The 144179-nt window shown below is 41.6% G+C and overlaps 2 protein-coding genes across 7 annotated transcripts; one reads left to right on the top strand and one right to left on the bottom strand.

The window, feature by feature from the left end:
* Positions 1-13238: 13238 nt before the first annotated feature.
* On the bottom strand, positions 13239-72641 carry KLHDC10 (kelch domain containing 10). Of its 4 annotated transcripts, none has more exons than XM_032642840.1 (10): positions 72227-72641; positions 43885-43971; positions 28703-28924; positions 26940-27094; positions 25597-25745; positions 23934-24018; positions 23005-23071; positions 21914-21961; positions 19971-20110; positions 13239-19339 (listed from the first exon to the last, which is right to left on the bottom strand). In XM_032642840.1, exons 1-10 carry the CDS (start codon positions 72399-72401, stop codon positions 19130-19132), a joined length of 1338 nt encoding a protein of 445 aa, XP_032498731.1. In that variant the 5' UTR covers positions 72402-72641; the 3' UTR covers positions 13239-19129. The 4 variants fall into 4 exon arrangements, with proteins under 4 accessions (XP_032498731.1, XP_032498733.1, XP_032498734.1 ...); XM_032642842.1 differs by having other exon boundaries at positions 72323-72486; XM_032642843.1 differs by lacking the exon at positions 43885-43971 and having other exon boundaries at positions 72323-72486.
* Positions 72642-84987: 12346 nt separating this feature from the next.
* ZC3HC1 (zinc finger C3HC-type containing 1) lies at positions 84988-103603 on the top strand. Of its 3 annotated transcripts, none has more exons than XM_032644005.1 (10): positions 84988-85385; positions 86869-86980; positions 89084-89234; positions 90018-90101; positions 96607-96734; positions 97738-97895; positions 98657-98900; positions 99732-99944; positions 100408-100614; positions 103163-103603. In XM_032644005.1, the coding sequence occupies exons 1-10, from the start codon at positions 85240-85242 to the stop codon at positions 103229-103231; spliced, it is 1512 nt and encodes a 503-aa protein (XP_032499896.1). In that variant the 5' UTR covers positions 84988-85239; the 3' UTR covers positions 103232-103603. The 3 variants fall into 3 exon arrangements, with proteins under 3 accessions (XP_032499896.1, XP_032499897.1, XP_032499895.1); XM_032644006.1 differs by having other exon boundaries at positions 85227-85408; XM_032644004.1 differs by having other exon boundaries at positions 85237-85385; positions 99702-99944.
* Positions 103604-144179: the final 40576 nt, after the last annotated feature.

The following is a 144179-nucleotide window of genomic DNA, read 5'->3' on the forward strand; positions in this document are numbered from 1 at the left end:
AGGCTTGCCGGCCTCTGTCCCCCGCCCGACCCCGCACAAGGCCGTCAGTGTCCTCTCCCTCCTCCCATACCTCCGCGGAGGTATGGACACTTCAGAGGCTCAGGGCCTCGCTGCTTTCGCCTTCCGATCACTTTCCTTACCCGCCTCCATCTTCTCCGTCTGCAAAATGAGACCAATACCTCTCGGCGCTGAGGGAAGAGGCTCTCTCACGGCAGAGCTGGGGAGGGAACAATAGCCAGGACCTTCGCCCCACCTCGAAGCCCGGTGAGGCGGTGACGCATTTTCTCTCTAAGTGCAAAAGCGAGCTGAACGAGCGTCGTCCTGACGCTACCCTGCGTCACCGCCGCCCTGCGTCACCGCGTGGGCGGCCAACTCACCCTACCTCGCGTCACAGATTAGAGGCGCGGGACAGGGGTGAATGGCCCCTGGTATATTTTCCGGGTGTGCCTGCGCGTGTGTGTGGTATTTTGTGTGGTGGGTGTGGGTGTGTGTGGTGTATGTGGGCGTGTGTGTGGTGTGTGGTGGGTGTGGGCTTGTGTATTTTGTGTGGTGGGTGTGGTGTATGTGGGTATATGTGGGTGTGTGTGGTGTATGTGGGTGTGTGGTGGGTGTGGGTGTGTGTGGTGTATTTTGTGTGGTGTGTGTGGTGTATGTGGGTGTGTGTGGTATGTGGGGGGGGTGTGGTGTGTGGTGGGTGTGGGTGTGTGTGGTTTGTGGTGTATGTGGGGGGGGTGTGGTGTGTTGTGTATGTGGAGGTGTATGGTGTGTGGTGTATGTGGGGGTGTGTGGTGGGTGTGGGTGTGTGTGGTGTGTATTTTGTGTGGTGTGTGTGGTGTGGTGTGTGACTTGTCTGTCATGTGGCGTGTGTGGCTTGTGTGCGGTGGCGAGGTCAGCACTGGGGGTGAAGGCGCTGCGTGCAGAGGAGGTTTGAACAGAGGACAGGCCCTTAATGTTTCCTTCCAGAGGCTGTTACAGGGAAGGGCCTCGGTTTGAGCTCCTAAAAGAATGATTCTCAAAGTGTGGTTCACAGTGGATCCTACAGCTGACCCCCAATTTACTGAAGCAGAACCTCTAGGGTTGAGGCCTCATAATCTGCACTTTTCCACCAAGCCTCAAATAGTCTTTTCAGGCCCCTCAAGCCTAAAAGCCGCTGATCCGGCCAGGAGAGGGCGCAGAACCCCAGCCTGCAGGCGGCGCTGGTGTGCAGGTTTCGTCCACGCCTGCGGGGCGCTGGCAGGTGTGGCCCATTCTTAGCATGGTAGCAAACAGCTCCCTGGGTCTCCGTCATTCCCTGCGCACAAATGTTCTTCAACTTTTTAAAAAGTCCTTCCGACTAGCCCCCTCGGCCCCATCTTTTGAAACCTCCTGGTTTCGTAAGTATGTACTGCCCCTGGTTTGGTTTTGTTCTCAGGCCCTTTGGTGGGTAGATTTGTGTTTCTTGACCTAAATTAGAATATCCTTGAAAACAGATGCGTTTCTGTCTCTTTTGTTTCTTTTTTGCTCCCTGGGGTCTAATGTGGGGTTCTGTACACAGCTGGTGCTAAAAACCGTTTGTAAAATAAAATGGTGACAATGTAGAGAGGGTTGGAGAGACTAAGAGGCCGGTGGGAGTTACTGCGGCTTGGCAGGCACCTCTCTGCAAAGCCCTCTTCCCTGCAGCTGCCTCCTCAGCACCCTGGCCTGGCCGGCCCTCCCTCACCCCCTTCATTAGATGAACGTTGGTATGAAGCAACTCTTGGCAGACGTAGAGCAGATGTGGGTGCAGCTGGGACAGCGTAGCAGGTGGCCGTCTTTATCCAGCATCCTCTCGGTGGAGAGCTGGGTTGGGTGGGCTCAGGCCCTTCCAGCCCAGCAGGACTGCGAGTGCCCCGCCACTGGTGGGCTGCTTGAAGCTCTTCTGCGGGGAGCAGGACCTGAAGCTGCACCCCACCGTTAGTCCCCAGGCAGCAGGATCTAGGGGAGGGCGCAGCACATCCTCAATGCCCCCTCCAAGATCATATGCCAAGCAGCCCGGGGGTGGAACAGGAGGAATTCCGGGCTTTCAGGGTCAAGTGTCTTGACAGGTCTCTTAGCCTCCCACTCCCCAAGCTGAGTCAAATTTTAATTGAAGCCTGTGAAGGGCAAAGTCCTACAGAAACTATTATGAGAGTTTTCTGGAAAATAGAGACTGACAACACTCCCTGTAGGGAAGAAGATGAAAGTAATTCACGGCTCACCAAGCCCTCTGGGCCACGAGCCCCAGGGCACCCAGCAGAAGTCTTCTCCATCTCTGTCCTATCCCAGTCCTCTCCCAATCCTGATCTCATTAAAAGGAAACCGAAAGGGCAATATTACTTGGCTTCCATCTGGCCTCTTGAGATTTAAGGACTTTAATCAGTAGAACGTTAAAGAATAAAATAACTCTACAATAACAAGAAAGCTGCCAGCTGGCCCTTCCAGTGACCTTGCCAGAGTGCATGGGAAATGGATCGCACCATCTGGGCTTGACTTCCCTCCGGGGGGAAAAGTGAGTGATTGCAACACTTTAGGATCCAAGTTTACCCAAATTAAGAAAAGCTGTGCCCGGAAACAGCTTCATCTGCTTCCTGCATCCCACTGCCTTCACCCCAACCCAGCCCTCCTCTGTGCCCTATTCCAGGTCCACAGTTCCAACATGGCATTTTCGGGAAGGGTTAACAGCACCACAGAAAGCTCCCAGGGAAGAAATGTGGAAAAGACTTTAAAAGCAGGAAATAAATGACACTGGTTGAAGAGACAAGAAAAGGTGTGGAATTCTTCCCTCAAGTCCAAGTCTAGGATTTCCCAGTCCTCCTCCGGAGGCCATCCTGCTCTCACCGGGGGAACTTACACCTAAATCTGTGAAGGAAAGCCAGAGCAAGCAAACTGCCCAGTGGTGACTGTCGAGGAGGGAGGAGGGAGGAGTACTGGCGGTTCATGCTGACCTTCCCTTCTTCGAGGAGACATTGAGAGGAAGCCTGAGTTTCTAGACTGGGAGGCAGCCCCTAAATTCCCACACACACCCCTCTGGCAATGGCTGACTAGCCCCACCCGATGAGTCCCTGGGAAAAAGAGGCTAAGAGAGCAGGAAGACACCTCAGGAGGCAGGACTGAAAACTGGGGCTGAGGCTCGGGCTCAGCTCTCTGAAGCGCCACTGTGAGGAAGGGGCTGGGCTCTTCTTCCCCAAAAGGGCTGTAGCAGATGAGGCCGTTCGGGGTAAATCTCCCCACTGAAGGACACACTGCAGCCTTGAGCCACTTGGCCAGCTCCCCCTCTCACCTCGCTGCCCCTCAGACTCCTTTCCACAACCTGTGGAAGCTTTGTCCCCCTTTGGCGGGTAGGACACCACAAGCAGGCCCCAGAGGTCGTCGGCGTCTTGGCCACGGGTGCCCTTTCTGAAGGAAGTGGCCATCCGCCATCCTCCCAGGGAGCACCCTGGGCTACAAAGGTTAGGGTGGCCAGACCATGGTGGGAAGAAGTGGTGGTGAAGAAGAAGTCGCTTCCTGAAGCACAAGAAGCAGACCCTGGAGAGAGATCCTCATGAGGTCAGCAAGGGCTTGAGGTGGGAATAGGGGCTGGTGGGTGGCACCGGGGTGGCTGGTGTGGATCCCAAGGCTGGGACCAGAGCTTCTCCCAGGCTGTAAAGTGTGACATCAATCACCCAGTAAGTATCGAATCAGACACCTACTGACATTCTGGCGCTTTACAGGTCACTCTGTTTTTCTTCTCGTGCTTGATCCTCACAACCTTCCGAGGGCAGTTTTTCTCATTTTAGAGAGGAGGGAAGGAAGGTCCAGCAGATCACATTCTAAATAGAATCACTGAGACTCAAAGCTATGTATTGTTTAAAGCTCATGTAACTAAACCTCCTGGCCTGGCCAGCTGAGTCCAGGTGCTCACAGGGCATCAGAGCCCACTCGCTCGCTGCCTTGTCCTGGGGCAGGCTCTCCCCAGACAGAAGTCACACGGCCCCAGGCTCAGAGCCACCAACCCCAGTAAAGAGAAGCTGAGTCTTTTTTTTTTTAATCCTTTAAGTGAAAGTATAGAGAATATTCATACCTACTACTCAGATTTGTCTTATATCTACTACCCAGCCCTGAGCTGGTGTTTAAAAAAAAGGGTTTTTTTTTTAAGAAAAAAATTAGAAATAGATAAACTGTAGTATATCCAGACAGTGGAATATTATTCAGCACTTAAATGAACTGTCAAACCATGAAAAGACGTGGAGGAAACTAAGTGAAAGAAGCCAATCTGAAAAGGCCACATACTGCATGATCCCAACTATGACATTCCGGAAAAGGCACAACCACGTAGACAGTAAAAAGATAAGTGGTTGCCAGGAGTTGAGGGGAGGAGAGATGAAAAGGCAAAGCACAGAGGATTTTTAGGACAGTGAAATTCTTCTGTATGATACCATAATGGTAGATACAGGTCATTAAACATTTGTCCAAAGTGTGAACCCTAATGAAAAGTAGACTCTGCCTACTTACGATGTGTCATCCATTGCAACAGATGTACCCCTCTGGTGGGGGATGCTGACAGTAGGAAGCTGTGCCTGTGTGGGAGCCGGGGGTACATGGAAACGCTGTCTGCCTCCCTCTCAATTTTGCTATGAACCTTAAACTGCTCTAAAAGAGACAATCTTGTAAAAAACAAAAAGTACAGGAACATTAAGAACAGTAACACCCAAGTCTCCATGATGCCCCACGGAAATAGTTTCACAGGTCAGTCATAACAATGTACCTCAAACCACGTGGCTTAAACAACAGAAATATATTGTCACACAGCTCTGGAGGCTAAACATTCGAGATCAGGGTGTTGAGTGGGTTCCATGCCTCTCTCCTAGCTCTGGTGGTTGGCTGGCAATCTTTGGTGTTCCTTAGCTTGCAGATGTATCGCCCTGATTTCTGCGTTCAGGTTCACATGCCGTTCTCTGTGTGTCCGTGTGTGTGTTCAAATTTTCCCTTTTTATAAGCACGCCAGTCACATTGGGTTAAGTAGGACCCATCCTAATGACCTCATATTAATTTACCTCTGTAAAGGCCCTATCTCTGAATAAGGTCACCTTCTGAGGTACTAGAGGTTAGGACTGCAAAATATCTTTTTTTTCAGGAACACAGTGCAACCGGTAATGTCTGCTGGGGACATAGCCTTGCCCCAGCATGTGGCAGCTGATTGAGTGCTATGTTGCTACGGAACCATTCAGACTGTTTATAACCAGCCACGGCCGAGTTGATTTTATTCCATTTCGGAACCTCACAGGTAATTTCACAAATGGACTACAACTCACCCCTGGCTCTCCCATCAGAGCAGCCTGTCAACCCGCAGCGTGGCAAGACACATTTTCCAGGTGTCACAGGACAGTTCAACACGTGGCAGGTCAGCAGGCACTCAGCAGGTGTAGACGAGTCTCCACCAGTCACATCCAAAGGGTCTCAGGGAGACCTGGGCACTCCCAGAGCTTTTCTCTTTCTTATTTGTCTCTGTGCCACAGAACCCATGCCAGACATTCCACCAGCGAGAATTTTCTCACGATCTGGTGCCCAAAACATACTTACTGTCTGACACAGTCATTTTTGTACCTTTTAGAGTTCCTTTTCACACTGCTGACTCCAAGAAAGCTAATTATTTTATACACCACTAATAAATTGACAAAGTGATTAATCTGATAATCCTTTTTATGAAATTACCTCTGAAATGCTAACTTCTCATCTTCTGAAACTCACTGTGTAAAGTACTCTGAAGATTACATTGTACCAGATTTTGGCTCTGTAAATCTTAATGGCAGGGTTTTTTTTTTTTTTTGCCAAAAGCAATAAAAGCTGTCCTGAATTTATCAGGTCAATCAGGAAAGAGGCAGGCAGCAGAAAATTGAAGGTGACTCCCACTGCAAGTGGGGTTTGACTGACATCGTTCGAACCTGCTGTTGCCAGTTAGCTACAGGGGACTTTGCATCAGTGAGCGGTACAGTGGTAGCCTCATGAAGCAGAGGGGCATGTGGAGCCTGCCGTTGCAGGTGTCAGGGCTCCCTGCCTGAGAGAAGAACTAGTGTGGTTCTGAGTGGTCCCTCCCCCTACCCCTTCCACCGCCTTTCCTGCATCTTCTCTCAGTGCACCCACTGAGTCTCTTGGTGGTAGAGACCTCCCAGCGTGTCCCATTTGGACTCAAAGCCCACAGAGAGCCGCTTCATGGCTGCCCACCCTGAGCAATCCCCAGAAGTCCTTGGCATGGGGTAGGGGCAGGGAGCGCACCTTGGCTATTGCCCTCCACTACACTTTACTCCACCCAGTGGGCAGGCTCCTGGACTCCAGTCTCAGGCTCTACCCATGCTGTCATCGCTGTCCCACAGAAGGAATCTTAAAGCCTGCAGAGGCTACCAGGTCTGGTAGAAATAGCAGAGTCCATCTTCATTCTTTTTTCTAACAGCTAGTTTTCTTCCTTTTTCTTTTTAATAGTAAGTCCTGTGCATCCCAAGTGTGCCTTACCAAGAGAGTGTCAGGTCACTTTGCCAGCATCTTCTAAAGCCGCATGCAGAACACCTTTTACTTGTTTTGAGAACAGGTGAAAGACAAAACCTATTGAACCCGTGGCCTCCTTTATCCATCCACCAGCCCAACCATCCATCTATCTCTCCATGCCTCCACCCATCCATCCATCCATCCATCCATCCATCCATCCATTCAGCAGTGTATATTGAGCAACCTACTGTGTGTCAGGCTCTGTTCTAGGCTCTGGGGTAAAACAGAACAAGAACACGGCAGGGATGATTCCTGCCCTCATGACACTTCCATTCTAATAGAGAAGTTGGACAATAAATAGGATAAATACTAAATGAGATGGTGTTCCATGCTTTGGGAAGAGGATAGGGACTTCTAGTCGGGGTGACAGGCTACAATTGTAAATAGAGGGGTCAGGGAAGGCTGGGTTGCCTCACTCACCTCACTCTATCCCTGGCTCTGCCTCATGGAGAAGATGACATTTGAATAAAGAACAGAAGGAGGTGAGAGATTGAGCCCTGTGGATGCTGGAGGAAGAGACTTCCAGGCAGAAGGAACAGCCAGTGCCAAGGCCCTGACACAGGAGCATGACTGACTGGTCAAGGAACAGCGAGGCAGTGCTGTGGCCGGAAGAGGGTGGCAGGAGTTGAGGTCAAAGAATTTTGGAATCCACGGGCCATGGAAAGAGCTGAGTAAACTTGACACTTCTGGGTGCTCTGCAAGGGAAGAGGGCATCTCTGTGCCTTGTTCCTGTGCTCCCCTGGCATTCCCTTGTACCCCAGTTCTGACCTGAAGGTGTCTATCCCCCAGGCAGACCACAGCCTGAGGGCCCAGGCTAAGAGAAGGGTGTGGGCTGGAGAGCATGTGGGTGAGCATTTCTTGGGCTCTGAAGCCCCACTGCCAGGATTCTCTACATGGCCTGGGGAAACTGAGGTTAGAGGGCACCTCCCTCCAGCTTCCCCTGTACTGTCACTGCAGCCGCTTCTCCTCTGAGCAGGTTCCTTCTAATTCGCTGGGGCAGGAAGTTTACCACCTACAAGTTCCCTCTGTTCCAGATTTTCTCCCATCCCTGCGCACACAGGTGAGATAAACGAGAGAAGGGCCCTTCCCAGGAGCTGCTGGGCCGATTCCTCTGGTGGAAAGTTTCTGATGAATCTAACATGAAGCCTTGAAGCCAGAAGCGGTTAATGATGCCCTCATGTTGCTCCTGAGGGAAGACCGCAGTGCGAAAGAGGGCTCCAGTCAGCGGCTGGAGAGTGGCACGGTGAAAAAGAGACAGTCATTGTCCTCTGGAGGGCTGAGGGGGACACTCCTCTGTGACCCTACACCCAAAATCCTGTGTGGAAGTTAGTCTATTTCATCACACTCCCCCCTTCAGCAAAAGGATGACTTTTCCATAGTCATGATGCCACATTGAGGTGTCAGCCTTCCAGGGGTCTAAAGGAGGTACAGGAAGAGCCCAGGAGGCCTCTGAGGGGAGCACAGAAGGGACAGCAGTGTCCCCTAGCTCACCCGCAGTTGTTTGTTTCAGACAAACCCTGTCTTTGGGCCTGGGGCTCTGAATGTAATCTGTGACTGCCCCTCCGCTGAGCTGCCCCACGAAAAAATTTTCTGGAAAGGGACAGCCAGGTGTGAGTTTGGGGAGGCTCTGAGAGCTCTGGCATCTCTGTTTTTTGCTTCCTGGGTGTGAGGATGAGTGACAGATCGATAGATGTCACAATAGCACTTTGGTGTGTCCCCAGCCCTCTGTCTCATCTGCCACTCCACCGCGAGTGCCTGACGCCTGCCTCCTCTCCTCCCCTCCTCCAGGCCCACATCATGTTCCAGAAGAACCCCCCACCGTGTGCGTGGGGAGCGGCCTTACTCCCTGTTGCTTTTCTAATGAGCCTTTTCTTCCTCCTGAAGCCACACTCACACACCCGAGAGCGCCATATCGACTGCCCTCTGGGTTGCCATGGAAACAGAGCATTCTTCCCTCCTCCCTCTTCTCTGTTTACCTTGGTCAGGGACTGCGGCAAAAACCAGCCTGTCGCGGAAGGAGAGGGAGGACGAAAAGCCAGCCGCTCTAAACCAGATCATTCCGGTTCAGAGTGGTGCCCCCGCCCCTTTCCAATCCTGAGAGCCTTTCCGGTAGGCGTGGTGGGCTGCACTGGGAGGCTCTGGGCCCTGGGGCGGGCAGGGTCCGGGGCTCCTCTCTCCGGCCTACCCCTCTTCTTTCCTGCGGGGCTGGGTGATAGCAAAGTCTTTGCGGTGCTGGCCCAGGTTGCTGGGCCTAAGCCCAGAGCTGGGCAGTTGTTCACTGCACAAGAGCGCCCTGCTGGGGGTGAGGAGGAATGAGAGCTGAAATCCAGCCGTGCCCGCTGCCCCGGCCCAAAGCATCCTCACCCTGCCTGGACCACTGCCATGTCCTCCTAACAGAGTCCTGCTTCCTTTTGCACCTTCCTTGCGGCAGCCAGAAGCATCCTTTTGTGTTCTCCCTGCCTTAACGTTTTCCACTGCTCTTAAAATAAAAGCTAAACTATCTGCCCAGCTCGTTATGATCTGCCTGGCCTGCCTCTCCTTTCTCGCCTCCAGTACCTCTTCTTCCGGGTTCCCCTTTCTCCTTCCTTCTAGAAGACTCCAGGAGGTGGGTTTGGTCTGTTACCATAACATTCTTCCTCATGGCGCTTTCTAGCTCTTCCTGCACATTCACTGGGTTCTTAAAAAGGCTTTATCTAACTTTTCTATGTAAAACGTAAAATAGTTCGTATTCACATTAGTTCCCCACCCCGACCCGCACCCAGATGCAAGCTCCCTGAAGGCAGGGCCATATTCCCTGCTGCATCCCCAGCACCCGGCACTGCGCTCGGCACGTAGTAGGTGCTCAGTTAGGAACTGACCCAGAGGTAGTGAGCGCCGGACCCCCTCCACCACCACTTCTTTCCAGGTCCGGCCGGGTGGCGGTTGCCCGCTCCGGGAGGAGCTCCGCCGGCTCCATCCCCGCTAGGGGGAGGCAGGGAAGCCACCGGGACGGCTCTTCGCAACGCTTGACTGCAGCACCAGGCAATCTTGCTGCGGACGGAGAAACTCGACTCTTGACTGCCCCGCCGTGTGTCCAAGGCCCAACCGGGCAAAAGCCGGGGCGGCAGGGCGGCGGGGGTCTCACTGCAGGAGTGGAGGTGGCGCGTCGGGGATCCGGCGTCCCTGAAGCTGTAACCCCAGCGCACCCCGAAGTCCCGACAGCACGGCCCTTCCCTGCCCCAGCCCAGGGCTTCACAGCCCGGAACAGCCCACCCCCGGGAGGCTGGGGTGGGGCGGATGTGGTTCTCCAGACGCCCTTCGATAAGGGTTCTTTCGGTAACGACTTGCTGCCTGCAGCCAGGCCCCGCCCAGCGGGTGGCAGTTATTACACAAAACCTCTCGGAATTGCAGGCAGGGCGCCCCTTTTCTGGGCTTTGCGGTTCAGGCAAATCCCCTGGAGGGCTGAGGGGGCCACTCCTCCAAATCTCGTGGCAAATCCCCTGACTTGGCTTGTCTTGGCTTCGCAATCTGTGAAATGGGGTAAGACCTCCCCATCCTTTGATTCACCCAATCATTTACAGCCAGACTTGGTCAGAAGGGACCCAGATTTACGGTATCCTGAAGAAGAACTAAATTGAAAGAGCTGTGAAATTCTGCTTTATAAAGGGGAAAAAAGGAAAAAAACAAAAACCAAGAACACACTTGAAAAATCAGCAGCCCCTGCTGCAGCTCTTCTTACCTTCCAACCTGTCTTTCAACTGTTAGCTCTTTTGTCTTTCTCTGGATACCTTTACATCTCTAATTAATGTGTTTCCTGGTTATTTGAGACATTCTGTATTTTTCCTTCCTGGTATGGAAGATGAGGATTTATCTCACTTCCATCACTCCACCTCTCCTGTCTCATCCTCTCATATTTAGTTTCTTTATTGGTTATTTTTATAATTTTAGTAAGTAAAAGTACTTCACCTTTATTTCTTGTTCCATCAACTCCAGAGAGCAACCTAATAGTGCTTACTATGTGCCAAACATCGTTCTGAGCACTTTACATGTATCTACTCATTTAAGGCACACAATAATGTCAAGAGACAGGTTATTGTTATTAGCCCCATTGTAGGGAAAAGAAAACTAAGGCCATTTTACTATCATTACTAGTGGTTTTCCAAGGGGGAGAGGAGGGGAATGTGGGTGGCCAGTCTGCCATCTTCACACTGAGTTCTAACAGAGCAAGTTTTGGGAAGCACTTATTCTGACCTTTGCTCTAGTTCCCTGTTGGGCAATGAAGTGTGACAGTGACAAGTAAGGTAGGGAGGTCTCCTGGTCATCTCAGCCAGTACCAGACAGTTAGCTCAGCTGTGGGACAAGGATTCCCAAATGTTGTAAACCAGCTAAATTGTAATCAACTGAGGAGTATGTTAAAATAACCCACCTACAAGAACAGAATCTTTGGGATTTGGGCCTGGGAATCTGTTTTTAACAAGCAGGCCTCCTGCTTGGAAACCAGTGGGTCATAGGTGAGTCTGGCAGCTGGCCTTGTTCTAGTCCATACTCCATTTTCAGCACTCTTCCTCAGAGCCTGCAATGAGCAAGTGGGTACCCTTTACTGTGTCACTTGCTAAGGAACTACCTGGCTTTTGCAGTACCTCCTATCAAAGTAGGATCAACGATTTTAATATGAAGATCAAGGTGAAGAGCTAATTCAAGTCCAGTCCTTGTGTGGATTCTCACGTATGATGTTCACCATTATGCTCCAGGCCTTTGGTCATAATCACAGAATGTTAGATCTGAAAGGGACCTTGGAGATTATCTAGCCAAACTCCTCACTTGAGTAAACCAAGGCCCAAAGGAAAGCAAATTGCATACAGAACTATTATGGACTGAGCCAAGAGCCAAGCCCTGGTCTCCCAATTCTCCAGGATGTCTCTTTCTAGAACTGTACTGTCTAGGTAGCCACTAGCCACGTGTGACTATTTACATTTAAATAAATTTAAATCAAAAATTCTAAAAAAAAGGTTTTTTTAGATTTTTTTATTTTTGGCTGCATTGGGTCTTTGTTGCTGCGCGCGGGCTTTCTCTAGTTGTGGCGAGCAGGGGCTACTCTTTGTTGCGGAGCGTGGGCTTCTTATTGCAGTGGCTTCTCTTGTTGCGGGGCACGGGCTCTAGGCACGCAGGCTTCAGTAGTTGCAGCACGTGGGCTCAGTAGTTGTGGCTCGCGGGCTCTAGAGTGCAGGCTCAGTAGTTGTGGTGCACGGGCTTAGTTGCTCCGCGGCATGTGGGATCTTCCCGGACCAGGGCTCAAACCCGTGTCCCCTGCATTGGCAGGCAGATTCTCAACCACTGCGCCACCAGGGATGCCCTAAATCAAATTTAAAATTTAGTTTCTCAGTCACAAAAACCACATTTGAAGTGCTCAAGAGCCAGCAGCTAGTGGCTACTACATATTGGACAGTGCAAACAGAGAACATTTCCATCATCATGGAAAATGCTACAGTCTAGGGCTGGTCTGGAACCTGGGCCTTTCATCTGAAGGTAGTATGGGAACTGGATAGTTTTATCAATGTCTTCTCCCCTCAAACAATTACTGCAGAAGAGTAACTCAAGAAAATGTGGTTGTACTATTCAGTTAACAGTAGTTTAGTGACAGCATTTTGACAAACTAGAATTTTATGCATGAAACTGGCAGAACAAACCCACCCAAACCAACTAAGCCCCTGAAAACTCCTCCTAAGCTACGCTGGGTCTCATCTAAGAACCAAATCAGATACTAACATGAGTTCATTTTGAAGCTCTGGCTGGTTTAAAAGGTGTAAGGTCCATTTCTTATACCTGGTAGGTCTGAGGGGAGTATACTTTCGAAGAGACAGGAAAAATAAACCAAAGGAAATAAAATTGCTCTGCATAATAACTGTAAAGTGCTAACTGTAAGGTGGGCTGGGAAGGTTTATGAAAATTAAGGGGCAGAAATTGTACCTTTTCCTCCTTGTGGATTTATAATATCTAAGATTATTCATCCCGGGAAGGTGTATTTGATCCAAAGGTTTGTCAGTGGAAACACTGGAAAACAAAAGGTGCACGTGCAATTCTGGATGGGAGACCTTAAAAGTGACCAGACTTGCGAGTGTCCACCCTACTTCACACTTAAGAGACATGAGGAAAAGTACTACTGGGAGAGGGGATCTCATTAGAAGTGAAACTACACAAAGCAGAGGTCTTGGAGAAGGAAGCATCTGGAAGACCAGTTCCAGAACTAGGAACTGTGGTTTCATTCCCAAAGGACCCTGGCGAAGGGCTCAGATCCTCCTGGGGCTTCTCCCTTGAATCATACAGATAGTCGTGACTCTGTATGTAAAGGTTCACATTCTTCCTCTGAATTCCCTGTAGCTCCTCCAACCCTTCAGAAGTCTTGATACATCCATATAAACTTGTGTGGAGGTGGTCTGGGGAATATATGGGAGGGGGCAGTAAAAGGGAGTATGCCTTGCCCCACAGTTACTCCCATGCTGATGTCCTGGAGGGAGCCACGTTGCGTTGAGTGGATTACGTGTGTCCAGGAGTTGCAGAGGGGTAGCAGAGAGGAGGCGCCCACAGTGGGTGGGTGTGAAAGGTAGACGACACAGAGAAAACTGGACCCTGTGGGGTGGTAAAGGGAGTGGCGGAGGTAGGTTGGACTGACGCTTGGGTCATAGAGGTAAGCTCACATACACAAGTTACTGTCAGACAATCAAGGTGGCCTTGAACCAAATAGATCTGGATAAGATTTATTGATCAGATTGTTTTAGAAAACCAACAGCAAAACACTGACAAGATACATAAATACAGACTGGACATTTTAGGGTAAATTCACTATATTTCCTACCTGCTTGTAGGAAACCAGGTAAGGTGGGAAAAGCTGTCCTGATCATATGGCATGCACACCAGACTGCAAAAGGACTTCCACACTATTTAACAGGACTGTGGCAAACAGCTTTAAAGTAAGGCAAGCATCGTGTGTGGCCTAAGCATACCCTGTACCAAGAGCCAAGCCCAGGCTCGCCTCAGAGACTGCATGTGAGTGAGGTTTCCCTTTCTTGCCTAGTTCTTCCAGAAAAATCCTCATTGGCAGGTGCCTTTACAGGGAGATGCCTGGCGCTGTCCCTGCTCAGACTCTGTGTACAAGGAAGTGGCTTTAGAGAAAGTCAGTGTGTTTCTGATGCCTCCTTTGTATTCTAAATGTGCAACTAGTAAAACAGCAATTACTACAGCTTGGTGAAACTGCCTCTGACTCACCCTGTACAGTGACTAAGCAGGGCCTTTTAAAAACTTCTAAAAAGTGAAAAAAATAAAAGATAGAAACATGAAAGTTATGTTAAAAAGATGGTACCACTTTTGAAGCACAACTCAAAACTTCTTTCCGTAACACCAGATGAGGGAAGAGGTCGCTTTCCACCAAATCTAACGACCTCAGAAGGGAAACGCCACTGCTGGGCATGATCTGGTGGCGATGCACACAGAGGTTACAGAACTCTACCAAGCCTACCTCAGGCCCTGCCAACGCTCCTAGAGCCCCGAGGCATTTGGGGAACCTAAGCAATTTAAGCGAATGGTGACCAGTTTTGGAAGCTTATGATCATAGGACCATAAACCCTCATCCATCCTGGAGCTCAATGCTAGAACAATGAAGAAGGAGGAAACTGACTTTTTGTGCTATATCAGAGTGCTGGCAGGTGGACAAATCAGTAACCTATGACACCTTCTAAACATCTTTAAGACCACATAAAAACAAACTGGTTTTACAGAATTAAGACCAACGTAGTCTTAGAGGATAATTCAACCTTTCCTACAAGCCAAGCTATGGGTTGTAGGAAAGGCTGAGGCTCCTTCAAGAATAGTGGAAAAGCAAGTATTTGCAAAGATCCAAAGAAATGTATTCAAATGATGGGATTTCCTCTGCATGATACACAGCTTTTTTCTTCCAATATGTGCTAAGAGTTCTTTGGTGGTTATAGGAGAGACAGTCTAGAACTCAGGGCAGGAGACTATGCCAAAGCAGAAGAGTGAAGAGTGACATCTAAACTCACCATTAACCACTGTCATCTGGTTGACCACCTACAGCTAACTGGGCTGCTTATATGTTTGCTGGTTTCTAGCCCCTCCGCAATTCCTGCTTTTCAATTTCTAACTACACATTAGCCCCACTCCACTGAAAAGGAGGTGCTTGTGGGAAAGGGTAGGGAGAAGGAAGAACTATAAATCAATCGTTTGATAGAAAAGTTGAAACACTGATTATCTATGGATTTCAATTATCTGTGCTTTACTCTGGGTAATGAAAGGTCACTGTTAATATACCTTTTGCTTAGAAATGTTAATGTTTATTATTATATTTTTAAATCTAGCTATGTAATGGACACGAATAGCTTAGAGCAAATTTTTACATCATGTCACCAGGGCCCTGAAAAAAGAAGATTTGCCAGTAGAAAGGGTTTCAGTTTGGCCCCTGAACAGTTAAAATTTCAATCTATTCTATATTGGTTTATAGATTTTCCAGAATATGGAAAATACCTTATTAAATGAAGAAAGCATCATTTTCTTCATTTAATAAAGTATTACTTTCACAGATAAATTAGTATATACATGGGAGAACTCATAGTATTAAATATTAGGTTTTAATTCTCCATTTAGAAAACTCCTTACAGGTAGACTTCCTTGTTCCTAGGCAAAGAAATGTAAGAAGATATGCAAACATGAGATAGTACAAATATGACTGGGGAAAAGTCTCAATTCTAACAAACCCAAGAAACAACAAGTCTCTAAGAGTTGGAGTAAGGAGGCACTGGACTTGAAAGTCCAGCTTTACCAAGAGTTGGCCTAAGCCAGCCAATCACATCTCAAATTTTTGGTATAATTTGACTCTAAAGTAATGAGCTGGCTTCCCCAAGACAGATACAAAATAGTAGTCTACCTGCTTTATAGTCACACCTTATATATAATCTGTATATATCCATATGTGTTTCTATATATTGCACTTAAACTTACAGGACTGCAGTAAGATAGCTGGGAGTACCTCAAAGAGGCAGAGAAGCAGCAGGCATAAACTTTCCTAAGTCAAGTAACAGTGTCAGGAATTCAGAGTGCTGGTTTTGGATATACTAAAATGCCTGGTGACTCCCTATATAAAATTCTAGTCATCTACATTTAAGTCATCATACACACAGTCTCATTTGGCATTCAGAACACGTGCACATGTGTGGTTCTATAGCACTCAGAGCTGATCATACTACATCATTTTCACTAGTGTTATATTAAAAGAAGACACTTTAGACCAAAGATATGTACTTTTATGAAAACGTCACACACAAGGTCTTGGATGTCAGGCCTCCAAAGTCTACCTCAAAGAATACCGCCTTCAAAAGGTTTTAAAAAGGATGCTAGGGGCTTCCCTGGTGGCGCAGTGGTTGAGAGTCCACCTGCCGATGCAGGGGACACGGGTTCATGCCCCGGTCCGGGAAGATCCCACATGCCACGGAGTGGTTGGGCCCTGAGCTATGGCCACTGAGCCTGCGCGTCCGGAGCCTGTGCTCTGCAGCGGGAGGGGCCACAGCGGTGAGAGGCCCCGCACTGCAGAAAAAAAAAAAAAAAAAAAGGATGCTAGCAAGTGTGGATTGAACCAGTCTCTCTTTCAGCTCTCTGGTGTCACAGAATTAGAGACCTGCTTATATCCCAAGAACTATGGAAGGATAAGCACAGAGGCTGAACATTCAGTCTTTGGTCCCTATAAATCCAGGACATTGTAAATAGAGCTGCAATGAGCATTTTGGTACATGACTCTTTTTGCATTATGGTTTTCTCAGGGTATATGCCCAGTGGTGGGATTGCTGGGACATGGAAGCAACCTAAGTGTCCATCAACAGACGAATGGATAAAGAAGATGTGGCACATATATACAATGGAATATTACTCAGCCATAAAAAGAAACGAAATTGAGTTATTTGTAGTGAGGTGGATGGACCTAGAGTCTGTCATACAGGGTGAAGTCAAAAAGAGAAAAACAAATACCATATGCTAACACATATATATGGAATCTAAGAAAAAAAAAAGTCATGGAGAACCTAGGGGTAAGACGGGAATAAAGACACAGACCTACTAGACAATGAACTTGAGGATATGGGGAGGGGGAAGGGTGAGCTGTGACAAAGTGAGCGAGTGGCATGGACATATATACACTACCAAACGTAAAACAGATAGCTAGTGGGAAGCAGCCGCAGAGCACAGGGAGATCAGCTCGGTGCTTTGTGACCACCTAGAGGCGTGGGATAGGGAGGGTGGGAGGGAGGGAGACGCAAGAGGGGAAAGATATGGGAACATATGTGTATGTATAACTGATTCACTTTGTTATACAGCAGAAACTAACACACCATTGTAAAGCAATTATACTCCAATAAAGATGTTAAAAAAAAAAATCCAGGACAAAGATCCTTTTGCCACCCTGGGTAGTGTGACTTGCTTAGTTATGGATCGTTTCCGCCCAAACATCCCGAGACTAGACTGGAGTCATGCAGCAGAGCTTTGTTTTGAACTAATGGAGCTGCTCAGACTGACCTGCTCTGGAGAGAGCTCCTCATTGGAACAAGCCTAGCAGTGGGTGGCAAGAAGTTAAAGGCCAGGCTGGTCCTGGCAAGAGGGGGATGGGGCCTCTGGAGGAGTTGCTCCTTTCCCTGCTTCCCCCCTACCCCCTCATTCCCCAAAAGGACCCAAACTCACAGATGAAAGGTTGTTACAAGACCTTGCAGAACACAGGCTCTATGAACTCGGCCCCACGTGGGTGGGCGGTTATAATAAGGCCTGGAGGTTAGGAGTCCAAGTCTAGAGGCCACATTCTTCTCTTCCCCAGAACTGAACACTAGATGGTAACTTTTTAGCCGTAACTCAAAGGTGATTTTCAATCCACACATGAGCCTAAGAGATTCCCTTCTGGGACGAAGGGAGAAGAATAATTTTAAAAGCTAAGCGAAAAAGAGGCACTTAAAGCAAAAACATGTCCCTAGTCTCCCATCTGAGTCTCCTGTTATGACGTAACCGACGGAATGATCAGCACTGTGCCCTCTTGCACACCTTTAGCACCTTTCATACACCGAAGGACTTCCAACTGCTCATGTCTCAGTGACCACTCTAGCAGCCTGATGGCAAAGCAAGTAAAAACTTAGGTCATTTCTTTTTTAGAATTAAAATACAACACAAAACAAACCAGAACTAAAATTTCACACCAAAAAGTGAATGATCCTCAGTTTCATTCCTTCCTCATGCTAGTTTTAAAAATGATACTTAGTTCTTCAGGAAGAATGACCTGTGGCTTTCCCCCAAGACCTTTCATCCAGTTACTAGGCAATTACTCACAGCACCATGCACATTACAGCAGACAGAAAATGAGGCAAAAAGCTAAGAGAAAAATCAAGGGCCAACTGGCTTTCTAGAGATAAAACCCATTGCCTGAGAATACAGCAGGTGCACGGCCCAGAGTGAGAAAAGAAACAGTTCTGGAAGAGATATGGGAACATATGTATATGTATAACTGATTCACTTTGTTATAAAGCAGAAACTAACACACCATTGTAAAGCAATTATACTCCAATAAAGAAAGAAAAAAAAGAAACAGTTCTGAAAGGAAATGGCCGATATGACAGTCAAAGTTCACAGCCCAGAGCAGAAGCCCTCCCTGCCCTGCTCTATTCAGGCCTCTCACGAACTTACATTTATGTCCCACAGCATTTATGCCACATACTTAGGGTCTGCAATTCCCCACAGTGAAGTCAAAAAGATACTTGAAACCATTAATAAGCATAGGAGAATTTCAAAACTGCCCAGAACGAAGAACTGTGACCACCATAAATTTCTTGATTTGAAATGTTCTTGGTGCCATAATTTCTAAGAGCAACAACAAACAGCACAACTACAACACACAATAAAGTCTTTAGACAAGTCAACTCTAACCACTGCTGGCACCATAAGGATGAGAAAAGAAATCACTAATCAAGAGCTGCTGAGCTGCTTAACTTTTCTCCAAAGTCAAAGGATCGGTTTGGGTACCTAGGCAGCAAGACATCAACCACCGCTGCCATTAGATCCAGCTACTCAGTTAGATGTACCTTTGAAAACAGGAAGTTAAACATCTAGCTTTCCCTATAATCTGCAAGAGTCTCAAGGTTAGCCTTCTTGTTCTATCCCCAAAACTTCTTGTTGTTGTTGCTGGATTTAATTTTTTTAATTTTATTTTTGTTTTTATTGATGATGTTGCTTTAATTTATAGAGCACTGCCTGACAGGGTCATATCCTTAGAGTTCCTTTAAAATTTTCTTTATCTTATCTTAATTCATAACATTATTAAGGTACTTTCAGACTTTCCCTCAACTCCATCAAGGAAGAGGGAATATGTGAGTATGTGTGTGTGTACTGGGGCAGAAGGGAGAGAAGCAAAGAAAAAAGCACGAGGGAAAGTGAGATTCCATAAACTTAAAACAATTTACAGAAAGGCATCTGATGTATTTTCTGAATAAGGCCTTGATCAGGGTAACCAATCCTCTCTGTAGCACATTCTACACTGCCTATAAATAAAGGAGTCTCTTTAAATTAACATTTCCAGTATCAATGAACAGTCCAGAAATCCTCATTTCAAGCGCTCGATGAGTCCCTGTGTGAGTCCAAGGTGCAGAAGCTGTGTCCGGGAGAGGTTTGCTAGGTTGGGGAAGGCCGCAAGCAGCTTCTCCCACGCCAGTTCCAGCAGGCTAGGAACCACCAGCCAGATCTTAAACAACGACCCAGTCCGTTTATTTTCGTGGATGTTCACCACTCCTCCATGAATGTACATGCAACCAGCCTATGAACAAATGGCAGTCAAAAGAGGATAAATTCACATGGGAGAGAAACAGGTACTTACGCTGAAGATTCAGCCAAAAAGTTCATAGTAGGCTGAATTAGACAACAGGAAACAGAAAAGTTTCTCACTGATCCCAACACGGTGCAGAGATCAAGAAAGGCTTAGATACTGAACGAGTTACTAAGGGAAAAGCAAGAGGCTGGTTTTACTTCAACAAGAACTCCAACAACGGTAAACTAAGACTATATTAGGCATCCCCTGTGTCCAGTACTAGGGTACAAGGTGAAAATAAAGGTCTTTGCATTCAAGAAACTAGTAGAATCTTCAATAACATGGCATCTTGGGGGTAAAACTGTTCTGCCCTCCCAGGAAACACCTTTGATGTCACTGTCAGGGCCTGAATGCCACATATAGCATTGCTTTTATATTTATGTTGCTCTTTTAAGCTTGTATTATGATGGTTTTTCTCCCCTTTTCTCAGAGGAAGAGCTAGCTTTGGAAGAAAGGTTTTAAAAACACATTCTTAATCCAAGCTTTGCTAATATCAGAATCTTCTTTTCTTGCTATATGTCTAAAAATATCTCCTTATCATCTGCAACTACATAAAAAAGATACAAAAATGAAAGCTTACTGGTGTAACAGCTGCACAGTGAAAATAAACTGGCTCTGGCATGGTAGCTGGGAGCTTTACCCATTGAAAAGTCTGCAGATTCAGCTTCCAGATATCTCCCAGGATCACTTCTCCATTATAGCCCCCGCAAATAAACACATCTATCAGGAAAAGAGAAAGCCAAAATCACACAAAGGAAAAGGGCCACGGTGACAGCATGTCCTGTAGTAGCTCTCACGGCTAGATGACACGGGACCAGTTCAGTCCCCATACCATACAGGACTCCAGCTGGTGGGCCGCTCATGCTGCTGTCCTGTCCCTCACTAAAGTTCGGACACTATGTTGGGATCTTTGCTAGGGCTAAGAATGCAAGCCTCTGAGGAAGCTTCATGTCTAGGTTCTCAACTACAGGTGCCAGGCATAGGAAGTGAATGAACAAGAAGGTTCAGGGAAAATAAACAAATAGGTCCAGGGAACAAACAGGAGTGCACATGCTCTAACGAGGAAGATGGCGATGCAGCTCCAGCTCATCGATGCCATGCAGGACTTAGGGTCAGCAACTGCCAGATCTTCCAATTTTTTAAAAGACGCTGGAAATCCAGATTTTTTGAAAAGTGAAACATTTTGATTTTTAAGTATTGGCTACTAATTCAAAAACTGTAATACACACATGAGCCAAAAAGAACACATCTGCAGGCCATCAGGCTGCAAACTCTTCTTTTAAATAACATCCTGAAAAGGACAGACATTTTTCTGCCCATAGAGACAAACATTCTCTACTTAGACAATTAACCTGCAGTGTTCAGTTTGGGGGCACAAAAGAGGTTTTTCCAAGCTTTCTTCAGCCCAAAGAGGACAGTTTGAAGTCCCATTTGACCTGTACCAGTTATTTATGTCAGGAACAAAACCTTCCCAAAATCAAAGGGTTTTTTTTTATTATTGTTCTTGTTGTTCTTTTTGTTTTTATAAAGTCAGTTAGTTATAACTAAGTAGACAACAAGTAACAAAGGCTATGTGAACCTTCAAGCTAAATGCCCACAACTATAGCTGAATTCCATTTGTATGGTGCCTGGACTCAAAGAACCAAATGAATACATGTGTTAACTCAAATCTAGATCAAGTTTAAGTCAATACAATTAAACTATAAAATACACTGGAAACTTTTCTGGCTAGGATTTTAAAAAAGTATGGATCCGTTCTTAGAGAGGCAAAGCTGAACAACGCCACTATCTATAAATCTTGTCCAAAGAGGAGAAGCATAATAAAAAGCGCCTCTGTACTAGAGATGGCAGCATAATCCTAGTAAAATCTGAACTAAGCTGCTGAAAGGATACAGGCTATCAAACTCATTTACACACACCTTCCTCCCCTCCAAAAATTTAAGGTGGTATATCCAACTATAAAATAAGCTGTAAATTAAAAGACAGGATGGTTGTCCAAAGAGGAGTCATTTATCACACTCAGATAAAGTAGCTGCAGCTGCTTTCTGAAGCCATACAATGCTTGTGTTGTAATATGGCCAAAGAATGAGCTAAGAGTTCTATCTGGTATCAGATAGAGAAGAGAATAAACTTTATGAAATAACACTCTGAAGGAGCGATTACAATTTTAATACAATGTCTACCAAGGTTTCTACTGTATGTCAGGATTATTAGTGTTACCCACCAAAACCAGAGACATCTGTTGAGGCGGGGTGCTGAACGATTAGGTGGTAGAGTAAAAGCTTATTTATCACTTATTTTTGAGTTCTGTGATAACTGAGGGAACCCAAACAATACATTCGTTTACTTTATGAAAATTGCTGAGAGATGCAGAACTTTATGGATTTCCCTTTAAGTCTAAACTAAAAGAAATAGACTCTCCCCAAAGTTATGCCTCTTTTAAAGAGTTATCATTAAGAAATAAAATAATCTCAGTATGTACAATTACAAAAATGGAACCAGCCTGTTATTTAAAATCCTTACCATTTTTTATCTGAACACAACTGTGACACCTTCGGGCTGCAGGAAAACCTGCCAAACACATAAATACAGAAATTCCATTATTCACAGAAAGACTGGGAGTAATGGTGATCCGACACAGCAAAAGACATACTATGAATAACTTGCTTAAAACGATCCCTTTGTTTTGCATTAAAGCAAACATTGACTAGTCCTTCCAATCCTGCCTTATTTCACACTAGAATAAAGCCATCATAAGTTTCATCATAATGATATAATGTTAAGGTGTCAGGAAAACAAAGTGAGGTCAGTGGGCAGGGGTTACTAGTGGCTTTCCCAAGCCCTTTTACCCACAAAGAGACAGGTAGATCTTGATTTAAGGGCCTACTTTTATCCTTCCCAGATTTCCCCTCTTCCACAGAATTCACCAATCCCCATTGAAAGTCTGTGCTCATGGGCTTCACTGGTGGTACAGTGGTTAAGAATCCGCCTGCCAATGCAGGGGACACGGGTTCAAGCCCTGGTCCGGGAAGATCCCACATGCCGAGAAGCAACTAAGCCTGTGCGCCACAACTACTGAGCCTGCGCTCTAGAACCCGTGAGCCACAACTACTGAGCCCACGTGCCTAGAGCCTGTGCTCCGCAACAAGAGAAGCCACTGCAATGAGAAGCCCGCACACCGCAACAAAGAGTAGCCCCCGCTCGCTGCAACTAGAGAAAGCCTGTGCCCAGCAATGAAGACCCAATGCAGCCAAAAATAAATAAATTTTTAAAAAATGAAATAAAAAAAATAAAAGTCTCTGCTCAGTTGCTGAGGAAGAATAATAACTGGGCTAAGGAATACAAGTAATTTCTTTTCTTTTTTTCTTGGCCACGCCGCACAGCATGCGGGGTCCTAGTTCCCAGATCAGGGATCAAACCTGTGTGCCCTGCAGTGGAAGCTTGGAGTCTTAACCACTGGATCGCCAGAGAAGTCCCACAAGTAATTTCTAATACCAATTTAACAGATATTTTTCTTCTCATATAATGCAATAAAATTACTTTTTCTCTTTCAGAACAAGTAAAACTATAAAATACATTTATTAAAGATAAATGAATCAATATTTTAAATTTACCTATTTTTTCATGGGGTTTTGTTGCAATTTCCTCCCATGCATTCGTTTCAAGGTTATATGCATGAATCTTGGAGAGAAAAGAAAAAAAGAGGATACACAAAAAATTTTAGCTAGCCTGAAAACGGGATTTTTCGTAACAGCCTGTACAAACATACTCTTGGTTGAAAAGCCTTCTTTTCCTTTGCTATTCTCTGATCTTTCCTAATTCTAATATAAGGCAAAACATTAAATGAAGCAATTGAAAATTAAGCACATACATAATTTTATTATTTTTAAATCATAGAAAAGAATGAAGAAAAAAGTTGGAATTCTGCAACTTGCACATTTTCTACAATGAACATGTATCATTTTTATAACAGAAGAAAGCAAGTGTTGGTAAGAAAACACGGAACTGCAGTTTTGACAAAACTTGAAAAAGACCATTAAGGTTCCCAATCAGGAGCTCTGAGGCCTACAGATTTCCCCTGGGACATATGGATTTAGAAATGCCACAGAGACAGATGAATAAAAGCCCTTCAGAACGCAGCTTTCTAAAGGTAGTGATGTGCAGTCCTAAACATGCCTGTTCTTTTTAGATACACAGCACTGACAATGAGAGGGATGTGACATTCTGAGAATCCTGGTTCCAAATCTAATTAGTTGCTCCATTTAACCAACTATTATCTTTCTTTTAATGTCTTTTCTCATCTAGCATAAAGAGATAATTCTAATAAAGTATTTTCAGTGTGTGATTATGCAACTGTCAACTGGAAAGCATATCAGGGGCACAGAGTTCAACCTTATAAAGAGCATCTAACACAAAATAGGTGTTGATGAAGAAACTGCTTAAAAATTACAATATCTACAGTAACAGAATTGTTACTTATTATGCTTAGTATAACACATGCCTCTCTCTAGCCTTCTTCCTCTCTCTCTCTTTTTTAATATACCTTGTTTAAGGAATAAGCTGTCCAAGAAGTACCACCTCCCAAGATGTAAATCCTCTGCCCATCATGTGCAATTTCATGTCTGTATCTGAAAATATACAATAAAATACATTTATAATTATGGGAAAAATGATCTACCTAAGATTTGGCTGCAAGACTTTTTATTGCATCATTATTTATAATAATAAATTATTGGAAATAACCCAAATGTTTAATAATAGTGAATTGGTTAAATAAATTATACAATATATAAAAAATGGATTAGCATGCAACCAATAAGAATGTAGGAACAGAGGATGGTTAATATACTGAGAACTTCTTTTCATGTCATTAACTGAAAAAAAAAATCAGTTATATAAGAGCAGATAGGCTATAATCCTACTAAGAATTTACAGATATACAAATATGCACAGAAAATGACTATAAGGATACATGCAAAATGTTAACCCTGGTTATCCCTGAGTTTAGATTTTGTTTTTTATTTTCTTCATTTTGCTTATTGGTATTTTCTAGATTTTCTATCATCTTTTTGTGATAACTTTGTATAAGGGGGGAAATTATTACAGTTTTAAAAAGTGATCTGCCTACATTTAATTAGAAAGCTTAGACTATGGGCTTTCAAATTAAGACACTTATTTAACAGATACAAAAATATCAGAAAAATTATGCTACATAAAACTGTGAATATAATATGAAACACCTACCAGAACTTTTATCCAAGCAGTCTAGCTAAAAGCTGAAACAAGTTATAATATGTCCATAAGATGATTCAAAGAAGGCAACCATGTGAAAATGCTTTGAAAACAATCTATTTCCTCCTTTCCCTGGAGGCCCTGGTGCTGATAAAATAAATTACATCAAAATTGCTCCCCATACAAAGCCAGCTCCCAAGTCCTCTCATGGTAGTTCTGCAATAATCAGCCCACTAAGATACTACAATAGAAATAAGTCTTCCTTGGCACCCATGTGTCATTTTTTTAAAGGCAACAAAGACATAATAGTCTAAACAGTGAATAAAAAATTATTTACTGTCTTTGCTTTTAAACTAGAGGGCAAAAAAACCTCTTTAAGTTTTCCAGTGAGTTTAATTCTAAGAAGAGGCAACTGCTACTAGGAAAAAAAAAAAGTGAAAGATCTACGACTGCTACTAGAAGGCAACTAAAGAGAATCATGTGATGTTTGAGTGTTTAACAGAGCACTTAAAATAAATGACCTTCCCTTCCTTTCTTCCATCCATCCAACCAACACTCACTGAGTACCACTACGGGCAAGGCACTGTGTTCTTACTGGGGATACGGTTGTAAGCAAATGAGCCAAAGAATCCTAATATGCAAGTTAAGAAGGGAAATCAAAAAGTAACTAGAATGTAATTATTTTGCCTGTAATATGAAATTTAGTTACAATTGTTACCACTGGTTTCACTATTTTCCTAATGCAGGAAAACTGAAGTACAAGAGGAAATAACAGGAAAAAAATTCTTTAATTCAGAGGGAGATATCATTCCCTCACCAGAAGATCCTTCTTTAATGCTGAACTGGGATCTAACAGCCAGTTAGCTATTTTAACCAGGCCAAAGGGTCTTCTTCAAACCATACTACCAATATTCTGAAAAAAGAGTAAAATCTTAGCAAGAAAGAATAAATATGCTTTAATCCTAGAATCTCACCTCTCTTCTGGTAGATCACAGGATAGGTTGTTTGGTTTCAGTTGTGTCCACTCTCTGGTATTGAGATCTAATTTGTGCAGGTCTGTGCTGTAAATATAGCCAGTTGTCCCTCCAAAGACATAAAGGGAGCCATTGATGATAGCCATGGCCTGGATAATGAGGAAAGGTGAACGAGACTTCCTCGTTAACACTTGATTGAAGAATGTAACCTTATTAGATATCCCCAAATCAGGTTTTATGAAATTTTCTTGTATTTTTTAACTTTCTAAAAATCAGACCCTTAAAAAGGACTAAAGATTTTAGAGAAACAGAGATTATTTTTAGAAAAGTTACCTTTGCTCAACTGGAAAGAAAGTTCTATCTAGATAGGCAAAGGGCGTCAGATGATCCTTAGGGGTCCTAGCCAACCAAAGAATTTATAGATCATGGACATGAGCATTTCCACTGAAAGCTGCTTCACTTTCTAAGCAGTCTGAAGAAAAATGCCCTTAAGGAGAAGGAGCAAATATGAAAATAAGGCACCAGAATCCCTTAAGTAAGAAGTCTAGAGGTGGCAGTCCCCCAAACTTGACATTTTCCACCAGACTCTTCTCAGTGTAAGTTTTGCTATTGTTATGGTAATTTATTAGAGTTTAAATGCCTCCTGTGGTGGGATATGGTCATCCAGTATGTGCCTCACACATAGTTCAGAAGCTATGTATCAGTACCAGTGCCAGCCAGTGCTAGTTGAGAAAGAAGCCACAGCTTTGGTTGTTTTAAGCTTAGCCCATTACTCTCAAAGGGTCCCTGAAGTATGGTGAGTTGTTTTCCTACCTTTTTAGATACAAATGTTCAAACCTAAGGTTTGAAGCACTAGAACCTAACTGGAAACTAATTTCTATATAATCTGTGTTTTAGCTCAGATCTGTATAAAAGTCTCTTAACATCACTGCCTTAGCAAAGACCCAGTGGGACTCAGTAGATAGGGATCATCTACCCTATTACTTAGGTTAGAAAGCTCTTCAAAGCATCATAACACTCTAAAGACGATAGGACCTGGGCCATAAATAGCCAAATCTCTCATTGGGGGTGGGTGAGGTCCTGACATTTATAGAAACCTCCATACAGGTCTAGATCATTGATCTTAATCAGAAACAGAGTAAGGGGGAAAAAAGGAAAGAAGAATGCAAGCAACCAGATTTACAAACTACAATTTCACATCAGAACTGAAATATCAAATAGTAACCACAATGAATTTATTCTCCATTAACAAAAATTGGTGGCAATATAAATATGCTGACATTGTTCCTGGAACTAGAAAATCTGAACAAATACATCCACAATGACTGGCTATAGATTGGTACCTGTCCATATATACGACTGGGTTTCTTCCCCCGACAGCTGAGTAAAGCCCATCTCTTATACTTCACGTTACAGACATGGACGTCATTGCCGTTGCTCTCACCAAATGGGATGCCTGTTCCTCCAAACACCAACAGGTTGTTTCCATGCAGCACAACTGGGAAAGGAGAAGCACAAATTTCATTTTTGTATTGGCTACCTGCAATGTGTTCCCACATTAACCCAGAAAATCTGAGAAACTCAAAAATGTCTGCTTTAATACTTTCAGAAGATAGCTCAAACCACTGACATATAACTACTACAAAGTTTTACAGAAAAAGATCTAATTCACACTATTTCACATAGCTCACTGTTTGATATGTGACATGTATTGTGAAATGCATGAAACACTGTATATAACAATACAGAATGATATGAACTACAATCCACCACTGCTGCTTAACACAGTTCAAGTACACAGTAAAGCAAAAGAAAATGAAGGATCATCACTGCCTTAGCAAAGACCCAGTGGGACTCAGGATGAAGGGATAAAAGGATCATTCGGTTTTTGCCAGGGGAATGATCTCTACATTTTAAATTATAGTTTCTGTCATCTTAATCCTCCACCAGATAAAAAGAACACGAATATCCTGCTAGTAACTTTCTGCTCCTGTCATCACACACACTTGTATATACTTTTTCTCTCTCTGATGGCAAATATTCTGAAAATACTGCTACTGTATTATTTCAGTGACTTTTTTTTTTTAAACCAATTATTCAATTGATGTAGTGTAAGAGTCAACAGCATGAGCTCTGGTGCCCGTGAGAGCTGGGTTTAAAGTCTCGTGTGACCTCAGGAAAGTTATTTAATCTCTCTAAATTAATCTTCCCAACAACCCTATGAGGTAGGAACTATTATTATCTTTTCCATTTTTATAGATGATAAAATAGAAGTGGTGAGAGGTTTAAATAATTTGTTGAAGGTTTCCTAAAAAGAACCTTGCCAAGCTAGGGTTCAATCCCAGGCAGTCTGGCTCCAGAGCCTGCACTCACAGCCACTGCCCTTCGGGCCTCTCTAAAGCCTCAGTTTCCTCATCTGTACAATGGCGATAATTCCAGTGTTGGCATCATAGAGATGTTGTGAGGATTAAACAGATACCACATGTGAAGTACTTTGCTCAAGAGCTGCAAACCCCATTTGTTGATCTTCTACTACATTTTGCCTAGCATATATACGATAGTTTATGTTGAACCCTCTGAGATATTATTAATTCCATTTTATAGGTAAGTAACTAGAAGCTAAAAATCATCTGTCAAGTAAATGACATACAGCTGGGCTTCCCTGGTGGCACAGTGGTTGAGAGTCCGCCTGCCGTTGCAGGGGACACGGGTTCGTGCCCCGGTCCGGGAAGATCCCGCGTGCTGCAGAGCGACTGGGCCTGTGAGCCATGGCCGCTGAGCCTGTGCATCCAGAGCCTGTGCTCTGCAACGGGAGAGGCCACAACGATGAGAGGCCCGTGTACCACAAAAAAAAAAAAAGAAAAAAAAAATGACATACAGCTAAGTTCGAACTCAGGACTATCCAGCTCACAATTGATTCTGAATCACCATGCTATAGCATTGACACAGTATTATCACAGTAAGAGTCTATCCATTAACAGGGTTTAATTATATTACTATTATGATTTAGTATTATTAAACATTATTAACAAGGAAAACATGTGACACTGAGCCAGACCTCTCAGACATTTCATAAAGTCTAAAGTTCAGAACTGCTGGCACTCACGTGACATAGATGCCAACTCTCGGGGCATGTAGCCATCTGTGCCCATCTGGTGCCATACTCCTGTAGCAAAATGATACCTCCAAAGCTCCCTGAAGAGAGGATAGTCTTCATTATCTGGCCCTCCTGATTCATCATAATCTGGGTTATAACCTCCAAACACATACAGATTGGTATTATCTGCCACACAACGATGTCCGCTTCGTGCTGGTGGAGGTCTGTGGCCTAGGAGAGAAGAGGACAGCTTTCCACAGATGACCCAGCACATTAAAAGCACAAACAAAATTTGGCAACAAACATTTTAACTTTAAAAGGAAATCAGGGAAAATTTATAATGTGGATGTACTTTTTATTTACTTAGGTTATTTTATACATTCACACATACTACTTAGGATTTTAAGGAGCTAGTCTCCATTTATATTTCATAGGACTATTTTCAGATTTTGATAACTGTAAAAAGATTTTTCCCAAGGGAGGCAAAATAGCATCATAAACTTGAGAAAATGGCTGGTAACTTGGAGTTTTCAAGAAAAGAAGGCGGAGGGGTTTAATAATCCAAAAGCTAAAAGGACAGATTTTCTATTTTCTTAGAGGAGAAGAAAACACAGGCCAACGAAATTAAACTGAAAATATTAGAGAACTACATAAATATAATCACAAATGTGAATGAGTCATGTATAAATAAAAATACACATACATAAAACCTGTGATTTTTCCACAATATATAATTATACACTTAAAAAGAAAACTGGCTTTCAAAGAGTTATAGCAATGTCTGGAATTTAAATACCACTCCAGACATTATGGTAGTTAACAAAGAATATCCCTGTATTTATCTCAAAGAGCATCTTTCATCCTATTAAGAACTTTACTGAGAAAAGCTATTTCAGGGAATTTCCTGGTGGTCCAGTGGTTAGGACTCGGTGCTTCCAATGCTGGGGCCCCGGGTTCAATCCCTGGTCAGGGAACTAAAGATCCCACAAGCTGCACAGCCAAAAGAAAAGAAAAAAAAAAGCTATTTCTACAATTTGTATTTGTAAGCTTTCTGAAGTTTAAATTATGTCAGCTAGTTTACTAAAAGTTACTTCAAGATTATTTTAGAGTAAAAAACCCTGGAATTTATATTACTTCTATTATCCTTACAATTTTTACACCAGTCTACACAAACCCTTATATAGCTACAGAACCAAAGATGCTTAAATACACACTGGATGGAATAAGCTACTATGGTCATCTGTTATCCTACAGATTTATCTACTTTCATATATTAGGAAGAGATACTAGTATAATATTTATGACAATGCTGGACACCTAATAAACATTTGTTATATAAACATTATTACCAGCCTAATATAGGCCTCACATATTTATATTTTAAATCAAAATCCCACTTCCTACAGTATGCTTTTAAACAAGAACTGAAAAGAAATTGCACAGAGCTAGAAAAACTAAAAACCAAACGAACAAACCACGAATCACCCAATCACTTAATTCCAACCTGTTGGTCCTGAGAATCTTTGATGGTTCCTTACTGCTCAAGTTTGAAGTCTTCAAACAGCAATTCAGAGCCTTTCCTGATCCTGATCCCTCACACTCCTGCCTGTTTACGTCTGTCTCTCTGCCTAGAAAGCCGAGTCCTTCCCTTAGCTCTTGGCCTGGTCTACCTAGCCTTCAATGCCTGGAAGTTCCCTGGTGGCCTAGTGGTTAGGACTCTGGGCTTTAACTGCCATGGCCTGGGTTCAATCCCTGGTCGGGAAACTGAGATCCTGTAAGCCACGCAGTGCGGCCAAAAAAAGAAAAAACCTACAGCCCTTACAATTCAGTACCATACCACTCAAATAATAAGACAGACATGGACAATTAATAAGACGATTACACTATAACTATGTAAATACATAATAAATATAATTTTAGGCAAACTATAATCACTTAGGAAATTTACTCACAAGCTGTGATTTACCTCAAGTGAACTCAGTTTCTCTTTCTAAAAATCTTGAAACACAGAAAACGTGGTGTGGAAGAAAGAGCAATAACTTCTACAAATATCTAGATTTGAATCCAGGTTCTTTCTAACTGCTTCCTTGAGCAAGTCACTGACCCTCACTGAGTCTCAGCTTCTTCATTTGTATGAATGGATTATTATTCCTGTACTTTACAGATTTATTATACTTGCTATTATGTTAAAATGTTTATTGGTTAATAATATATGTATCTTCCCAGGAGGCTATAAGCTATTTGAGGGAAGGGGAATTATTTGCATTCACCTTTCTATTACCAAACCTAAGGCACACAGAAAACACTGAACAAATTTACAAATTTAATTTTTCTCTACTCATTTAGTTAATATTTATTTTTCTTCTCCAAATAATTCTAAGTTTCTAAAGGGCAAAAATCATGTATACCAATTAGCCTGTATCACCCACAACACCTAAAACAGATATATAACAGACACTAGAAGTTTCACTGATACTAACTTCAGGTCAAAGTTAACAGTAACAGGGATGATCAAAACAGTGTAGAGCTCTCAGTGGACTTTGATATTGTGCTTAAGAGAGATACAATTTTGGGGACAGGGGTTGGATTATGCAATGGTCTTCTCAAAACACAAATGTTTCTAAGAATTAGCAAGACAAATTTTAAGAAAAAAAACAGAGTTGCTATGGTCAACAGACAGGAACTCTAAGAATCTCTATAATGTCATTTGCTTTATTACCTGGAGCCAAAAGATACTTTTTGAAACTGCTTTTGGGCAAATATGAAAAGACATACATTATATTCCAGGATTTTCTCTAAACGACTGTACAACGGAGAAGACATTCCATTCTAAGTTTACTGCCAACTATTTTTGACAAATGTAACTCACATGGATTAAAGGTTGAGGAGTCAATGAAAGATGATTTTACATTTACCCACTCATTCATTCATTCATTAAGCCAAAAATATTACTGGACGCCTCTACATACCAGGTACTGTACTAGTTGCTGAGGATACAACGGTAAGACCATTACTCTTTCTGTCCTCTGCAGCTTACAGTCTAGTTCTGCGCTGTCCAACACAGTGGCCACTAGCCACATATGACTCCTGAGCATCTGAACTAAGGCTGGTTCAAACTGAGCTATGCTTTAAATGTAAAATACCCCCTGGATTTCAAACACTTAGTATCCAAAAATAAATGTAAAGTTACTGATTTTTATAACTGAATATAGGTTGAAATGACATTTTTGATCTCTTGAGTCAAATAAAAATTAATGTCACCTATTTTTTACTTTTTTCATGTGGCTACTAGAAAATTTAAAGTTTTGTGGCTCACATAATATGTCTATCAAAAGCGCCTGTCTAGCTCAATTGCTGGCTTCTGTAAATAATGCCATTATCTATGCAAATTAAACTGCTGGGTAAAGAGCATCTGATCAACGTATGATAAATATTAAACATCCTGTCAAGAAGTCTTATAGCTAGGAGTAAAGAGGTATCTATTCTTTCTCTTTAGTCAGTAACTAAAGATTTCTTTGTACATATTTATAGTCCAAGAGTGACTAACATATTAGAAAGCCATATTTTATTTTGAATAAATCATGGGGATTTATCAGGGTTAATGTCACGGAGACTACACATTAATTTTCATTATAAAGAATATAGCATAGGCTCCTCAACCTTGACCAAAACTTAACTGGGTTTTAGATTCTTAAAGTAGTTCTCTGAATCTTGTCCCAAATTCTCCATGTGCAAACCCCACTTTCCTAAAAAGTACTTGCTACTAATAAAATCAGCCACAGAATTAGGTTACCTGATTGAGGAACTCCAATTAGAAAATGCAGAAGTCAAAAGTTAAAACTGAACCTGTGGGCTTCCCTGGTGGCGCAGTGGTTGAGAGTCCACCTGCCGATGCAGGGGACACGGGTTCGTGCCCCAGTCTGGGAAGATCCCACATGCCGCGGAGCGGCTAAGCCCATGAGCCACGGCCGCTGAGCCTGCGCGTCCGGAGCCTGTGCTCCACAATGGGAGAGGCCACAACAGTGAGAGGCCCGTGTACCGCAAACAAAACAAAAACTGAACCTGTATGCAGAGGTGAACTCAATACCCAGAAGGGAACATGCAGCTGAGGGAGTATGTACCTGTGGTAACTGAGCCATCTTTTTGCTTCAGTGTGCTCATCATGTGACAATGATGAGCACACTTGCTCTTTACCCCAGGGAGTAAGCCAGAGTTTACTGTAACCAGGGACATGGGCTTTAGTTTGCAGCCCAAAGGAAGAAAGAAGCTGTCAGAGATAAGGCAATGATGAGGTTGCGCCAATGTTATTACCGTTACAAATAATTTTCTAACAAAGCTTTCTTTATGTAGATTTATATGCAAATGTCTAAAAATTTCTGGAAACAGAATTTCTGGGGTCAAAGGAATATACACTTAAAATTGACACAGATAGGGCACTTCCCCGGTGGCGCAGTGGTTAAGAATCTGCCTGCCAATGCAGGGGACACGGGTTCGATCCCTGGTCCAGGAAGATCCCACATGCCGCGGAGCAACTAAGCCCGTGTGCCACAACGACTAAGCCTGCGCTCTAGGGCCCATGTGCTGCAACTACTGAGCCCGCGCACCTAGAGCTCGTGCTCCACAACAAGAGAAGCCACCGCAATGAGAAACCTGTGCACCACAAGGAAGAGTAGCCCCCGCTCACCGCAACTAGAGAAAGCTCACGCACAGCAATGAAGACCCAACGCAGCCCCCCCCCCAAAAATTGTTACAGATATAATATTGTTATAGAGCCATATTGCTTTCCAAAAAGACTGCAACAATTTATACCCCCAGCAATAGTGTATGGTAGTGCCTATTCCTTTATGCCCTCTTTAACCTTTTTAGTTTGTGCCAATCTGATGGGTGTCAGGTTACTTTGTATTTCCCTGATTTTTACTAGTTCACATGTTTATTGGCCCATTTGTATTTCTTCTTTGAGGAATTGCCTGATCATATCCCCTGTCCACTTTCCTATCTATTGTGTTCTCTTCTCACAGATTTGTAGAAATTATTTATTTATTCTATTTCTTTCTTCCAGCCTGCTATTGGGCTTTTAATTTTGTTTATGGTACCTTTTACTATATGGAAGTTTTTGTGTAATTGAATCTCTCAATCTTTTCTTTTAAGGCTCCTTTGCAACAACAACAAAAGGCTCATTTGCTTTACATCTCATTTAGCTCTGCATCATTATAAAATTACTATTCTTATTTATTTCTAACAATTTTTTAGTTTTGATTTTTAATATTCAGAACCTGAATACATTCAGAACATATTTTTGTGTATTTTATGAGGTAGGGCTCTAATATTTCCTGCAAAATGGATAGGCAATTGTCCCTAAACCCCTTATGGAAAGTCATCCCTTCTACACTGAACTGAAATGCCATCTTTATCGTGTACTAAATTGACATGTTCTAGAGTAGAATTAATAAAATCCCAATATCCAGGTCTAATCACCTTGGACACAAAATCTATTGCTCTTTAAGAATGCACACAATCAAGACACATCACACAATCTTAAATGCGAAAGCTTGCAAATAAAGTAGCATATAACATTTTTGCTTAATAAGCCTATCACAAGATGTAGCCACCTCTAGATGTGCTATCAAACATTTGTGATAAGGCCATTGTAAAAAAAAATTAAAACCTTTATTGCTAAAAGTACTAACTAGTTATATATATCATACAGCCTAAATGATAAATTCAGTTTAACTTAACTGGTCCCTTCTTTCCAAATATAAAGCCCAGCATTACCTCTACCTGAGAAGACAGGTCTTCTATTGTACACCTGGAAGCCTGGACAGGAAAGCCGGGGAAGACTGGGCCAGCTGGTTCCTATCCCTGACTGGTACGTAGACCGTTTTACTACTCCCAGAGTCCAAGCTGCTCAGGCAAAGGCCATCCATCCACAGCAGCACACAATATTCTTGGTTATGTAAGCATCTCCTACCACAGAGACTCCATACACTGTATGAGATTCATATATAAAGATCCGGCTTCTTAAGGCAGAGTAATCTTAAATCTAAGTTGGCAGCAGTAAAAGAAACTTGCTTTGACAGACTTTAGTGTTACCATGAGTTAGTTTCAAGCGCTGAGCAAAGCATACTGGAGACAGCTGTCACTACATATCAGCCTGGGCTTCTGGGCTCTGTTCAGTCCCACTGTTTATTTATTGATTCCTGTACCATTACCACACCGTTTTAATTACGAAAGCTCTGAAGTATCTATCAACATCTAGTAGGACAAATTCCCCTTTGTTACTCTTTTACAAAAACTTCTTAGCTATTTTCCCCCATTTACTCTTGCATTAGGTTTTAGAATCAGTTTGTTAAAATCTGTAAGAGGCCCCTTGGACAGACACCATCTTATCCAGGTGATCAAAGTTAACATCACCAGTAAAGGGACGAATCAACATCATGTGCAGTGAAATGAACACAGCATTACTTCCTTAGTATTCCAGCCAAAAATGTATAAGCTGAACATAATCATGAAAAAACACAAGACAAACCCAAACTAAAAGAAATTCTACAATATGACTAAGTCCCTACTGTTCAAAAATATTAAGGCTAAAGATACCTAAGAACTGAATGCAACACATGATTCTGGGACTTTATTTTACTATAAAGGACATTATTGGAATAATTGGCAAAATCTGAAATGAGGTCTGTAAATCTGATGATAATGTTAATTTAATCCATTATTTACAGTGTTAATTTCCCAATTTTGGTACTTGCTCTGCAGTTACATAAGAGAATATCTGTTTTCCAGGAACAAACACCAAAATATTTAGGGGTAAAGGAGCATAGTGTCTGCAGCTTAATCTCAAGTGGTTCAAACAGAAAAACAATATGTATATGCATATGTATTACAGATAGCAAGGGAAGAAAGGGAAGAGGAGAGGAGAGAGAGAGGGAGCAGGATAAAGCAAATGTGATCAAATGTTAACATCTGGGGGACCTGGGTGAATACAGGACAATTTTTTTACCATTCTTGTAACTTCTCTGTAAGTCTGAAATTATGTCAGACTAAAATTTAAAACTAAATTTTAAGCAAGTCTCTTGAGGATTTTACTTGAGATGACCCATGAAGAAATATAGTCTCTAGCCATTTATCCTCATCTTTTTGATATCATCAGTATAGTTGCATTGTTTTCTTCTTGTTTTTATTCCTAAGTACCTCATAATTTTCTATATAATTGTGAATAGATATCTTTTATTTTTTAATTTCTTGTTGTTAATATACAGGAAAGTAATTTATCTTTGCAAGTTTAAATTTTATCCAGCCAATTTTCTAAACTCTAATATTAGTTACCATTAGTTAATTATCTTGAATTTTACATCAGACAATCATATCATCCTGTTATTAAAGACAACTTTCAGCTCTTTCTTTCCAATATATGTACCTTTTAATTTTTTCTTCATTGTATTGGCTGAAACCTCCAGAACAAGGTTGAATAGTGGAGATGATAATGGGCATTTTTGTCTTGTTTTTTACATTTTTAATGATGATACTGGTAATGTTTCACTATTATATATATTTGCTATTGGTTTCTTGTAGATAGTCTATCAGTAAAATAAAATTTCTTTCATTCCTGGATGCAAATTTTTTTCTTAACAAGGAATGGTTTAAACTAAAGTCTTTATTAAAATGTATGTATAGAAAAGTACATATATCATAAGAGTATAGCTTGATGCATTTTAATAAAATGAACACACTGATAATCAAATTTTATTAAATGCTTTTGATAACGGAAAAATCAAACTGTTTCTTTTAACCTTTTAAAGTACTAAATACATTCCACAGATAAACCCAATTTGATCTTAATTTCTATTTTTATTTAGATTTATCCCTGCCATCATATATATATATATATTTTAACCATTCTTTCTTATGATTTCATTTTCCCACTTTTCTAATTTTACTGAAATAATCAAGCTTTCTTTTTTCCTTTCCTTTTTCCCTAGGGAGATCTACAAAGTATTACCCCTAATATTTTTTAAAAACCCATAAATTGGTATTTCTCTAACAACAGAGTAAACCACGTCTGGAAAGAACTTTGGCTATTAACAGTGGTTACTTCTGGAAAGGGGAATAAGGTGAGGAGTAAAGATGCGAAATGGGACCTTGTTTTTTTAATTTAACCTCTTTCATTGTGAACTACAACTCATGTATAGGAACATAATTATAAATGTATAGTTTAACAAATTATCAGTAAAGTAACATGTCGTCATCATCCAGGTCAAAAAATAGAATACTGCCAGCACACAGATGCCGTCTTACCTGCCCCTTTTGATCACAACCCTCTCCATCCCACCTCCTTCACTTCCAGAGGAAACCTATTTCCTCATTTTTATGGCAATCATAAAACCTGCTTTCTTTTAATAGCTTTATTATACCTAAGTATGCATCCCTAAACAATATTGTTTATTTGGGCCTAGTTTTGAAGTGTATTTGTATAGAATGATATATAGTATGTTTCCTTTATGGGATCTTTCATTCAAAATCATGTTTCTGAGATTCATCCACATTGCTGGGGTTAGAGGTAGTCTGTTCATTTCCATTGCCAAATAGTATTTCTTTGTATGAATATATACCACAATTTATCCAGTCTATGTTGCGTGAATGGACATTTGGGTTGTTCAAATCGGTGGCTCTTAATGCTGCTATAAACATTTTTGTACATGTTTTCAGGTGTACAGGGGCCCATATTTGTTGGCTATAAATGTAGAAATGGAATTTCTGAGTCATAATGTATGGAAATCTTTACCTTTGCCAGATAAAGGCCAAACTGGTTACAAAATATTTAGTATTAGTATCATCATTCTTTTTAATTTAGCAACTCCTGTGAGTTTGTAGACCTAGCTCACTGTGGTTTTAACATGCATCTATCCCATTACTAGTGAGGTTGAGCACATTCTCATGTTTGTTGGCCAACTGGATTGATCCTTTTGGGAAGTGGCTGCTCAAGCCTTTTATACATTCTTGTACTGAGATGCCTTTTTCTTATTGATTTATACAAATTTGTTATATATGCTTGAGATAAGGACATTCATTTTTCACCCTATATATTTCCATATTATTTGAATTTTAATAAGCATATATTATACCTAGAAATTCTAAAATGAAAAATTATAAGATCTTTAGCAGAGTTTTACTTTCTTCCTATCCCCAGTTTGTTTAAATCATCTGAAATGTTAGTTACAGAATGTTATATATATACATACACATATACTAGATTTACATTATTCTTCTATATATTTAGAAAACTTTTCTTATCAATTATACCAGGCTTCACAGTCCCTGTATTTAGACACAACTCTTAAGTTTTTCTGCTTTTTTTATACACTACTGCTTCTTATGCCCAAACCTTCCTCTTTCTTGGATTTGTTTTTCATTTTACTGGGAACACCTCTTCAAGTAATTTTCTCAAAAAGGGTGTGTTCATAAACTTTCAGAGTTCTTATTTACTTTGACCTCCATTTAAACATTTAAATATTAGTGAGGCTGGGTACAGTTCTGTGTTCAAAATAATTTTCCCTCAGAACACTGAAGGCACTTATCTTCTAGCAAACTATGTTGCAGGTGAGAAATCTGTCTTGAGTCTTTCTATGTAGCCTGTTTTCTAACTCTGGAATCATAAGTAGTTCAGTAATGTACAGATAGATGCTTTTTGCTTTTACATTTTTCTAGCTTGTTCCTTGGTGGGCCCTTTATACTTGAAAATTCGAGAGTCTTTCTTCAGCATAGGGAAATATTCTTTATTTCTTTATTTTCTCTCTTCCACTGTTTTTCCTTATGTAACACTATAAAATGGATACTGGATCACTTAGATCTACCCTCAAAGTATAATTTTCCTCATGTACTTTCTCTTTTTGTCCTCTTGCTTTACGGTCTGTAAATTTCCTCTACTTTATTTTTGTAAAAATTGGTCTTAAGCCTGTGTATTATTTAATCCTCCAACTGCATCTTTATTTCAGCAAGTTTCAATATGGAACTAATTCCTTAACCATTCCTTTTTTTTTGCATGGCAGTTGTCTTTTTATTTGTGGACCCAATTCTCTCTTGACTCTGAGGAAACCTGCTGTGATCAGAACAAGTTTAGTTTCCCTAAAATGTCTGGTAAGCCTTGATCACTGATTCATATTAATAAGTGAAGTACTACCTTGATTAGTATTCTAAGAGATAATGAATTTCCTCCACGGTTGTATTACTCTGTCTCCAAACCTCCAAATGGGAGATGTGTTTGATTATGGGTGTCTTCAGGTAAGTGGTACACTCACAGACAGGTTTCTCTTTAGAAGTGGAGAAAAAGCAGTTTTTCTAAAATAAGGAAGGCTGCATTTTGCTAGCATGGTCATTTAATGTATATCAGTCCTTGGTGGAGTTTGCTTTCTTCTCCTCCCCCTATTCCACCCTCCTCATCCAATCTATCGTGGAGGTCCATTACCTAAAGCTCTGCTTTGTGCGCACACCCTTTCCAATCCCAGTCCATGAAAGCACTGCCTGTTCAACCCTCCCCTAAACAAATCCCCTACTTTGCTTGAAGAACTGTTCTTAGAGCTTTATCTTAGAACTAATGCCATTGCCAGGGAGGGAGGGAGAGAAGTAGGAGAAATAACAGTTCTGAAGGCAGTCCCTTAATTACCTGCCCTGATGTGCCATCTTACCCCTACCTGCTCCCTCCTCCTACACTTGCTGATTCTAGGCTTGAGTTTCAGGAAAGGAGCTCTTTAGGAAATTATCTGATTTCCAGCGTGCAGCAGGAGTACCTATTTGGGGTTGCATTTTATTCTGTTCTGGTTCTCAATCACTAGAATTCCAACTGCTTTCTGTTACCCTGAAATTCCTCAAATTTGCTGGCATTTTATAACAATAGCAAGAATGACAGCAGCTAACATTAAGTCAACGTTGGCTACACAGACTGTCAGTATAAATATTTGTTATCCTGGTCTTTAGCTAGTTGACAAGCTAGAGTTAAGGCAATTAATTTGGCTTGTTAGGCTGACTTTGTTTCTGATAAATAAAAGTTTTCAATTATGGAAAAAAAAAACATTGGCTAAACGTAAAAACTCTTCTAAGTGCTTTGCACATATTACCTCTCTTGATACTCACAACAAACTTAGGAGGTTGATACTATTATCATCATCCTAATTTTACAGATGAGGAAACTGAGGCAAAAAAAAAAAAAAGAATAAGCAACTTGTCTAAAGTCACACAGTTGGTAAATGGCAGAGCCTGGATTCAGACATAGGTAATCTGGCTTCAAAGCCTCCCTTTTCTGTTTTTCAATATAGTTATGATTCATTCTTTTTTGTAGGTCTGCTTTGTCATTTTCAGTTATAAGTGAGAAGTATGGGAGGGTAAATGGGTGTAATCAGTCTATCATTTTGTAATGAAAACACACTGTTTTCACTACACTGATACTGTTTTCACACCACTTATAATGGGTAGCAACATCTTTTAGAGAATATGCAGGATCTAGTGAAGGAATCTAGCAACAGAAAATGAGCCCTATGAAACTGTTTAATCAGAATCAAAAGAGATAATGTGTAGTAGGAGTCCCAAAACGAGAGGCTTGAAAAAGTGGCAATTTCAAAAGTATAGGTAAGTTGTTTTAAAAATCTAAGGAAACACTAAGTAGCATTTTCGTATTCTCAGCAACTTATTAGTTTACTGTCACCACCACCAGAGAGAAGTTGAGAATGTACTAAAATTTTAGTCCCATCCTATTCCCTGACAGCAGCCTTACAAATAATTCAGTTCAACTCAAATACATATGATATACCTACTACATGCACTGAGCTACAAACTGGAGATAAAGAAATGAAAGGCACTGTCCCACTGTCCCTGCCCTTACAGAGCGTACAGTCTATGGCAGGCAGGAACAAGTAAACAAATGACTATAATTCAGTGTGGTAAGTGTTATGATACAGGCAGATACACAGAGGGTGCAATCAAAACAAAGAGACAAGCCTTCCAAGGAGATTTCTCTATTAATAACTCATAGACTGAGTGTTCAAGGATATGCTATTATTGGCTTGGGGAGATTAAACTGAATTTATCATCTTTTCCCTCAATCTGCTCTTCCATCCATCTATATAATACCTGGTAAAGAGAAAATGGTACACACAGAAAGCTGGAAGCTTTCTTGACTTTTCCCTCCTCCTCTTGAATTGGTCATCAAGTCTCATCTAATTCCACTTCCTTATATTTCAAATCAATTACCTACTCTCTATTCCTACTAAATATAACTACCTTAGTTGCAGCCTCTTATCATTTCTCACCTTGATAACTCTAATAACCCTAACTGGTCTTCCAATTAAATCTCTTCATTAATTAAATAAACTGATCCTGAAAACTCCCCTTGGGTTGTGTTCCACTTGATATGGGCCCTCTCCAGCTTCTTCTCTCCACACTCTTTCCCACTCTGCCAAACTTCCTACAGTTCTCTGAAAGACCGTGCTCTGTTTTGCCTAACTGCCTTTATTTAAGCTGTTTGGTCCTTGTTTTGGTCCTTGTTTGAGATGTTCCAACCTTCCCCTGTTAACACATACTCAGACTACTCAATACATCTCTTCTGAAAAGTCATCCTGATAGCTACTTATCTTCCCCTGTCCTTCCCACATGCTGAGTCAGGTACCTCTTCTGTGTGCTCCCATACCACACTAACTCATCAGGACACTTATCACAAAGAATTACACTCAAATTATTCTGTAATTGTTTCTTTACTTGATTCTCTATAATCTAGATGATTGAACTAGCACAAAGCCTGTTACACAGGAGGCAATCAAAAAATACTGAAAGAATGACAGCATGAACAAACGAACGAACGAGGTTAGTTAAGTCTGTGAAATCTGATGAGATAACCAAAGGAGATAATGGAGAGGACAGAACGTTGGAGCAATACCCATCTCTAGTGAGTAGGAAGAAAGAAGCCAGTAAAGGAAACAGAATAAACAATCAAAGAGGCAGGAAGAAGACATCTCAGATTGTACAGCAAAGTATAACCCAAAAGAAGAGAAAACATTAAGAAGGTACAGGTGGTCAACAGATCAAACACTACAAACAGGTCAAAGAAGGTGAGGACTAAGACAAGGCCACTGATTTAGAAGCGGTCACTGGTGAGCTTGCTGTTTCTAATGCTGAGTTTACTCCTGCCTCACTCTTCTCAGCACTGTCAGAGACCATCTTCCTCAGAAATTTTTTGAGGCAATTTAGGGCTTACGAAAATAACCAAAGATATGAAACTTACCTGTGCTAATCTCTTTTTTCCATGATTAAAATATTGAAAAACAGAGAATATAAAGAAAATAAAATCCCACCATCCAGATATAATGTTATTTCACTATTTCCTTTGTTTTTTATGTTTATATTTGTACAAAACTGATATTATATTGAATTTTACATCCTAATTAAACAATTTCTTAATTATACTTAAATTTAGTCAGCCCCCAAGTTAGCCTTCTCATTGTAAATCAAAAAATTAGTATTCTAATTTTTAAATAGAAAAAAGAAAAATTTTATCAAATTAGATGTACTGCTTGGCTACGTGTGCACAATGGTTTTTTTTGTCACATAACACTAAAATTACCTATTAGTTTCTATCAATAAAATTATTTATGCTAAAAGGTAGCATAGCAGGAATTCCCTGGCGGTCCAGTGGTTAGTACTTGGTCTCTTCACTTTCATGGCCCGGGTTCAATCCCTGGTCAGGGAACTAAGATCCCATAAGCCACACGGCACGGCCAAATGATAAAATAAAATAAAATAAAAGGTAGCATAGCACCCTAAGTATGTTATCTTGACCCATTTAGGCTAGATTTATTTTTGTTTCATGATCTGGACCTTGGCCACTAAAAATAGGTTAGGCACTAGATATAGGAACATCTTTAGCTGCTGCAGGTCTTTTTTCTAGTCTTTTTATTTTTTTTTAAATAATCTCTTCAGTCAAAATTAGATACACTGGGGGCCTTCCCTGGTGGCGCAGTGGTTGAGAGTCCGCCTGCCGATGCAGGGGACATGGGTTCGTTCCCTGGTCCGGGAGGATCCCACATGCCATGGAGTGGCTGGGCCCGTGAGCCATGGCCCCTGAGCCTGCACATCCGGAGCCTGTGCTCCGCAACGGGAGAGGCCACAACAGTGAGAGGCCCGCGTACCCCAAAAAAAAAAAAAAAAAAAAAAAAAAAATTAGATACACTGGCTTATAAATAATAAGGTCTAAACTATAACATTAAAAACGCTTGTCTGACAATTTATTATATCTAGAAAAACAGTATGAACCAGAGTTTTCAACGCTCTTCTGAGATTTTCTTTTTTCAGTAGGGAGTATGTTTTACTAGAAGAAGTAAAAAATAGAAAGAATGAAACATTTCTAAAAGTAAGAATTACTAGGTCAAAGGATGTGAACATTTTCAAGGCTTTTGATACATATTGCCAAATTAAATCCAGAAAGGCTGTGTCAAATTTACACTTCCTTCAATATATGAGCTTCATTTCCCCATACCCTTGCAACACTGAGTATTCTTATTTTTAGTCTTTGCCAATCTAATAGGTAAAAAGATAACCTTATTATTTTAATTATGTTTATAACAATAGTGAAAATAAACATTTGCTCATATTTATTGAGCTTTCTTTTTTACAAATTGATTATTCATGTTCTTTTACCTATTTTTCTAGTGGGTATTTGCTTTTAAACTGTTGATTTATAAGAGCTCTTTATATATTCATGATATTAACCATTTGTTACAAATACTTCCCCCTTTTATCTTTTTATTTATGGTTTCTGACATAAGAGGTTTTTAGTTCTATAGTCACATAAATTTTATTTCTTTCTTAAAATCATATTTAGAAAATTATTTCCCATACCCCATATTTTATAAATTATTCAAAGTTCTTTTTAATATGTTTACAGTGGAATAATACTGACATCAATGAGATGATTTATTTCTACGACCTAATACACATTAAGTGATTCTTACTTCCTAAAACTTATAATTTCAATTCCAACAGTGGTCACTATGAAACACAGGTTTAAAATTAAATTCTAGATTTTCTTTCATCCAATTTTAGCTGTTTAGACAATTTTTTAAAACCAGAGTTTTGAGTTTAGAAAATTCATTCAAAGTTCCCTTTAACCCATACGAAGCACAGATCTCTTGCTAGTTATCACCCACCTCTCAAAAACCTGTTAGGGATCCTTATGATGGGACAGGACTGAATGAAGCGCCTCCTAACTGGGTCCCATCGTATTTTCTTCTTACCTGTTACCACAATTATCAGCAATAAGTCAGACACATACAACACATGGCAAATAATACATAGTAACTGTAGTTATAAAGACAGAAAAACAGGAAACAAAACAATACTTGAATACAGAAAGAAGTGATGTAAAGTAGCATTTAACCCTGTTTCGGAAGTCAAAACAAAATTTAATTAATACATAAGCAGTGATGAAGGTTTTCAACTCATCCCCAAAAGAATAAGAACAATTATGTGCACCATTTTTCAGAATTCTGGTTCAACAGACATGCATTCAATAATCACCAATGCCATCTTGTGGCAAAAATTCACCAGGAGCTTTATAAACAGATTAGAAACGATGACATTTTTACAAGTCAGTGAATGTTAAAAAGGGAGCTCTGACTAAAATTAATTTGGCATAACGTAGGCTCCTGTTCTCTTCCAGGTTTGGTATTCTTTTATCAGTTATATGGTTAAGAGGATAAAGCAATGGGCACCATTCTTTAAATATGAAATAAGCTGATCTTGCTATAATTAAAATTGTGTGGTAGCAACCAAATAAAACAAACATTTAATACCGTGACACTTCCACTGTGGGGGGAGAAAAAAAAGGGAATTCCTCTGCCTTCACAGGAAGCAAATTAACTGCACATTAACCCCAATTAAAACTTGTTTTCTTATAACATGGAAGAAAAATGCAAAGCATAGTAGAAGTGTTAAATGGGATAATTTTGTCTCTTCCCAAAGGTTTGATAGCTCCCAAAGACAGCTCTTACAAGCAATAAAAACAATTAACACTGGTATAGAATTTAAAGTTTAAAACAGCTTCTACCAGTGTTATCTCATTTGATCCTCACAACAACCCTGTATGGATTCAACAGTCATTTCACTAAGTACCTGCTATGCCTTGAGCCCTAGGCTAGCCTCCACGTAGCCAAAGGAGGATATGACTCCTAGCCTCAAGAACTCATGTGAGGAAGGCAGATGCCTAAACTAATAATTACATTACAGTGAAGTAATTGCTATAACAGGGGCTATAAAAACACTTTGAGGAAGATATTATCATCTTAATTTTACAAGTAAGGAAGCTAAAAAAAAATTAAGTGACTCAATGCCAAAGCCAGGAGTCAAGCCTGGGCAGTTTGACTCTAACACCTGCCTTCTTTCTACTATACCACACTTAACCTGTCTCAAATTCCTTGGAAAGCATATAGTTTTTGGTTTTGGCAATTGGAAATATCTGAGATGTTCATCAGCAAGGTCTGGTCTGTTTACTAGAGCACTTGTACATAGAGATACATAAATTCAGTGTAATGAAATAGCATTACCTGCACGTGTATACTTAATATTTTGGTGGAGACAGACTCGTGAGCAAGGAAAAGAATTATTTTGCAAAAGAGTTGCAAATGGGTTTATCTATTAATTCTCCAAGTCTTTTAAATCAGTAGTTCTCAAATGCTGGTCTACAGACCACTGGTGGGCTAAGGTGAAGATTCACCAGTCCAACACAAAATGAGAAAAATATGGACAAGGCAATGAGTTTTTTAAAATGTTCCATTTAAAAGCCTGCCCTTTTTTCAGAAATTAGAAACTTTTTATTAAATATTCTTTTATTTTAAGAGATGAAGATGATAGAAAATGGTACTTGATTTTGTTTTTTAATATTCTTTCTCGGAAAAAGAAAAAACTTGCAAGCCTATATGTATCCCCAAAATATACATATATTTAAATTTATAGGTTTATGACTTCCAAAGACTGGAGAAGCACAGCTTTAAATCAATACAATATTTGTTGATCACTCATAAGTCCAACATTGTCAACCACACTATCAAAGGATACATAAGATGTATAAGAAAATTCCCTTGCCCTCAAGAAGTTTACATTCTAATTAGGGAGACAAGACAAACACATAAAACAATTAGATAGCAATACAAGACAGAATATAACAAGTGATTAGCTTAAAATTTGACATTTTTATGTATCAAAAGCATTAAAATGTACATACCCTTTGACCCAGCTATTCCACTTCTAGGAATTTATTCCTAAAGAAATAATCATAGATGCATGGAAAGATGTATGGACAAAGATACACACTACGATATTATTTATAATGGTAAAAAATTAGAAACACTTTCAGTGTCCAAAGATAGGGAGATGGTTAAGTATGCTAAATAAACATATTTAAATATATTCATATTCTACGCACCACTAAAAAAAGTACATACAAGAATATTTACTAACATGAGAAAACATTCACAATATATTGCAAATGAAAGGTGCAAGGTACAAAATAGTAGCAGTGCATGATACCATATCAACAAAGAAAAAAGTATATATTCATGAAAAATACAGGCAGGATATACATCAAATTTTAATTGTGGTTATCTTTGGGCAGTTATTATGAGTGATTTTGGGTTTTTCTCCTTAGTGCTGTTGTTTATTTTCCAAGCTTTCTCATTGAGTAGGCATTACTTTTGGACTGGAAAAAAAAACAATACCATATTACTTTAATTTTTTTTGAAGCTATGATAAGAAAATACTATAAAGAAACACACCAAAGTATTAACAGTGGTTATGATTCAGGTTGAGGATTATCACCCCTTTTATATTATCCAAAAATTCTAAGACATATTGTTTTATAATGGAAAAATATAAAACAAATTTAGGTAACAGTGAGGGAGTAATACTGAAAATTATTGAACCAAAGTTGTAATCAAAAATCCTTTTTGATGTTTTCTCAGAGCTCTGTCAGACATCTTTGGCCTGCTTTTCTCTCAGCAACCAACATAAGTCTGTCACAGGCATAGGCTAATGTTGACTCTACAGAGGTTATTCACCCAAAGTAGGCACTAAGTTCAGAATCCATATTTTCTTCCTTTAGCCGAAGAGCACAAAACAAGAGAAACCAGCAACATAGCATAATATGCCTCTCCAATTTCATGTAAATATATTCCTGAAAAATCTATTTGTTCTTGAAGCTTTAATTTTTATATATTTGAATGCCAATGTTCATTTGTGATTGCTTATACTCTTCAAAACAAAAACCATAATTTTTTCAATCATTTCATCAATATTTTATTTTTTGCTAGCTTTTCAATTTTTCCTTTTTATTTATTTCACTATAAATATGACATAGTCATTGACAGTCAAGATGGTAGGCTGAGCACACTGCAAGCAAGCTCCCCTCTCCCCAAAGCCCCACAAGTAACACAAAAGCCGTTTAAAAAAAAAACACCTAAGGCTTCCCTGGTGGCGCAGTGGTTGAGAGTCCGCCTGCCGATGCAGGGGACGCGGGTTCGTGCCCCGGATCAGGAAGATCCTACATGCCGCGGAGCGGCTGGTCCCGTGAGCCATGGCCGCTGAGCCTGCACGTCCAGAGCCTGTGCTCCGCAACGGGACAGGCCACAATAGTGAGAGGCCCGCGTACCGCAAAAAAAAAAACACCCCAAAAAAACTATAATCAAAAGAAAGCAAGATATGGTCTTAGTCAATCACTGAAAGATGTAAGGCTGACAGAATCAGCTTAAAGAAGGAAACCACAGTGCTATACACCCAGAGTAGAGGGCTACTGCAAGTGATCTGAACAGCCCTCAGAGTAAACTAAGCCCAGAGGTGGAAGACAGCAGAAAGAACAGAAATAATTTATGGAATTTACAGCATAACTGGTTAGGGGGTAGCATGGAAGTTACAAAGCAGGTCAACCTCTCCCACCATTTACCATTTTGGTTCAAGCATTATAGAACAGAGGTACATAATTTGCTCCTAGATGGGAACAGTGGCATCAAACAAGAAAGGTGTCACTCCCCAGGTAGGAACAATGAGTATAAACCCTTGGATCAGAAAGACAGGACACAGCCCTGGGTGGATATTAAATCCCAGGAAAAAGAGGGGACAGACACTAAAGAAGTCTGGCAATTGGTACGCTCTATCTCATTGCACATTCCATCTCTACCCACAGTCAGTGGAGACCTGCTGCAATAAACATATGTAACACTCACAGGAAGGCTAACAAGGGCTCTCAAATAAAGGTGAATGAGCACAAAACCAAGACTCAAACATGAAAAAGTTATTAATGTGACAAGCAGAACTCGTACCCAAAGAAAGACAGTTGACAAATTAAATAGAATAAAACCTTAGATTAGGTACAATTACTGTCCTGAGATATGCAAGATGATAACACATTTATTTTAAAAGAAATAAATTGGAACTCTTAGAAGTTAAATTTTGATCATTTAAATAAAAAAACTAGTTAAGGTCTGAAAAAAATAAAGAACAAATTAAATTAGTAATCTAAAAAATGGAGCCAAGAAATGCATCAGAATATGGTATAGAAGGAAAAAGAGGTGGGAAGCATTTTAAGAAGTTAAGATATAAAAGGGGATTGAGCAACAACTATCAAAATGCCACCTGCCTTTTTTGTAGAAACGGACAAGCTAATCTGAAACTTCATACAGAAACACAAGGAAACCAGAAAACCAAAACAATCTTGAAAAAGAACTAAATTGGAAGACTCACATTTCCTGGTGTTAAAACTTACTAAAAAGATATAGTATTCAAAACTGTAGTCCTGGCATAAGGATAGACATGTATATTAATGGGACAGAAATTGAAGGGTCTACAAGTAAACCCATGTATCTATGGTCAATTGATTTTTTTTAACATCTTTATTGGAGTATAATTGCTTTACAATGGTGTGTTAGCTTCTGCTTTATAACAAAGTGAATCAGCTATACATATACATATACCCCATAGAATAGACTTATGGTCAATTGATTTTTTTTTTTTTTTTTTTTGGTCAATTGATTTTTGACAAGGGTGACAAGACTACTCAACGGGGAAAGCATAGTCTTTTCAACAGATGGCCCTGGGACAACTAGATATACTTTAAAACCTAGAATTCTGTATCTACTCAAACTCTCAGTCAATTGTGGGAGTGAAATTAAGACTTTTTTTTTTTGGCTCTGCTACATGGCTTGCAGGATCTTAGTTCCCCGACCAGGGATCAAATCTGTGCCCCCGGCAGTGGAAGTGCAGAGTCCTAATCAGTGGATGGCCAGGGAATTCCCAAGACATTTTTGAATGTTCAAGGACACAAAATTTTTGCTTCCCTCAGAGTTCTAGTGAACGAATTACTCAAAGATATACACCTGGAATTTAAAAAAATAATCCAAGAATAATAATCAAGGTATAAGAAAAGAGTAAGCAGAGAAATCAGTAAAGTAAGTTTAAATAAGTGCTGACTGGAAAACAAAACAAAACACAAAAGCTTACTAACATTCAAAACCGTAATCTCAGTGATACCGAAAGGAGTAATTATGAGGGTAAGAACAAGGGCTGGAGAAGGGAAACCAGGTGAATGGTAAAGTCCTTGTCTTGTTCAGAAGAAAGATATAGAAAGTGATTAATACAGATACTGATAGAAAATATAAATTTAAGTATTATGTAAAAAATTTAAGATGGCTTCACTCCAAACATTTAAAGAAGACACAAATTCTTTCAGAGAATAGAGAAACTCATTTATGAAACTAGTAGAACCCTGATATCAAAGTCTGATAAAGACATTAAAGATCATTACAGGTCAACATCCTTTATAAACATAGGCACAGAAATTCTAAACAAAATATTATCAAAGTTACATAAAAAGAATAATACATCATGGCCAAGTGAAATTTGTTCCAAAATTGTGAGGCTGTTATAACGTTCAAAAATCAGTATAATTCACCACAAAAACAGAATAAAGAGAAAAACTATGCAATCATCTCAATAAATGCAGAAAAAGCATTTGATAAAATTCAACACCAAGCCAACTGGGGGAAAAAGAAATTTATGCTTACACAAAACCTTGTACGTAAATGTTCATAGAGGGACTTCCCTGGTGGCGCAGTGGTTAAGAATCACCTGCCGATGCAGGGGACACAGGTTCGAGCCCTGGTCCAGGAAGATCCCACATGCTGCAGAGCACCTAAGCCCGTGCACCACACTACTGAGCCCGCGCTCTAGAGCCCGTGCTCCACAACAAGAGAAGCCACAGCAATGAGAAGCCTACGCACCGCAACAAAGAGTAGCCCCCGCTCACCGCAACTAGAGAAAGACCACGCGCAGCAACGAAGACACAACACACCCAAAAATAAATTTTTTTTTAAAAGATAAATAAATAAATAAATGTTCATAGAAAGTTCATTCATAATAGCCAAAACCTGGCAACAACCTTCCAATGAATCAGAATGGGTAAATGAACAGTAGTTCATCCACACCATGGCAGACTACTCAGTTATCAATGAACTAACAATTGATGGGGGCAATAACTTGAATGGCTCTCAAGGGAATTATGCTGAATAAAGAAAGCCAATGTCAAAAGGTTACATGATTCCACTTATATAACATTATTGAAATCACAAAATTATAGAGACGGAGAACAGATTAGTGGTTCCCAGGGGCTTGCCAGGGGGAGGTGGCTATGCCTAAACAAGGGCACATGAGGGGCCCTTGTAAATGGGTCTGTTCCATATCTTGTCTAGGGGGCCATGCAAAACTATACATGTGATAAAATTACACAGAACTCAATACAAACACATGCACAGACACACACACAAATTAATGCATGTAAAACTAATGAAATCTGAGTAAAGTAAGTTGATGGTATCAATGTCAATTTCCTGGTTGTGTCACTGTGCAGTAGTAACAAGATAGCATCTGGGAAACCGGATGAAGGGTGTATGAATCTCTCTGTATTATTTCTTACAATTGCATTATAAATCTACAATACCTCAAAGTAAAAAGTATGAAAAATTAAATAAATAAAAACCAAAATGCAGAGGAAAAAAACCTATGTTGATATGGGGCAGATTGCATTCAAAATGATGTATCTGAAACAATTATGAATATTTTAACAATTAGAACTATTGATAGAGAACATGATCTAAGAATTCTGGTTTAGGTGATATGGTCCTACTGCATTATACAATTCAGTATCTATAAAGAATTTCAAAAGAGAAGCAAATTAACACTGTATTCAGAATCACTGCACAGTTGTGCAGACTGCTTACTGCACGAGAGCTCCATGCCAAGTGGCTAAACTGGGACTAAAATCCAGCCTGCACTTTGCTGCCCACTGTACTCACAGAACTATGTCTACATGCACCATGGCACACTTTGGGCTGGCAGTGACCAACTTGTTAAGTGAATGACTTTCTTTTAAACATAAGAGAAATAACATTTATTGAGTATCTATTCCTAGCACTTATATACACTCATTTTAAATTTCTGCCTTTGCCTTTCAAAATAAGATCTGAACCCATATCTTAGTTCTTCTGTGCTGCTCGTGTATAGAGTATTCCTCAGGAGGCTTCGGTTCTGTCTCAAATCCTTTTTGAAACAAAGTGGTGTATAAATTAATACAAACCAAAATATGAATTACAGTACAATATTGTACTGTGTTATGGCTTAATTAGTCATGGCATTATATATATGTATGTTTATGTGTGTGAAAACAGCTGCATTCCTTAATAAAAATACTGTTCCAAGAACTCAATTAAATCCTCACCACAACTCTTAGATAAAATTATGATCCCCAATTTACAGATGAGAAAACTAAGACATAGAGAGATTAAGTAATTTGACCAAGGTCACTTTGCTAAGTAAGCAAGTAAAAACTCTGGGATTCAAACCCATGCAGTTTGGATCCAAATCACTCTTAACCACTCACAATAATGCTCATAGTCACAATTCAATTTGGCACCTGAAAAAGTATGTCTGACCGAGGCACTTGATAAATACTTATTAAATGAATGAATGAATGAATGCTATGGCAGTAATTCTCAACCAAAGGTACATTCTCCCAACTCCCTAAAGAAGTTGCTCTCCTCTCCCAGGATTCTGGTATTATTCTCCATTATACAGTCATCCCTTGGTATCCACTGGGGATTGGTTCCAGGACCCCCAAGGACACCAAAATCCTAGGATGCTCAAGTCCCTTCTTCTATAACATAGCTAAGTGTTTCCACACAACCTACTCGCACATTCTCCAGTATACTTTAAATCCTCTCTAGATTACTTATAATACCTAATACAATGTAAATGCTATGTAAGTAGTTGTAAATACAATGTAAATGATCTGTAAATAGCTGCTGGAGTGCAGCAAATTCAATTTTTGCTATTTGGAACTTTTATTTTCCCCAAATATTTTTGATCCGAGGTTGGCTGAATCCATGAATACGGAACCCGCGAATACAAAGAGCCAACAGTATCATTATACTGCCACTTAATTAAGAATAAAAACCAGGGACTTCCCTGGTGGCACAGTGGATAGGACTCCACGCTCCCAATGCAGGGGCCCTGGGTTCGATCCCTGGTCAGGGAACTAGATCCCACATGCATGCCACAACTAAGAGTTTGCATGCTACAACTAAGGAGCCTGTGTGCTACGACTAAGGAGCTGGCGAGCTGCAGCTAAGGAGCTGACAAGCCTCAACTAAGGAGCCCATGTGCCACAACTAAGGAGCCCGTAAGCCACAACTAAGACCTGGTGCAACCAAATAAATAAATAAATATTTTTTAAAAAAAGGAATAAAAACCATAGTAAGTCATAGCCTATCACAGACTTCTTTCCTCCTATAAAAATGAAGTAAAAAAAAAAAAATGAAGTAATCACAGCACACTGAGAGACATCTTCAAATCTTAAGATATTCTTTGTCATTTTGGTTTATATCATTAGTTATTAAAGTATGACTTTACTGAAAAAACAGCCTTGTAGGGTGAGTAGTTTTGTCTTTGGGGGAGGGAGAGAGCACAGGAGGAGTTGTATCAGGCTCAAACTGTTCCAAAAGGCAGATGTGATACTGAAACCACTGTTCATAAATGACTGAATTCTAAGTTATACTATCCTTCCTTAGAAATAGTAAAAACAAAAGAGGCTAAAAATTTTACAGATTAAAAATTAATCAAAAAGTATTATAATTCATAAACCTATGTTGGATTAAAATATTAAATCGGGACTAACAAACAAAAATTCTAGGAATACTCCTGACTTAAAATAGCGCCATCACATTCCTAATGTTTATGAATGGCTGCCAAGACTTTGAAATAAAGTTTTAAATAAAAACCCCACCCTTTGGGACCAGTTTCATCTTTTGATAAGAAGAATTAACTATAAACACACCACAAACTATATGTATACTAGATGGTCTCTAAAGCTCTAAAAATTCTACAATTTTCAGTGGAATCAAAAATGCTCTAAGAATCTTAGAACTTACCCAGTGCAATGGTTCCTGAGATGCTGACTAGATGGCTCGTTGCAAGCTTATTAAAAAATATAAAAATAAAAACAAAAACAAAAAAAGCAGATTACCAGGTCCATCCCAGTAGGTCTGGTATATTAACTTTGGTAGGGAATTGGGTTCTATTGAGACTAATAAGAATTATTGGCTCTCTTCCCAGAAAAATGCACATATATGCTCACAATTTTACATATGATATAATCCTCTGAAGACTATTCACAGACTTGTGAATTGAGGGACTCCAAGTTAAAAAATTAAAAGAATTTAACCCACAATGTTATAATTGTTTTCAAAGGGTAGTTAAATGGAAGAAGGAATAACCTTTTCCATATTCTACCAGAAGACACAACTGGGAGAAACTCATAAAGTTGCAGCTGAATTTAAGGCAACAATTAGAGCCAACAAATAATCTGACAGCTCTCTCCACAAATAGGCAGCCCATTAATTTAAGAGGTCAAAATAAGTAGACCTCTTTAAAATAGAGGTTAAAAAAAAAAGATTAGAGGTATTGTGGAAAGGATTCCCACACTGGGTAGAAGATAAGGCAAGATGACTTCCAATGTCTTTTTCAATTTTATGATTCTAAGGAATTTTAGAAGAGGGGAAAAGGGAAAAATAAAAAGTCAATCTTAAAACTTTTTTTTTTACTCCTTAGAGGTTGTTTTCCACATTTAAGATTAAAAGAAAAAGTCTGCATTTGCGCTCTATGTTACCTGTGTCGATGTGCCTGTCTTCTTTATTTTTTAATTGAAGTATAGTTGATTCACAATGTTGTGTTAACGTGTGCCTGTCTTGAAATGTAAACCACAGCCAAAGGATCTGTTTTTCTTAATTCAATATTGCCTCCTTCCTTTTTATCTCAAGCAGAACTTCATTAAAAAGCAAACAAAAAAAGCGTATAGAATATATCCTACAACCCTAGAAAATAACCCAATCAGTTTCTTTACTAACAACTATGTATTTGAATCTTAATTATACTGAAATAAAAATTTATAGTAATAATTCACTCAAAGAGCCAGACTACATTATTTGATCTTTTCTTGTTCCTGGATTTCTTGTACTCTATAACTTGAGTTTCCAGAGAATAACCTCTCTCCCCAAAAACATCCCTGAGAGACAGAGAAAAAAAAAAGACTATATACTGGGTGAGTATAGATGTAGGAGATTAAATATGAAAAATAGATTTTAAAATCAATACATTTTGGCAAAGCCTACTGATCTAAAATTTTGCAACCTCCCTCCTTCAAGGAGCACCAAAGATGGGTAGCTCTTTAGAGGTACAGAGTCCACGCTCTTTCTGCAAGTGAAACTGAGAAACTAAAGAGAAGGAAATCCATAAATTCTAATAGTTAAATGAATGTATCCAGAAATGTCATTTATTACTTTTACTATGCATTCTGTTCCTTGATTAAGACTAGAAAAGTGATCAGTTTTGAAAGTGAAGACACAGCTGTTCTATATGAACTCACTTTCCCTTCTCTCAGGTAGCCATTTTCTGTTGGCAACTGCAGTGTCTTCCTAAAAAAATACCTAGACTTGACCAAAGGCAATGAGAACTTGTGTTGGACTAAATCTGGCAAAAAGCAACAAAACATTCACTAAATAACAAAATTTTAATACCAGATATTTTTAAGAACTGTTTTTAAAAGTCTAATATTTAGAAACAAGCTATCCTGAGAAACTGAAAATAATCCTGTTATGTAAAAAGCAGAGGAGCCAATAAGAACATCTTAAATGCAAAACTAAAAGATGCCAGATATGAATACAGCCAAAGTACACATGATTTCTAGTAAGACATTTGCATGAAGCATTATATTCAGAAATAACAGCTATTCTTTTTTTTTTTTTTTTTGTGGTACACGGGCCTCTCACTGTTGTGGCCTCTCCCGTTGCGGAGCACAGGCTCCGGACGCACAGGCTCAGCGGCCATGGCTCAAGGGCGTAGCTGCTCCGCAGCATGTGGGATCTTCCCAGACCGGGGCACAAACCCATGTCCCCTGTATTGGCAGGCGGACTCTCAACCACTGCACCACCAGGGAAGCCCCTGGAAATAACAACTATTTTTACTCAGAAACAAAAATTTCACAAGAACATTTACATTGAAGCATTTTTTCTATAAGTGCACAGATCAGTTTTGGACTTAAAATCATAATTGAAAAGATTTTGATGTAGCTTTAAGAAGTTATTTCTCTCCCTGAATGGTTTTCTCAGTGTTTTCTTTTGTATATGCACGTTATTAAAGCTAAATACATTACCTCTTTCTAAGGTACACAGTTCACATTATAAAATTCATATTCCTGCATCAAGTTTGTGTGTTTGTGTGTGTTTTAAGGAATTTATTTTATGTGACACCCAGATATTTGCGGTTGGCTTTGGTTTGATCAATTACACATCTGATTCAAATTAACTGAGTTGACAGTTTGCTGATGAAACCATATAGCAAGAACTACTGTGGGTAAAAAGGGAAACAACTTTTTCAAAAAGTACCTTTCAACTCCAATGACTATCTACCTCATTTTTTTTTTTTTGGCTTAATTACTTCTAATTTCACTATCTAGTCTTACAGACAAACTCAATGATCAAGCTTGGAGCAAATTCACTGACAGTATAGCATATATAAAAAGGAAGAGTATTAGATTGAGCTGAATTCTAAATGCAACAGGAAGCCACTAAGGATTCTGATCTTGGAAGCAATAATAGTTATGCTTTGGGGAGATTAATCTTGTTTCCGTATATAGAATGAAATAGGAAGACTGAGAATGACAAAAACATTACAGGTTTCCCCTGTTATCCTAAAGTAGAGTGTTCCTAATGAAACATTTCCTAAGTCGAAATGGTGTAATGCACAGAAGCAATTACCTTAATTACCTTTGTGCTAACCGATGCACAAAATAAACCCTGAAAAAGCACAGATGCTCGCAGACACAGTGCAAAGCTATACGCTCGATGCTGAGATGATGAGTACAGTTCCCAGGGAAGGAGCTTGGCGAGGCCACTCATGCTGCTTGGGGTGCACCCTGCCTCTATAACAGCTAGCTGCAAAACAAACGCTGAACCAAGTTTTGCTTTTCACCTTTTTTATATAAAAGTGAAAATCCTCTTCAGATTTCTTTCAGTTAGTGAAAACAGATACTCTCTTAAAAATGAAGTGGCGTGGGCTTCCCTGGTGGTGCAGTGGTTGAGAGTCCACCTGCCAATGCAGGGGACGTGGGTTCGTGCCCCGGTCCGGGAAGATCCCACATGCGGTGGAGTGGCTGGGCCTGTGAGCCATGGCCACTGAGCCTGCGCGTCCAGATGTGTCCGCAACGGGAGAGGCCACAACAGTGAGAAGCCCGCATACCAACAAAAAAAAAAAAAAAAAGAAAGAAAGAAATGAAGTGGCATAAAGCAAACTTTGTAAAAGCAGGGGATACCTGTATTAATATAGTCCTATTTGAGGCAGTGAAGGCCTGAACTACAATAGAACTGGGAAAGACAGGCAACAGAGACGAGGATGGCACAGTGGTTAAAAGCATGGACTTTGGAACCATCCTGCTGTATCCAAATCCTGTATCCAAATCCTGGCTCTGTCCCTTGCTAGCTATATGGCCTTGGACAACATCTTATCCTCTGGGTCTCAGCTTCTTTCTCTATGAAAAGGGGACGATAACATTACCTACTCCTCATTAGGTTATGAATAAATGTTTATAAAAGTGCTTAGCTAAGAATATTATTTGGGGATAAAGCACAAGGACTTAAAGACTAGCTGGATGGGAAAGCTGAGTAACATAAAGAGATAAACTATAAGTGTGAGTTTTTTAATTCTGTAACTTAAAGAAAATTTTAAAAACACAGATACTATGGGCTTCCGCAGTGGCGCAATGGTTGAGAGTCCGCCTGCCAATGCAGGGGACACAGGTTCATGCCCCGGTCCGGAAAGATCCCACATGCTGCAGAGCGGCTAGGCCCGTGAGCCATGGCCACTGAGCCTGCGCGTCTGGAGCCTGTGCTCCGCAACGGGAGAGGCCACAACAGTGAGAGGCCCGTGTACTGCAAAAAAAAAAAAAACATAGATACTAAAGGGTAAGTCGGCAATATTTATCACTATGCATTGCACAATGCTTTTAAAGAGTAAAAGACCACAGACAATTTAAATATCTATCAATTGTGTGGCTGGCACCTTGCTGTACACCTGAAACTAACACATCATTGTGAATCAACTATACACCAATAAATTTTTTTTTAATTTGTGTGGCTGTTAAATTAGTGTACATCCATACAATGCAATACTTTCAGCCATTAAGAAGCAGCAGAGGGCTTCCCCGGTGGCGCAGTGGTTGAGAGTCTGCCTGCCGATGCAGGGGACACGGGTTCGTGCCCCGGTCCGGGAAGATCCCACGTGCCGTGGAGCGGCTGGGCCCGTGAGCCATGGCCGCTGAGCCTGCGCGTCCGGGGCCTGTGCTCCGCAACGGGAGAGGCCACAACAGTGAGAGGCCCGCGTACCACAAAAAAAAAAAAAAAAAAAGAAGCAGCAGATCAATCTAAATGTGCTAATATAGAACAGTCCCCAGAATATATTTTCAGTAAAAAGAAAAAAAAGAGGAAAAAAGGGCAGGTGCAGAAAGAATACTTTATGTTCTACTCTAATTCGTTTAAAAATAAAGTCAACATACACCTATATGCATGTATATGCAAATTCTAATTCTGGCAAGATACACCAGAAACTAACAGATGATACCTCTGGGGAGAGACTAGAGAATCAAGGATCTAGGGAGAAAAGAGATTTTTGTCTCCCTTGTATACAATTTGATTTTATCATGTGTATGCAGTGTTTTTTAGTTAAAAAAATATTAATGAAAAAACAATGACAGGCAGGGAAGGTTGAGTTCAATAGTAAGAAATCATATTTACATATTTAAGTGAACATAATTTTATGTGTTCTACAAGTTTGCCCAGTATAGATTCTGGTAACAGTCTAATGATCTGGGGGTTCAAAGACACTAAAGGCTTTTTTTAAAAAAGATGGTCTTAAAAATAGCTCAGGGAGAATAAACAAAATGAACCTTAAAAAGTATACAGGCTAGGGGCTTCCCTGGTGGCGCAGTGGTTGAGAGTCCGCCTGCTGATGCAGGGGACATGGGTTCGTGCCCCGGTCTGGGAAGATCCCACATGCCGCGGAGCGGCTGGGCCCGTGGGCCATGACCGCTGAGCCTGCGCGTCCAGAGCCTGTGCTCCGCGACAGGAGAGGCCGCAGCAGTGAGAGGCCCGCGTACCGCAAAAAAAAAAAAAAAAAAAAAAAAAAAAGTATACAGGCTATTAAAAACTAGGCTGCATTTCAAAATTCTAAATTTTTATGTCAGTTTGTGATCTGAAATTCTGAATATGGTTTCCCATGTTACATATAGTTAGTAAGTCTCTAGGCCACCCCACAAAAGCCTACTATACCGACAATGATAACTACAGTACTGCAGTAATGGCAGTACAGAGTCCACCATTTTAAAACCTTATTTTACTCAAGTTCTCAGGCACATCTGACAAGGTGAGCTCTCCCTCCTTGGAACAATTTCTTCTCTTGGCCTTTGTGAAACCAAGCATCCCTGCTTTTCCTCCTATTTTACTGACCTTCCTCACTTGCTTCTCCTTTCCTTCTCACCTTCAAGAGTTATAGTCTTCTGCCGCTATTTCTATTTAATCTTTCTTGGTGATCTCACCTAATTCAGTGACTTTAAATACCATCTGTATGCTAAGAATTCCAAACTTTATATCCTGAGCCTCCACCTCTCCCTTGAGTTTGATTTATATATGAAGACTGCCTCCCTATATCCTCTACTTGGAGGTCAAACAGGCATCTCAAGCTTAACACAGCCAAAACAGAACTCTCAATTGACCCCTCACAATCCTGCTTCTCTCAGTCTGCTCCATCACATTTAATGACACCATCATCCATCAAGTTGCTCAAGACAAAAACTTTGGAGTCATCCTGATTCCTCTCTTTCCTTCATATTTCACAGTAAATCCTGTTAATGCTACTTTCAAAATATATCTCATACTCAATGACTTCTCACCACCTATACCACTGTACCCTACTCCAAACCACCATCATCTTTTTAGGAGACTACTGCAATATTTTTCTAAATGGCCTTGATGCTTCACTTTTACCAATTCCCACAATCCATTCTCCACCCGGCAATCAGAGAGAGCTTTAAAAAATGTAAATCACATCACATACTCCCCTGCTTAAAACTGTCCAATAGCTCCCCTTCTTAGAATAAAGAAAGGTCACAAATTCAGTTTTAGACATGATAAACTTGAGGGGTAAAAGCCATATAAGTGCAGACATGGAGAAAGCAAGTATTTGGCCCTCAAGAGAGATCCGGGCAGAAGTTACAAAGTGACCCTACTTATTAGCATATGAATGAAAAATGAAAACCATGGATTTGGAAGAGAATACCTAAAATAAGTTGAAAAAAGAAGGGCAGAGGCAAGGGACCAAGACTTGAGAACTCCAACAACTTAAAGGTCTGGTAAAAGAAAAAGGATCAACAAAGAAGACTAAGTATGAGAGGCCAGACACGTAAAAAGAAAACCAGACCTGATGCCAAGGAAGCCAAGGAAAAAGGACGTTTCAAAATGAAGAGAGATCAGGTAAGATGGAGACTGAAAATCAACCACTTTATTTGACAACATATAAGTCATTTGTGACTTTAGCAAGAGCTACTTCAAAGACAATGGGGAGATATGGCAATGAAGACAGCAACTCTCAGTCAATGCTTTCACGAACTTGGTTATGAAAGAAAAGGGAGAGACCAGAGATATAAAGCTTGAGAAAGCTCAAATGCTATAGGGATGATTTGATGGAGAGAATGAAGTTGAAGACACAGATAAGTGACAAAAATGTAAATTTTCTGAAAAGGCAGGAAGGGATGGAATCAAGGCACAGATGGAAGGATGCAACAACTATTCTGATAATACTAAACATAAAATTGTACTTGGAAAGAAAGTATTTGGAAAAACTACACAAAAATTGTATGTGCTAAATTTCTAGATTAAAAAAGTGTATTAGACTTATGTAATGTAATGTAAAATAATCAAAACTCAATTCTTTTGCATGAATAACTATAGACATTGACAATTACTAACTCATTCAATAAACATTTAGTAAAAGTCTGCTATAAGTGAGGCAGTGTTCTAGTCTCTGCGGAAGGTGACAGAGAATAAGACATTATTTTTGTCTTTAAGAAGCCCATTGTTAGTAAGCAGATAAGTGTGAAAACAAATACTTGCAATTCAGTATAATTACTGTAATCTTTTGTATATAGAAAGGAAGGTGGTGACACAAAGAAGAGGCACAATAGCATGGACTGTGAAGTCCAACAGACTGGGTCTGAATCCTAACTCTGACATTTATTAGCTGTATAAACTTTGTGCAAGTTGTGTAGCTTCTCTCTAAGCCTCAGTTCCTCATCACAGAAGGGGATGAGAAAGTTAATTACCTCATAAAGTTATGAGAATTAAATAAATTAATACCTGCAAAACACCTTGAACAGAGGCAGACACACAGTAACTACTCAGTACAAGTAACTTATTTGTATTAAAAGAGAGAATAGAAAAAAAGCTGTATAAAGTATACTTGGGTAGGTCTTAGAAGACAGTAGGAGAATGGCAATCTAGGAAGAAAAACCGTTATGTGCAGAATCATGACACAGTGTGGTACTGCAGGAAACTGCAACTCAAAATAAAATCTCTCCCAACCTAACTTCTTCCAAGAATTTATGGCAACTAACGGCAAATAGATCTATAGCTGAAATATAAAATGAAAGACATAAATGGCGAGGCTGGAGAGGTAGAAGAGGACAGACAGAAAAGTTAGAGTAAAGAGGAAAAATTGACACGACTTTATGACCAATTGGATAAGGAGTGAACAAAAGAAAGGAATCTAATGTGATTCTCAGATTTCTGGCTTGATTCACTAAATTGATGAGGTAGCCATTAAATTAGAATAAGGAGCATAAAGGGAAGAACAGGTTTGGCAGGAAAGATAATGAAATTGTTTTCAGACATGCTGAATTTAAGGCACTCATCAGTCACTTGGGTGGCAATAGCAAACAGGCCAGGAAAAGAGGTCTGGATTGGAGACAGATTTGGATGTTGTCAGGATAGTAATGATGTCACCCAGGGGAAAACGTAAGAATAAGGAGGGAAACAAACAAACTAACATATACTCTTGGATGTCAATACTAAGGGACAGATAAAGAAAAACTAATGAGAAATTCAAGCAATAAAAAGGATAACTAAGAGCTCTTTAGTAACTAAGAGCTCTTTAGAAATACAGACGTGTCTAGTTATGTATTCCCAGGCTTTAGTACAGGAGGTAGTCAAAATCAAAATCTAGAGAAACTGGGTAGGATGAAGACTAAGAGATACTAATGGATTTGTCAGTTAGGAAGTTATTACCTTACCAAGAGCACTTGAGTAGAATGATGCAGGTAGAAGTGAGACTGCAATAGACTGAAGAGGAAAAAAAGAAATTAAACAAGAGAGTCTGTTCTTTCTGAAAGCTTGGCTGTGAAGAAAAGAAGTAAAATAGCACATCAACTAGAAAAAAGCCTAAAAGGTTATTAATATGATAAATTGAGAAGAAACAGATTCTACTTGATAAAATAACAGAAAACATAAATAAGTGTTTATGAGTAAAACATTTAAATACAGAACAGCTTTAGGAAAATCCCAAGTTGCTACTAGTAATATGTACTTATTTATATTGTATTAAATAAAACACAATTCACTGATAAAGAACTAAAAGGAAAGCAAAATATCAAAATGTTGACACAGTTGTCTTTATGTGGAATTACTATAGATAATTTTCCCCTTGTTTCAAGTTTTCAATATTTTCCAAATTTTAATAATGAGCTTGTATTCCTTTTTTTAATCAAAGTATAGTTGATATACAATATTATATATTTTACAGATGTACAATATAGTGACTCACAATTTTTAAAGATTATAATCCATTTATAATTATTATAAAACATTTGCTATATTCCCCATGTTGTACTATATATCCTTGTAGCTTATTTTCTACCTAATAGTTTCTTAATCTCCTACCCCTATATTGCCCTTCCCCACTTACTTCTCCCCACTGGTACCCACTAGTTTGTTCTCTGTATCTGTGTCTGCTTCTTTTGCTTTATTCACTAGTTTGAGGTGTTTTTTTAGATTCCACATATAAGTGATATCATACAGTATTTGCCTTTCTCTGTCTGACTTATTTCACCTAGCACAGTGCCCTCCAGGTCCATCGCATGTTGCTGCAAATGGCCAAATTTCATTCTTTTTTATGGCTGAGTAGTAATCCATTGTATATATAAGCCACAACTTCTTTATCCATTCATCTGTTGATGGACACTTGGGTTGTTTCCTTATCTTGGGTATTGTAAATAGTGCTGCTATGAGAGCTTGTATTCCTTTTAGAGTGGTGGTGGTAGGAGGTGGAAGACAATAAGCTTTACCAAAATTAATGATACTTCAGGAGAAGAAAAGACTTAAGTGATTCTAACTTGAGGAAGATAGATAATAGAGAAAGATGAAATATTAGCAGGCAGAGAGCAGAAAAGAAATGGAAGGAAAAAAATAAAACCAATGCAGAAATGAAATCTTCATTGTAAGTAGCACAAAAGAGTACAAATACTGTTGAAAACACAGTAAAGGACCTGGACAACAGGACTGAGAAAGGCAAGCAAGATATAACCTAAATGGGAAGGAAATCCAAAAAAGAGGGGATATATGTATAAGTATAGCCAATTCTCTTTGCTGTACAGTAGAAACTAACACAACATTGTAAAACAACTATACTCCAATAAAAATTTTTCTTTAAATACTGTTTTCACCCCCCCAAAAAAAGATATAAACAAACTCTGAAAACCATAAAACATTGTTGAAAGAATTAAAGAAGATCCAAATAAATGGGAAAACATCCCATGTTCAGGGATTAGAGGACTTAACATTATTAAGATGGTGGTATCTCCAAACTGATGTACAGATTCAACACAATCCCTATGAGAACGCCAGCTGAGTTCTTCATACAAATTGACAAGGTGGTTCTCAAATTTATATGGAATTGCAAGGGACCCAAAATAGCCAAAACAAACCTGAAAAAGAATAAAGTAGGAGAGTGACTTCCCTGGTGGCGCAATGGATAAGACTCTGTGCTCCCAATGCAGGGGGCTGGGGCTCAATCCCTGGTCAGGGAACTAGATCCCACATGCATGCTGCAACTAAGAATTCACATGCCACAACTAAGGAGCCCTGGAGCCACAACTAAGGAGCCAGCGAGCCGCAACTAAGACCCGGTGCAACCAAATAAAAAATAAATATTAAAAAAACAAAAAGAATAAAGTAGGAGAACTCACATTTTCTGTTTCAAAACTTGTTCCAAAGCAACAGTAACAGAAGCAGTGTGGTACTGGCACATGGACAGATATTATAGATTAATGGAATCAAGAATCCAGAAATAAACTTACACATGTTTAAAGTCAACTGATTTTCAACAAGAATGCCAAGACCATTCAATGGGGGAAAGAACAGTCTTTTCAACAATGGTGCTGGCACAACAGGACAGTCAGTTAAGATAACCTTTACCACAAATCAAACATAAAAACTAACTCAAAATGAATCAAAACATAAGTGTTAGAGCAAAACTATAAAACTCTTAGAAAAAAACAAAGGGGTGAGTTCTTCATGACCTTGGATTTGGCAAAGGATTCTTAGATATGACACCAAAAGCAAGAGCAACAAAAGAAAAAAAAATAAGATAAATTGGACTTCATCAAAATTTAAAACTTTCATGCTTCAAAGAACACAATTAAGAAAGTGAAAAGACAACCACAGAACAGGAAAAATATTTGCAAATCATATACCTGATAAGGGACTCGTACCTAAAATATACAAAGAGCTCTTACAATTCAATAATAAAGACAAATAATCCAATTAAAAATTGAGCAAAGGATCTAATAGACATTTCTCCAAAGACATACAATTAGTCAACAAGCACATGAAAAAATACTCAATGTCAACCATACCTCAAAAAAAAAAACAGAAAGAAAGGAAGAAAGCAGGAAAGGAAAGGAAAGAAAAAGAAAAAGTGCTTGACATCATTAGACATCAGGGAAATGCAAATCAAAAACTACAATGGGATGCCACTTCATTCCCACTAGGATGACTGAAATCAAAAAGTCAGATAACAACAAGTGTTGACAAAGATGTGAAGAAACTGGAACCCTCTTATACCACTGGTAGGGATGTAAAATTCCAGCCACTTTGGAAAACAGTTTGACAGTCCCTGAAATGATTAAACATAGAGCACAGAGTTACTAAATGACCCAACAATTCTATACCTCGGTATATACCTAAGAGAAACAAAAACGTACCTCCACACACAGATCTGTACACAAATGTTTACAGCAGCATTATTCATAATAGACAAAAAGCAAAAACAATCTATATTTCCATCAATGGATAAACAAAATGTGGTATATATCCATACAATGGAATATTATTTAACCAGAAAAAGGAATGAAGTACTGATACCTGCATCAAATGAATAAACTTTGAAAATAGTATGGAAAGTGAAAGAAGGCAGTCACAAAAGACTCTATGATTCCATTTATATGAAAAAGTCCCTAATAAGGAAATCTATAGAGACAGTAGACTATGGTTGCTTAGATCTGGGATAGTGGGTAGGAGAGGATGGGACAGGAGGATAAGGGAGTGACAGCTTAAAGGACATGGGGCTTCTTCTTGAAGTGATGAAAATGTTCTAAAATTGACTGTGGTAATAATTCCACAAATCTGAATATACTGAAACCCACTGAATTGAACACTTTAAACGGTGAATTGTATAGTATGTGAAGTGTATCTCAATAAAGCTACTAAAACCACAGGAATGAAAATGTTAAAGTTTAAAAGGATTAACCACTATTGTGCCAAAGAAAATAAATAAATAATTGAACTGCAAAATATTTAGAAAATAACTACAAGAAGCCTACAACCTACAAGACACAACTCAAGTAGTATTCAGGAAAAAACTCATAATTTAAACACTTAGAAAGAATGAAAAGAACATTAAGCAACTAACATAAGAATACAGAAAAACCACCACAAAATAAACTGAAGGAAACCTAAAGGAAGGATTTAAAACATGAAAGAAAAAATAAATAAATAAGAAAAGAGAAAAATAATGGAACTAATTTTTTTAAAAATCCAAGAGTGGGCTTCCCTGGTGGCTCAGTGGTTAAGAATCCACCTGTTAATGCAGGAGACACGGGTTTGAGCCCCGGTCTGGGAAGATCCCACATGCCATGGAGCAACTAAGCCCATGCACCACTACTACTGAACCTGTGCTCTAGAGCCCACAAGCCACAACTACTGAGCCCGCAAGCCACAGCTACTGAAGCCTGCGTGCCTAAAGCCGGTGCTCCGCAACAAGAGAAGCTCCTGTAATGAGAAGCCCGTGCACCACAACCAACAGTAGCCCCCACTCACTGCAACTAGAGAAAGCCCGTGCACAGCAACGAAGACCCAACACAGCCAAAAGTAAATAAATAAATAAATTTATTTAAAAAAAAAAATCCAAGAGCTGGTTCTAAACAAAAACAAACCAAAAAAAGGGCAAGGCCTCACATGTACAAAATAAGAAGTGATAATGAGTAAAGTGATAATGTAGTCACAGACACAGGAAATTTTTTTTTTAATCGTTAAAGAGTATCTTGCCCACTTCACACAAATAATTTTGAAAACTTAGATGAAACGGATTATTTTCTAGGATAATATAAGTTAGCAAATCTTCCTCTCAAAGATATAAACTATAAGCAGTCGAATTATCATAGAAGTAAGGAGATAATTGTCAAAGAGCAATTCTCCCCCCAAAATACTCAAGGTCCAAGTAATTTCACAGGCAATTCAACCAAATCTTTAACTTCAATGCCATTTAACTGGACAGGGAAAGAAAAAAGCATAGAAAAAGAAAGAAAAGTTTGAAATTACTTTTATGAAAGTGGCATAATCTAACAAAGATAAAATACATAAAAGAAAACTACAATGCAATTTAGCTTAAGAAGAATGATGCAAAATTTCTAGATAAAGTTTAGCAAATAGAACCCAGCAGCACATTTTAAAATAATAATACACAATAACAAAGTGAATTGATTCAGGAAAGCAAGGATGGTCCAGTAATAGTAAATCTACTAGTACAATTCACCACAATAGTAACCAAAGGAAAAAAATTACATAATTCCCACAGAGTCTAAATTTTCCTTCCATATTTTAAAAAATCTTAATAAAATGGTAAGAGCTGACTACTTTAACATAATATTTGTACTTCAACCTAAAGTCAGGTCTAATCTTAACAGGAAAGCACTAAAAAAAAAAACTCGAATTGGGGCTTCCCTGGTGGTGCAGTGGTTGAGAGTCCGCCTGCCGATGCAGGGGACACGGGTTCGTGCCCCAGTCCGGGAAGATCCCACATGCCGCGGAGCGGCTGGGCCCGTGAGCCATGGCCACTAGGCCTGTGCGTCCGGAGCCTGTGCTCCGCAACGGGAGAGGCCACATCAGTGAGAGGCCCGCGTACCGCAAAAAAAAAAAAAAAACTCGAATTGATGTCAGGAATAAGGCAAAGATCCACTACTATCTTATTGTTTAATATTTTTGGAAAGTACTAGCCAAATCAATTTGACAAAAGAAAGAAATAAGTATAAAAGCTGGAAAGGAGGAGATAAAATTATCTTTACTTGGTAATGATATGATTATTTAGCTGCGAAACCCTAGAAAAACAACTAGGAAACCATTACAGATAGTATGAGAATTCCAAAGGTGGCCAGGTACAAAATTAATACTCAGAAATTAATAGCATGACCATATTCAAACAACAAGATAAAAGACATAATAGCAATAGAAACCCCATTTACAATAGCAACAAAAAAGATAAAACACCAGGAATAAACATAAAAGAAATGTGAAAGGTCTACATGAAAAAAACTTTAAAATGTTATAAGGGCTACAAAAGAACTCTTGAACAACAAGAAATGAATGTACACCCTGTTCCTGAACAGGAGACTGAACCTCAAAAAGATGTCAATGATCTCTAAATCAGTCTACAAATATAATGCAGTATCAATAAAAATACCAAAAGATGGGGGAGGGGAGCTCGATAAACTAATTCTAAGTTTTACAGAACAAGCAAAGAATATTCAGGAAAACTCCAAAAAGTAGAATGAGAGAGGACTATAATCAAAGAATGGGGTCACTAGGTATAAATAGGTAAACTGATCAATGAAACACAATAAAAAGTCCAGTAAGAGTGCCAAATTATATGTAGGAACTAAGTACATCTATAGATAATATTTCAATACTGTAATAACTGGGTAGCAACCTAGAAGAATAGTAAATTCCTACCTGAATACTTTACATAACTTAAATTTTGTATGAATAACTTAACTTAAAAATAAATTATAAAATTACCAGGAAAAACACAAGAATTTTAATTTTAATTAGAAATAATATTGAAATAGGAAAGGCCTTTCTTATGACAAAAAAACCTAAAATCCAAAAAAAGATTAATAATTACAACTACAAAAAAACTTTAATTTCTGCTGAAAAAATATACCATAAACAAGGTTAAAAGCTAAATGAAACTGTGACAAATATCTGCAACACATAACCAAGGCAACTAATTTCCGTAAAACAGAGCTCCTATAAACAATATTAAACATCCCAGTAGAAAAATGAACAAAAAATATAACCAGATGAATAAGAATGATAAGCAGATGTTATAAATAAAGGAAACAAATATGGCTGTATGGTTCTTATACCTATTGAAAAGATGAAGAAAAATATACCTTTTAAATTGGCAATGTAAAAAAGGTTTAATAACCCACACCGTTACCAAAGGTATGGAAAGCCAGAACTCCAGCACCAATAGCGGAACACAAACTGGTACAACGTCTCTGAAGGGCAATTTGACAATATCTATCAAAATTTAAATAGCACATATCCTTTGACCCAGCAATTGTACATCTAGCAATTTACTCTAAAGGGATATTAACTGTATCATCCTTTGGATTAGCAAGACTGTAAACGTTTTAAATGTCCATCCAAACAAAGAAATGTTACCATTTTTCTCCCCTCCTACACTCATTCACACACACACACACACAAGCCAATTAGCTTGGGTCAAAGGAAGAAGGAAAATCTGCCTTTTACCATTTGTACCATTTGTATCTTATATCATGAACATATATCACATTGAAAATTTTTAAGTTAAGATTTTCAGTATTATTTTTACCCAGCTTTACCAATTGTTATATTTTTCCTCCTCTTTGTCAGTTTTCCAGTTCCTACATTAGCAACAATGTTTAACTGTTTCTCCAAGAAACACACGGCATTTACTCAAATTCACACAGTTAAATCACAATAGTAATGTGGGTTCATTGTCCCCATGATCTCCTTGCCCCTGAGCTCTATACCTGCATACTTATTCTACAGAGAGCACTGTCCCTGTTCTTTACTGTGTATACGGAGATTATGAGTTAGGAGAAATCCAGGACTAAGAAGCTATGAATTTCTTGGCCTATAGGGCAAACACATAATCACTATTGTATTTTAGGAGACAGAAAAAAAGTAAGAAGCTGCTCAAACAAGGTTTCATGAAACATTATTTGTGCTGTCACCGTGGATGCAGAGTCTAGTCCACTATTTTTATGTTTAAGAAATTGATTGTATCCATTTGTCCAGAGTCAATGGGGCTACAGGGAATTGAACCACACTAACCAATCACATTCACAAGAACTTAGTTGCTTACACATAATGCCAATGTATTAATTTAGAATTTAAGAATATATATGTGTGTGTATGTATACATGTATATATACATATATATTTGATGTATATGTGTATATGTATATATAAAGAGTAGCAAATCATGCATATCAAGGAATCACACACAAATGGTAATATATGCCCAAGGAGAACCATATGATAGCATGAGTGTGTATAGGGAGAAAAGAACAAATAGAAGGTCAGAGAAGACTTCCCTGAAAAACACAGTGTGATCAAGCTGAGATCCAATGGAAAATAAGTTTAAAAAAAGAACAGGAGAGGGCTTCCCTGGTGGCACAGTGGTTGAGAGTCCACCTGCCGATGCAGGGGACACGGGTTCATGCCCTGGTCCGGGAAGATCCCACATGCCATGGAGTGGCTGGGCCTGTGAGCCATGGCCGCTGAGCCTGCGCGTCCAGAGCCTGTGCTCTGCAACGGGAGAGGCCACAACAGTGAGAGGCCAGCGTACCGCAAAAAAAAAAAAAAAAAAAAAAAAAAAGAACAGGAGGAGTAAGAGGGTTGCTGGATGATGGAATAGTAAGTACAATGGCACTGTGGCAGAAGGGAGCATGATCTAAGGAGGTAGAAAAAGATCAAAGAGCAAGACAACATGATGTAGGGTTATCTGGAGAGCTAGAGAGGGGCCAGACCATGCGGTGGCTTTTGGGCCATGTTAAGGACTTTTGCCTCATCTTAAGAGCGATGAAAAGCTAGTAAAGGGTTGTAAGCTGAGATGAGAACAGACTTGTGCTTGCAAAAGATTAGTGTGCTGTACACACTGCAGGGCAAGAGTAGAAGCAGGAAGACTGCTTAGAAAGCTGGTGCAGGAGACCTAAATCAGGGATGATGGCAGCATGGACTGCCACAAATAAAATAAATAGGACTTGGTGACTGATTACACCTGAAATGCAAGGAAGAGGAAACCCTTAAGGAGGATGCCCAAGTTTCAGGTGTGTATAACTGCAGGAATAAAGATGCTATCACTGAAAGAGAGAACACTCCAAGACCAGGTTGTTTTGATTTTGTTGTTTTGTTTCTTTGGGGGCTAGAGAGAGGGTAGATGTGCAAAAAAGTAAGAAAGGGTTCTGAGTGCCCAGTATCTGAAAATCTTGCTAGAGAAGGATGAAAAATGGAAAATGGGATTAGAATTCAAAGGCGGGAGAAAGTTAGCTCAAAAACTTATTATTTTTTAACCTCCATGGTCAGCCATAAAACAGGCCTAGAGATTTCTACCCCTCCCCATCACCTAAAATTTTTTTAAACATATCAAAATAAAATCTTTCAATCAAGGGGAGAGGTAAGGCTTAAAATGCAATACTTGTAAAAATAAAGAATTGGTGTGAAAGAATTTCAAAGTATATACTGAAACATCAGATGTTCTTAATTCTGAGAGTGAAGAGAAGACAGAGGCTTCCTACTTGGGAAAGGAAGAATTAAGTGCCAGTCAAGGAGAAAAGAAAGCAGAAAAGAAGAGCTGATGGTTCCACTGCATGAATTTTCACAGTTTAAACACATTTATCTTTACCTCTGGACAAATGGGTGTTCTTGGCCTTGTGTGCTAAGAGAATGCAGAGATAGCTCCACACCTAACCCCCTTTTCAGAAATTATGGCCTCCACTGCCATCACGTGGTGGCAGTGAGGAAGTGCACCAACCAGTTTCTTCGAGCCCATATGAATGCCTGTATGAAGCCTATGGTATAATTAATCTAAGATCAAAGTCCTAAGATTGCAGTAGTAGAGGACAAACTGGTTATAGTCTTTGGTAACAGATTTATCTTCTAACCTGTCAATACACAAAAATGAAATGTTTTGCTATTAATTTGGGGTAAGAAAAAAAGATTTCTCCTTTTTTTCTTTTTCATGTTAAAGAGCATATATTTAGCAATTTTAAGAATACCCAGTCTGATACTATCATCTCAAATCCAACTTTTGGTGTATTATATATTTGACTAAAACTGCTTCACTGTTAATTTTAATGGCACATATAAATGGTGCATTTCTAGCATACATCAATAACCTTATCACAAACACAAGCAATTGTCTCATTGAATATGCAAAATTCCCTTTATCTTCAAATTAATCAAATAATAATTTTTTACTACTTGGAAGTACAAGGCATGGTAGTAAACACAATTCAAAAACCCTCATATTCTCAAAACTCATCAGCTAAACAAATATATCACTGATAAAATCAACTTCAATCTTATTCACAAAAAACATAGTGAAAGATTAACACACATTCTTGATAGTTCTCGTCATGGTAAAAATAAGCTTGCCCGATATAATATCTGACATTCTGGGCAGTACACCTTTATTCTACTATACTGAATATTCACTTACAAATGTAGTTCTTTAAATTTGCTGCACACACACATCGATTTGATTTGTCTGTCTTTCAAGTCATTTGAACACAAGGACACAAGGATAGGAAATCGTAGGCAAAAACGTGAAATAATCACACTGGGTACATTTTTCCAGTTCTCAATCAGCTGTTTTCATATGGTAGACACTGCATAATTTTGTCACTGAGTATATTCCTGATCTTCATTTTCTCCCATTAAAATCCATACACACTATCTATTCTGTCTCTGTACCTTCCAAAATATTAATAATTCAACTAGTTTTCCCTAATTCTCTTGGTTCTGTTTCCCACCCACCTCCCACCCACCCCACTTCCTCCTCCTTTCTTGTTTCAGAATGCCTAACTCTTACACACTCGAGGTGGGTTTTTTTACAAAAATCACTCTTTGGGATGCTCTTCCCTTTTCTCTCCTTAAAAATATTTCCCACAGATAGGCGCCAATGTCTTTCTTTTACAAGATCAAACTGCGGAAGAGGACGAGACTGGGAATCGAGTAAGCGAAACATTTGAGAATGTCAATGAGACAGCGGCCTCTCCTTTGAAAAGAAAACACAACTCTCAGCACAGACCTTTCAACAGAGCAAAAATACTTTTTATTTTCCGCTGTGTTCCTGTTCCCTCCCCGACCTCAAAGACACCTTTCCTTTTCTCTAAGCCCCAGTCGCTTTGCTATGCGTGGGGCCTGCCTTTCCTCCTCCCAAGGAAAAGAAAGACAGGGAGAAAAGAAAAGGTAGCAATCACCTTCCCGCCGCGCCCGCGAGCTGTCAGGATCGTGCCCTACGACTCACCTGGCAGGTGCGGCCGCCCGGAGAGTTGCACGAAGCGGTTGAGCTGGCCGGTCCCCCGACCCCCGCTGCCCCCACTGCCCCCGCCGGCCCCGCTACCTCCGCCGCTGCCGCCACCACCGCCTGCGGCGCCTCCTCCCCTCCGACGGTTCCTGTCCCAGCCCTGGGCGGCCGACATGACCCGCTAACGACGGCTGCAATCCGATCGCGGCAGCCCGTGGCCCGGCGGCACTAGCCGAGGCTCCTTCCTGGGCTCCTCAAGAGACCCGGGAGACAGGGGAAGGGGGAGCGCCCTGTCTCACCAGCGGCCAATGACTGACGGACTTGGTGACAGAGAACCAATGGCCAGTCGTCTTCTTGGTAGGTGGAGGGAGGCGGGGAGAGACGTGGTAACCATAGCTATGGCTAAAAAAAAAAGTGGGGGGAGAGAAAGGCAGAAGCAACCACTCATCACTCGCATCCACCGCGCTAAGCAAGACCGCGTCGTGGTGACTCCTGCGGGATCAGGCGAGCCAATCGAAGGCCGAGTGAGAGAGGCCACGCCTGCAGAGAGTCCCAGTGGCGACTCCAGGCGTGTCAGGATTCAGGAACGGGACGCGCACATAATACAGATATTTTGAGGCAGTACTGTGTTCTGCCAGCTTTACAGGCTGAGACCCCTTTCCCACACTACACAAAGAGCTCTCTTTGAGGGGAAAAAAACAGGGGGCGGAGTCAAAGCTTAACTGTAAGAATGAGGTTTCATTTGTCTTGTCTTTCAGTCGACTGGCGGAACTCCTCCCTAATTCAATATAAGCCACGTCCCAAGCAAACAGTTTTAAACCTGGTTAACAAACATGGGAAGATGTTCAAGCTCACCAGTAATCATAGAATACAAATTAAGACCCCAATGAGAAGCCGTTTCAGGCTTATTACGTTAGAAAGATTGTTAAAATAACACCCAGCAGTGAGTTAAGAGTCCCAAGAAAAATGTTCTTTCATAGATGACTGATGGCTATGTAAATGTTTTTGTTCAAATTCCTTTTTGCTCATAGAAAATTTGAATCAGCTGGAAGACAGGAACAGGTACGGAGGATCAAGATCAAAGAAAAATGTAGATGTACAGATCAGGAATTCCTATTGTTCCAAAATTAAACAGAAAATTTGGCTTTGAACTTACTGGGCACAGTGCAAAGTGGGAAAATAGATTGTTCACTGACGTTTATGAGTGGTAAGGGAAAACCATATTAATTCCTCAAGGGAAACAAAACTTTTCAAGATTCTTAGATCTGGTGGATTTTTTTTTTTTTTTTTTTTTTTTTTTTTTTTTTTTTTGCGTGACGTTTCATGTAGGAGAACCTTACGTGATGAAAAGAAAAAAGAAAATCTGCTGGAGCTGAGGATGCGTATCCTCTTGGTGCAAATTTCATGTCCCACTGGCCCCGCCTCCTTATTTTGCTACTTCCAGGCCCTGTGGGCAGGTATTTTACCCATGAAGCATTAGAAAGCACTGCTTACAAAAATGTTTGAGATCTGAAAAAAAAAGTCTATGGCTCTAAAATATGAAAATCAAAATTAATCAATATTAATTTTTATAAAGAAACTGTAGCATTGAGTAACCAAATAATAGATGAAGAAAATTTTCTTTTTATAGGAGTATTCCAAGTAATAAATAATGAGTGATAGACTATCACCATTTTGCAATCTCTAATGAATCCAGAGATCAACCCACTGAGCATCAACCAGTGCTGTTATCACAAAAAGAAAGTTGAAACATACATGCCTCTAGAATGTAAACATGACTATGAAGTAGTCTTGTAGGAAAAAACTGAACCTGAATCCCATCAGAGGTCTATATCTAACCACCAATTTATAGGAAATATGGAGGACAGAGGAACATTAAAAAATACTACAGAGATGCAAAAAGCAAAATCCAGACTATGGATATTCTACAGGATAAACAAGCAAATTTCTTCAACAAAAATTCCAGAGGAAAAAGATTTGAAGGGAAATAAAATCTATAGATTAAAAAGAGACTTGTGATGATTGTATAACTCTGTGAATATATTAAAAATCTTGACTGGCATTGGTTACACAACTTTGTTAACATATTAAAAACCACTGAATTGTACACTTAAAAAGGGAGAATTTTATGTTATGTGAATTATATCTCAAAAAAATTTTAAATAACATGGGAGGAGTGGATGGTGAGATAGATGAAACAACACTGACTTCATTTTAAATCAGTAAATTATATGTAATGTGAATTATATCTCAATAAAGCTGTTTTAAAAGAGAGCAACTTAAGAGGTATATCAACGAATTGCAATAACATTCACCCTTTAGTAGCATTACCAAACCAAACTTGGGTCCACTCACCCATGCACAGTAAAGCCATGGAAGGAACGTGCAGCGTTTACTGCAGATGCCGAACAAGGAGTAGGGGCAGCTAATGCTCAAAAGACCTGAACTCCCAGATGGATTTTAGATAAGGGTTTTTAAAGGCAAGGTGAGGGAGAGTCACAGGGTGTGTGATCAGCTTGTGCATAATTCTCTGATTGGTTGATGGTGAGGTAACAGGGGGATGTCACAGGAGTTAACATCATCAGTCTTCAGGCTCCAGCCTGTCTGGGGGCTAAGTGTTCATGGTCATCATGCAGTTAGCATCTTCCATCTGGTGGGGTTTACAGTATCTGTAAAACAACTCAGGAATGCACATCAGACACTGTCGTCTATGTCCTTCAGGGAGGAACTAAAGGTTCTGTGACTATACTATATGGCTGATCTATTGTTTAAGTTGTCACCAGTTCTCCTGGCCCAACTGCTATCTTTTGTTACATGTTCACATTCTTCCAGACATTAACTCTTGAGCCAGCCTTTTGTGACTTAGGGGAGGCCTGAGAGACTAAAGCTTTTCTACAAACAAGCAGCAGGCAGAGGACATGGGGTGGGGGTCGGGGGGGTCTGTCCTGGGAAGACCCCTAGGGTGCAATAGTAAGCCTTATGTGAATACTGATTCATAAAAACTGGGTCAAAAAGCATGGATGAGACCACTAGAAATCTGAACACTGAATATTTTATGACATAAAGAATTGTTAATTTTTAGGTGGAATAATATTATTGTGGCTATGTTAACAAGAATCCTTTTCTTTTCTTTTTTTTTTTTTTTGGCCGTGCCACATGGCTTGTGGAATCTTAGTTCCCCGGCCAGGGATTGAACCCCAGCCATGACAGTGAAAGCACCAAGTCCTAACCACTGGACCACCAGGGAATTCCCCAAGAGTCCTTATCTTTTAGATATACATACTGAAATATGTGTGGATAAAATTATATAAGTCACTTATTTGCTTCAAAATAATATAGGAACCAGCAATTCCACTCCTAAGTGTATACCCAAGAGAAATGAAAACATACGTCCACACAAAGATGTGTACATTGCTGCTTATAGCAGTATTATTCACAACAGCCCAAAAACAGAAAAAACCCAAATGTCCATGGACTGACGAATAAACAAAATATGGTACATCCATACAACAGAATATTATTTGGCAATAAAAAAGTGGAATACTGATACATGGATAAATGTTCAAAAATTATGCTACGTGAAGGAAGCCAATCACAAAAGACCACATATTATATGATTCTGTTTATTCAAAAATGTCCAGAATAGGCAAATCTATAGAGAAGGAGATTGGTGGTTGCCAGGAGCTGGGGGAGAGAAGAAGGAGTACAGGGATTCTTTTTGTGTGTGTGTGTGCGGTACGCGGGTCTCTCACTGCTGTGGCCTCTCCCGCTGCAGAGCACAGGCTCCGGACGCGCAGGCTCAGCGGCCATGGCTCACGGGCCCAGCTGCTCCGCCGCATGTGGGATCTTCCCAGACCGGGGCACGAACCCGTGTCCCCCTGCATCAGCAGGTGGACCCTCAACCACTGCACCACCAGGGAAGCCCAGGGATTCTTTTTAGGGTGACGAAAATGTTCCGAAATTATATAGTGGTGATGGTTACACAATTTTGTGAATATATTAAAAACCACTGAATTGTACACTTGGAAAAGTGAATTTTATGGTACATGAATTATATCTCATTAAAAACAATTTTTGATAACACAATCCTTATCAGTCCTTTTGATAAGGAGGGAGAAGTGGATGGGGAGCTAGCCCACCTTTGTATATGTTAAAAATTCTTCATAATAAGAAGGAAAACAATCTACAAAAATAAGATGATATTAACCAATCAACTGAAAACCATCTCATATAGTTACATAAATATATAACCATTTTAAATTCCAAGAACAAAATGAAAGATTTATTCTGAACTAAATTTAAAATTATTAAATTATTTTAAAAGCCTTTTAGGACTTCCTGGTGGCTCAGTGGTTAAGAATCTGTTTGCCAGTGCAGGGGACACGGGTTCGAGCCCTGGTCCAGGAAGATTCCACATGCTGCGGAGCAATTAAGCCCATGCGCCACAACTACTGAGCCTGCACTCTAGAGCCCGCAAGCCACAACTATTGAAGCCCGCGTGCCTAAAGGCCGTGCTCCACAACAAGAGAAGCCACCGCAATGAGAAGACTGCGCACCACAACAAAGAGTAGCCCCCACTTGACGCAACTAGAGAAAGCCCTTGCGCAGCAATGAAGACCCAATGCAGCCAAAAGTAAATAAATAAATAATTTTTTTTTTTTTAAGAAAAGCCTTTTAGGGCTTCCCTGGTGGCGCAGTGGTTGGGAATCCGCCTGCCAATGCAGGGGACACAGGTTCAAGCCCTGGTCCGGGAAGATCCCACATGCCGCAGAGCAACGAAGCCCGTGCGCCACAACTACTGAAGCCTGCGTGCCTACAGCCCATGAGCCGCAGCTGGAGAAAGCCCACGCGCAGCAACGGGAATGCAATGCAGCCAAAAATAAATAAATAAAATAAATAATAAAAAAAAAAAAAAAAAGAAAAGCCTTTTAAAAAGGTTACAGCTGATTTTTAACATGGAGTGTGGGTACACTGATGGGTATCAACATGCTTTGGAGAGGGGCCTTCAAAATAAGTGCATGCAGACAATATATACCCACTAACATGATATAATATGAAGTATACAATATCACCTATGGAGTAATTATGCCAAAAACATTAACTTGAATTAATGAAGATATAAGTGCTAATGTCCAGTTTATAGGAACTTTCAGGGGACAAAGGAACAAGTTAAATGGCATGTGAAATGATCTAACAAATCCAGAGGGACAGTCTCCATAATAGCTAGACCGATCTTGCCAATAAGTCAATGTCAAAAAACAAAATGAAATAACACAAAAACAAAATGCGAGGGTGGTAACCCCTAATGACATAATAGATCTAAGCAATGATAATCAATGGCTGCTAGCACAGCAAAAAGAAACCAGCAGACATTATGTCGATGAAGTATTCTTACCAAAAAAAAAACAAAAAACCCAGAATCTGAATAGAGTCAAAGTTTTAGCTCTAACTACCAGTTCACAGGAAATAAAAGGACAGAGAATATGTTAAATGATATCTTAGGGATGTAACCTGGAAAATATATAATGTGGAAAACTCTACAGAACAAATAGCCTGTTTTCTTCACCATTACATTTCAAGGAGAAGGAGGAAAAGGAAACCCACAGATTAACAGAGTTTTAAGAGACATATCAACCAAACGTAGTGTTTGAGCCTTGTTTGCATTTTGATTAGAATAAGCCAAATTTTTTTTATTGGAGTATAGTTGCTTTATAATGTTGTGTTAGTTTCTGCTGTACAATGAAGTGAATCAGCTATATGTATACTATATCCCCTCCCTCTTGGACCTACCTCCCACCCCACACCCCCCATCCCACCTATCTAGGTCGAAGCAGAGCACCGAGCTGAGCTTCCTGTGCTTTATAGCATGCCAACGGTTTTTTTTGTTTTTTTGTTTTTTTTCGGTACGCGGGCCTCTCACTGCTGTGGCCTCTCGCGTTGCAGAGCACAGGCTCCGGACGCGCAGGCCCAGCGGCCATGGCTCACGGGCCCAGCCGCTCCGCGGCATGTGGGATCCTCCCAGACCATGGCACGAACCTGTGTCCCCTGCATCGGCAGGTGGACTCTCAACCACTGAGCCACCGGGGAAGCCCTGGCCAATGAACTTTTGACATGTGTGTCAAGTACATTGAATGGGGAAATAATCTCTTCAACAAATGGTGCTGCAATAACTGGATTTCCAGAATAAAGCTAGACCCCTAACTCACACCATATATAAAAATTAATCCTCAGTGTATCAATGACCTACATATAAGTGCTAAAACCATAAAACTATTAGAAGAAAACATAGAGGTGAATCTTCATTATCTTGGATTTGGCAATAGATTCTCAGATATGACACCAAAAGCATGAGCAACAAAAGAAAAAATAGATAAATAGGATTTCATCAAAATTAAAAAATTTTATGAATCAAAGGACATTATCAGAAAAGTGAAAAGACAACCTACAGAATAGAAGACATATTTGCAAATCATACATTTGATAAGGGTTTAATATCAAGAATACATAAAGAACTCCTAAAACTCAGCCACAACAACAAAAAAAAAACCCAATTTAAAAATGGGCAAAGGATTTGAATAGACATTTCTCCAAAGGAGGTATACAAATGGCCAATAAGCACATGAAAAGACATTCAACATCATTAGTCATTAGGGAAATGCAAATCAAAACCACCTGAGGGGCTTCCCTCCCTGGTGGCACAGTGGTTAAGAATCCGTCTGCCAATGCAGGGGACACGGGTTCAAGCCCTGGTCCGGGAAGATCCCACATGCCGCGGAGCTACGAAGCCCATCCACCACAACTACTGAGCCTGCGCTCTAGAACCCGCACACCACAACTACTGAAGCCCGCGCCTAGAGCCCGTGTTCTGCAACAAGAGAAGCCTCCTCAATGAGAAGCCCGCGCACAACAACGAAGAGGAGCCCCCACTCGACGCAACTAGAGAAAGCCCACGGGCAGCAACAAAGACCCAACACAGCCAAAAATAAATAAATGAAAAAAAAAAAAAACCACCTGAGATACCACTCCACATTCCCTAGGATATCTAAAATCAGAAAGATAGACAATAATAAATATCAGTGAGGATGCAGAGAGTTTAGAACACTCATACATTGCTAATGGGATTGTAAAATGGTACAGCCACTTTGGAAAATAGTTTGAGAGTTAAACATAGAGTTACTGGGCTTCCCTGGTGGTCCAGTGGTTAAGACTCCACACCTCCAATGCAGGGGGCATGGGTTCAACCCCTGGTCTGGGAACTATGATCCCACATGCCACGCAGCACGGTCAAAGAAAACCCAAAAAACAAAAACCAACATAGTTACTATATGACCCAGAAATTTTACTCCTTGATTTATATGTAAGAGAACTGAAAACATATGTCTGCACAAAAAACTTGTACACATTCATAGCAGCATTATTCACAATAGCCCAAAAGTGTAAACAACCCAAATGTCCATCAACAGATGAAAAGATAAACAAAATATGATATATCCATACAATGTGATATTATTCAGTCATAAAAAAGAATGAAGTACAAATACATGCTACAACATAGATGAACCTTGAAAACATCATGCTCAGTGAAAGGAGCCAGACACAAAAAGCCACATATTGTATGACTCCATTTATATGAAATGTTCAGAACAGGCAAATCCATAGTGATTAAAAGATTAGTGGTTGCCAAGGGCTGGGGGAAGGGAGGAATGGAGAGTGACTGCTAATGGGTACAGACAGGGTTTCTTTTTGAAGTGATGAAATGTCCTGGAATCGGATAGTGATAATGGTCGCACAAACCTGTGAATATCCTAAAAGTCACTGACAGGTACACTTTATTAAAGGGTGAATTTTATGTTATTTTAGTTATATATCAATAAAAAGTAGCCCATAAGAATTCAAAATGTTTGATAAATGTGTGCCCAATTAAAAGCCTATTAAGTATCATGTTTTATAGAAACTAAATTTTCACTACAAATATAAATTTTGCTGTTTGATAATTTTTCTACTTCATGAAGGAATTATACTAGCAAACATCGCATGTTTGACTTAAGAGGAGAGGTCCTACATAGCATAAAAAGCTTATCCACATACATTTTTTGTATATTCTCACCTGAAAAAAAACACAATAAAGACAGTCTGACAACTGGAGCTATCAGCAGAGCTGTCTGCTTCACAGGGACAAACAAAATGGATAAGGTGACCCTGAGAGGGCGATTAACATGATGAAAGTTTTGGGGGAGGGCACATGGGACCAAGACCATGGAAAGGAGGGGAAGGAAGCAGGATTGGGCAGGTGGAGAGGCTGGACTGTGATGCAGTCTCAAGGAAGGCCCCAGGGGACCCTACTGGAAACTCTAAAGCTAATGGCCCTTTAGCACTGTCCAGAGTTGGGGCAAGGGGCTAGGCCTTTTATACCTCTGTCTTGATCAATCACTGGATGAAGGATATCCTTGAGAAAGGGGGGTGGCAACCTCAGGCAAAATGGCCCTCTCCAGTCAATAACTCCTAAGGGAACTGAAAGCCAAGGGTTTCCTGTTGGTGGTACTCCCAGTGGCTGGAGGAAATAGTTCCTCATTCCTGAAGGGGGATCTGGGTGGTTGCATCACTGCCTCTACCACCTATACTAAAATGCTTGGGAAGAAAACTAGGACTTACCAAGAACTTACTGATATGTGCCAACCACTTTCATAGACGTTATCCCATTTAATCTCATGACCACAGGTCCCTCGAACACAAGGTCACAAGGTGAGTGATGGAAGTGGGAGGCGGGACCATCTCTGATTCTAAAACTCTTTCTTCCACATGACATTTTCCAAGTGACTCTTTGACAATTGTAAGTTTCAAAAGTATTTATTGACTCATGACTTAAAATTGGCATTTTCTGAGCATCTATTATGTCCAGGCACTGGGAAATTATAGAAAAAAGACAAAATGTCTGCCATACACAAACATGCACACAAATATACATATATATGTATGTGTGGAAATACACATGTAAATATGTAAACATATGTGTGTATATATGTGTGTATATATATACATATATATACATATATATATGTATATATATACACACATACTTGTTCAGGCCAAAATCTTGGCGTCCTCCTTGAAATCTATTTCCTCACATGCTATGTATAACCCATCACCACGTCCTGTTGTTTCTAGCTCCAAAATGTACCTTGAATCTGCCCACTTTCAGCTATCTTTGCCCATCATCATCTTTTGCTGGGGTTTCTTTAGCAACCCCCTAATGGTCATTCTGTATCCTCTCTTGGCTCCAATCCATTCATCACCTAGTCTTCAGAGTGATTTTTCCCAAAATGCACAACTGTGCATGCTACTGTGTTGCTTAAAGTCTTTCAATGGCTACATTTGGCTTTTAGGATAAAGTCTAAATCCTTTAGAAGGTTAACATACACTTATTTAACAATTATTAATTGAGTACTCTGGTCCAGGCACTGTTGTAAACAATGGGAATACAGCAATGAACAACAACAACAAAAACCCACAAAAACTCCTACTCTTGTGAAAATTATAAAGATTATACTCTAGTGGGGATGGGGAGAGACAGAAGTAAACATAATAAGAAAATTACATATGCTATAAGAAGATAAGCACTATAGAGAAGAACAGAGCAGCGTAAGTGGAAGAGGAAGTCCAGGTGTCTGTTTGGGGAGGGGAGGAGTTGCAAGTGTCTATAGAGTGATGTGGGTAGGTCTCACTGAGAAGGTGACATTTGAATAAAGAAGTCACAAAGAATTGAAGGAGGTAAGGGAGAAAGTCACGTGGGTGTCTGGAAGAGCCTTCCAGGCAAAGGGAACAGGGAGTGCAAATGTCTCAAGGCAGGACTACATCTGTTAAATTCAAGGCCTAGTAAGGAGGCCAGTGTAGCTGAAGCAGAGGGAATGGGGGAGAATGGAAGATATAGGAATCAGTGAGAATAGGTAACTTTTTTCAAGGAGTTTTGCTGTAAAGAAGAGCAGAACAATGGAGTGGTATCTGGATGAGGAACTGCAATCAGAGGTTTTTGTTTTGTCTCATTTTGAAGACGGGAGAAATAATATCTTAATGCTGACGTGAATGTTCAGTAGAGGGGAGAATCACTGGGCAATGTCCTTGAGTAGGCAAGAGGGGACTAGGCCGAGTGTACAAGGTTGGCCTTATGTAGGAGCACAGACTACAGCAAGTTTTCTCAATCTCTACACGTTTGACATTTTTGGGTGAGCTAATTCTTTGTTGTGAGGGGCTGTCCTGTGCACTGTAAGATGTTTAGCAGCAACACCAGCCTCTACCATCACCCCATCTGTAATAACCAAAAATGTCTCTAGAAATTGCCAAATGTCCCCTGGGAGGCAAAACTGCACCCATTTGAGAGCCACTGATCTATAGTAACAGGAGGAAAGGTAAAGTACTATCAGAGGATAAGACAACCACTCAATATATGAAATGAAAAGACAAAGCTGCATTTATTGCTTACTATAGGCAGTGAGAGTCATACTTGTCAGGCACATGTTTAGAGAAGACCAAACTGCTAATCTTATATTCGATTTAGAGAAAGTGGGGAGTTCAGGGATTGGTGACCTTTCAGAGGTCTAAGTGTGTTGACATTCTCTGCAAAAGTGATAACTTGCATGAGGATATTGTTGATTGGTTGGCACTTGGAGGTGTGTGTACTGAAGTGAGTCTGTGATTGGCTGATTTTCAGAATCAATGGGTTGTCTCTGGGCTTGCAAAAGCATGTTCACTGGGGTGAGTTATCAATAGACTGAACTTAAAACTGGCTCTGATTTCTGGCTACTACCATGGGAATGCGGGAACTTAAAAAATTCTCAGTATTCCACATGCTAGTGGGTAGATGCGGTGGTGTTAATTTCTGTAAGTTTTCTTCTGATTGCTTAAATTTTTTAAGTGAAATAGGAAACAAGGACATCAGCAGACAGGGAGGATGGATTCGAAGAGACACTGAAGATTTGAGGAGAGAAATATGAAAGTAGGAGAGGAGGTACACTAGGGAAATGTAGTATGATTACTGGGCAGAATTAAGGGCCCACTTGAGGTCGACAGTACAAAGAGAGACAAGTCAGAATGCCATGCATTTTTTCTTTAACCGTATTCAGCTGACAGGGTGCAGGAGCAGAGTGGTGGAACGCTGAACTCTACTGTGATTGAGGTTTTGCCAAACGAGTACTACAAAGCAAGAAAGGTCCAAAGAAACTGAGAGTACATTCTAGAGGATGTATTATTTTCAGTTATATATTTTGCTTTTTTATGACATTGTCAAAAATACTCAGTAATAGAAAGAATAATATAATGAACCCCCATGAGTCTATCACTCAAATCCAACAATTAAAAACATTTTTCATCATGGGATTTCCCCTGTGGTCCAATGGTCAAGACTCCACGTTCCCAATGCAGGGGGCACAGGTTGGATCCCCGTTCAGGGAACTAGATCCTGCATGCATGCTGCAAGTAAAGATCCCGAGTGCTGCAACTAAGACCTGGAGCAGCCAAATAAGTAAATAAATAAACATTAAAAAAATTTTTTTTCATCTATTCTCCTCACATTTTCTTTTCCTCCAGAACTTTAAAGCAAATCCCAGACATCCTACTAGTTCACCCACAAACACCTCAAGACGTATCTCTTATAAGTAAGGATTTTTTTTGGCCACGACACGAGGCTTGTGGGATCTTAGTTACACAACCAGGGATGGAACCTGGGTCCTCAGCAGTAACAGTACTGAGTCCTAACCCCTAAACCACCAGGGAATTCCCAGTAAGGACTTTTAAAAACCATAATCACAGTGCCATTATCACATATAACAAAACTAAATAAGTCTTTAATATTAACTAATTCTCTGTCCATATGCAAATTTTGCAAAGGAATGATGATAATGATTGGCATGGAACTGAAGCTGGCTAAGGAGAGAATAAGGTGGTGTTGTTCGGAACAATGGAAAGGCTGAGATCAATAGGCTGAAAGTCCTGGTGGGCGGGAACAACTACTGAAGTTAGGAGCCCACAGAGAGTGAGCTGGCGGGGGTGGGGGGGTAGGGGGGGTGGGGGGGTGGCCCCACTTTTACCGTTGTCCATTGCTCAGTCACATCAGTCTCTTTTTTCTGTTTATTATATGAGGCAAACTCCTTCCAGTTTGGGATGCTGTTAGAGTCTGTGTAGATCTCTTTTCCACAATCTCATCTATTTTAACTCCAGCACAGATGCTCTCAGGAGAATCTGTAGACTGAATTAGGTCCTCCTTTACCCTAACCCTAACCCTTGGGATTTCTTTGGAGCACTTGTAATTTCAAAAGTTCAGGAAAACGTATTTTTTTAATGTCTAACTCCACTAAAAATTACGTCTCCTTTATTCACTGCTGTCATTGCCAGCGCCGAGGACAGCGTCAGTAGGACACCCTCAATAAATAATTTTTGGACAAAGCAGGGAAGAAGTGTTCGATAACGGCAAACGCCAGACTTCTAAACCCACCCGTAACACGGTTTCTAAGGATTCTAAATTATTTACTCTCAAGTGACTGTCGCCATTCCCTCACATGTAAAAAGATAAACTTAGGAGAGTCTTATCAGTTAATTATCTTAAGACTAAATTGGGCCCCTCAACCCTGCTGAACTCGGAAAGACAGCGCTCTAAAAACCTCTTATCAAGCCAAGTATGCTCGTACATAAAAGAAAGGACTAATCTTGGTGTTTAACCAGAGCCCTCCCGCGAGGGTCTACCTCGGTTTTGTTTGGGCCACGCCGCAGGGCATGCGGGAGCTAAGCTCCCCGACCAGGGGATGGAACCCACACCCCCTGCAATGCAAGCGCGTAGTCTTCACTGGACCGCCAGGGAAGTCCCTACCTCGTTCTAAAATGACCAGGAAGGGCTGGGCCCGGCGGTGACACCCGGCAGGTTGCTTGGGCCAACGCGTGGGAAGCCAAGAGAGGATCCTAACCGCTCAGAACGGAAGTTCCTGAGCCTTCACACGCGCGGGGAACCAACTCGGAAACGGACCAAGATGGCGGCGCCCACAGAGGGGCTAACGTTTGCCGCGGGGGTCGAAAAGAATTGTAGTGCGGTTGTTCGCTCCCCAGAAGAGACTCCCCAGAAAGTCCGGCAGCTGATAGATGAGGGGATTGCCCCGGAAGAGGGAGGCGCCGAAGCGTGAGTCCGCGAGTCCACCTTGGGTCTGTCGACGGCGGATTGGAAAGGGTTTGGGGGACTCAGGCCAGGGTAGGATACCCTGGGTCTGTAACTCGGGCGATGGGAATGGCTGCGGCTTGGGATCTTGAAGAGACTGGGGTTCCTTCGCTCAGTCGGCTTTAATCTTCTGCTCGGGAGGTACTGGGCGCAATTTTGCCTTAAGACAGGTTTTGGGAGGAAGGAAAAAGACAGGACCGCGAACTGAATATGCGCACCTGATTTCTCTGAGACTTCTTAACCTTTTTAAGTCCTAGACACCTTTGGCAGTCTGGTAAAGTTTATGAACACCTTCTGAGAATTATATTTTTAAATGCATAAAGTAAATTACATAGGATTATAAAGGATACCAATTACGTTGGAATGCAGTTATCAAGAAGTAAAAGAAAAAAAGTGATGCAGTAAAACGCTTCATTATTTAAGAGTTAAATAATATCTAGTAATAGGTCTGTTATCTACCATAATTTTGAAGTAGCGAGAGCATAAACGGTATTTCAAAACATGTGCAACAACCATAATGTGGTGACAAAATACCTGTGATTTCCATTGATGACAAATTTACAGGTACTGCTGATGCTACTGTGGTTTTTTAAATTATCTTCATTCATAATGGAGGAAAATGCTACATTTCAGTTAGAGGATACCAAAATAAATGTCATTTTTTTCTATCCAAGTTTATGGAAGCTCTGAATTTTTTCCAAGATCCATACCTCCCTGAGGCTGTCACTCTCAGAAAGATTCTTAGAATAAATTACTTTATTTTGAGTTATAATAGTTGGTGTAATCTTACTTTTAATAAAATTACTTTTGTCTTCAGTAGTTCCTCCCTCTACACTTCCCAGGTGCTGTTGAAATGCCTTTCACTGAATATAAAAGAATTGTTTTGCTGGGTTTTTTCTCCTTGAATTTTTTCATGAAATAGCTAAAATTCTTTACTTTGATTTAAATTTTCAAATTAGTTCCTTTGGGGAAGAAGTGCATAGCAAGGATCAATCCAGGTAGAAATATCAAAATTGTCATTTTCTGCTGTTAAAATAGTTAAATTTCTAAGATGGTTCAAATTGGATAATGCACAGAAGCCTTGAGTCTTATTTTGTGTTTACAAAAATTATGCAAAATACTGTTGGAGAGCAATGAGTGAGGTAGCATAGTTTGCCAGTATAGGATTAGTGGAGTATGGTCAAGGTAGAAATTGCTTGAAACTTAGTTATGGCCAAACTGTGGAGATTTGAATGCCAGTTTGAAGAATTTGGATTCTGCTTAGTAAGTATTGTGAAACTATTGACAGTGTTAAACAGAAAAATTACCTGACTGAAATGATATTTAGAAAGGTTAAAATCCAGAGTGGCGGGATTGATGATACAATGTGCAGAGAAGCTAGATAAAAAACGTTTAGGCAAAGTGATGCCTTGAAAGGATAACCAATAGTTCTGCCACTTTATTTTAGGAAGGACACATCTGCCACACTCCAGTCAGTTAATGGATCACCCCAAGCAGAAGAACCTCCATTGGAATCTAGAAGCAAAGAAGCCTTCTTTAGCAGAGTGGAAACCTTTTCTATATCCTTTTTGGTTCGAGTGAGTTGCACTTTCTGCCTGCTTCTGGAATTATTCTTCTAGGAGTAACACCACTTTCTCTGATGTTTTTAATTTTTAGAATTAAACTTGGTAAGAAATTTGGCTGGAGCTCCGTGGGCTCTTCACAGGGATAGTTCACAACATGGCAGCGGGCTTCAGTCAGAGTGAGCAAGCAAGAGAGAGCAAGATAGAAGCTAGGTCTCAACTGACATCACATCACTTTTGCCATTTTCTATTTGCTAGAGTGTTTTTAATTTAAAGCAATTACAGACTTATAGAAAGATTGCACAGGTTACAAAGAACTTCCATGTGAGTACTTGAAAGTAAGTTGCCAAAGTGACACCTCATTACCCCCAAATATTTCCCACAAACAAGGACTTTCTCTTACATAACCACAATGAAACCATCAAAATTGGGAAATTCACATAATAAATTACTGCCATATAACCCTTACATCATAATCATTCCATCAATTGTAGTAATAATGTTCTTTATAGCAAAAGGATCCAGTTGAGAATCCTCAGTTTTTCCTTGAATTTCATGAGCTTGATACTTTTGAAGATCGTAGGCCAGTTATTTTATAGAGTGTATCTCAACTTGCATTTGTCTGATGTTTCATTATGATTAGATTCAGGTTATGTAGGAATATCACAGAAGTAACGCTGTGTTCTCATTGCATCCTGTCAGGTGGCACATGATTTTGATCTGTCCCTTTACCCTCGATCATCATTTTGATCAGTTGATTAAGGGAGTGTCTGTCGGTGTTTTCCATTGTAAAGTAGCTTTTTCCTCCTTTGTAATTAAACCTTTGTGGGGATGTGCTTTGAAACCATGTAAATATTACATTCCTCATCAAACTTTATGTAACTTATTGTAGCAGCATGGACTCATGATTTCCTTTTTTATTCAATGGGTCATAATCCATTACTATTATATATTTTGAGATTCTAGTTGCCCCTGATTTGGTGAGTGGGAGCCCCATGTAGATGCTCTTTACACCCCACTTGGCTACAGCACCCCAAGGTAGGCCCCCCTCTGTATGGACTCCCTCTTTACCCGACTTGGCTTTTTTTTTTGGCTTTTGACACCATGCGATGAGCTGTCTCCCCACCTCCTGGCTTAATCCTCTGCCTTGCTCATCACCTGGTGGCTTTAGGACTGAATTGTTCAGGAAGGGGAAAGTATTTTAACCATGCTTCTACTCCTGTTCCTTGGATTAATTCCTGATATTGACAAAGCATTTAAAATCATTTTCTTTTGTTGTTTTTTTGTTCCCATTGGATATAAATTGATTGCCACTTTGATATGATAATTATTTATTTAACTTAAGCTAGTTAAGTGATTCTATTACTTTTATTCTACATAATCCAAACTCCTTTAACATTTATATTTAGATTCTGTTTCTAGCCTTCAGTCCTCCTTTTGCTGCTATTAGAATGTTTTCAAGTTCCTATATCCCTTGTAAAAATATAGAACTTTCCTGCATCTTTTATGTTTTATCCTTTTTTTTTTTTCCCTGTGCTCTGTAAAACAAGAGTTCTATAGGTAAAATAGAAAAAGCTGAGTGTTGAATATTAAAGATCAATAAATATTTTGGGACATATTTCCCATGCACATACTTACAGATGCTCTTGATGCTCTCAGCTTACTTAAAACACACGTACCACACACACGTTGGTATATAACTATCAAATTTGGGGTAGGGAGGAATAATGAATATTATTAATTTTACTGACTTTATTCTTCAGAAGGCAAAAGTGGATGTGATACAATAGGAGAGCAGAGATGAGTGATAAAATATTTTAGCTTGTTTGACCTTCACCATCCCTTACTGCTTAGGCAAATCCCAGTGCTTTCACTAGTGTTTTCAAATCCCTAGTATTTCATATTAAGCAAAAGCGAATGGCTTTTCTACTGTACCCCACAACCAATAATAAAATAAACATTTAAAACATATAAAATACATAGGGCTTCCTGTTGCTTTTCCTCTTAATGTGTTTATTCCTATATACATTGAGTTAAAGTTTTCATTTCTGACTTGTTCATTTTAATGTACGTGCATGTTGTTTTTCTTAATGTGAATACTCTTTGAAATGGGCAGGTAAGCCCCCTGAGCTGTCTCCACTGGTCTGTGCAAAATATGGCTGGGTCACAGTTGAATGTGATATGCTGAAGTGCTCCAGCTGTCAAGCTTTTCTCTGTGCCACTTTACAACCAGCTTTTGATTTTGACAGATGTAAGTATAAAGTACAAATTACATTTTTCTCCATATTCAAAAGATATCTATACTAGGTGTTTTTTTGTTTGTTTTTTTTTTTTTTTGCAGTACGTGGGCCTCTCACTGTTATGGCCTCTCCCGTTGCGGAGCACAGGCTCCGGACGCACAGGCTCAGTGGCCATGGCTCACGGGCCCAGCTGCTCCGCGGCATGTGGGATCTTCCCGGACTGGGACACAAACCCGTGTCCCCTGCATTGGCAGGGGGACTCTTAGCCACTGCGCCACCAGGGAAGCCCTATACTAGTTTTTCTGAAACGACCAGTCACTTGTGTTTGATCAAAGAATGTGTACTTCTGTATATAACAAGGTGAATTTGTGATTGTCTTCACCCTAATTACTAGCTTTAGTCATTACTTTTTTTTTTTTTTTAAAGCTCAGCTACTTTAGAGTGAACCTGACTTTGTGTATTCTGGGAAACTAACAGCAGTATGTTTATTTTATAGTTCCAAAATTTATACTTAGGCTAAGAGACACAGGACTTTTATGAAGGCTCACATTTTGGAATGCCTGCCTTATAAGATACATGATATCTCCTTTGTTATTGCTTTCAGAATCTTGATTTAGAACTTGTTTTGTGAAAAATATTAAGATGATTCAGTTGCTAATATTTCATGTCTTTAAATTTTTTCTGAGTTATTTTAATTCTTAGTTGTATCTATACTCTTAAAGGCTTTTGGTCATTGGATTTTGAATCTATACAAGACATTGTTTTTAAGGCATTGTTATCTATTCGGGTTTCAGATAAGGAGCGATGTGCTGAGCTGAAGAAAGCCTTGTGTACTGCCCATGAGAAGTTCTGTTTCTGGCCAGACAGCCCCTCTCCAGGTACTTATTTACAAAATTTCCCATTTACCATCTCTTCTTGGTCAATGCGGGGTTCTTTTGTTTTGTTTTTTTGCTTGTTTGTTTATTTGTTTTTAATTGGGGTATAGTTGCTTTACAGTGTTGTGTTAGTTTCTGCTGTACAGCGAAGTGAATCAGCTATATGTATACATATATCCCCTCTTTTGGATTTCCTTCCCATTTAGGTAACCACAGAGCATTGGGTAGAGCTCCCTGTGCTATACAGCAGGTTCTCATTGGTTATCTATTTTATACATATTAGTGTTTATATGTCAATCCCAATCTCCCAGTTCATCGCCACCCCTGGTCATTACGTTTCTCATATTGTCTATTTCTTTGAGAAAATCTAGCCTTTGAAGTTTCTTTTTCTTCCTGTCTATTTGCGCTTTACAAGAGAACTAATACTCATTCACTTATTGTGTTATTTATTAAGTGCATTTGATATGCCAAAGGTTTAATCGTACATACATTATCCCGTTTAATCCTCTCAGGGGCCCTGGGAGGTAGATATCAACCTGATTTTTAGGTGAGGAAACTGAGAATCAGAAATCTTTTTTACTATTTTATTTATTTATTTATTTGTTTGTTTGTTTACTTATTGCTGCCTTGGGTCTTAGTTGCTGCGTGTGGACTTTCTCTAGTTGTGGCAAGCAGGGGCTACTCTGCGTTGTGGTACGCAGTCTTCTTATTGCGGTGGGTTCTCTTGTTGTGGAGCACGGGTTCTAGGCGCACAGGCTCAGTAGTTGTGGCTCGCAGGTTCTAGAGCACAGGCTCAGTAGCTGTGGCACACGGGCTTAGTTGCTCTGCGGCACGTGGGATCTTCCCGGACCAGGGCTCAAACCCATGTCCTCTGCATTGACTGGCGGATTCTTAACCACTGTGCCACCAGGGAAGTCCCAAGAATCAGAAGTCTTAAAACCAGCTAGTGAGGAGCCATGACCATGGTTTTATCTGATCTCAGACTCTCTGCTTTTCCCACCAGAGCAAACAGCCCCATGTTCTACCCAGGCTTCCTGGTACACTAATGGCACTAACGGTGGCAGTTAAATATGGTTCAGTTGCTAAAGAAGACTCACGGGACCCCACATTAGAGTGATCACAAATCTACAGTTTTTTACAGTAAAACAGCACAATATATCAGTAGCACTGAAGTAAGGATATCATCACAGCCGAAGACTGCCCCATGGTAAGGGGTCTGGAGAGGCCAGGTGCAGGCTCCTCTTGTCCTTCTCATGTAAGGGCTGTGGCAGTACGCACTCTCTCTCGAATCAGAAACCACTGATGTGTGCACAAAATGCTTCAGAACAAGGGAGCCCAAGACGTAGTCTCAAGTGGGATTTGCTTTTATTTTGCTGGTCGTGTTGGCATATTCCTGCTGAGTAACCAGCTTCAACAGCCGAGCCCGCCAGGGGGCTCACCAAGACCAGGGACAAAACTCTTTGGACCCATGTTTACAATGCAGCACTATTAATTCATCTATTTCATGCTTGACAGGAAATCAGCTCCATGTAGGTATGTTTTTTATTTCAGTAGGACAGCTCAGGCTAATTCCAGGGTCACTGATGCCCAGGAATATTCCATGAGTGACCACTAAGAGGAAAAAATAGTTGGAAAGTGACCGTAGAGTGCCATCTACTGATATATGAAGAGGTGATAGAAAAGAAATTATTAAGAAATAAAATTTTTAAAGTGAAAATGACTGTATAACAAGGATTTCCTGCTGTTGGCCTAGCTGTTTCACGGTGTAGTATAACAAAACTCAGTCCTATGCGTATTTGAATCTTCTCTGTCCAGTGCACCCAGGGCAGAGATAGATTCTCTATCTGCTAAGGCCTATGTTGGTGGTTGCGAACTCTTGCTACCATACACTCTACTTTCTTTTTTTTTTTTTTGCATTTTAATTTTTTTGTACAATTTTTAAAGGTTACTTTCCATTTATAGTTATTACAAAATATTGGCTGTATTTCCCATGTTGTACAATACACTATACTTTCTTGGTCCCATTTGTGACTTCAGCTACTTCAGCTACCTACTTGAAGACTTCTGACTTCTATTCAGATCTCTCTTTTGAACTTGACTCATATTTTCAACTACCTTCTAAACATTTCCACTTAAAATCTTACAGGTACCTAGAACTCAAAATATACAAAACTGATTTCTTCATCTTATGCTTAAAACTTTATTCACTTCTTATGTTGTCTCCATCTTGGTAGATGTTACTTACCTCCCCCTCCAGTTATGCTACCCAAAAACCTGAAAGTCACCTTAGATGCCCCTCCTTATCATCACCAGCTGGTCCTATCCATTCTACCTCCTAAATAGATCTCAAATATGACCTTCCAATTATATCATCCCTTGATTTGTTTTTTTTTTTTTTGCGGTACGCGGGCCTCTCACTGATGTGGCCTCTCCCGTTGGGGAGCACAGGCTCTGGACGCACAGGCTCAGCGGCCATGGCTCACAGGCCTAGCCGCTCCGAGGCATGTGGGATCTTCCCGGACTGGGGCACAAACCCGTGTCCCCTGCATCGGCAGGTGGACTCTCAACCACTGCGCCACCAGGGAAGCCCCCTTGATTTGTTTTTTTGACATTCAAGAGACTTTTGTGTGGAGAAAGGAACACCTCAACTATTTATACTTTAATGCTTGCATTTATTAAGCATATCTAATAAAATTGTGAAGGTAATTTTTTTCTAACATTTACCAATAATTACAAACTAAATTAAATCACTGTAAACATTTTAAATTACAATTACTAATTTATTAGGACTGATTATTTTGAGCATATCATATACTTTAAAGTAGACAAAATATACACATACATTAATTGTAAAACACATATTTAAACTTATGTGAAGACATTTTCATGATGGGATTAATTTCTTCTCTGTTCACTCTTTTCCCTTCATAGGTTTTTAGTGGTACTTTCTTAGGGTTGTAACAATCAGACCAAATCCTGAATTAGAAGATGATCAGATAGGTGTTGGGACCTGGTTTCTTCTCCCAAGTTTTGTTAAACCAAAGCCACTGGTCATCAGGACGTGTTTCCGTTTTATTATTAAACCTCACTTTTTAAAAGTCCACACCTTTCTCATTGATTTCAGTTTTTTATTACCTGACTTTTCTAGTAAAATGATACATCTTTTTAAATTAATGACTTTTTTGACCTATTTGGTTGCTTGCAACAACTTTAAATTTTTTTAATTTATTTGTTTATTTTTGTCTGCGTTTGGTCTCCATTGCTGTGCGCAAGCGTTCTCTAGTTGCGGCAAGCGGGGGCTACTCTTTGTTGTGGTGCGCGGGCTTCTCATCACGGTGTCTTGTCTTGTTGCAGAGCACGGGCTCTAGGCACGTGGGCTTCAGTAGTTGTGGCACGAGGGCTCAGTAGTTGTGGCTCACGGGCTCTAAAGCGCAGGCTCAGTAGTTGTGGCACACGGGCTTAGTTGCTCTGCGGCATGTGGGATCTTCCCAGACCAGGGATCGAACCTGTGTCCCCTGCATTGGGAGGCGGATTCTTAACCACTGCACCACCAGGGAAGTCTCAACTTTAAATAATTTGATAAACTCTTAAGGAATATTTTGTTACCCTTGAATATAGAAAGTGTCTCTTTGTTTTATTTTTAACTTTTTGAGTAATTTCTAAAATTGTGGAGTGTTTCAAGTAGAGAAAAAATTGTAGATAATAATAATATAAGAAACATCTCTGTAACTACCACCCAACCCCACCTAATACTAACATTTTGCTATCCTTGCAAAACCACCCCACCCTGCTTTCTTTCTGTTAATCAGGAAGAATTACAGATACAGCTGTGTAGTCTTCCCCAATCTCATTCCCTGCCTCCCTGTCCTGTAATAACTACTATCCTGAATTTGGTGTCCATGATTTGCTTACATGGTTTCTATGTCTACAACATTTACATGTATCTAGAAGCAATATATATGGCACTATTTATTTGTTTTAAAATTTTCTATGAATGTTATCATTCTGTATATATTCTGCAACCTACTTTTGTAAGGGGAGTCAACTTTTTTTTAATTAATCCATGTTGTCACATGTAGCATGTTTGAAGCTTTATAATAAGTAGGGCCATCTAAAATTTTAGTCTTCTAGGAGATGAGGGATAGTGTTTATCTAGTTAACTTTCCATTTGGGAAAACTAGCTTATTCATTTTAGAACCTCCTGTCAAACCATCTTTGTACATGATTGTTGTGTGTGACTGTAACTCGAACACCCTTTTCACCAAGTTATGTGTCATCACAAGTGCTAATCAATCCTTCCTGTACTTGGTACACTTCCTACCTACTCTGATTCTATTTAGCATATTCGCTTTTCCCTTCTCTGCTTACACAGATTTTGAGCTTTTAGATGTATGGATTACTGTTTTTCATAAAATTTGGGAAGTTTTCAGTTAGTATGTCTTCAAATACTCTTTCTGCCCCTTTCCCTGTCCTTCTTCTGTGTCTCCCATTATGCAGATGTTGGTGTGCTTGATAGTGTTCCTTCATCAAAATTGATGCTCCTTCTCTCCATCCTTATGCCACTCATATCTTAGAGGGATTACTACTTTAAATCACCTTAATGTCTGCTAAGCTTATTTCTTTGCATCCAGACTGACCCCTTAGTCTCTGCTCTAAATTAATACATACTGTCTATAATATCACTTTCACTTCTTCCTTTTAAAAAATCTTCCAGTAGTTTCTCATCACATACATTAATAAAATCATGGTCTGGCTGCTGTCTATACTTTAACCTTCTCTCCGACTAGTCTCCCCACAGGAATACTGTGTTCCAACCCTGTGAGACTATTTAGAATTCCCCACATGTGCTATCCTCTAGGGCTTTACTTTTACACACTGTTGTTGGTCTTTCCAATTCAGCTTAGACCTGACTTCTTCTGAGAAACCTTTCCTGAGACTCTGCTTTTTAAACATAATCACAGGGACTTCCCTGGTGGTCCAGTGCTTAAGACTCCATGCTCCCAATGCAGGGGCACAGGTTTGATCCCTGGTCTGGGAACTAAGATCCCGCATGCTGAACAGTGTGGCCAAAAAATAAACATAATCACAAAAGTACTATCACAGCTCTATCCAAAAAAATCAGTAATTTCTTTTTCTTTTATTGTTTATTTTTCCAGCTTTATTGAAGTATAATTGACAAAACTGTAAGATATTTAAAGTATGCAGGGGGCTTCCCTGGTGGCACAGAGGTTAAGAATCTGCCTGCCAATGCAGGGGACACAGGTTCAAGCCCTGGTCGGGAAAGATCCCACATGCCGCGGAGCAACTAAGCCCGTGCGCCACAACTACTGAAGCCCATGTGCCTAGAGCCTGTGCTCTGCAACAACAGAAGCCACTGCAATAAGCTCGCACGGCACAACGAAGAGTAGCCCCCACTCGCCGCAACTAAAGAAAGCCCACGCGCAGCAGCAAAGACCCAACGCAGCCAAAAATAAATAAATAAATAAATTTATTTTTTTAAAAAGTATGCAATGTGGTGATCTGATATACATATACACTGTGAAAGGATTTCCCTGCCCCCATCAAGTAAATTAATTCTTTTTTGAAAATTGCATTATGGGGTTTCTAGGAACCAAAGTGTAGTATTAGAGTGAGATGATAAGGATTTTAAATATTAGGGCATTTGATTCTGGGACCCAAGAAACTGTAATCATTTTAAGACCCAAAGTACTAGAAGTTTAGCTCTATCAAATGATATTAAAAACCATACTGTAATCATTTTGTTGTTGAGAAATAAAAATCAGTACTCTGATAACTGATCTTTTAGCATCAGAAAATTAATATTATTTAATAATAGCAAATATCTATTGGGTGCTTCCGTGGTGGCACAGTGGTTGAGAGTCTGCCTGCCAATGCAGGGGACACGGGTTTGAGCCCTGGTCTGGGAGGATCCCACATGCCGCAGAGCAACTAGGCCTGCGAGCCACAACTACTGAGCCTGCGCATCTGGAGCTTGTGCTCCACAACAAGAGAGGCTGTGACAGTGAGAGGCCCCACGCACCACGATGAAGAGTGGCCCCCGTTCGCCGCAACTAGAGAAAGCCCTCACACAGAAACGAAGACCCAACACAGCCAAAAATAATGAATAAATTTAAATATATATATATCTATTGGTAGGAGTAATGAGAAATCTGTAAATTTTGTGAGATATTGTCTCTGCCCTTAAGGAAAATAAAACATTACTGAGATTAAACCTGAAAACAATACCTAAAACAATCCTAAAAAACAAGTGATAAATAATGATAATAATGATGAAGTAACTGTGATACATAGCACTTACTGTACACTGGGAACTATTTTTAGCACTTCAGTTACATTATTTTAATTGATTATCACAAGTCTAGGTGTTATTGTTAATTTCTTAATACCATCGAATATCATCAATTTACATTTCCCCTGTTGTTCTATACATGCTTTTTATTTTTTATAATTTGTACCAATATAATCTCCCAGTTTACTTTTTCCACAGATCGATTTGGGATGTTGCCATTGGATGAACCTGCGGTTCTTGTTAGTGAATTCCTAGATCGTTTTCACAGCCTTTGTCACTTGGACTTCCAGCTTCCTTCCCTGAGGCCAGAGGACTTAAAAACTATGGTGAGTTTTTCTTGGCTAGCATACAGTGGCCTTCAGTTGTCGCCAACATGAATCATTTCTTTTAATGACAAGAGGCTACAGATAGCTAAGAAGAGAACTACTTGTTTGTCTCTTAACTGACCTTTTTCAATCTCTACCGTAAAGAGGATTTGAGGGTTTAAATAAGTGAGTTCCATTTAAACTTTTAGATGGGATTCCTTAAGTGGCGTAAATTCAATTTTATCTCAATTTGTTACTTAAACATTTAACAGAAGATACTGAAATGTGGCTTCATATGGTTTATCGCATACTATTTTCCAAAAGAGAGTGCTGGAGAAGTTATAAACTCCCTTTTCCCTTGTAAATAGAAATTTTGAAATGCTCTGTCCTATCTGCACTTTGAAACTGAATATTTACTGTCCCATTTCATCATCCTGTGGGTATTCTGTCAAGACAAACTTTACTGTAGGAAATAGAAGCTATTATTTTGCTTCTTCAAGTTGAGAAGCTATTATGGATTTTAGCACCAAACTGTTAGCCTCTGATGCCTATTATAAATGTCCTCCTGTCTCTAGTCAATGAAAGTGTTTTCACCCTGTCATAATGCTTTCTTATTCTTAGAACAAAAGTAAAGACTGTGGCAAGGTCTTTTGTGGTGTCAAAAGTAAATTCATTGCCAGGCCAAGAAATTAGTAGTAGTCTGTTGTGATTATTTGGGTTTGAAGTTTACAGGTTTCAGGGAAAATATGCAATTGGTAATTTGAAAACAAGTTAGTACTAAGAGAAGATGTGGTAGTTCCAGGAACACTGCTCCCTTTCTCAATCAGCAGATCCAGGGCAGTTCAGGAAGCTTCTGTGTGATACCTTAGCCTGTGCTGGAAGTAAGTCTTCTCCAGTGAAGAGAATTGTTTTCGTGTTTGTCATTTATTTCATGATTTTTGCCTTGTACCACCTAGGTACATCATTATCTATGACTTTTCATGGTGGTTGAAACTTTAAGTCTTTTCTCTTGATTCCTTTGTAGTGCTTGACAGAAGACAAGATCAGTCTTCTCCTGAACCTGGTTGAAGATGAACTCGATCACGGAACTGATGAGAGAAAAACTGCAACCAAACTAGGTTCAGACATCATCCAAATCCATGTCACTGCCTGTATTCTTTCCGTGTGTGGCTGGGCGTGTAGGTTAGTGAATTTGCCTGGGGACATAAACTGTGACAACATTATATACCCACACACAGCAGTTACTCCTAGCATTTGGAGATCACATGGTGTTTCCTGTGAGAAAAACAGTGACAAAGAAAAACTAAGGGGGTGGAGGAGGGATAGAAAGAATGAATAACAAAACCAGAATTAGAACTCAGGAATTCTTGAACACGCCTGAACTTTGTTTCTTTTACTATCACTTCCCAGCTGGGAATTCGTGTTCCTATAAACAGTGAAGCTCCTTTCTAGTTTTAGAAAGGAAAAATCAGTTTAATTGATAAGAAGTACGGAAGGAAGCACCAACTGGAATCCTCTAGGCCCCAAGTTGGTGTCTGCATTCCAGCTGCTCAGTTCAGCAGACTCCCTCTGAGACAGAAGACTGTCAGACCAATTTTGATTTACTTTAAATATGCTTTCTTTGGTAGATTAAGCAATACTTTTCATTTACACAGACAAACTTTAAAAGGGACATGAGAAATTTATAAAACTTACCTTTAAAATAGGCTTGCCATAGAGAGCATGCTAAGGCCCCTAGATCTTTCTGTAGGAAATACGTGAGAGATGATGAAGCTGGGTCCTAGGATCGGAGGGCGGGGCCCTGAGAGGAGGTGGTTCCCAGTCCCCTGGCCTGTTTCAGAGATTTGTTTGATGAGATGAAGCATACTCACAGATCATTATGCTTAGTCCCTTGAAAATGTTATCCTCTGAGAAAACGCACTTTTTTTTCTATTCCTACCTAGTTCTTTGCTGGAACCCATGCAGCTCTCTCTGATAACATGTTCACAGTGTATGAGGAAGGTGGGACTCTGGGGCTTCCAGCAGATCGAGTCATCCATGAGCGACCTGGATGCCTCCTTTGGTCTGACCAGCTCCCCCATCCCAGGCTCTGAGTGCCGGCCGGAGCGCTTCTCTCTGGTGCCTGAGTCTCCTCGGAGGATGATGACTCGGAGCCAGGATGCCACGTTTTCCCCAGGCTCAGAGCAGGTATAGACTTAGTTGGCTTGTTTGGGGTGGACTTTTAATTTATTTTTTCAAATTTTATTCTGTTTTTTAAAAAATATTTATTTATTTGGCTGTGCTGGGTCTTAGTTGCAGCACATGGGATCTTCGTTGAAGTGTGTGGGATCTTTTAGTTGCAGCATGTGGGCTCTTAGTTGCAGCATGTGGGATCTAATTCCCTAACCAGGGAGCAAACCCGGGCCCCCTGCATTGGGAGCGTGGAGTCTTAACCACTACCACTGGACCACCAGGGAAGTCCTAGGGTGGACTTTTTTTTTTTGCAGCACACGGGCCTTTCACTGTTGTGGCCTCTCCCGTTGCGGAGCACAGGCTCCGGACGCGCAGGCTCAGCGGCCATGGCTCACGGGCCAAACCACTCCACGGCATGTGGGATCTTCCCGAACCGGGTCACGAGCCCATGTCCCCTGCATCAGCAGGCGGACTTTCAACCACTGCGCCACTAGGGAAGCGCTCAGGGTGGACTTTTTAAAGACAGCATTCTTACCAGAAGTGTTGTTGGCAGAAAAGTTGGAAATTAACTTAGGTTGTATAATTAACTTAGGTTGAACTTCACTTATAACCGCATTGACAAGAATATTACAGAGTGGTTTTATCACCAGTTGCAATGGAGATGCTAAATTCATTATTTTGTATAGAAATCTAATATTCTTTGAAGAGTTTAGTTATGTAAACAGTTCAGAAACTAAATTCTTATAGTTTTAAAAATATTAGCTTTCACATGCTTCTAGAAATATTTCTCCTGACCGTGGTCATTAATGTCATTAGGGTACTTCCATCATCTCCCCTTTCCTTCAGGCTGAAAGGAGCCCAGGTCCCATTGTCTCTAGAACTCGAAGCTTGGACTCTTCCAGTCCTGTTGACCGTCCTGAGCCAGAGGCCGCTAGCCCCACCACCAGAACCCGCCCAGTGACACGAAGCATGGGAACAGGAGACACCACTGGCCTAGAAGTGCCATCTAGTCCTCTTCGGAGAGCCAAACGGGCTCGCCTCTGCTCTTCCAGCAGCTCGGTGAGTCTGCCTGCATGTGTGGAGGTCCCTGAGCACAGCAGCACCCAAGCCCTCACCATGCAGCACAGAGAAGCAGGCATGAGCTGAGACTGGTCCTGTGGCTATAAGGAGGCCATGAGAATAAGTTTAAAGATGGGACAGTTGGATGACCAGAGGGAAAAAAAATTTAAGGGTTTTGCCATTTGTTTCTTTGGGACATCTTCTGGCAATGTAATAAATTTGTCTTGCCCAAGGGACAGTAGTGAGAAAAGAGGATAGACCTGATAAGGGATGGTTTAACACAAAGGGAGTAAAAGAATTTTAAAAGTGAGAGGGAAATACATAGGCGAAGTTTAAAGGAGAACGTAAGACTAGAAACGTGGGCATTGTGAGATTCTAGAGTTGACAATTTATAGCAATGCCTCCCTGAACTTACATAGTATCTGCCCTTTATTAACACGGATTCCTCTTCCTCCTCTCTCAGGACACATCTTCCCGAAGCTTCTTTGATCCCACTTCTCAGCATAGAGACTGGTGTCCTTGGGTGAATATCACATTTGGAAAAGAAACCAGGGAGAATGGTGGAACTGAGGTAGATGCCAGCACCCCGGCAGAGCCAGGCTGGAAGGCAGTGCTGAACATCCTCTTGGCCCACAAAGAGTCTAACCAGCCAACTGAAACCGACTCCATGGTGAGATAAGCCATTGCCCTGACCATGTGCAGCACTTCCTGTTTATGGGATGAGGAGAGGAGGCTGGTCCTATAATTAGCACCCTGCCTGCCCACAGCTTTCATAAGTCAAGGTAGACACAGTCTGGGTTCATCCTAGAGAACAGGCATGGGACTGGTTCATTCTTTCTGCAGTTTAGCATATGGCATTCCACCGAATTCTGATAAACTCTTTGTCTTCTCCACTCAAATGACTCGAAGTAGAAAAGGAATACAGAAACAGAAAGAGATAACAGGCTGCTGCTAGTGTTGCAGAGCAGCTGCTTTTTCCATCTGAGTTACTGTCACTTGCACTTGGAGCCTGGCCAGTTAACTTAGCTGTCAGGATGGAGCACTGTGCTCCGCCACCACGACCTTGATTTCATTCCTTATGGTGGGCACATTACTTTGCTGTGTTCCGCGGCCCCCTGTGCACTGACCCTCAGCTGCCATCACAGCAGTGACTGCTGCTGGTGACACTTGTGGGTAAATGCAAACCCGTCATGACAGCTGAGAAAACAACTCAAGTGTTTGCTCTGTGCAAAGGACGGAAGTGAGAGGAGGGTGGGCATTAAGGAATCACAAAAACTGCATTCTGGACTTCCCTGGTGGCGCAGTGGTTATGAAGCTGCCTGCCAACGCAGGGGACATGGGTTTGAGCCCTGGTCCGGGAAGATCCCACATGCCACGGAGCAACTAAGCCCGCGCGCCACAACCTACTGAGCCTGCACTCTAGAACCCGCAAGTCACAACTACTGAAGACCGCGCGTCTAGAGCCCATGCTCCGCAACAAAGAGTAGCCCCCACTCACCGCAACTAGAGGAAGCCTGCGCATGGCAATAAAGACCCAGTGCAGCCAAATAAATAAATAAATAAAATTTAAAAAAAACAAAACAAAACAAAAAACTGCATTCTCTTTCCTTTACTGGTTCATTCCCAAATTTGCCATGTAACTTGCTTAGTGTAAATATAATAATTTCTGACCTCTGTTCCCTCCAAGGACAAAGTAAAATAATACTTGCCAGCAAATGTTTATCAGAAGCATTCCCAGATTCATGGTTTTGTAGGGTCACAGAATTCCACTGGAGGGAGCTATAGTGATGCTAGACGCCCAAGAATGTGCATTCAGGGGCTTCCCTGGTGGCTCAGTGGTTAAGAATCTGCCTGCCAATGCAGGGGACACGGGTTCAAGCCCTGGTCTGGGAAGATCCCACATGCCGCAGAGCAACTAAGGCCGTGCGCCACAACTACTGAGCCTGCGGTCTAGAGCCTGCAAGCCACAACTACTGAAGCCCGCATGCCTAGAGCCCGTGCGCTGCAACAAGAGAAGCCCGCCATGAGAAGCCCGCACACCGTAACGAAGAGTAGCCCCCACTCGCCGCAACTAGAGAAAGCCCACATGCAGCAACGAAGACCCATTGCAGCCAAAGATAAATTAATTAATTAACTTAATTTAATTTAATTTTTTTTTTTTTTTTTGGCCGTACTGCGTGGCATGCAGGACCTTTGAAGGTCCGTTTTAACAACTTGTCTTTTAAGAGTCCCCACAGCTGCTATGACTGGGAAGTACAAAACTTAGAAGCTCTGCAGTAAAGGATCTTGAAGTTAGAAAAAAGTTTGTACTATTTTTCAACTTAAAACTCTCAGCTGTGTCACTGTATTAACTAAATCGCCCTCAGTCACAAGAGTTCAAACTTCCCTCCTGGAACTCATTTTATTGAGACATTCAGCCGCAAAGAGTATAAGAAAACAGTGAAAATGTCATCTTCTGTCAGGAATTGGAGTGAACTTTATGGATTATCTTGCTAGATATGTTTGTGCTCTCACTGAGACCCTGTGCTTTTCACTATGACTCTCAAAGGCAGAGAGAACCACATGTTCTGCTTCACTGAGAACTTTTATCTTTTAGTGAACTGTTTTGTCTCCCTGTAACACCATTTCTCAGAATCTCAGGTCACTTCACAGACGAGATCAAGTGGCAGTGAGATTCTTCCTATTATTAGCTCTGCTGGCTAAATCATGAGTCTGAGAAGGCCAAGGTCATAGTTTAAACTCTTAAGGGTCATTTAACTTTGTTTCATTCCTTGGCCTTAGATTATACTATTAGCACCAGCTAGGCATCTTGTAAATATGAATCCTTGTTCACAAGAGATGATGAATAGGGCCAATTCAGCATCACAGACGCGAAATCAGTGCAAAATGAGTGCTGCACTGATGCTGGGTCACAAGTGTCATCCTCACATTCAAAGATTAGGGCACATACGGGTGCTTGGAGGAGGACATAAGCCTTATTTTAGAGGCTCCAGAGTATGTTAGCAGTAATCTAACAGTAGACTCAAGCTTCTTAATTTTTAGTCTGGCTTTAGGTGTATATTATATGTAGCACAATGTAAGATTAACTGGTTTTACTCACTCCTAGACATATGTAGATCATTGTGGGAGAAATTTACAGACCACACCTTAAAGCTATTACCCATCCTTTGTCTCTATAAAAGAATTTAATCTCTAATAATGAGCTTTTCTATTTATAGAGTCTCTCTGAGAAATCAAGGAAGGTGTTCCGAATATTCCGGCAGTGGGAATCTTTATCCTCATCCTGAAGATATTCCAGCCCTTCCTGCAGAGAAGTGGAATGAGTGGCTTTGCAAAATGAAGCCTGAATTCCCTTTTGAGCAGCTGATGCTAAGTTTTTCTCCATTCTGGTTTAATCATAAGGAGCCCCTGCCCTTGCAAAGGCATGCATGTCATCATCTGCATCTGACTGAGGGGAAAACCTGTTTGCAGCACAGGGATGTGGGCTGGGAGAGGTAGGGTGACCCTGGCTCTGTTCAAGGAGTGCATGGTTCCAAAACTCAACTGAGGACCCAGGACTTGAGCATTTTTAGTGTCTTTAGTGGGGGCAGTGTTTTGAGGACTCTTATATCCCAGGAATACATCAGTATGTGTTAATAAAATATTTGTTAAGATTCTCACAGCTGGAGAACTGTTTTCCTCCTTGTCTAACGGGCTGACATAAAGGAAGCTGAGACTGAGAAAACTACAGTGGAGCAGTAAACAAAGGCAATATTTCAGTTTTCAGATTGGCTGCAAAGCCTGGAATTTATCTGTGATTCTAGTCAAAGAAGTATTCCTAAACCAGAGGCAAGACGTGGTTCATTATATCACCAGGAGATCTCCTGATGCGTTATAGTGAATGGTAAGCTGATAATTTTCTCTCTTCATTTTGATAATAACAGAATAAGAGACTATAACAAAGGGAGGAAGGCTCTTCAGAAGAGATCCCTCTCCATGTGCCTTCTAATGCAAGGCTCCCCTGAGTGGGGCTCCCCAAGGCTCTTTCACTGCTTCTGGAGAGCATTGGTGTCCATGGTGGAGAAGCTGACCCTGACCTGCCCCAACTGAATAGACTACCCATTGAGAAAGTGAGCATGAAGGAAACTAGCTATTCTCCAGAATGTTGTACTTTCTTTTAGTGACTGTGGTTGGTTGGTTTTATAACTTCTTTTATACTGAAGTATTTTAAAGAACATATGTAATATAATATTCCACCCATGCTAAACTTTAGGTTATATCTCTAAAAAACAGAACATTTTTTCTATGTACTACAGCCAACAAAAATTAATAATCCCTTAATATCATCTAATACCCAGTCCATATACAAAATTCCCAATTGTTCCAAAAATATCCTTTACTTTTTTTTTTTTTTTTTGTGGTACGCGGGCCTCTCACTGTTGTGGCCTCTCCCGTTGCGGAGCGCAGGCTCCGGACACGCAGGCTCAGCGGCCATCGCTCATGGGCCCAGCCGCTCCGTGGCATGTGGGATCTTCCCAAACGGGCGCACGAACCTGTGTCCCCTGCGTCGGCAGGTGGACTCTCAACCACTGCGCCACCAGGGAAGCCCCTGTCTTTTACATTTGATATGTGCAAACCAGGATCCAATTGAAGATCATGGGTTGCATAAATCTCTTTAGTCTAAAGGACAGTCCCTTTTTCTCATATATGTCAGATTTTAAATTTGTCGTTTTTCAATCCTGACTTTTTAAAAGGGTAAATAGTGTTGATATCTTTCCTAAATCAAGCCTCCATCTGTGGATAAGCCTGTTAGAGGCTGCTTCCAAGTTATTTTTCTAGGGGTGCTCCTTTGCCTTTGGCACTAATGAAAGGCTTGACTGTTCATTCTCCAGTCTCCACGGTCCCCTTAGAGGCTGGTTAATGGGCAGCTCTCTAATGTTACAGGAATGAGACTTCTGGCCCACGGTGGGAAGCCATTTGCTGACAAGTGACTATGTAGAAGTCTGCTCACTAGAAGCTCATAGCCTCTAGATCACGATTTCTTAAGGAGTAGTGTAGAATCATTAACACAAGGTATTCAAATGGACTACAAGCCTAAGTTTCAGTTTATAATAATGTGGGGTTGTTTCTTTTGTCTTTCCATTACAATTTTTGATTTTGACCTCCCTCCAAAAGATGTTTTTACTTTTCTTTAAAATAAGCAAAGTTCCACACTTTTTTTGGTTTTGTGTTTTTTCAATCATAAATGGAAGCAGATTGGGATAGACTTGATGTGACTCAAGAAACATTAAGTTTCTTCCATGTGTGTGGCACTGTCCAAGCCCTTACATAATGCAAAGGTGAGTGACCACCTGGTTTTCACCCTCAAGAAGTATATAGTCCAGGGATTTCCCTGGTGGCGCAGTGGTTAAGAATCCACCTGCCAACGCAGGGGACATGGGTTCGACCCCACATGCCGCAGAGCAACTAAGCCCGCATTCCACAGCTGGTGAAGCCTAGAGGCTGTGCTCCGCATTGAGAAGCCCGTGCACCGCAACAAAGAGTAGCCGCCGCTCGCCGCAACTAGAGAAAGCCCACACGCAGCAACGAAGACCCAACACAGCCAAAAGTAAGTTAAAAAAAAAAAAAGTGTTTATAGTCCAGGCTAGAAGATATGTTTGTACATAAATGTTACACAAGACAAACAGTGCTAAATACTCCAGGAGTATAAAAGAATTCTCATCTTTTGAATATAAGGAATTGTAGAGAACTGGGGGGAAGGTGTGGATTTGGCCTGGGCCTTGGAGATGAGCTGGAGATATATGCTCCATGAGAACAGGGACCTCGTCTGTCTTGTTCATCATCTCAACACTTAAAACTGCCCTGCACATGGTAGACACTAAATACAAGAAGGATATTTGAGGCTGAAGGAACATTGAGCAAATGAGCAGAATTTCATATGTTCTTGAAAGAGTGGGTATTCTGCTGTGGCTAGAGCTTTCCATTGAGTAGAAGAGAAAGGATAAAAGAATACAAGTTGGGCGACTTTGGAGTCTGAGGACTTTGGTCTTGAATCTGTGGGGAAAGGGAAGCTGTTGAAGAATTTTTGAGCAGGGAAATACATTCAGGCTCAGGAAGATAATCCTGGTGTCTATATAGCATGCAGTAGGGGAGACAGTAGTCTGAGTGAGGTGTGATGGCAGGAAAAATGGATGCCTTGATAGAAATGTCAGTGGTGACTTCAACGTCAGTTTGGGCCTGAGGAAGAAGGGAGGAGTCATGGCTGGTCTTGAGGTTTGTGGCCTGCCCAATCAAGATAGAGAACTCAGGGCTTCCCTGGTGGCGCAGTTGTTGAGAGTCTGCCTGCCGATGCAGGGGATGGGGGTTCGTGCCCTGGTCCAGGAGGATCCCGCGTGCCGCAGAGCGGCTGGGCCCGTGAGTCATGGCCGCTGAGCCTGCGCGTCCGGAACCTGTGCTCTGCAGTGGGAGAGGTCACAGCAGTGAGAGGCCCGCGTACCGCAAAAAAAAAAAATTGAGAACTCAGGTTGGGAGGGAAGATAGTAGTTTTATTTTTAACATTTTGAGTTCAGTTATGTAAAAATATCTGTCTAGAAATGGTGTTTTAGAGGTCAGGAGAGGAGGGTTCATTGCATTAAAGTCAAGGATCATTGTTTCAAATGCTCAGAACCTATAGAATCTAAAGCCACAGAGAGTGATGCTGTCAACCTCATCATCTTGCAAGGATCTTAATGCCAGCCTGTTTAACAGTGTACCTGAGGGCTCCACACTACCTGTCAAGTTTATGGTGAATATACTACGAGGCTGGACTGAGTATACTTTCAAATAGTAATGGGTGGTCTCAGATGGGGTGATGATTAATTTTGTGTGTCAGTTTAACTGGGTTAAATGTGACCAGATAGCTGGTAAAACATTATTTCTGGATATGTCTGTGAGCATGTTTCCAGAAGAGATTAGCATTTGAGTTGGTAAACTTAGTAAAGAAGATCACCCTTGGACTTCCCTGGTGGCACAGTGGTTAAGAACCCGCCTGTCAATGCAGGAGACGTGGGTTCAAGCCCTGATCCAGGAAGATCCCACATGCTGTGGAGCAACTAAGCACATGTGCCACAACTACTGAGCCTGAACTCTAGAGCCCGTGAGCCACAACTACTGAGCCTATGCACCACAACTACTGAAGCCTCCGTGCATAGAGCCTGTGCTCCACAAGGAGAGAAGCCACCAAAATGAGGAGCCCTCGCACTGCAGTGAAGAGCAGCCCCCGCTCGCCGCAAATAGAGAAAGCCCGTGTGCAGCAACGAAGACCCAATGCAGATTAAAAAAAAAAAAGATCACCCTCAACAATGCAAGTGGGCATGATCCAATCCACTGCGAGCCTGAATAGAACAGAAAGGCTGAGGAAGGGCAAATTTGCTCTCTTCTTGAGCTGGGACCTTCATCTCCTGCCCTGGGACATTGGAGCTCCTGGTTTTTGGGCCTTTGGAGTTGGACTGGGACTGAACCATTGGTTTCCTGGGCCTCCAAGCTTGCATATGGTGGATAATGGGACTTCTCAGCGTCTGTAATCACTTGAGCCAATTCACATAATACACGTTTCTTTATATGTATCCTACTGGTTCTATTTCTCTGGAGAATCCTGACTAATACAGATGGGATTGAGCTCATGAGCTTCATTTCCCAAAGTGTTTGTTCTCTTCCACACACTAGGACATCACTTCAACCCCAGGCTGTTATTCATTCTTCTTGTGGGTTGTTCCTCTAGAAGTGTTTGGTTTGACCTTTCTGGTAACCCACTTTTCCTGATTTGATTATTTGAAAAATAATTTTTTTCTTTTAAAGAAGGAAATTGCCTAAAATTTTTATTTTGCTACTTTACTATCTTAAAGATAGCATTATAAATCATCATTATAAGGAATTTTCCCACTTGCACCTAGCCAGACCAGGTAGCTTATGGGGATACTGTGTAATCTGTCTCCTGCTGGCTCTCTCGCTGGTAAATAGAATTTCCAATGCCTTCCTTTCTACCTTCCAGGTCAGAACCTTCTTTTGCAGTCTTGGTCCCAGGGATCAAGGCAGGTGGTGCCTTGAAGACCCCCAGCTGTTCAAGGCTATCCAGTCCTGCCAACCTTCAGATTCTCCATGTATTATTTTTCTTTACTGAGACCTCTTGGATTCTATGTTTTGTTTTCACAGAAGTTGCATTTCCCATCCAAGTAGACTATGTTTTCTCAGAGGTTAAGACTGGAGCTCAAAGACATTTAATAACAAGCTCTGTCATACAGCTAGAATGTGGCAGAGCCACACTTAAACCCATGTTCCCCAGCCTTCTGTTCCTTCCATTACAATACAGTTTGGAATACCTTTCAGCACAGTGAGTCTAAGATTTTCCTTTCCTGAACATAAAGTCGAGATCTGCCTCTCACAGCGGAAAGGAATCTCTTACAACCATTCATGGGACACCAGTATCCAGAATGAGTTTCTTATCTGGCTCTTTTTAGATTTTAGCCAACTTGAATAGACTTACCAGGGGGAACATTCTCTTCGGGGGCTTTCCTCATTTACTCATCAAACTCCTAGACCAGCTGTGGCTGCTTCAGAGCCAGCTTTTAAATCCCTTGCACCCTTTTCCATCTTTGGAACAGAAACAGCTGCATGTACAGCTTGACCAAGGGCAAAAGTACAAACACTTCTTCCTCCTCAGTTTTCCTTGCTATTTTTAGTTTTATTCCTATTCTGGGTTTTCTTTGGCTTTATATAGCTGTTATCTGGGTCGAGTGACCCATGCCCTTGGAAGTGAATGCATCACCCGAGCCCTTTAATTAGAGACCATCAGTCTATCTTTATCCCACACTCTCTTTTCTCTCATTGCTTCGTGGCTGAAGTGTTGGTGGTGGTTACTATTTTTCTCTCCACAGAGCCTCTCTGGTTGACTCGACTGTCATGTCGCTGAAGACAGTTAGGAAGAGAGGGAAAGGGGAACATGTATGAAGGCCTCTGGGGAGGACTGGTAGGCCATGGAGATTGGTCGTGTATCCGAAGATTATCCAAAGATTCAGACCACCTTAATATACTTCTCAGCTTTTTGTCCTTACTTCTGTCAGCTACCTAGCAATATCCTAGGATGAGATATGGGGAAAAGATGGACTATTTCCCAGGTAGGTCAATAAAAGCCCTCAAAAGAGTTAAAGTAAGGACATAAAATGTTAGAAGGAATTCTAGGTTTACCTCCAGGTCCCTCACTGTTCTCATGAGGAAGCCAAGGTCACAAAGGCAAAATCATTTTTAGCCTCCCCATCCATTTCCTAGCTGGTCTTGTCCAGCTTAACAAAACCAAAGGAGGAAAAAGAAATCTTGGGTGGCAGGATGGATTTTGAGCCATTTTGAAGTGATAGGCAAATACTGCAGGTGGAGTCTGCATCTTAGACCTGAGAGAGGAGAGAGGAACAGTCTAGAAGAGGAGAACCTCTGAAAATTGATTTTACTACTACGACAAAAATCTGTCACTCCAAGTACATATCAAACACTGCTTAGTGTTTAACCAAGCACTGTTCTAACACTGCCTCTAAAGCCTGTGTTCCCAACACTGTACTGTCTGTCTCCTAACCAGGAACCTAGTTCAAAAGAGGGAAAGTTGGACTTCCCTGGTGGCACAGTGTTTAAGAATCCGCCTGCCAATGCAGGGGACACGGGTTCGATCCCTGGTCCGGGAAGATCCCACATGCTGCGGAGCAGCTAAGCCCATGCACCACAACTACTGAGCCCACGTGCTGCAACTGCTGAAGCCTGCACGCCTAGAGCCTGTGCTCCACAACAAGAGAAGCCACCACAATGAGAAGCCTGTGCACTGCAATGAAGTGTAGCCCCCGCTCACCACAACTAGAGAAAGCCTGCAGGCAGCAACGAAGACCCAACACAGCCAAAAAAAAAAAAAGTTACATACATGAAAGATGTTCGATACATAGTTACTTATAATAAGAAGTTGACAATAACCTAAACATCTAACAATTGGAGGGTGATTAACTACATAGAGTTTAAATTGGTGGAATATAATTTAAGCTATTAAAATGGTGATTGTAATGATTCCGTTGGTGTGGAAAGTGGTTTGCAATACACATGAAAAACAATGCCGGAGCATATATCTCCACTGTGATTTATATACCCATGACTAGAAGAAAACTTGAGAAAATGAAAAGCCAAATTATTAAAATGGGATTATGTAATTTTCTTTGGATTTTTTGGTCATACATACTTTAGTGCAATGAAAAATTTTTTGTGTCCTTAATCTTTTTAATTCTATAACCAGTAGTCTGTGGCCTAGCAAAGATTTCTGGTAAAGTTTTTGTTCCCTCCTTAATCCAAATCTAGAAGTTTTCATATTTTGTTTCTCCTGTACTTTTTTTTTTTTTTTTTTTTTTTTTGCGATACGCGGGCCTCTCACTGTTGTGACCTCTCCCGTTGCGGAGCCCAGGCTCCGGACGCGCAGGCTCAGCGGCCATGGCTCACGGGCCCAGCCACTCCGCGGCATGTGGGATCTTCCCAAACCGGTGCACGAACCCATGTCTCCTGCAACAGCAGGCGGACTCTCAACAACTGCGCCACCAGGGAAGCTCTCTTCTGTACTTTTTGTATGCATTTGATATAGGATAAGTGAGAAACAATAGAAGTAACTAATAGCTTGAATTTAGCTTGAAAGCTGCCAAATATATTGCCTAGTTTTGGTAAATGTTTTTATGCAAACAAGTAAAAAAAAAACCATTCTTGGTAATTTATTAGCTCATACTGGATATCATTTTACACAGTTTATAGACTGGGCAGGAAGCTACCTGTTCTATATCATATAGAGTAAGTCCCCTACATATGAACGAGTTCAGTTCTGAGAGCACGTTCGTAAGTCCAATTTGTTCATACGTCCAACAAAGTTAGCCTAGGTACCCAACTAACACAATTGGCTATATAGTACTGTACTGTCATAGGTTTATAATCACACAAATAATACATAAAAAACAAACACACAGAAAAACACATTTTTAATCTTACAGTACAGTACTTTGAAAAGTACAGTCATACAGTACAACAGCTGGCATACAGGGACCGGCATCGAGTGAACAGCAAGAAGAGTTACGAGGAGGGAGAGGAGGGGGAGATGGTAGAGCTGAAGGACGGTCAGCAATAGGAGACGGAGGGCAAGCTGCGATTTCAATCACGCCTGACTTTGATGGCACAGGTTCTGGTTCCTTTCTAGATTTGATTCTATCTACCCTCTTGAAAAGAACGATCCAATGATATCTGGGTAGTAGCTCTTTTTTTCTCACCACAGATGACACGGTAGCACTACCGCATTCTGAATGGCTGCAACCTTCGTGTTCCATTCTACGTTCTGGTTCTGTGCCTCAAAAACTAACATTGCCTCCTCAAATGAAGAAAATCCTCTTGCCACTTCCTGCATCATGAATCTCTTTGGCTCTTCAGTTACTTCTTCTTCCTTTTGTCTCTCTTTGTCCTTTCTCTGGGCCTCCGATTCCATTTTTTTGCTTCGATCCACTCTCTCAATTATTTTCACTTATGTTTCCATCGTTATTGCTTGGCGCTCCTTAGCAGTACCAGCGACATCACTGCTGCTTTTACACTTGCTTCTGGACATCCTGGGCTTGAAATAAAGCAGGGTACTTCTGTTCTCTATACAGTACTGTACAGTAAAGTACACAAAAGCACAACCACTTGTAGAGGATGCACGCATGTGACAATGTACGCCGGACACGTGAACTAACTTATGTGATTGGACATGCGAATGCACATTCGCATCTGAAAGTTTGCAGCTTGAAGGTTTGTATGTAGGGGACTTACTGTAGTAATAGAGGAGACATGCCCTCCTTTCCTCCCTTCCTCTATTCACCTTCAAGCCACCTTCTCTCGAGTGCAGAATCTAGTTAATCCTTTCTGAGCTGAGTATCTTCATAGCTGTTAAAAAAGAAATGGGGGCACACCCATGTTCAATGCAGCATTATTCACCATAGCAAAGAGGTGGAAGCCTAAGTGTCCATGGAGGGTGAGTCGATAAAGAAAACGTGGGGCTTCCCTGGTGGCACCGTGGATAAGATCCACCTGCCAATGCAGGGGACACAGGTTCGAGCCCTGGTCCGGGAAGATCCCACATGCCACGGAGCAACTAAGCCCGTGCGCCACAACTACTGAGCCTGTGCTCTAGAGCTCGCGAGCCACAACTACTGAGCCCACGTGCCACAACTATTGAAGCCCACGTACCTAGAGCCCGTGCTCTGCAACGAGAAGCCACCACAATGAGAAGTCCAAGCACCACAATGAAGAGCAGCCCCAGCTCGCCACAACTGGAGAAAGCTGCGTGCAGCAACAAAGACCCAACGCAGCCAAAAATAAATAAATAAAGTTATAAAAAAAAGAAAGAAAATATAGGAAATATATAATGGAACATTCAGCATGAATAAAAATTTAAAAGAAGAAAATCCTGTCATACTCTACAGCATGGATGAGCCTTGAGGACATTCTGCTAAGTGAAATAAGCCAGTCGAGAAAAGATGAATACTGCAAGGTTCCACTTACATCTAAAAGAGGTATCTAAAGGAGTCAGACTCCTAGAAACACAAAGTGGAATGTGGTTACCAGGTGCTGGGAGGGAGGGGGAAAGGGAGAGTTGTCCATTGGGTTTAGAGTTTTAGTTTTGCAAGAAGAAAAAGTTCTAAAGATCTGTACACAACAATATGCATGTAGTTAACACTACTTACTCTCAAAAATGGTTCAGATGGTAAATTTTGTTATGTGTTTTTTTAACCACATTAAAAAGAAATGGCCACTTCTACTGCCACCAACCTTTTATATGTACAGAGCAGGATCACAACTTGAACTCTGTCCCTTTCATCCTCCCAGTCTAAGTTTGGGCAGCATCGTTCATCATCCCTTTTCCTTCTGTTGACATGTTTGGGTATGTCTTTGCTTTGAGGCTCTCCAGCTGTGCCATGGTCCTGGTTTTCCATGAGCTTGAAGTTGCTCTTTCTCTAATATGGGAAGAAAATGGATGTGAAACCAGATGTGAGAGCTTTCTTCTGTAGATCCAAAGAAATGAGATGTCAAGCGAAAGGCAACTTATCAGATACTAAGTGACTAGGAGCCATCTCCCCTCCCTAATTATCATGCCACATAAGGAAGAGTAAGTCGAACAAAGTAGCTACACAGAGTCAAGATCAGGTATGCTGAGCAGTAACGCAGCAGTACCTACCGGAGCCACTAGGTGGCTGCCGTGTTCCACACCTGACTTCCCTACTGAGTGACATTGCAGAGACGGGATACCTGGCCTCCGCACTTCGTTGCTAATCACTAGCAGATCAACAGTGGGGGACAGTACAGCACTTACTTTTTCAAATGGCTTATTCTCATTTTCAGCATCATTCCTACTTTGTCCTTATTTGGTTACAGGTCTTCTCCTAACCAAACTTCTTTGAAGGCTGAAGCTGCCTTGTTTCTACCGTAGGCTTATATAGTGTGGAGCGAGAGAGACAGACTGAAAGCACTGAGATGGGTGGGACAGAGATAAAGGGAGAAAATGGAGCCACAGAAGGAAAAAAGTTCCAAGGTCAGGGTTAGGACCCTGTGTCCAGGATTAGGGGAACAAGTAGCAAGGACAAGAAGCTGATTGAATGGGAATTCAACAGCAAGAGGAAACCCAGGGCAAGATAAGCCATTGGCGGGGCACATTGGCACACATGAGGCAGCCCTTCTGAGGTGGCATCTTTGTGTCCCATCTCAGCACTGGGACTAGGGGCTGGGTCACCCCAGGGCCAACCCACAAAGTTAGGCAAGCCACTAATGAAGCTTTGAGGACATGTTCTTCGAAGCACGGGCCAGAGTGGTGTGTCACCAAGGCCACAGAGCAGCTGGACTCAGGAGATGACCCTTGTGAGGATTCCAAAGGCTGTGACTCATGCTAATTAACCCTGACTCGCTGTAGCACTGAGCACAACGAGGTCATTGTCTCCACTAAATTGAGTGGGGAAACTGAGGTGTGGAGTGGGGAAGCAGCTTTGCTCCATTAGTGGCACCAGGCCCTGATCAAATGCCCATGAAGCTGCCCTTGAAAATCAGGAGCAAATACTTCCCAGAGGGCGGTACAGAGGAGGAGGAGGAGAAAGGGACATTTTCTTCGAGCTACTTCCACGTGGAGCAGAGCCATACAACTCGACAGTGTTATGTAAAACAACAAGGAGTTGCAAAGACTACTTGGCCTCACCTGCTGCTTCTACAGTGGGGAATTTGAAGGCCAGAGTTGGGGAGTGAGGGCCAAGGTCGCACACTGGGTGTTGTGGCTGCACCAGGCCTGGAATCCTGAGGATCCATGCTCAGTCCTCTTGCGCTACAGCCCCACTGTCAGCAGAAGAGGCAGTAACATGGAGTGTAAGAGCACTGGCTCCAGATCCAGTAGGCTGTGTTCAGATCCTGGATCCCCCAGGTTACCTGTGTTCTTCTGCACCAGTGACTCCGTGCTTCAGTTTCTTCATCTGTAAAAAGGTAATAATGCTAGTTGCTATGTCATAGGGATGTTTGAGAATTAAGTGAGATATGTGAAGTGTTTAGAATAGTGTCTGGCATGTAGTAAGTGCTCAGTAAATACTAGCTTTTTAAAAAAATATTATTTCGATAAGGCAGGCATGACAATCCTTAGCTGCACACCTAGCCACTCAGCCACCCTATTGGCTTCAGCTCAGTGCTCTCTCTGGCGAAGTTTCTCCAGTTCACCTGGTCTCTTGGGTCTCCTGAGGGCAGAGAGCACTGAAACAACAGGTGTTGGGGTCAAGAGGACGAGACATACCAGAGCCTCTGCACCACACGGTCCTTGCTCGGAGTAGGGCTCTTAGCCCAGCAGCCTCTGTGACATCATCAGACAACACAGGTGCTGGTGAGTCAGCTCCAAGCCCCGCTCTAGACGCATCAGGAAGCATCTTGGGCAAGAAGACACAGACCAAGAAAACCACATTCCTTCCGGTCTCCTCGGGTCCTAGCTCTGGGCCTGGCAAGTCCACCCTCAGAAAGTGGTGGTGCAGTGATGACAGGAGAGCTAATTACGGTCATCACCGTGCTGGGGTAAGAATACTAGCTTGTTGGTCCAGCGCAGCTTACCTGAGTCATCCATCCTGTAGCCTGTAGCCACCTGGGCCTGGAGCTGGACCAGCAGGCTGCTGGGAGGCTGGAACACCTTCTGCCTCCTGCGCTGGCGAGTGCCAGCACTTTCTGCTTGTTCTCCCTTCAGAAAGCAAGTCAAGGCAGTTTGGCCTCAGAGACACAGCTTCAAACTGAGTGAAGAGCCTAGAGGGTCCTTGACAGCAGGCCAAAGTCCCCAGGACCCATCCTGGGATGAGCAGAACCAGACCTGAGGCCTCAGAGCCTTCGGAAAATCACTCCCAGGGACCAGAGATGAAACCAAAAAGTAGAAAACGGATGGGGCGGCAGCTTCCTCCTCCCTCCATGCCACCCTTTACACCACTGAGCCACTTCTGTGCTCCACTGGCCCTGGGCGGGGAGTAGGGCGGGCAGGCACTCTTGCCAAGCCCCAGCACTCCCCAGGCCAACCCCACAGATCCGCAGTGATCTGAGTCACCTCCCACTAGCTCAATCTGGGGTTTTTGCAAAGTAAAATGAGGAAGAAAATAGGAGCTATATTTCACACACACACACACACACACACACACACACACACACACATTTAATTACAATAGACTCAGATAATACTTTTTCAAAAGGTATGATAAATGAGAATGAAAGTCCCGTGTTCTCTCTCTGACTCAGTGGGTGGGGGAGACAAGAAGGACATGACAGAGGAGAAAAGGTGTGGGCCCCTTCTGTGGGACCAGAAGGAAGAAGTTTACAGCCTTGAGGTGATTTCCATGGTGGGGACCATCTGTGGCACAGCTGGTGAAGGGAAACCTGAAACGGCCTAGTGAAGACACCTATGGATGGGACAGGAGTCACAGGAAGTAATGCGTGAAGGCAGTAATCCCGTGGGCCTAGGTATGCGGCTCTCCTCCAGGAAGGAGAGCTAAAAAACCCCATAAAACAAAGCACTGGTCAAGAGGCCAGCTTCCCTGGGCCCTGGGGGACCTGAGGTGGGGATTGCGTCAGGCTCACTCCCCACAGCTGTGGCTATTGCTGGGCTCCTTCTCCCCAAGAAACTGGAGGCTTGGTGGTGGCGCCCCCTGCTGTGCAATCCGTGAGCACTTAAAGCCTCCGCATTTCCATTGCTACCCATTGCCCCTCAGCTTTCTAGTTTGGCAGGAAGTGAGGCTGACTGACTGTCCCCTGAGGGAAGGGAGAGGCAGGAGGGAGGGAGAAGACCTAGCTCTGACCTGGCGGCCTAGAACATGACCTCAGTCTCCTAATAACTGGCTTTCTGGTTAACCTGCCAACCTAGGGTGACTCCCAGCCCTGACCTTTTTGACAGCCTTATAAAGAATATTGAGGCCTTCCCCAGAGCAAGCTTGCCATGAACACCAATTGAAAGCTGCATGGTCTTTTCGGAACCAGCCTCAGAAATTACATAGAATCACTTCTACTGTATTGTATTGGCTACAAGCAAGTCATGAAGGTCAACTCAAATCCAAAGACAAGGATCCCCACCTTTCAAAGAGAGAAATGTCACACAACTTGAGGACATCTTTTAAAACACTACACTTCCCTCGTCAACTTCTCTGGGATGAAAACCTTAAAGGTTAAGGATGTAAGTGAATTCTTCAATTAGAACAAAGGTATGAGAGAGAGAGGCCAACTTCCTGAAGGTAAAGGGATATGCAAAGTCTTGGAATGCAGTGGGATCATCTATGTGAGTTCAAACAGGACATCTAAGGAGCTCAAGGATATAACTCAGGCTTGAATACCATCAACTTAGTCAAGATTCATCCAAGGCAACCTACTGAATGGGAGAGAATATTTGCAAATCATATATCTGATAAGGGATTAATAGTTAAAACATATAAAGAACCTATACAACTCAATAGCAAAAAACCAAATAATCCAATTAAAAAATAGGCAGTAGGGCTTCCCTGATGGCGCCGTGGTTGAGAGTCCGCCTGCCGATGCAGGGGACACGGGTTTGTGCCCCAGTCCAGGAAGATCCCACATGCCGCGGAGTGGTTGGGCCCGTGAGCCATGGCCGCTGAGCCTGCGCGTCCGGAGCCTGTGCGTCCGGAGCCTGTGCTCAGCAATGGGAGAGGCCACAACAGTGAGAGGCCCACGTACCACAAAAAATAAATAAATAAATAAAAGTAGGCAGTAGATCTGAATAGACATTTTTCCAAAGAAGACATACAGGTGGCCAACGAGTACATGAAAAGATGCTCAACATCATTAATAATCAGGGAAATGCAAATCAAAACCACAGTGAGGTATCACCTCACACCTGTCAGAATGGCCATCATCAAAAAGACAAGGAACAGCAAGTGATGGCAAGGGTGTGGAGAAAAGGGAACCCTTGTTCACTGTTGGTGGGAATGTAAATTGGTGCAATCACTATGGAAAATATGGAAATTAGTATGGAGGTTCCTCAAAAAATAAAAAATAAGACTACTATATTATCCAGCAATTCCACTTCTGGGTATTTATCCAAAGAAAACAAACACTAATTTGAAAAGGTATATGCACCCCCATGTTCATTGCAGCATTATTTACAATAGTCAAGATATGGAAACAACCTGTGTCCATAGATAGTTGAATGGATATATATAAAATAGAATCTTATTCAGCCATTAAAAATAATGAAATCTTGCCATTTGTGACAACATGGATGGATCTTGAGGGCCTTATGCTAAGTGAAATAAGTCAGACAGTGAAAGACAAATACCATATTATCACTCTTACATGTGGAATATAAATAAATAAAACTTAAAAAACGAAGTTCATAGACACAGAACAGATTGGTGGTTGCCAGAGGTGGGGCTTGGGGGATGGGAGAAACAGGTGAACTGTTTCTGTTTTGTTTTTTATTTCAAATAGAATTAAACAACAACAAAAAAAGCAGATGAGTCTCTTATTCTACATATCTCACCATAAAACAAGCACTGAACTCATGGCTCACTCACTGTTGGGGCCTCTCCCGTTGCGAAGCACAGGCTCCGGACGCGCAGGCTCAGCGGCCATGGCTCACGGGCCCAGCTGCTCCGTGGCATGTGGGATCTTCCCGGACCGGGGCACGAACCCGTGTCCCCTGCCTCAGCAGGCAGACTCTCAACCACTGCGCCACAAGGGAAGCCCACTCATGAGCTTTTAAAAGATCAGATGCCAAACAGGACATCTATGATTTAAGAAACTGGGTCTGGAGTTGTCTACTCAAAATTAGAGTTGGAGCCAATAACAGTTTATGTCCAAAGGAAACAAAATTGAATCAACAACTAAAAATAAAAATTGTTCCCAGAGACTTTGGCCTCAGGATGTTGGGGAAGGTAATACATCTGGGTCAGAATAATGTACACAAAGGAATTTTCTAGCCATGATATGACATTCTTACCATTTCTTTCATAGTTCCATGTCTTTGGGGGATGGGTTACATTGTCAATTGACCTAAATTTATTTAGTACTCTTTGTGCTGTTGTGGTTATCCTGTTATATTTCCCGAATCTTGAGAAAAGTTCATACATGTTTGTGCATGTTAAAAGAAGTGTCACTATAGCTATATATGGAGCCCCAGATGCATCATGTCATTGTACCCTTTCCCATAAATAAATATATACATATACGTATAGATAGAGAGATAGATAGATAAATACCAAACCAACACCAACCTCCACTTCTTTTTCTTTCTTTTTTAGCTTCAAACGATAGCCGTTTTTTTTTTTTATTAACAATTCAACTTGCAATCTCAGAATACACTTCAATTTAACAAAGGTATGCAGAGAGATTTTATTCCAAGGTGTCCTCCCCCAAAAATTAAATCAGTAGCACATAGTACTGCAGCAATTATCTCCAGCAGATTTAAATTGGGGAACATACCTTGACATGTCTTTTGAATTTTAATTTTTTGTAATATTGTTTTTATTATAGCTTTTTAGATAATTAAAACTATATAAAAATTTAAAACTGTAATTAAACATTTGAAATGCTAAGGGCTGTGTAGAATATACTTTAAACTCCTCCTCTCCCCATTCTATGTGTGGGTGCGTCTGCAGTGTGTGTGCACATTCCACTTCTTTTTCAGATTGAGACTTGTATCCTACACTGAAACCCACTTCTCTTGTCCAACTCAGGTTCAAATATTGTTATTTTGTTGTTCAAAACGATCTCCTCCACATAGATCCTTGATTACCTCTATTTCATTAAATAACTTTTCTATTTCTTCTCTCTGATATGTCCCAAATTTTAATTTATATTGACTCTTCTAAAGAATTATGAATTTTTAAAAATAAATTTATTTATTTTATTTATTTATTTTTGGCTGCGTTGGGTCTTTGTTGCTGTGCGCGGGCTTGCCCTAGTTGCGACGAGCGGGGGCTACTCTTCATTGCGGTGCGCAGGCTTCTCATTGCGGTGGCTTCTCTTGTTGCGGAGCATGGGCTCTAGGAGTGCGGGCTTCAATAGTTGTGGCACATGGGCTCTAGAGCGCAGGCTCAGTAGTTGTGGTGCATGGGCTTAGCTGCTCCGCAGCATGTAGGATCTTCCCGGACCAGGGCTCGAACCCGTGTCCCCTGCATTGGCAGGCAGATTCTTAACCGCTGAGTCACCAGGGAAGCCCCGTGAATTCTTAAGAATGAAAGAATTAGAGAATTATGAAATATGTCTTAATCCTCAGAAAAATTTGATCTGTATATTTTTTCTTTTCTTCATACTATATTTCCACCAAATCTTAGTCAATAATTATCAACTTTATCAAAACCAATGTACTTTTTTTTCTTTTTTTTTTTTAGATGTTGGGGGTAGGAGTTTATTAATTAATTTATTTATTTTTGCTGTGTTAGTTCTTCGTTTCTGTGCAAGGGCTTTCTCTAGTTGTGGCAAGCGGGGGGCCACTCTTCATCGCGGTGCGCGGGCCTCTCACTATCGCGGCCTCTCTTGTTGCGGAGCACAGGCTCCAGGTGCACAGGTTCAGTAGTTGTGGCTCACGGGCCTAGTTGCTCCGCGGCATGTGGGATCCTCCCAGACCAGGGCTCGAACCCGTGTCCCCTGCATTAGCAGGCAGATTCTCAACCACTGCGCCACCAGGGAAGCCCAAAACCGAAGTACTTTTAAAATTGATATATAATTGACATAACACTGTGTAAGTTTAAGCAGTAGAATGTGTTGATTTGATACATTTATATATTGCAATACAATTACCACCTTTGACTTTGCTAACACCTCGATCACGTCATGTAATTATCTAATTATCATTACTTTGCTTTTTTTTTGTGGTGAGAATAATTAAGATCTAGTCTCTCAGCAATTTTGAAGTATATAATACAGTATTGTTAACTATAATCATTACACTGTGCATTAGATCTCCAGAATTTTTATATCTACTAGTTGCAAGTTTGTTAAAAAATGAAGATAAAAAATAAGGACTTAATTTGGGCATGGGAAGTGCTACCATGGGAGGGGGTAGGGGACAGCAGCTGGGGGACAGCTGTGTCAAGAACAGGAAAAGAGCAGAAGTGAGAGATGGTGGTGGAAAGTCAAGGACCAGGGAGAAAGCCCTGAGAAACGAGACCGAGCAGCCCTGGGGCTATGGGTTGAAAGAAAGAAGTGAATGAGGTGATGACCTGGGCAGAGGACGTTCTTTCCTGCACCTTCTGGGATGCCTGCAGGCCTGTAGTCAGGGCCCCGCCTGCCAACTGAGGAACAAGATATTTGGGGTCCCAGGCCGTGCAGGCCTCAGAGTTGCTGCCTGCTGAGCCAGAAGCAAGCAGCAGAGGCCAACAGACTGCCGTGAATGCCAGAACTGACACCACCTCTGCGGAACAGCTCACAAAGCCCAGGTTTTGGGCCCATCCTAGGCAAGTAAGACAAGCCTTTGAGAAAATTCTGATTTTTGCCCCCTCGACTGCCCAAGCCGGAAATTAGTGCCACCCAGGATCCTCAGATCTTTTGGGGACTCCCGAAGGGGTGCTTCACACGTGTCCACAAGCCAGTCTGTCACGGGGCATCTTCCGTCAAGATCTTTGTCTCTGGCTTCAGCTCCCACTGGCCAACCTCACAGACCCCTAAGCCACTTGAGGGAGCCAAAGCTGCCATGCTTCGGGCACCCCAAGAAGTTGAGTTCCCTGTTTTGTGGGGGCGATAACCCCCTCCCCAATTCAGCGCCAACATTGTCAGTGCACCCCAAAGCTGCAGTGCACGGTCCAATCTCTAAGCCCTTTGTTATCGGTTTGGTTAGCTTCTGGCTCTTACCCCCCAAACATGAGGTCCTAATCCGAGACCAAGGGTCTGACGGGGAGGGGACACCTACCTGGTCAGCCCTCCTTCTCTCCACCGAGATCCTCCCTCTGCCCTCTTCCTTTGGCACCCCAAGGCTGTTGTCGCTTCTTAGAGCCAGGACACAAAAACAGCTCCATTTCAGAAGAAGCTGTTCTTTATGTTTCTGTATCTACAAGATTGATTTTAGTGCTTTTTCCTGAAACAAAAAACTGGGTGCCCTCAATGTATACAAGAACAGCTTTCCAATGAGAAATTGGTTTGGATTGTTCCCCTGGGCTCTGAAATCTCAGGACTGAGTTTCAGCAGGGCACAACATTACATAATGGTAGGAGGAACAAACAAGATGAGGCACGCATTGAGTGTTGAAAGATGTGAAACCGTGTGTAAGATCATGCTGATCTCTCAGAAATTCTCAGCTGTTTCATCCACCCTCTGCCACGTGGATCTTCCCCAGTTGCTATCTTCCCAGTGATTGGCACAGAGAAAGTGCTCAGGAAGGACTTTTTGCATAAATGAACGTTTATAGTTGGTGTAGGTATTTGAAGGCAGAACTTTGTATTGCAACCCTGGTGTGGGTTGAGGGGTCCCATTCTGGTCCCTCGAAGAAGCTACTTTGAAAGGGGTCTGGAAGACATGATTTGCCCTCCTCCTGATGAGAAGAAGTCAGACTGGTCTACGAAGTGGGAGGGGAAATTACCCAAGGGCTGGAAAGGGGAAATTCGGGGCTATGTTTAGGCTGAGAAATGAAGAGGGGAACCATGTGCACCACCAAGTACACAGCCTGACTTTGATAACATTAGGAAAAATTTGACGCAACGTGCACTTCTATAGCTCCTCACCGTCTCATTTACTAGGTTCAAAATGGCACAGGTAAATGAGAGAACTGACGTGCAAGTGCTTGGGTTTTTGTTTGTTTGTTTGTTTTAATTAAAATAAGGGTAACTAACCTTGCAATGAACTTTACCTTTCACAAAACCCTAACCCATACAATTGTCTCATCTGACCCTACAAAAACTTCATAGAATTAGGTAAGCATATATTATGCTACTCACCTAATATATGCTACTCACCTTCCTTTTACAGATGAGAAAAGTGAGAATTGCAGTCAGTAAAGGGTCTCTCTAACTCAGAGGCCTGTCCTCTTTCTACTATATGTATTTTACTTTGTACTGATTGCGTTACAACTCTACGAAAGGCAATTAAACAAAAAGATCTTTTTGAAAACTCCTTGTAAAACAAAGCTTTATGTATACACAAAATGTTTTTTTAGTTGTAATACAGCATATGATCAGGGCTACTGCTGGTCCATATGAAGTCTTTCTAGCAGAGTATGAGCTGTTTGTATGATGAACAACCTGCCCGGCAGTACATGGTGTATCTTTGGGGTATAGGGGAAGGTAGTAACGGATGTGAAGTCGCAGACTCTGGGGATTTAGTTCCAATTCTTCCCCTATTAGCTTTGCAACAGTAAACAGGTCATTTTGCCTCGCTGAACTTCAGTTTCCACATCTATAAAACTTAGATATTAATTATGCTGTTACCTTTATCACAGTATTATGAGATTTAAGTGAGTTAAGATACTACAGGAATGTTGTTTTACAGATGAGGAAAGACTTGTCCCAGTATGTATGTATATGTATGCATATATCTATATATCTATAGATATAGATAGATATAAAAACTACAACTGTTTTTTGCCTTTTGATCTTATTTTGTTTTATGGGGGAGGGGGTGCTGGGGATGTGCATATTTCCCCTTAGTATTCCAGGATAGTGGACTAGTCATCATCCACCCAGAACACATTTCCCTTTCTTCCTTCCTAAAAGGACTCAGCTTTTCTTGGATCCAGGGGTTGGCTTGTGTATCTACCCCCCAGCATTGGAAGGTAAGGGCTCTACAGCCTCATGTCTTTTAAGGGTGTGTACTTACCCTGTGGGCAGAGCTGAATGTGCAGACCTTGTTGGCTTCAGGGCTGGGATTTTGCAAGGTGGGTCTCTGAGGATCTTTATGGTCTGGGCCTTGCTTACCCTTCATTCAACAAAGATGACAATCAGAGTTTGGGTCTGAGCTCAGAGAGGAGAAGACTGAGAAACGAGCATATCTGAGGGGGAGTCAAGAGTTTTAATCTGACCATAGATAACTTTGAGATGCTCATTAGAAATCCATGGCAAGACAGCATGAGAGCACTTAGGACCATGGGGTTCATCATTCTGTTCTCCTTACTTTTCTATATATTTGCATTTTTCCATAACAATAAAAAAGAAAACAGTTCAGCATATGAGTCTGGAACTCCAGGAAGAGCTGGAAACTTCTTACAAGACGATGTAAACTTGGAGGTCATCTGAATACACTTAGTATTTAATCTTGGGCCTGCAGGAAGACACCTAGAAGAATTAAGGAATCGAGCCCTGGGAACTCTGATATTTAAAAGTCAAGAAGATAAGAGATGGACGGACACAGACATGAAGAGGGTATGTCCTGAAAGACAGGTGACGAAGGAGTCTTAAGGAGGGAATGATCAACAATATCGAATGCTCCTGACTATTTGAATAAGATGAGGACTGAGAATTGGCCATGGCCTAGGCAAGCAGAGTGATGGGGACAAAGTCCTGACTGGAAAGCATTAGAAAGACCAATGGGGGGAGGTGAGAAAGGGAGACAGGTATAGGTAACACCATGATGGGGTTTTGCTGTAAAGAGAAGTGGAGCGGTAGCCAGAAGAGGACTCTGCTTGCTTTTTGTTGCAAGATTAAGACATTACCGAATGTCTTTATGCTGATAGGAACGATCCAGTAGGGGTGGAAAAACTGACGATGAAAAGTGCTGCTACAAAAGGGAGAGAGTTAAGTGCTGGAGCAAGGTGCTTGAGTAGAAAGGAGGGAACAGCGTCCAAGCAAAAGAGAGCAGCAGGGGGCAAGCTGCTCTCCCCTTCCTTCACGGAGCTCGGGTCTGCTTGTGAGCCCTAGAGCTGCTGGGACCATTTGCGGCTGCCTGAGGATGAAGTCCGTGCTGAAGACTGGAGACCAGAGAGATAAAAAGAACCGAAATGTTCTCATGTGGAGGGGTCCCTGGACCACTAACCTGCAGTTTGCCCTGCCCCAGGACCTGCTGTCACATGAGATGGTAAACGACCTCATTGTTTAAGCGGGCTCAAGTCAGGTGGTGGTTGTTGTTTTAACTTTATTTTGTGATAATATTACTTAGAGAAAAGTTGCAATATTAGTAAAGAAAACACCCATATACTTTCCCCAGAGTCACCAATTTTTTTTTTTTTTTGCAGTACGCGGGCCTCTCACTGTTGTGGCCTCTCCCGTTGCAGAGCACAGGCTCCAGACGTGCAGGCTCAGCGGCCATGGCTCATGGGCCCAGCCGCTCCGCGGCATGTGGGATCTTCCCGGACCCGTGCACAAACCCCTGTCCCCTGCATCGGCAGGCGGACTCTCAACCACTGCGCCACCAGGGAAGCCCAGAGTCACCAATTTTTAATATTGTGTGTGTGAGTGTACACACACACTTGTTTTCTGAACTATACTAGAGTGAACTACATGTCTTGTGTCCCTTTATACATTAGACCTGTACTTCTTCAGTGTATTTCCTAAGAACAAGGATATTCCCTTACATAGCTACGGTCCAGTTATCAAATTCAGAAAAGTTTACATTGATGCAATACTTTTATTTAAGCTACAGTCCATAGCCTAATTTTGTCAGTAGTCTCAATGATGTCCTTTATTTATTTCTTTTTATAAATTTATTTTATTTATTCATTTTTGGCTGCCTTGGGTCTTTGTTGCTGCGTGTGGGCTTTCTCTAGTTGCGGCGAGCGGGGGCTACTCTTCATTGCGGTGCGTGGGCTTCTCATCGCGGTGGCTTCTCTTGCTGCGGGGCACGGGATCTAGGTGCGTGGGCTTCAGTAGCTGTGGCTTGCGGGCTCTAGAGCGCAGGCTCAGTAGTTGTGGTGCTCGGGCTTAGTTGCTCCCTGGCATGTGGGATCTTCCCGGACCAGGGCTCGAACCCACGTCCCCCTGCACTGGCAGATGGATTCTTAACCACTGCGCCACCAGGGAAGTCCCAGAAAATTTTATGTTATGCATATTTTACCACAATTTAACCCCCGCCCCCACAAAGTGCTTAGAACAATACTTGGCATATATAAGTGTTTAATAGTTGTAAGCTATTATCATCATCTCTCATATTACTGCCTTTGTTAAAGCTTAATAGATGTCAAAGAGAGTGGTTTGGAGATCACAGTCATCCAAGGCTGGACCACACAGATCCAAAAGTATGACATTGTCAGTGCCTCTGGGGTTGATCAGGCTCAGGAAAATTGACTCGTTAAGTCAATTCCCTAGAAACTGATCAACTAGATCTTCAGAGGCACATTCTAGGAAAGCTTCCTAGAAAAACAATCTGTTGTCTAAAAATTCCTTACCATGTGGAATCAGAGATCAGGGGTCAGGAGCATTTAACCACTGGTGGCATTAAGGGCTGGTTGCTTAGGGTTCCATCACCCTCTGCAGCGATGGCTTTGCTGCCAGTCATATTGCTCAGGGCACCCTCTCCCTGGGACCTGTCACTAGAGATCACACCAAATAGTGTTTTTGTCCTTCAACTTCCTTTTTTCCAAACTGCAGGTAGATTTCCCCACACCTACACCCTGATAGGACTGTCTGTCTTTAGCCAAGTTTACAAAACCATTAACGCACTTACAAGCCCTTTTAGTTCTAGATCTGACACCTCTAAATGGCCTTGAGGGTTTTCCAAGTCTTCATCAGCAATACAACCCATTTTGAAGGGAAATACTTTTGCATCTGGGGAATGTGTTCATTTTCATTTCTCTGGGTAGGTAACCATCTCCAAATTCTGAGGATACCCCACAGACATACACTGCCTACGATCTTCCTTTACTCATTACAGCTCCTATTATTACTTGGTGTATCATTTCATTCATTCATTTAACAAGCATTTATTGAGCATCTACTATGCGTCAGGCACTGTGCTAGGTGCTGGAAATACAATAGTTGGCAAAACAGACATGTGCCCTCCAGAGCAGACAACCTACTGGACAAAAGATGACCATAAGGCTGTGAGACTGACTTTCTAACCAACATGCAGAATTGAGACATCAGCTCTCTTCCAACTGCCCCAGCAGGAGATGAGGCCCCTCCCACGCACCTCTAACAAAGCTGCCACTGCTCAGAAGGGTTGGTTGGTTTTGTTTTGTTTTGTCTAGCTTTTCCCATGAAATAGCTTTTAGAACCTCTGGTGTATTCTTTTGAATAACCTCAGTGGTGGCAAAGGCCTAAATGGTTTACAGCAGATCTGACTTTCAGAAATAGTTAAAAGGCATGAAGAGTTAAGTCTGGCAAATAATTTGTGTGATAAAGTAGGTAATAACATTGTGGGTAGAAAAAAATTTGTTTTAAATGTAACTCTCTGGTGACTGATTCTTGTCATGCTCAAAAACTGCCTCTGGAAGCATCTCCAAAGCTGGAAAGCCAAGCATGTTTGGAGCCACAATGGCATCACTGTTCGGCCCCACAAAGGTGAAAAGGGCGACAGTTATTTGTATATGAAGTTCCAGAGAATGGCTGGGTTGTTCACTCCACAACCTTTGAGTTCTTTTTAAAGTTGAGTGCCTATGGCTCTATTTTTGTATCAAAAACAATCTCATTATTTTGTTGTTATGAACTCCCAGGAGGAGGAAGGGACCTTAAGCAGCATCTTCCCAGCCCCCAGTCTGTGCCAAGCACATTGAGGACAGTTTAGTGCCAGGGTGATGGCCCAGCCTCAGGTGCCAGATTCAAATCTCAGCTCAGTCCCTTGCTAGTTGCAACTTAAGGCAAATAGCTTAGCCTCTCTCTGCCCCAGTGTCATCTTTAGAATAGTAATAATAATAATTGGGACCGGGTTTCCCTGGTGGCTCAGTGGTTAAGAATCTGCCTGCCGATGCAGGGGACACGGGTTCAGTCCCTGGTCAGGGATGATCCCACATGTCACGGAGCAACTAAGCCCATGGGTCACAACTACTGAGCCGGCGCTTTAGAGCCTGCGAGCCACAACTACTGAGCCCACGTGCCACAACTACTGAGGCCCGTGTGCCACAACTACTGAAGCCCACGCACCCTAGAGCCCGTGCTCCACAATAAGAGAAGCCACCGCAGTGAGAAGCCTGTGCACTGCAACGAAGAGTAGCCCCTGCTCACCTCAACTAGAAGCCCATGCACAGCAACGAAGACCCAGCACAGCCAAAAATAAATAAAATTTAAAAAAAATTTGGGACTGCCTTGTAACCATTGCATAAGATAGTTGTGAAAATGAAATGAGTTAGGACATTGTAAGGCATCGAGAACAGTGCTTGGCACATGGGCAGGCTCAGTAAGTGAATGAGTGATTTCCAACGATGTTAGTTCTTCGGGAGCAGGGACCAGGCATGCTCTTTGGGTCTCACTGTTCCTAGCATGGTGCTATCAATATGGTACATGCTCAGTAAAAACTTATTCCAGGATAAAGTGCACACACACACACACACACACACACACACACACACACACTTCCAAGAGCTCCGTGTCCTGATATACACATCTGTTTAAGCTCCCTTCATCTTGGGTACTTTCCCTGTGATGTCTCCCCTTCTGCCTAGGTGCAGTCAGTTGTCTGCTCCCTGGCAGCTGGACAGCAGTGGGGGGCTGGAAGCAGGGTGAGCCAGGGGTGGGGTGGGAGCAGGAAACAGGGCCCTCTATTTTAAGCACTTGCTTCAGCTGTTCCAAGGGGACCATCCTATCACAATTTAAAATACGGCCCTCCAGGTGGCCAGGGCAGGCTCTCAAGGCCCACTGGGGCCCAACTGACCCATCATGGCAGTGAGGCAGAACCCTGCATCCTGCCGGCCTGACTAGCTGCTCCGAAGAAGAGTGGCTTTGTTTTGGGGTCAGGTGGCATAGCTACCTGCCACGGTGGAAGCTGCCAGGGGCAGAGCTAGAAAGAAGGCTGTGGCTCCCAGAGAGCTGCAATGCCTCAGAGGCCTCTCCATCACCCCGGAGGGCCTCCGGATCCCTAACCAGCTGGCTTCTCACTGGCTTGGTTCTATTTTTAGACACTTACAGTAGGTTGGATTATCTCCAGTCCTGAACAGACTCCCAAGGCACAGCAGAACTTACCGCAACTCAGGCCATGTCTGTCTCTTTCCCAGAAATGACCAGAAATCAAAAAGGTACAGGGTGGAAGGTCAAATGTCCAGCTGCCTCTTGGAGGGCACAGGTCTTGACTTGTGGTGACTGCTTTCTCTTCATGCTTGATCTGGCCCAACTATACCCAAACAGAGAAGTGGCCACAGTCTCCCAAGCCTCTGCCCCTCACAGGTCCAGGCCTCAGAGCAGCTGAGTCTGGCCCTTCCCGGCCTTCCTCAATTCAGATTCCTCCTGCAGGCCCTGGTCACGCCGTTCTCAAAACACAGGTGGCTTGTTAAAATCAATCACCTGGGCAGCTTGTTAACAATCCAGATGCCTGGGCCCCATGTTAAACCCATTAGATCAGAGTCTCTGTGGTGGAGGCAGGTGTCTGAATTACTTAAACAAAGTTCCAGGTGATTCTGATTCACACCAGACTCAGAGTCAATGCCCTCATCAGTCAGGTTCTCTTTGATCCTCACTTCCTTGTTTGATTGAAACTGGAAACCCCTGAGGCTCGGACTGGAGCCACATGTAATTTCTGCCTCTCTAAAAAGTGAAGTTTTCTGTTGAAATTATGCAGACACCAGATCCCCAACATGAAGAACTTCCTAACTGCCTAGGATTGGCTTTTTCTGAATATCAGACTCTGCTTTTTAAATATAAAACGTGAGGGTTATTAGCAAGAGTAACAGAGTCAGGAGAGGTGGCCTGATCTTGTTCATTTATACAAGAAGTATTGCTTGAGCAGTTATTGTAAGCCAGACATGATTCTAGGCACTAGGGGTCCAGCATTGAACAGGCCAGACCAGGTCCCTACCCTCATGAAGCTGACATCCTAGTGAGAGAGACAGTCAATAAATGAGCAAAGAAGTAAATAAGATAATGTCAGGCTGCAGTTGAATCAAGTTGATCTCCAGCACAAGTAACAGAAGATCCCAACTCACCAGGCTTAAATGATAAGGGTGATTTCTTACCTTACATTATGGACTGAATTGGCCCCTGCCCCAAATCCTTATGTTGAGGTCCTAACACCCAGTACCTCAGAATATGACTATATTTGGAGACAGGGCCTTTAAAGAGGTGACTGAGTTAAAATGAGATCTTCAGGGTGGGCCCTGATCCAATGTGACTGGGGTCCCTATCAGAAGAGGAGGTTATGACACAGACAAGTGCAGAGGGAAGACCATGTGAGGACACAGGGAGAAGACATCATCTGCAAGTCAAGGAGAGAGGCCTAAGAAGGAAGCAACCTTGCTGACACTTTGATCTCAGGCTTCAAGCCTCCAGAAGCGTGAGCAAATAAATTTCTGTTGTTTAAGCCATCCAATCTGTGCTACTTTGTAATGGCAGCCCTGACAGACTAATACACCTGCTGAGGTCAGACGGCTCCGGGCTTGAGAAATTCAGGGGCTCAGGGACTTCATCCCTTTCATTCCTTCCACCCTTCTGCTCTGCCATCCTCTGCCTGGCCCTCAGCTCCTCACTTGGCTGTAAGTTGTCCGGTAAAGTTCCAGGCATCAAACTCAGACAGGACAACACTTTCCCTGGAAGGAAAGAGGCACCGTTCCATGCCATGTATCTCCTCTGCAGAAAAATAAAGCCTTTTCCAGCAGGCCCCCAATAGATTCCCCTTATATTTCATTTGCCAGAATGTCATCCTGTGTTTAGTCCCAAACCAAGCACTGGCAATGGGACTGGAAGCACCTTAGATGAATTAGGATTCACTCCTGAGATGAATGGGGGTGTAGGAAACATCACCTGAACAAAATTAGAGTTCTGTGGGCAAGGCAGAAGGGGAAACGGGCTTTGGTGAGGCTGCTAACAGTGTCTGCCATGAAGTGTTCTGCAGAAAATAAATGCAGACTGATGTGATAAAGAGCGACAGAGGCGGGGTGAAGTTGACAGGGTTAGACCAGGAGGTCGGGCAAGGCCTCTCTGAGATGACGTTTCAGCTGATCCCCGATTGACAGGAAGGAGACAGCAAGCAAAAACTGGGGCTCAAAACATTCCAGGCAGTGGAACTGCAAAGGCCTGGAGGTAGAAACAAGCTGGTTGTATCCCAGCATCAGAAAGAAGTAGAACTATACTACCTCCAGCAAGACCTTCCCTTCCCTCCTCTCCTCCCTCTCTGCCTCAGTCTACCTACCTGAAAGGGGGGTTTAATGAAGGTTGTCAGGCATCTCCATGTGCCTGAGTCATCACCAGGGTGGACACCAGTCTGGCTGCTTCCACAACAATGTCACAAGAGCAGAAAGCCCTGGAACAACCAAGCAGGCGTTCGCTTCCAAGAAGGATGGGAAAACTCCAAATGGAAGCCAGTCCAGGGGTCCTGGTGAGCAAGTACCTGGAGCTTTGAGCTTTCCTTCAGGGGGAGAATTTGCAGTTTGATGAAGAAAAAGACATATCCTTTGAGAAACGTTTGTGCAGGTCCTCCGAGAAAGTAAATTTCACATGCCAACTGTCCACATCCCCCTCCAACTCATTCACATCACTTCTGCCCGGGCAGGGAGAGGCGGGGAGAGTGTAGAGAGCAGATCCCAGTCTCTCAGAACTCAGGAGTGTGCATCCAGCATCAGGGAAAAGGTATGGTCTCACCGGATGTCAGGCTGGAAGGGATGTCCGGGATTATCTGTCTGCCTGCTTCATCTACTATTTTTCTTTTTTCACTTAATAATATGTTTTTATATTCTCATTCTTAAACAGTGAGCAGAAAGCAGTCATAAATAGAGTCAAAAAGATAAAGTCCCACTGGCACATCGATACAGCCACTTTGGAATTAACCTTACCTCGTCAAGTTGGGCAGGCTCATATCCCGTGGCCCAGCAATCTCACTCCTAGGTACATACCCAGAGAAACTCATGTGCTTGCACCAGAAGATGGGTGCAAGGATGCTCGTGGTGGCATTGTTGGTAGGAGTGCAAAACCGGCAACCATGCAAAGGCCATCCAAAATAGAATACCTCTGTAAATGGTGGTATATCCAAGTTTACGATACCTTAGTAAAATGAATGAATGATAGCTGCACTCATCAACATGGGTGAAACTTACAACACTATTGAGTGATAAAACTAGTCCGAAAATACATCATGATTCCAATGGTTCTAATTGTATAAACTTCAAAAACAATCAAGTAGGGCTTCCCTGGTGGCGCAGTGGTTGAGAGTACGCCTGCCGATGCAGGGGACGCAGGTTCGTGCCCCGGTCCGGGAGGATCCCACATGCCGCGGAGTGGCTGGACCCGTGAACCATGGCCACTGAGTCTGTGCGTCCGGAGCCTGTGTTCCGCAACGGGAGAGGCCACACAGTGAGAGGCCCACATACCGCAAAAAAAAAAAAAAAAAAAAATCAAGTAATGTTTAAGCATACATACATATATGGGAAACTAAAGAAAGTGGAGGGAAGAAGTTCCCATTGGTTGGAGGAAAAGGAGCACAAAGGTATTGGTGGTGTGCCCTTCATTAGGTGGGATGGAAGGTGCATTGGTGGTCATTTTGTAAAATTGTTATTTAAGGAACTTCTGCTTCTGTAAAGATGGAGTAGACAAACTTTTCCCTATCCTCCCACCACTATAACTAAAAGGCCTGGACATTAAATTAAGAGAAATATAAGAAGACTTTGAACGGTGGAGGGAAAAAGCCCAGCCAGTTGGAGATGTCAGACCTCCAAGAAGGACACACTCGTGTGCTCCCTGGATCTTCTGTTGCCTCCTGTACCCCAGAGGCACAGCTAAAGGAGCCAGCAACCAGAACTGTGAATGGGCACAGACAAAAAAAGCCCCAGCACACCCTGCTCTCCCTAGCCAAAAGACCAGGAAAGGGACAGCCCAGCAAGACAGAAAACTCGCCAGATAATAACCGCTACTCCAGTGCAGTGCTGCAGAAAAAACTGATGCTCTCACAGTCTGCAGAGGAGAATGTTCCAGGTTCTTTTGGTTACAAGAGACAGAGATTCTTTCAAGAGAGAGGAAAGGTGGGGTGTTGCTGAAAGAGGAACCCAGGAGAAACTGGACCAGGCCAGAAACTGACGGAGCCCTCTTTTTTTCTCCTAGATCTCATGGCATCCCTGTGTCTCGGCCAGCCTGCTCTTTCTTGCCGCACCCGCAGCCCAGTGCCCTGCACCTTTGCACAGTCCCAGCTTGAACATGACCGCAGTGGCCCTCCCACTGCACAGCTGCTCTACGTGACAGCAGTTCTTGGCACAGTCTTCATGTCTCATCTCTGTCCCTGCCGCTAACTGCCTCAGTCTCTCAATTTTCCAACTTCCAATTTCCAACAAAGAAATCAGAGCGGCTCAGTTTACCTTTTTGAGGCAGCTCCAGTCCAATTAATTGTGGGCACGGGTAGCAGAGTCTTGTCCGAAATATGGCTTCTTAGAAACTCTAATTCAAAAAGATACATGCACCCCAATGTTCACAGCAGCACTATTTTTTTTTAACATCTTTATTGGGGTATAATTGCTTTACAATGGTGTGTTAGTTTCTGCTTTATAACAAAGTGAATCAGTTATACATATACATGTGTTCCCATATGTCTTCCCTCTTGCGTCTCCCTCCCTCCCACCCTCCCTATCCCACCCCTCCAGGCTGTCACAAAGCACCGAGCCGATATCCCTATGCCATGCAGCACAGCAGCACTATTTACAATAGCTAAGACATGGAAGCATATGTCTTCCATGTCTTAGGACATTTAGGAAGCGACCTAAATGTCCATCGACAGATGAATGGATAAAGAACATGTGGCACATGTGTGTATATACATATATATATATATATACACCATATATATGTATGAAAATAATGCCATTTGCAGCAACATGGATGGACCTAGAGATTATCATACCATGTGAAGTTAGAAAGACAAATATTATATTATATCACTTACATCTGGAATCTAAAATATGATACAAATGAACTTATTTACAAAACAGAAACCAACTCACAGACATAGAAAACAAACTTATGGTTACCAAAGGGGAAAAGGGTAGGGGGAGGGATAAATTAAGAGTTTGGGATTAGGGGTTTCCCTGGTGGCGCAGTGGTTAAGAATCCGCTTGCCAATGCAGGGGACACGGGTTCAAGCCATGGTCTGGGAAGATCCCACATGCCGTGGAGCAACTAAGCCCGGGAGCCACAACTACTGAGCCTGCATGCCACAACTACTGAAGCCTGTGTGCCTAGAGCCCATGCTCCACAAGAGAAGCCACTCCAATGAGAAGCCCATGCACTGAAATGAAGGCTAGCCCCCGCTTGCCGCAGCTAGAGAAAGCCTGCACACAGCAACAAAGACCCAATGTAGCCAAACATAAATAAATAAAATAAATAAATTAAAAAAAAAAGAGTTTGGGATTAGCAGATACAAACTATTAAATATAGAATGGATAAACAACAAGGTCCTACTGTAAAGCACAGGGAACTATATTCAATATCCTCTAATAAACCATAATGAAAAAGAATATATATATATATATATAATTGAATCACTTTGTTGTACACAAGAAACTAACACAACATTGTAAATCAACTATACTTCAATTAAAAAAAAAAAGAACGAATTATGGCTCCTTCAGTGCCTATGAGAATAGGCGTCTTCCCAGGACCCATGGAAGGGTGGGTCCTTCAAATATACCAAGTGTAGACGTAAACGAGTAAACACATAAATTATAGTAGACTATAGTTGGTGCCAAACAATGAGCCGAGGCCTAGTTGAACCCGGGCCTGAGAGTCAGGGAAAGCTTTGCAGAGGAAAAGATCATGTGAAGGAAGAGCAGGGGTTTGCCAGAGAAATATGGAAAGGAGGGCGTTCCAGATGGAGGAATGTATGGGCAAATGGAAGCTGTTGTCAAAGGTCGTGACCTGTTCAGAGCACGGAGGCAAGTGCAGGGAGACTGGAGTGAGAGTGGGTGGCAAAAATGGGAGCGAAGCTGGGAAGACAGGTGGGATCAGACTGCAAATGACTTTGTATGTACACTGAGCTAGGGAGTTGGGGTTTTATCCCATAGGCAATGGGAGCCAGTGTATGTTTATTAAGCAGGGAGGTAACATGATGCATTGTTTTCTGGAAGTAGGTTCCACATTGCTCATAAGATCACCACTTCCTGCCATGGTTGGGCTCTGATACAACATCAAGGCTACTGCACTGGGCTCCTTATCCCATGGGGGAATGGTCTTTCTTTTGTGATGGGGACCTTCTGTCCCCCCACTCCCAAACCCACCAGAAATATCTATACATGTCTCCAATTGTGAGTGGGGTTCTAGTAGATATCCAGGAGTTTCATGGGGCTTTTGACCCAAGGATGGGCACCCCATATTTAAGAAGACAGTAAGCTCGGTAGCAGTGTAAAGGTTAGATTAGAGGGGAGCTTGGAAAAAGAGGGGTCAGTTAGGCAGCTGCTCTAATTGGTGAGATCCAACCAATAGGTAAGGAAGACGTAACCCAGGCTAGCAGGAGAGAGAGTGTGGCATGAGAGACATTCTCCAGGTGGGACCCCTGGCACTGCTGAGGGGAGGGTGAGGCAGAGAGAAGAGGCATCTAACCTGGGTGAGTGGGAAGAGAAGGGTACCAGAACACACACAGGGGACCCTGGAGAACGAGCAGGCTTGGGAGGAAGATGTTGGATGAGGTTTTGAGAATGTTGTCCGGAGATTTCTAACGGGCAGTTGGAAATCTGGGCCTGGAATTCAAGAGAAAAGTCTTCACCTTTACACACCCCATCCCCACTTCAATCTATTCTACGTGTTCAGCAAACATGTTAAAGTTATGTGCTCCATCAATATAACCACAGCTGGTTTTGATGTCCTTCAGATCCTTCACTCAAGCTGATGTCTGGATCTGGAACTGTGGTCTCTGCCCAGGAGGGATTGTGATTCTGTATCTTATCCTTCACAATCTACCCCAACATTTGAGTTTTCTCTGTTCAGTCAACTCATAGCACTTCCTCTTATCCTTCCAAATTACCTGAGTGCCTCTCCTTTCTGTGACCCTTTTCTTCAGTAACAGTCCTGCAGCCTGGGTGAAGAACCCAGAGGGTGAGTTTCTCTCAGCCCTCTGGAGAAAGGAAAGGAAGGAGCAGGTGTAGAGGGTAGCAGTGGGAGTGGCCACGGCTTTAATTTACTCTCCCTCTAGCTGGTCTTGAAACCTGTATGTGGATTCCCTTGCCTTCCTTAGGCCCATAGTGGGGATGTCTCTGATGCTTGGGTAGAAGTTCCACCTTGGAAAGCTTTACTCTACCACCTCCCCTGCCCCCAAGAATTTCACACACACACACACACACACACACACACACACACACACACACACACACACAGGACCTGGAAAGAGGTTATAGCGGCGCTTAGATCAGGTTCTCCCGTCAAGTTTGGGAGATGGAAACAAGCATTGCTCTCACACACCCCCACCTCCACCTCCACCCCCCACCCCCCCACCCCCCCACCTCCACTTCCACCCCCACCCCACCCCCCCACCCCCCACCCCCCGCTAACTATTAAGTCTCTGCTTCTATTGCTTCTACCTTTGGTGCCTCCCTGTGGCTGATACCGCCCCTCCCCCCATCACCTCCCTAATCCTCCCCTCTTTCCATGCCTTCTCTAAGCTTCTTCCGGCCCTAGAGCTCCATCCCACACAACTGAAGAGGTTGGGTGTCTTAGTCAGCTCAGGCTGCTATAACAAGATACCATAGACTAGGTGGTTTAAACTACATTCATTTCTCACAATTTTGGAGGCTGGGAAGTCCAAGATCAAGGCACTGGCATATTAGGCGTCGGTGAGGGCACTCTTCCTGGTCCCTTCTTGCTGTGTCCTCACATGATGGGGAGAAAAGGCCCTGGTCTCTTTATCTTCTTATAAGGGCACTAATCCCAGCATGGGGGCTTTACTCTCATGACCTCATCTAAACCTAGTTACCACCCAATGGTCCCACCTCCAAACACCATCACGTTGGGGGTTAGGTTTTCAACATGAATTGGGGGTGAAAACAAACATTCAGCTCCTAGCACACAGGCTCTTAGATTGAGCATGGGAGAAGAGTAGGGTTCCAGATACTAGTGCTCTAATATTTTTGACGCTGTCACATTCTACTTCAGAATTTTATCTCTGCACATGTTTCTAAAACCATATAATGACCTGCCTTCCTTTGATTGGTCATCACTAGATTGGAAACTCCTTGAACACAGGTAATATGTCTAAATAAAACACATTTCAAGAGCCTGGTACACAGTCATCTCTCTCTGGGAATCTCAACATCTAAGTGGATGGAAATCTGGGGTCATGGCCTTGCTTGCCTCGCTGAGCAAGGGTGGTCTACAGTGAGAAGATAGAGGTTCAGATCAGCTCTCCCACTCACTGTATGTGGTGGGCAATCCACTTTCTCTCCTCTAAAAAATTAGAATAAATAACACCTGTCCTGCATTTTTTTTACAGGATTCCTGTGAAAATTAAATATGGAAACACTTGTAAAAGCCCTTTGTAAAGTGTGAAAAATCCTATACAACATGAGATATTGTGATTATTATCTGGGGCACTGGAAAGGCAAGAGTTCTACAGATAGATAAAGGGGTTCTAAATAGATAAGATTATATGGCTACTCTGTGTGACTTAGCTCCTGACTCTGTCCAGAGTGTCTGTTTGCCTATTTTCTCAGCTTGCTAGTGATCCAAAGCCGTACCAGCTTCTACTGTTTGGCTGGAGCCTAAGAGAGACAGAAACAGAGAGACAGGGAGAATGAGGGACGGAAGCAGAGATACATGGGCAGACCTCACCTGGCTTCAGGGCTGGGATTTTCCAGGGTGGAAAAGTCCAGAGGACTTTCTTACCCTTCTTCATTCAACAAAGAATGACTGTCAGGGTTTGGGTCTGAGTTCACAGAGAGAGCTCATAGTGAACTTTGAGATACTCTTATGGCAGCAGTCCTGAGGTCACCTGACCTACATGCAGACGCTGGAATATGGGATGCGGAACGTCCTCTCCCCTCCTTCCCTGTACTCCAGCCGCATTAAACTATCAGGAATTCATCTAACATGCTGTGCTCTTTAGGTCTCCCTCCTGCCCCCCCACCTTTTTTAATGTGTATATATATTTTTAAAATTAATGTTTTGGAGTGTAGTTGATTTACAATGTTGTGTTAGTTTCTGCTGTACAGCAAAGTGAATCAGTTATACATATACATGTATCTACTCTTTTTTGGATTCTTTTCCCATATAGGTCATTACAGAGTATTGAGTAGAGTTCCCTGTGCTATACAGTAGGTCCCCATTAGTTATCTGTTTTATATATAGCAGTGAGTATATGTCAATCCCAATCTCCCAATTTATCCCTCTCCCCCCTGCACTTTAATTGTGCTTCTTCTTCTCCTTCTTCCTGAATACCACTTCCCATGCCCCAAATCATGCCTTAACCTGGCTCACTTATCTGTTCTTAGGTCTCTACTAAAGGGTCGCCTCCTCCAGGAAGCCCTCCCTGAAGTCCTCACTTTGGGGTAGGTGTCCAGACTAAGCCTCCCACATATGTAGCAGGTATGAACTGTTCAACGACAACGAGGACACCAATTATATTACTTAAAACATGTTCTTGACATTAACTAGAACCACCTCAAGCCCACCCACCTAGATTGGAGAGAAGTTCGACACCAGTTGTTCCAGAGATGGATTCCACTTCCTTGGATCATCAGTCAACCCTGGAGTTCTTAGAAGGGGCCCCCCAGGCTCCCCGTCCTCCAGTCGGAAGAGGCCCTGGTTGGCTGTGTTGCTTCAGGACCCGTTCACGACCGCCTCTTTGTCATTGTTGTTCCATGGATCCTGCAGCCTCCTGGTCCAGCTCCCTGCTCAGAGCTTAAGGATTTTCCCCATGGAGGCCGGCTCCACAGCATCTCCCCCGCTCCCCTAGGCTCCAAAAGCTCTCCCAACCCAGTTCTTCTTCCTAGTCCTTGAGACTCCCCTGGGGTCTGGCTGCTGCCCCTTTCCTACCCCCTGAACCTCCCACCCCTTTCTTAGATAATAAAATCTAATTTCACTGATAGGCGATTACACAAATGACCCTCACCCCATCCTGTTATCACCTTCTGAAGGTAAAGATTTCTCAGGACTCTGAATAGAGGCCTGCTCACCATCCTGAAAGGGGAAAAATGCCTTCTATTCCCTCCTACGGCATCCACAGCAGCAAAAGCTGATTCTTAATAGATTATTAATCTGCTTCATGTCGCACATTTACATCTCACCCTAACCAAAAAGAAAAAGAAAAAGAACGTTCACCTGAGCTGTAATTATGTATGTTTCAGTCTCCCTAATAAATAGCCTTAGGCCGGTCTTGAGGAGAGATACCCCATATTACAAACCTCTGTATTCCCATGATGAGTGCTTAATAAATGTTGGATGAATAAATGAATTGCCTGTGGAATTCAGAACTCAGTACAATATTGTACTTACCAGCTATGTTACAAGGATTAAATACCAAGGCCTGCTTGGCAGTCCCTTTTACTAACAAAGAACTCCTGCTTTTCAGAGTGTGATAGCAGCTTGTCTTCTAGACTGGGGACACGTTTGAATGAGGCAGAATGTTTGTACTGGAATTTTCTATCCTATGTGGCCAAGTCTTTGCCAACTTGTGAACATCAGTTCCATGGTCAGTCAATAGACTTGACCTTCCTGATTCCAGGCAGTTAAGGGCCAAGGTGTTAATAATTTAGCAAATACAGACTCGAGAATATTTTCACCTGAGGAAAACATTGGAAGACAATTCATGTGGTTGGGCAGGCCTTTTGTTTCTTCATTTGTTTGTGTTAGTGTGTGGGGGGGGCTTGTCTTGTTTTTGTTGTGCTTTGTTTTGTTTTGGGCTTGCTCCACCAAAACCTTGGCTTCAGGGTGTTAATAAAACTGACCAAATAATAAACAGCTGAATCAGCACACTGCCCCAGAAACCGAGGTGCCATGGGATGAAATGTTTCCACCTGTGCTGAAAATGAACATTATTAGCCCAAATGACCACGGCAAGTAGGGTTATTCCATCCCAGAAGGCACGCAGCCAAAGGAGGGCTCCTTGGCATATTCTTCTTAGTACTTGTGACTCAAGATCTCCTTCCCTTCCCCTAGAAACAGAGAAGGGCTCGGAAAGGCACTTAGTTATCTCAGTAACAGACAGATTGTTATCCCTCAGTGAGAGGAATTTAATTCCAGAGATCTGTGTGTGGGAGCTCAAGGGATACCAATCAAAACACAGCAGGATTTGAGAGTAAGGTATCTAATAACTAACAAACACTTATTTCTCCAAAGCAAATCATACCAAACACATTTATAGATTCTTTTCTTTTTTCCCCCGACTTAATTACTGATCTGGTATACAGCTGGAATGCAGTGGGAAGCAAGCCCTCTGACTATAATCGAAAATACTCCCCTCGATGCTAAGGCAGCCACACTCAGGTTAGACGTGAGGTTGTCCTACCATAGTGACTTGGGCAGGGGGAGGATGAGCACCAGTAGGGGCAAACGGAGGCCTCCCCACAGGAGGGGCAACAGGGGAAACCAGCACACTACGTATCTGCCACACACAGAATCCAATGAGGAGGGCACAGAGCAGAATGGGGAAGTGGAAAGAGGATGGGAATATTGGAGGATTGAATGCCGCTCTGCCACAGGAATCCCCAAGGGCTTCCTTAGAAGGCAAGGAAGTCCGGGAGAAAAATTCTCTACATAAACCTGGGCAATGGCCACCTGAGATGGAACTGGAGAAAGGGGCCTGGTGAAATAAAAAAAAGGAGGTAAAGGACTCCATCTAAGCAACGATAAACAAATCACTATTGAGCACTTGGGACTTCCCTGGTGGTCCAGTGGGTAGACTCTGCACCCCCAATGCAGGGGGCCTGGGTTTGATCCCTGGTCCAGGAACTAGATCCCACATGCATGCCACAACTAAGAGTTCAAATGCCGCAACTAGGAGTCTGCATGCTGCAACTAAAGATCCCACGTGCCACAACTAAGACCTGGTGCAGCCAAAATAAATTAAATAAATAAATAAATGTTTTTTTAAAATACCAATCACAAGCACTGAAATTGAAACTGTGATTAAAAATCTTCCAACAAACAAAAGCCTAGGACCAGATGGCTTCACAGGAGAATTCTATCAAACATTTAGAGAAGAGCTAACAACTATCCTTCTCAAACTCTTCCAAAATACAGCAGGGGGAGGAACACTCCCAAACTCATTCTACGAGGCCACCATCACCCTGATACCCAAACCAGACAAAGATGTCACAAAAAAAGAAAGTTACAGGCCAATATCACTGATGAACATAGATGCAAAAATCCCCCACAAAATACTAGCAAACAGAATCCAACAGCACATTAAAAGGATCATACACCATGATCAAGTGGGGTTTATCCCAGGAATGCAAGGATTCTTCAATATATGCAAATCAATCAATGTGATACACCATATTAACAAATTGAAGGAGAAAAACCATATGATCATCTCAATAGATGCAGAGAAAGCTTTTGACAAAATTCAACACACATTTATGATAAGAACCCTCCAGAAAATAGGCATAGAGGGAACTTTCCTCAACATAATAAAGGCCACGTATGACAAACCCACAGCCAACATCGTCCTCAATGGTGAAAAATTGAAACCATTTCCACAAAGATCAGGAACAAGACAAGGTTGCCCACTCTCACCACTATTATTCAACATAGTTTTGGAAGTTTTAGCCACAGCAATCAAAGAGGAAAAAGAAATAAAAGGAATCCAAATCAGAAAAGAAGAAGTAAAGCTGTCACTGTTTGCAGATGACATGATACTATACATAGAAAATCCTAAAGATACTACCAGGAAACTACTAGAGCTAATCAATGAATTTGGTAAAGTAGCAGGGTACAAAATTAATGCACAGAAATCTCTAGCATTCCTATATACTAATGATGAAAAATCTGAAAGTGAAATTAAGAAACACTCCCATTTACCACTGCAACAAAAAGAATAAAATATCTAGGAATAAACCTACCTAAGGAGACAAAAGACCTGTATGCAGAAAATTATGACACTGATGAAAGAAATTAAAGATGATACAAATAGATGGAGAGATATACCATGTCCTTGGATTGGAAGAAGCAACATTGTGAAAATGACTCTACTACCCAAAGCAATCTACAGATTCAATGCAATCCCTATCAAACTACCAATGGCATTTTTCACAGAACTAGAGCAAAAAATTTCACAATTTGTATGGAAACACAAAAGACCCCGAATAGCCAAAGCAAACTTGAGAATGAAAAACGGAGCTGGAGGAATCAGGCTCCCTGACTTCAGACTATACTACAAAGCTACAGTAATCAAGACAGTATGGTACTGGCACAAAAACAGAAATATAGATCAATGAAACAGGAGAGAAAGCCCATAGATAAACCCACGCACATATGGTCACCTTATCGACAGCCTCTTCAATAAGTGGTGCTGGGAAAACTGGACAACTACATGTAAAAGAATGAAATTAGAACACTCCCTAACACCATACACAAAAATAAACTCAAAATGATTAAAGACCTAAATGTAAGGCCAGACACCATCAAACTCTTAGAGGAAAACACAGGCAGAACACTCTATGGCATAAATCACAACAAGATCCTTTCTGACCCACCTCCTAGAGAAATGAAAAGAAAAACAAAAATAAACAAATGGGACCTAATGAAACTTAAAAGCTTTTTCACGGCAAAGGAAACCATAAACAAGACAAAAAGACAACCCTCAGAATGGGAGAAAATATTTGCCAATGAAGCAACTGACAAAGGCTTAATCTCCAAAGCATACAAGCAACACATGCAGCTCAATATCAAAAAAACAAACAACCCAATCCAAAAATGGGCAGAAGACCTAAATAGACATTTCTCCAAAGAAGATATACAGAATGCCAACAAACACATGAAAGAATACTCAACATCATAATCATTAGAGAAATGCACATCAAAACTACCATGAGATATCATCTCACACCAGTCAGAATGGCCATCATCAAAAAATCTACAAACAATAAATGCTGGAGAGGGTGTGGAAAAAAGGGAACCCTCCTGCACTGTTGGTGGGAATGTAAATTGATACTGCCACTATGGGGAACAGTATGGAGGTTCCTTAAAAAACTAAATATAGAACTACCATACAACCCAGCAATCCCACTACTGGGCATATACCCTGAGAAAACCATAATTCAAAAAGAGTTATGTACCAAAATGTTCATTGCAGCTCTATTTACAATAGCCAGGACATGGAAGCAACCTAAATGTCCATCAACAGATGAATGGATAAAGAAGATGTGGCACATATATACAATGGAATATTACTCAGCCATAAAAAGGAATGAAACAGAGTTATTTGTAGTGAGGTGGATGGACCTAGAGTCTGTCATACAGGGTGAAGTAAGTCAGAAAGAGAAAAACAAATACTAACTAACACATATATATGGAATCTAAAAAAAAAAAAGGTCTTGAAGTACCTAAGGGCAAGATGGGAATAAAGACAGACCTACTAGAGAATGGACTTGAGGACATGGGGAGGGAAAAGGGTAAGCTGTGACAAAGTGAGAGAGTGGCATGGACATATATACACTACCAAACGTAAAATAGATAGCTAGTGGGAAGCAGCCGCATAGCACAGGGAGATCAACTAGGTGCTTTGTGACCACTTAGAGGGGTGGGATAGGGAGTGTGGGAGCGAGACGCAAGAGGGAAGAGATATGGGAACATATGTATATGTATAACTGATTCACTTTGTTATAAAGCAGAAACTAACACACCATTGTAAGCAATTATACTCCAATAAAGATGTTTAAAAAATAAATAAATACAAATAGAAAAAAATAAAATAAAAGATATTTTTAAAAAACCAAATCATTATTGAGCACCTGATTATATATGCCAGTGACTCTGCTGGGCACCAGGAATGTATTGTAAGAGAGATCTGGTTTTCACCCTCATGGAGCTTCTAGTACTGTGAGAGAGATGGACATCAGTCAATTAATTCCACGACGACAATCATGAACTTTGGCATTCCACAAATATTCTAGTCTCCTGGTACTGACCAGGGCCTTGCCTTTGTCACACCAGCTGTATTCTCCAGCTACGGCCAAAGACATATTCAGCTCGAACACAACATCCTGTAGATCTCAGAGGATATCTTTCTTACCTCAACGTCCTACAGAGGCAAACTGTTAATGAACAAAATTAAGCTCATTTGGGATGGAAGGGGTGTCATTATTTATTTAAATATTCTGGCAGTTGGCTGTCCAACCTTTCTGAAAATCAAGAATCTTACAGGGCTTCCCTGGTGGCGCAGTGTTTAAGAATCCGCCTGCCAATGCAGGTGACATGGGTTCGAGCCCTGGTCCAGGAAGATCCCACATGCTGCAGAGCAACTAAGCCCGCGAGCCACAGCTACTGAGCCGGCAAGCCACAACTACTGAGCCTGCATGCCACAACTACTGAAGCCTGTGTGCCTAGAGCCCATGCTCCGCAACAAGGGAAGCCACCACAATGAGAAGCTTGCGCACCGCAACGAAGAGTAGCCCCCGCTCGCCGCGACTAGAGAAAGCCCGCAAGCAGCAAGGAAGACCCAACGCAGCCAAAAATAAATAAAAAAAAAAAAAAAAAAAAAAAGAATCTTACAGAGTTTTTCCCAGGAGTTCCACTTTATTTGGAATATAACCTAAGAAATTCTTAAAAATTA

This window comes from Phocoena sinus, chromosome 9 (genome assembly GCF_008692025.1).
Source record: "Phocoena sinus isolate mPhoSin1 chromosome 9, mPhoSin1.pri, whole genome shotgun sequence".
Lineage (NCBI taxonomy): Eukaryota > Metazoa > Chordata > Mammalia > Artiodactyla > Phocoenidae > Phocoena > Phocoena sinus.

Excerpts from the sequence above, each read along its gene's own strand:
- ZC3HC1 (XM_032644004.1), top strand. The coding sequence starts at position 85,240 with ATGGCGGCGCCCACAGAGGGGCTAACGTTTGCCGCGGGGGTCGAAAAG. Across the intron at positions 89,235-90,017 it reads AGCTTTTGATTTTGACAGAT|ATAAGGAGCGATGTGCTGAG; the intron begins GTAAGTATAAAG and ends TTCGGGTTTCAG. Across the intron at positions 96,735-97,737 it reads CAGAGGACTTAAAAACTATG|TGCTTGACAGAAGACAAGAT; the intron begins GTGAGTTTTTCT and ends ATTCCTTTGTAG.
- KLHDC10 (XM_032642840.1), bottom strand. The coding sequence starts at position 72,401 with ATGTCGGCCGCCCAGGGCTGGGACAGGAACCGTCGGAGGGGAGGAGGC. Across the intron at positions 28,925-43,884 it reads CCCTAACAGGTTTTTGAGAG|GCCACAGACCTCCACCAGCA; the intron begins GTGGGTGATAAC and ends CTTCTCTCCTAG. Across the intron at positions 20,111-21,913 it reads TTGTGTTCAGATAAAAAATG|ATGTGTTTATTTGCGGGGGC; the intron begins GTAAGGATTTTA and ends TTTTCCTGATAG.